This window comes from Accipiter gentilis, chromosome 2 (genome assembly GCF_929443795.1).
Source record: "Accipiter gentilis chromosome 2, bAccGen1.1, whole genome shotgun sequence".
Classification (NCBI taxonomy): domain Eukaryota; kingdom Metazoa; phylum Chordata; class Aves; order Accipitriformes; family Accipitridae; genus Astur; species Astur gentilis.
The window spans coordinates 5,200,315-5,344,493 of NC_064881.1; positions in this window are offsets into that span (position 1 = coordinate 5,200,315).

The window sequence follows — 144,179 nt, forward strand, 5'->3', positions numbered from 1 at the left end:
ACAGAATGAGGGATATCTGGCTGCAAAGAGATCCATAAACAGTAATTATCAGAGCTGGGTGGAAAAAGATAATTCCAGCTCCGGGAGGATTTCAATATTTGATGATTGCTTTCATGCCGATTTAAAATGAAAGCTCAAAATGTCAAAGTTCTGCTTAGCCAGACTCCAAGCTCAGTTTAAAATGCTGGGCAGATGCAAACTGTTCCTGAAACACCAAAAAATTCTGAAATATAAACCCTGCTGATTAATTAATCTTTCATGTGAAAGGTTTTCCCACCAGGAAGGAAAGGATTTCTGAGGCCAGGCTCTTTGAAGCCCACCCAGAGCTGGCAGCCTCGTACACACAGCTGGTGGCCAGCGGTGAAGACTCTACTCTCACAACAGTTTCTCCCGGTGAACCCCAAGCCTCCTTAAACTGGCTTGAGAATGATCCTGCCTCTGATGAAAGAAGCCTCTGTGAGCCATCACTGTTCAGAAGGAACTGTCTAGAAAATGTGTTCCTTTCCATTTAGAATCCAAAAAGGGTACAGAGAGTGCCATGTTTCATCAGCATAAATAATTAACTGCAGAAGGACATGTAATATTCATAGCTGAAAATCATTAAACAAAATAGGCTGGGAAAAAAATCTTAAACATGAAGCGATATTAATCATTTAGCCACAGATTCAGCTTAGAGCTTCTCTTTTGTTTAATTTAATTATTATTTTTTTAAATGTATTCACGGGCAGATGTTGCTCCACAAACCCACACAACTAATTCCCACATGTGAGACTGTCAGCCTGAGGTTTAGCCTCTTGCAGTATTAATTAACATCAGGAGGCATTGTTAACGATAGTGGACAAAGTGAAAATGAAGAATATTCTGCACTTGGTAAAATGGGGATGAAAATGGGTCAAAAGAACAATGCTTTTCAACAGCATCGTGTTCTCAGCTGCGTTGTATGCTCCCAGATGTTTTAGTTTATGCAAGGTGAACCCCCCGCCCTACCTAGCTTTGCTGTATCTCCAAGCGTGTATCTCAGAACAGAGGTATTTAAAGGCAAAAAGGACCCCAGAAGCTTCATGAGGATTTCCTAGCTGGTAGATAAGAAAATGCTTCCATGTAAGAGCTGAATTCATCTCGGCAAGCAGAGACATCCAGCTCTCACTGAGGAGGTGACGTCAGGGCAAACCCCTCCAGTTGGCATGTTCAGCTCGTGGCCCGGAGAATAATCACATGCAAATTAACTGTGTCGGATCTCACTGGAGGTCCCCTTGTCCTCCTGCCTTTGTGACATCCCTTCTCTCTTTCCCTCCCTTTCCCCCAGAAAACAGAGCTCAGCCTGAGACTGGACTTCCTGAGAGATGCCTACAGTTCTGACAAGTAGGGAGATAATCTGTAAAAAAAAGAGTAAAAAGTGCAAAGATGGACTGGTTGGAAAAATCTCCTCTGGCTGAGATAAGCATGTCTGAATATTTGCTCCTACGGGGCCTGTGGCCTACTATCCACCAAGAAGCTACCAGAACCTCAACTTAAAGAACAATATGTTTTTTATGGTTACCTTGGGTTTCTGGAATAAATGCAGCAATTCTTAACCATGACCCATTGTGTCTTTTGTGTTGCACTATGTTCTCGGCCAGTTCTGAAAGGCTTCATTCACACAACTAGTCCCTGTGGTGCTGAGGAGCCTCTGCAGAAGAAGACACTGTACACCTGAGTTTTGAAGAGTGACCTACTTGAGGAAGACGACATTATTCTCTTAAAATTTCATAGAGTGCTGCAGCTCCTTTAAGTACAAACATCCAGTGCTTGTGAACTGTACTTGTAGTACTGTATATACTTCACAAACTTAGGCTGGAGCCACAGACAGACCTTGGACCCTGGAGAAACCACTTCATACCACTAGAGATACACAAAAAGTGACTTAAAGCAAGTCTGCTGCAGAAGGCGATCGCTTCTCTGGGCCTTGAGTGCGGTCAAATATTTGTCAGACATGCCAAGAACTTAGGGCATCTTACAGTCCCTTGTCTTTCAGCACATGTATGCTTTGAAAAGCAGGTACGAAATCTACACAGTGAAGATTCTTCCTTCCCTCCCACTTCATGGTTATGTTTATTATTTACAGACACTTCAAAAGACTGAAGGGGACTGCATGAAAGTGAAATAGAATAAGGGCTTATGCACTTGCAGGTCATACACAGTTTTTCATGAAAGGTGCAATCATGTAGAACACCTACAGTTAGTATTTCTTCCAGCAAATCGTCTGTGACAGTGAAGTGAGGCATTTTTCTTCATTAGCTAGCTAAACGTCATGCCCTCATGTTGAATATTTTATACTTCCGTAGGGGAGTTACAGACACATATATGCTTTTCTGTCTCATCTGCAAGGTTATTCAAGCTTTAAAAATAAACAAGAAAATTTTTATTAACCTGTGGTGGTGATTTACTGTACTATGTTGGGACATCATCACTAAATTGCATGGAAAAGCATTTTTTTGTTCTGTTTTAAATGAAAAACATAACACAGTCTTAGTTACATAGAGGTCACCAGTGTCTCCATGGCAATTTTCAGATGTGTAAGCAGGTAGTCAATGAAAAATTCCAGTGAAATAATTTTGCTGTGAGTTTATAATTTTCTTTCCCTATTTAACTTTTTGTTTGTCCAGCCTACTCTGTTGGGCTGCACTCTCACCTGAGCTGCGAGGTCTCTAGGGCAGACTGCGTGTCTGTGTGCACAGTGCCTAGTGCGATGTCCACTTATCAATACCTGTAGCTCTCACTTAGAATAAATAGGTCAGCTAGCATGTTATGTGCATACCAGGATGGTGACCAGTGAAACTGCAGTGTTAGTTTACTGCTATAATACGATTTTAGGGCAATAGTCCTACTATTAAATGATATTAGATGTGAGAAAAAAATACTTTTCCTTGCTGGGAAAGAAAGGCAGCAAGGGGGGCGGGGTAGAACTCTGGATGTCCCTGTTTTGTAGACGGAACAAGTTGGCAGAAATGGATGCATCAAATTTACTTGTGCTAAAAACTGATCAATTAATCTGACATGAACTAGGGCTCTATTTCTACTATCAAGATCTGAGGGCATAATTACATGAGCCACAGCACTTGTAAGGATGTTCAACCCAGACATGAATTTATTAGAAAACAGGGCAAACACATTTGCATACTGAGTTCATATTTCTAGAGGAAGAAATCTATGCACTATGCCAAAATAAGAATTTAAATGATCTAATATGAAATTGTGAAATGTAATGAATGATTTAATAACATCATCGGCATTAGGACAGATGGCTCACCATTTTGGTGCTTCACTCTGCCTTATATAATGGGAATGGTTGAGAAATGCCACACGTCTCTATTACACAGTATCATCCTGGGTGCCAGCACAGTGTACCACTAAAGACATTCTAGTGCCAGAGCATGAAAGTTATCACTCACATTTCAACTGCAGAGAAAAGCCTTGTTGATTTATAACAACCACTGAGTGGTTTAGAACAGGACAGAAGTGATATTTGATCTTCTCTGGGAGTCATATGTTGCCCTAAAATCATATGAAGCAAAGCAGAGGTTCCTACTGAGCATTACTGCTAAAAAAATTTTCTTTCTAAGGAGTGGGAAAAGTTAACAATGAACTCTGAAGCTACTGGGTTGGACAGTAGTCTAACCCTAAAAAGTGAATAGCGTTTGGGTGCATTGCTACCTTTAGTCCAACTTAAGTTATCTTTGAAGGAAACAAGTTTTTCAAATGATGACTAGACATTTTATGAAATTCCTGAGATTTGCAATTGATAGTAATTGATGAGATGAGAACCGATGTGTATTTAAAAAGAAAAAAGCCCCCAAAACACTATGCTTAAGTCTCTGATTTGGTTAACCATGCAGTCGTACAAACCAGCCGAACCCGTGCTGTGGGGAAAAGGAGGAATGGAGGTTGGTCACAGGTGCAAAGCTATGAAGGCTGCTTGAGCCAGGACTGTCACCAAAATAAATGTTTGTTAAATTATACCCTTCAAATCTGATGGATAACAATCTAGGTAAACCTTAGGACTAATTTAAGATCAGTTATTTTGTTACAAGAAGAGTGGTAGCAAAGCTTCAGCTGCCTCAGATTGGGTACTAATTTGTCTTGGCAGTGAGTACTTGCCTTTTAGCAAATTTAAAAGTATCATTTATGGTTGGAATATGGGGAAGTCAGAAAAACTTTCCACAAAACTTGGGAGCATACAGATGACCTTCCTGTTTCAACCTGCATTGCAGATCATCTAAACAAGCAGATAATTATTCTTATTTTAATATTTTATTCAATACTGCCTCTTCTGGTTTCATTAAAACAGGGAATTATCATAAAAAGCAAGAGCACAAGGAAAAAACTCTGATTCTCCTTAAGTTCTTGACAAAACTGTCATTGATTTCAAGAGGAAAGAGATTTGATCTTTTTCTGTAGTGCTTATCTAAAACCTTGCAAGACAGACGTTTTAAAATTTTGCACTAGGACACATCTAGGACTATCAAGCCTCCTTTGAAAAAGCAATGTTTCAGCTGCTACTACTCTGAGCAAAGGCAATTACAGGTTTGCTTCTGACATCTGTGTATGTTTTAAGGCTGAACTAAAGTGGATCTTGGTTAAACACCATTTGTGGCAATAGGGTTATCTCACATGCAACAGCTATCACCTCCATTTTCATCTCCCCCTGAGAGTGTCCTCTCGGACGGCTTTCAGTAGAATGAGTTATCCTAACACCTTTCCACACAGATTGCACAATGAATCCCAGAGCAGTTAACCAGAGGGTAAATTTGCTTTCTATAAGAGTTTCCTTCTGTTGGAGAGCATGGCTGGAAAAACCTGAGACAGTGGGTCAGGAGAAGCTACTTCCACCTTGAAAGCACTGTTGCTTGGTAGGGGCTTATGACTAGTTTGACAAGGATAGATAAGACATTCAGTGTTGTACATCATTGTAGTTAGCAAGTTAACTCTTAGAAGAGGTACTTCAACGTAGTTTAAAGCCAGTATTTGACCTACCTTCAAAGGTAGTAACTGTTGTCCTTTAGCACCCAGGGCCTTTGGAAGTCAGACAACTTTTATCTTGGTGTCATGACGGTGGTGAAGTGTGTTGTCTTCACCTGACAAATGTAAAACACATTAACAGACTAGTGAAGAATTCTCCCTGAAGTCTAATGATCTGTTATTCATCACTGTTTTTCAGTGCCCCTACTGTATATTTACTGTGCTGTCATGGAAACAGCCATTCAGCCAACCAATTAAGAGCAAATTAAAGTGACGCTGTCAAGATAAGCATATGTTAGAAATTAATTTCTTACCTGTTTCACAAAAAATTCCCCAAATATTTTTAGTTCTTAAGAATCCTGTTTGCATTCATCTTTTTGGAAAAATTAAAGACAGAAGCTATTCCATAAATACACAAACCAAGAATAAGCATTGTGGAGTCTGTGCCTTCATATGACTTGCATACAATGGATCACGAGTGACTTTACAAGTGTATTTAATAGAATTACTTCATTATACTTTGCTTTGGTTGTTTTCCAGTCTTCACACAGGAGTAGTAGACTCCACCTAGTTCTGGATGCCAACATTTTTACATGGCAAAAAAGCACAGTAGTGCCATTATTGCACATTGGCACATTATGGCACATTATGCTATACTGGCTCTACGCTTTGTCCCAAATAGCCAGGAGACTTGTCAATAGCTTCTCCAAGGGTGTGTTTTCATAGCAGCATTGAAGGTGCTCTGGCCTTGTCTTCCTTCCTCTTCCCATCCCCTCTCCAGCTGCATCCCTGCTTGTTCCTTGTACTTGCATAGGTACGCATTTGATCTCCCTGTGATGTGAAGGAGCAATACCGGCTGGGTTCATTTTCTTCCTGAACCTGGTCAGATGAGCACCAGTCCCACTGCATAGCAAATGGGGACAGTATGTTACCTGGAGTGGCATCGTCAACTTAGGATGTGGCTCTACAACATAAATGCAAGGACAAGAAGGCCTCCAAGATGAAGTCTGATGCAGTTTAAGTTCTCTCAGCCATCTAACTCTTAAAAATTTTATTATTCCCTTTACTGAAAAATCGGTCTACTCCATCACCTTCAGTGGAGTTCCTTAAGAGAAGCAGTCTTCTCTGCCACATCTCCAGTGTGTCCTCTTGCCATTGAAGTATATTCTCTCCCCTGCTCACGTGGAGGCAGGCAGATATGCAGTGGTAGAGTCAAGCTGTGCAGAGTTTGCTGTCCTAGGGGACTTTCTGCTAGCACTTTGTGACCCTATTAGAGTTTCTTGTTGCTGCCTTAGCAGTGCAAAAAGCTATGCTGCACAAGGGAATCTACCCGACGGACCCTTACTAAAATGTCACTCACATGAAGACAACGCAAAAGCCATCTCCAAAGTCACTAAAGTCAATCTCTAAAACTAGACAGAAAATAAGAGGAAATCAAAGCCTGGGTGGATGAGGCTTACTGTACTATTCTTATATTCAGATGATGAAGGTGGAACAATAAATCAGTGCTAATACGTGTGAAGATCTGAAATGTGCTGCATCTTTCTCCAGTGATATATGGTCAAGAAAATGGCTGATGAAAGTAATTATTTATAGCAAGCATAAAAACAGTGCTCGTTAGAACTCAATAGCTGTCACCATCACTTTAACAAAAGCTTGTGAGAGTTATACCAATTCGATGGTGTCTTAAAGTGAGCTGAACTGTAGAGAACTGCAGTTTTGTTTCAGATATCAAGGAAGTCATCAGAGTAACAACAGTAATCAAAATGAATGAACCCTACAGAAATATAATGACTACAGAGCTGTCCACATTTTTTTCCCTCTTGCTCCGGTTGATGCCAAAGAAGACAGTACTGAATAAGAATCCACTACAACTATCAAGCATGGTACAGTCTGGTGAGAGTTTCTATTTATTCTAATTCTTTCACTCACCTGGGAATACCTAACCTTATCCAGAGAATACAGAGGCATTAAAAAATAAGATTTTTTTTAAACTATCACTTGGTTTTATGACCTGTATTTATGGATGTATTTTGGCTTTGCTTATGCTGTTGCCAAAGTTCAATGTGTAACACTCAGCCACACCAAGTTCCCTCACCCATGCAGAACAGACGACATTGGCTTAATTGTGTCTCCATACTACATGTAAATTCCTGCAGTGGCTTGTTTTCTTCTCCATCTGAATGAACAGTATTGCTGGAATATGTTTTACTTACGCCCTCTTCCAATTTCACATACACTCTTGCATTAAACTTGCCTTAACTCATCATGAATGTTTTTTCAGCAGCAGTCTAAACTAAAATATTACACTGATATAGCAGCATCACTTTACTTCAGGAACAGAATAGTGCAAATTATGATCCTGCAACAAAGTTCTCCTCTGGTCCTCTTAGGATCACTTTAGTCCTTTTGTTGTGTCCCACGATCTTCTTCAAATGACCTCCACTGATGCTCCCTGCCTTCAGAAGCTTCAGACATCTGTGTCAGTCTTTTATCAAACAACACAGATGCTGAATTTATTCCAAAAGGTAACTCAAGAAGTCTCTAGTGACTTTATATGACTTTCAAAGCACTAAACATATTAGTCTCATCTAATGTAAGACACCAGACCTACAGCTTGCCTCTGATTCAGAAGTGCTTTGCATCTCTTTGCATCTTTGAAGCCTTGAAGTAATCTAATCATATATGGATGTGTGCAAGCCTGCAGGACCCACAACAATCTTCTTAAACTTTGGCCTGGATTCTTCATAATGAATCAGCCTGTGAAGTTGTCCATTTTGTTACTTTGCAGTAACTTTTTCACTTGATTTTGTTACTTTACAGTAACTTTTCCACTTGATCTAATTTTGTTAGTACTTTTTTTCTTGGATATGAGTCAGCAACGTGCACTCACAGCCCAGAAAGCCAGCCGTAGCCTGGGCTGCATCCAGAGCAGCGTGGCCAGCGGGTCGAGGGAGGGGATTCTGCCCCTCTGCTCCGCTCTGGTGAGACCCCACCTGGAGCGCTGCCTCCAGCTCTGGGGTCCTCAGCACAGGGAAGAAAGACATGGGCCTCTCGGAGCGGGTCCAGAGGAGGGCCACAAAAACGATCAGAGGGATGGAACACCTCTCCCGTGAGGACAGGCTGAGAGAGCTGGGGTTGTTCAGCCTGGAGAGGAGAAGGCTCCGGGGAGACCTTACTGCAGCCTTCCAGTACTTGAAGGGGGCTTACAAGAAAGATGGCGACAGACTTTAGTAGGCCCTGTTGCGATAGGACAAGGGGTAATGGTTTTAACGTAAAAGAGGGTAGATTTAGACTAGATATAGGGAGGAAATTGTTTACATTGAGGGTGGTGAAACACTGGAACAGGTTGCCCAGAGAGGTGGTAGATGCCCCATCCCTGGAAACGTTCAAGGTCAGGTTGGACGGGGCTCTGAGCTACCTGATCTAGTTGAAGATGTCCCTGCTCCTTGCAGGGTGGGGTTGGACTACATGACCTTTAAAGGTCCCTTCAACCCAAACCATTCTATGATTCTATGATATGGTAAATATCCAAAGGGATAAAAATGTCACACGTTTGTATATAGTTCAAGCTGATATTCTATTTCTACTAGCAACATTATAGTATTTTTGCATTAATTGTGTCTTGAGACACTTGCAGTGATGATTAGTTATTCTTATGCTAGCTTCTTTAGCTGTGTTGTACAACATTAAGCATACATCTGTTTTTATACGGTTTATGATCACACAACCCGTTTTATCCTTATTTTTAGAAGCAGGAATTTGAACAAACCAAACATTAAAAAAAGCTAGAAGAGCTGCTTGACTGTCAGTGTTACTTGTAGGAACACTGAATTCATCAACTTATAACCATTGTTGCTATGTGGTATCAATTGTCCTTGGAATATTCCTCTCCTTTGCCTTGAATCTGGGCAGCGTGTCACCAGCTTTGAACTCCCTGCTGTCCTGGAATTTTATTTCAGAATTTATTGCAATCCTGCTCTGAGATACTGTCTTTTCTTCCTTGTTCAAATTAGACTGTAGTACACTACCTCCCGTACCGCTCCCACTGCGATTTTTATACGTGTATGTACGCCGATAGCGTTATCACTGACGAGACTGCATTCCAGCGTACACAAATCAGCACCCGCTTGGAAGATTCCGCCAGTTTATCAGACAGAAAGGTGTATGTTGCACAGCAGAACGCGGAGGATGTCAAGGGCAGACGGCGCCGTTACCGTCCCCTCGCGAGCTCCCCTGCAACGTTGCGCGTTTGCCACGGAGGGTGACCGACCCTCGAACAACCCCCTGCCCGCTGCTTGAGAGGGTGGGCGACGGCCCCGGGTCCCCTTGTGCCCTGCCAAGGGTGCCACGGCCTTGCTGCCCTGCGCTTGCCGCAGGCACCCCGGCAGCACCCACCTCACCTAGCTGCCGCCAAACGGCTTTTTGCAAAAGCAAATCCAGCGGGTTTGGTAGCATTTTTATATCAAACGCTAGGTGTCACTGGCATACTCTCCACGCAGGCTGTCGAAATCGGCTGCACGGTGCTCGCTCAGCCCGGCACCCGAGTGCAGAAGGCTCCTTCAGCGCCTGCACCTGGCTGACAGAGGCCCCGCAAATCCTGCTCGGTTCAGGTATGAAGGTGTTTGCAAAGCACCCACAGCGCGGGGTGGCTGCCTGAAACGTGTATTTGCATGGGAAGCAGCAGGAAGAAGTGTTTTCGCAAACACTATTTTCGCTGCTTTTGTGTATTCTCGCTGGTCTCGGACAAATGCGTGATTACGCGAAAAAAGTATTACTTACCCGGGGAAAAAGAATTAATTACCCAGTTATCACACCAGTAGGGAAAAGGCTAATCCACGCCATCCTGTCCTTTCTATGAAGGAGAATGGCTGTCCAGCACGGTGATCGGGTCATACCTTTTTATCTGGTTTTGCTTTGGAAGAGCCATAGAAAAGAACAACATTTTAGCTCTAGTGTAATCAAATTCAAATACTGCTGGAGGTTTAGAAAAAAAGTAAAAAAAATAAAAAAATTACCTTGATCCTTAAATAAGGTCTGAATAAATGATCTTGGTTATTTTTCTGTCCTTTGGGCACATTTTAACAAGTTCTTTGTACGAAGGTTTAAACAACACACACCTGTGTCGTGACGCAAGTTCAAATTCTGCGCAGGCTTTTTCCCTCTCTTCAGCCAGTCTGTGGCTGGTAACAGCAGCCAGGAGTCCTGGCACGGGCGAGGTAAACACAAACAGTGCCTGATGGCACACTAGAAAGTACCTTTCGGTTTTTATGATAGCCTTTGGAAAGAACTGAGGCATCAGGACCTACTGCCAGACACCGGGAAATGTGCAGGGTGAAGTGCAGGCTGGCAACGGGCAGCACAGCAGCTGTCCCTCGGTCTAAAAGTCAAGGAGAGCTGAAAGTGACCTGGCATGGATGAGAGTCTATCTAAGAACTGGCAAAAGACTTTCCCCGCCTGTTTATTTTTTTTCTTGTGACCGGGCAGTTGCAGAGTTGCTCCTGGTTTTTCAAAGTATATGAAATGGTATGCAAATGTCTGAGCTCGGAGGTCTGACCGACTGTATGTGAGTTAGGTATCATATACTGTGCTAAGGATGAACTCCTTTAGTGGCCTCAGAAAGTCTGAAAAGCGATTATAAATGCTAAGGTTAGCACTAAGGTGGTCTTTATGCCTATACAGAGCTGATCACACTTGGCTTCGATTCAAGACACGTCCCGTGTCCATCTCTGCAAGTTACATCTACTCAGACAGGAAACCGCGAGGCTCCTCTCCATCCTTACACAAGTCATCCAGTGGGGTTTCCTGATCATTCAGGATAATTTTGGGCATCCCAGGCGGGAAAGAAATAATTTTATATCTCATCTTTTAAGGCATCATCCACTCCATTATCTTAAGGAGCACATGTAGAATCTCATTAAGAATCAGCCACATTGAGCTGAATGGCAGCTATTAAAAACTCAGGAATTACTTCCTTCCAAAAATAAAAATACACCCAAGTCCCCTGTTTCCTCCATCTCCACCTCCTTCCCCACACTTCAAATGCTGACTAAGGAACTGGGTTCATACTTTGCTCTAAAGACCCACCACCTCTGGCCCCAACCTAAACACTTGTTACGCAGGTACCAGAAGTCTCTCTATGTTGCAGGCTTGGGGCTGTCAGTAAAAGCACAAAGGCAGAACCCAAGCTGTCTTATTCTGGCTAGGCATGAAATGAAAATGAGTAGAAAACAAATGATGCCATTTGAGATAAAGCCATCGAAGGGTGAAATCTGTAATAAAGCCTTTATTTCTGAACTGTTCACTCTTCCTTTATCCTTTCATTGTGGATAAAGATTCCATATAAAAAGCAGAGCTGATTTACACAAAAATCAACCAAGTAAAATTGAATATTTAAAATATATTACAAATGTATATAGTGGATTAGTATAGAATTATTTTTTTTTTTTACAAATTTAATCAATTTTATATATTTAAGAGTGTTCCATGTAGAAAGCTTTGTTTTTTTCCCCAGAACCAACCCGTCTTTATGATCAAAGGGAATACACTGATATTCAAAATTTTGCGGATCTCTTTGTTCCCCCTTCCTAATGTAGAGATTCTCACTAATGACTTTTTCAGACTGTCAAGCGCTGATATAGCTAACAAAGTCATACATTTGAAAATCTAATGCAACTTCCAAGGATGATAATGCTCATGTGTGCATGCTTCAGAAAACCATTTGTTTACTTGTCTTGAAGAGCTTATCTGGTCCTCACGGCACTGTGCCGTACACACTCAGCAACATTGATGTCCTTCTGTCTTACACAAGAAAGAGATATTAGCCTAAATTGGCGGAGAGAAAATTTCCATTAAAACCCCAATGGCAAAGAAGTTTCAAAGTGTGAATATCTTTCCTAATCCCATCTTCCCACATTGACTTAAATTTGTTTCAACAACTTTCAAATGTTCATTTTCAGTAGTAGCAAAATCGTAAGAGTACCGTTAGCATTGTACTTATATTAACTGCAGTAAGCACATATTTTTGTCCCAAATCTTTCAACTTTTAACTCTCAACTGTGCTGATTCACCAGTGGTGCATTTTGCACAAAGTTTATGTTTCATGTAGGCTTTATCTACTTACTCAGAAGCTTAACGAGACAAATTGTGAAAAACAATTAACCGTTATTTTGTTTGATATGTTTCCGCATTATCCATGAAATCCTGATTCCACTGAAATCGCTAGGAACTCTACAATTAATATCGACAAAACCAGCATTTTACCTCTCTCCCCCTGTCTCTCTGTGGGCTGAGGATGATGTTAACTTTTAAAATAAAATTCCTTAATCAGATTTTTTCATTGATTTCTTCAGGAGGGAAACCTACCCAAAATACGTGATTCAAGAAGTAACTAATCTATACACCTAACAGGTGAATAAACACTTCCTATTTTGGCATTGGACAGCTTCAACTCTGCATTTGATAGCTATACCAGTAACTCAGGATGTGCTGAGAAATCCACAGAGCAATTTGTGTTTGTGACAATCACTCGGCACCATCTCCAGAGTGCCAAAGCACTGATGGGGATGCAAGAGGTGGGGTACCACCTTCTCCTCTCAGCCACCCCAGGCCTGGTGTGTCCTGACTCCTGCAGTGCCTGCTGCTCCCCCTCACTCCAGGCTCTGTTGCTCAGAGGAAAAGAGGGTATGTATTTAACTTCCAAGCCTGCCCAGTCATTCCTTTATTCTGCATTTCTTTCTACACCTTAGGGCTATGTTGGTTCTCTGGAAGGTGTTGCAGCTTCTTTTGTCCTTCCCGTCACCTTCTGCAAAATAAATCTTTTAGCCTTCACATTTATAAACAGCTTAGCTGATTTAGCTTCTTTGCCATGCAAACTATTAGACACAGCCTTCTATTATTTCCAGTTATCAAACTGTAACACTTATTTCATACTTCCTTAGAGCCTGGATTATTAGCAGACCCATCTGTGTGGTGCTCCAGCCTGTGTGATTAGCACATCCGTCTGCTTCAAATCTGTTGATTATCTGCAGATCAAAGTCCCACTTGACTATGGCCATTAACACCTTTCAGCACAAGGATATAATTCAGAATAAGATTTTTCTTTTCTTTTTGTAATGCTAAGAATCTGTTTCAGATGACCATTTTCTCGAAAGAAGTCCAAGTGCTTAAATGCTCTTGGGAAGTGAGTAAAAAAAGGGTTGCAGCGCAACAGGATCTGGGGCACATTTCTGTGGCTGTTTATTCAAGTCTTCCAAGGAACAAAAGGGTGGGACTGGCAGCATTTCACAGTTATCTGGTATTCCAGCTCCAATATCTTGGGCACAAACAGTATTTTCTTTGTGTGAAATATCTTGTTCTCCAAACCCACCTCCCTTTTTCAGTCCCTCTCAGGACTAGGTGGTAACTGAGCTTCCCTGTTTATTAAATGTGTCAAAATGTTGCTTTTCTCATAACAGTAAAGTGTTCATGTTGGCTGTCAGCATCTACTGTTTTAGTTTGGAAATTATGTAATGCGAATGATAAAGATTTTCCTGTCCCTTCATGCTCCAGGACAGCCACAAATTAACATATGTTATGAGCAAGTTAACTATTTCATTGCTTTTTAAAGTCAGATATATTGATTGCATAGTTTTCTATTTGAATCTCCTTGGTAAAGCTCCTTTCTATTTGAAGCTCCTTGGTAAAGCAACACTAGATCACAAAAATGTTGGCTGAAGTGAATCCAAGCTCAATATGCAACACAGAGCCCTAGTAAGAAGATAAATCTTTCTGGGCCATCATCTTTTTGTTCTCACATTTCACTGAAATACGTTACCCGCTGTGAGGGGAGGAAAAGCCTCAAGGGCTCTTGGTATTTCTCAGCTGTGAATTTCCAGCTACTTGCTATATTTATGGCTACATTATCAGTCTTCATCAGGATGCAGTAAATACCTTTGTAGAGGTCAGTATCTTGGATTTAGTTCAATTGTTATTTTCAGTGGTGATAGAAACTTGACTTAAATCACTCCTGTCATGTACTTGAGACACTCAGCTTGTTCCACCGTCTCCCTCTCCCTTCTCAAACGAAGGACAGATCCCCCGCTTGGAGCCACTGAGAATAAGAAACCCTGCTTTCATGCCTTCCTGCTGGCTCTCCTTCAGACTTCTTGTTCCCCTTGCACTGGTCTGATCCTTCAGACTCCACAGATAATCCATTAATTTCTGCTTTATCATCTCCTCACAGCTTTTAGTCTCTAGGTCTGCGTTCTTACACATCCTTCATTTATTTTCACCTTGTTTTACAACTCCATCTTCTGTGTCACATGGCGAGTGCCCCTGAACCCCTTTTCTTTTTTAGCTCCTGCTTCCTTGGAATAATACAAAATGCACCTGTCTGAAAATCCATCCTCTCGCATGTGTACCTGCAGTTTTATATTCAAGCAAAACCATTATTTTTCCATGGTTCAGTCTACCTCAGGCTTCAATACTGAGTGCCTTAGCACTCAGCCATGCAAGATTTCTGTAGCATCCAGATTTTCAGATTTTGTGCTGCCTGGATTCCTGTCACTTTCTTCTGAGTGAAAACTGATGCTCCCTACAAGGACTTTTTCTCCTATCTTTCCACGCCTACGCCTTCTACCCACCTCCAAATGCTTCACTCCTGTATTTGACACAGACCTCTAATTAGCCTAATTAAATCAGATCAGTGTGTCCCCTTTATAGGCATAAATTATATATTATTAAAAAAAATGGATCGGCCTGAAATGTAACCCCCCTGGAATATTACTGCTCAGAGCAGGTGTCATTTGTAAAAATGTGCTAGCGTCTTGCCTGCCTGAGACACAAATCTTCCTCCCTCCCTCTCAAACTCTTACCTCTGCTGTTTCTTAGTCACTTGTTGTAATAGTTTCAAACTCTAACCTGAAGCCCTCATTAATCTCCACCTAGGAGAAATACATCCACAACCCTCCTTCCCTCAGAGTGCTGATTTCCCCTGCTCCTTGTCATATTTCCTCACTTTCCCTTGTTCTTGACTCATCTCTGCGATCTAGCACTTTCCCATCAGCCTCAGACAAGGTTTTGCATTACTTGCCCTAAAAAAAGCAACATTTTCGAACCGTATATCCATCCTTCTCCTCGCCATTGTCTCTGACATCTTTCTTAGAACTTCTAATCTGGTGGAGAGAGAGACATGTTGCCTTCATGTCCAAAGTCTCTCTCCTCTGGGGACCCCCTCTAGTCTTGCTGCCAGTGCTCCAGGCAAGAGTTCAGCTCTGCTGGCTCTGCTTGAACTCACAGGACACTGTCTCCTTCTCCTGTTACTTTCAGGTGGTCAGTCAGCTCTACTTACATGCGTTTAAATACTATCCCTGGCCTGCGAACGTGGAAACTGTCAAACATCTTTACCTTAGCTTTCAGCCTGCGGCCCTCTGCTTGGTGTCCTGTCCAGTGCTGTCGGAATGTCACCTTTCCTATTTGTTTTTTAGGGCTCAATAACAGACATTAGATTTATCAATCTATATCCAGTCAAGCACTTCACACTTCTATCAAACATATGAGCGTAAAAAGTTAGTGTTACTTCTCTATGCTTACCTCCTACCCTTCTCTGCCTTCTTTGAATCATGTTTCTTCTTCCTTAACCTGCAAACCCCATCCTTTTCCATTCTTCCAACCAACCCCTTTGGCTAAATAAAATCCATTCACTCCAAAGGAAGGGTGATGTCTTCCTCTTCTGCTTCTTCAATCACAGCACTCCCATTTTAAGAACTTGTTTTCACCAGTTGTGAGACAAAATGGACTACCATGTGTACCTAATGTGACCTCTGGTACATAAAAGGACCATGAAATATGCTTGTATTTCAGAGCAGATCCTTTAGAAGAAGATCCAAATTTAGTTTTTAATCTTTCTATTGTTACAGAATCCACAGGTAAACATTGGTAAATTGATTCACTGTAACTCAGAGAGTGTTTTTACTTCCAGCATTCATCCACTGGACCTTGCCGGAGAGCAAAGGGCCTTCTGTCCTCCAAGTAGAACAATTCCCACACTGGTCTTTCCTTAAAATAAATCAGCTGAGAACCGTAAACTACGAGTCATGGTTCCCAGGGCTTTAATAAACCTCAGATCCTTCTCCCATTCTTTCAAAATCCTTCTTTAATTGTGGAAACCACAACTGACCGGACACAGACAGTTTTCCAGCATAGGTTGCACAGTGTCAAATAACAAAACTTTCCCCATTCATTCTATCCATGTTGTCTGTACTGCAATTTAAGTACCAGGATCCCCAGACCTTCCAGTATTAGAAAGATAAACATGCTGAAAACCCTGTTCCTGTGGACAGAAGCAAAGAAACTTATGTTTCTGAATGGGATTTCTAATACTTATACAAATAAATTTTCCTTTGGATTGCAGAAATCCGCAAAGACCTTGACATTATTCCCTCACTTAATTTCCTTTTCACATGAATACTTTTGAAAACCTTGGTGAATGTGTTCTCACAAATCTAGGCTCCCCCTTGACCTGTGCATGATTTGTGTTCTGGCTCATGCAGAATTTCCAAGCTGTTGTCATGGAAATGGCCACAGGAACCAACGGAGGTCTCCTTTTCTGGGTGGCCTTGACAAACCAACAGGTCATCAAAACTGCTCTCCAGCCAGGCAATTACATATTTACCAGTCTCATGGGTAAAATCAAGTTTCTTGCTCAGGCATTTCGTTAGCATAGATGCTCCTATTCACATTCACAGACATCTTCAATTGTTTCCTGATAGTTCTTTCCCTTGATTTCTTTTCAGAGATTCTTACTGGAAGTAGGGAACAGATGAAAACCTGAACAATCCTGTGTCATACAGTTAACTGTTTGAAGAGAAGTTACCAAGTACAAAATCAAATGGGTAAATTTTTTCATATAGTATTTCCTAAAACTTACACCAAAATTTCCAGAGCTTTCCACATGGAAAAATATTGACAATTCAGCTCTGTCGGTTCAGAGGATTTCTTGGTGATCTCTTTTTACGCTCTTGGATACAAGAAACATAGTCCTGCCAATTAATTATTTCTATCTGCTGTTGAACCCTAGCTGTTGTTAGAATGGAAAGTATTTCCTCATATGTGACTGCATCACCTGGACGTTTCCCCAAAAGTAAAGAAATGTAATTATTTTTAGTCTTTTTTACACTCTTCAAATTTTACCAAATTCTTCTAGTAACAAGATCATGCCATTGTCACAAAGATCGTGAAGAACTGCATACAGGAATTTCTTCTTCCTCATTCGATTGCTACAATTTTGTCATTTGATTTTCCTTACCAATTTTCTATATTATCCCATTTCTTATGTGTCCATAATACTACATAAATAGAACAGAGAAATTTGACAGTGTTGTATAGTTTTATTTTCTTTTCTTCCCTCTTAAGTGGCATACTCTTCTTCCTTATTTACAGGACTGTGTTTTTTCTATAAGTGGTAGAATGTATTTGAATATTCCCAGTTAATAATCATGGTTTTTATGAACAGCTTGTGAGTTTTGATTTAACTTTCATCTTTTTTAAAGCTGAAAGTTCAAATTTGTTTATTACCAGCATAAGCTTTATTCTGTTTGCCCATAATAAATGTAAACAAGTTAGAGATCACTTTGCTCTGAAGGCACCACCAAACTTGGTCTACCTATCAATTCCTTATTATATTTCAAGATGAAGTCTAATACAGAAGTCCCCTGAGCTGGACACAGCACTTTTTGATTTAAGAAACTGTCATCTATGACATTTAAAAATTCCAAGGGCTTTTTATTATTGGCAGCATGAGACTAGCAGTACAAGACACTCAGATAGAAGTCCTCCATGATAAAACATTGGTTTTTCCACACATTATAAATAGATGTTTAAGATATCAATTACCCTGATCTCTAGAGCAATGTCTGCGGCAGACATTGTCTTGGGCTTTTTCTGTTAGGGCACTGATCCTTAAACATTCATGGGCATTTGGCTTTTATGTTGCAAAAGCTTTGAACATCATCCTCCTTCCGATCAAACTCAGGCTCTGCATAAAATACCAACGTCTCTGAATTTCCACATCTTCTACCACCCGTTCCATGGATGTTTCTGTTTCCTTGCTTCTCTTTCTTCAAAGACAGACTTTCCTGCCTTTTCACACCCTTCTCTGCCCCTTTCTCCACTTTGTGTGCACCACCCCCCAATTCATTCAAGTCCATGCCACTCACCAATAAATCCACTTCCAACATATTGGCTCCCTCATACCTTATCAGCTCTATTTTTTCTTCCTCATACACCATTTAGATGCTAGTTTTCCCACTGCTTTCCCAATCCGAATTCCTATTCTCCCCTCATCCTGCTCAGCTCCCAATTAGCGTATGAGTTACCCCTTTCTCTACCTCTTCAGCTACTTTCTCACCAATAACATTGTCCTTTTCATTTGGATCTCGGCCACCTTTGTCTTGTTACCACGTTCCCTTATTCCTCATTACTTTGCTCTTTTGCAAATCCTGTTAGAGCCAGCATCTCTCAGAAAACAAATTAAGCTAAAGCCTCTGCTCAGAAAAGGCAACTTCAGGAGGGGGTGGAAGTAGCCTAAAGATTTGTTTACCTGCAGCACAGAGCGGTTTGGAGGACTCATGATTTCTCAGAACTGGGGCTTCCTGAAGATTGGAGTTGTACCAAGTTCAACAGTTCCTCCCTCCATGCCTCAGACATCTGAGATTTGTCAGAGGAAGCGCTCTAGGCACGTTGTACTGTAAGCAAAAGGAGGAACATCATCAATTTGAGCCTTAGACCTGACTTTGTTTGACCACTCAAAATAACAAGCAATCTACATTTGGAGCACTGACAAGAGAAGAAAAAATTTGTTTCATTATTTTTTTATTTAGGAAAAAAAAAAAAAAAAAAAAAAGACTCCTTACCCTGCTTGAGGATTATTTGTGTTAATATGATTAATAATACATTTGATAAATTAAGTCCATAAATTGTTTGGTTCAAATGCAACAAATGCAAATATTTTTAATTCCAAAGTGGTTGAAAAATAATGAGCCTTTTTTCCCCCCAAACTATGAAAATTCATTTAGAACTGAATACAAAGTACAGACAGTAAATTCTGCTTTGAGACAGGAAAGAAAAATAACCAGAATCTCCTACAGAGTCCCTGATGGCTGAATGTGTGAAATTAATCACTGACAGGTGGAGAGGACAATTCTCCACGCAGTGTTGAGCTTCCTACTCTCTGAATGACAGCCAGTTAGAATAAGAGAGCCAAAGATAATAAGAGGTGCTTTGCTGCATTAACTTTCTAATCACTAACTGTGCACCTGCAGCAAAAAGAGGTTTGCCCAAAACCTGAACTGGGAGTACATCTTAAATAGGTATATATTAATCCTATACTTGCATTTCTTTTGGAAGTCTTCCAAAGTGCTGTTACCATTTGTCACAGCCCTGGTCAAACTCCTCCCTCCCCAGCAGTCACTATACTTGAATGTTTGGTGCAGACACTGAATTCACGTGGTTTTGGCTCTCCTTTACTCTGTGCAGGCTCCTTGGTCTTCAACCTCAAGCCTTATTTTGTTGGAATACCCTACTCCATGAGACCCCTCGATTCAGCTTCCCTGTGCTCAAACCTTCTACACCTCTGAGTCTTTCTGTGAATTCATTCACCATCTCTGCCAAAAATATGTCTCTATGGGGTATCCAGGGAAAGGTGAGTGTGGAAACATGACAGAGGCATCAAATGAAACAACCCCGCATCAGGTTCAGAAGAAACAAACTGAGTCAAACTATGGAACTCGTTGCCATGGTGTGGTCTGGATGCCAAACACAGCACTGCCATGCCTACCAGTAGATAAAGTCAGGAGGCAAAAACCAGTCACACAATGCTTGTTAAAACAAGCAGAAAACAGTGGCTGATGAAGCCTCTGAGTTGCAGATCACTGGAGACTGACGTAGTAAGCATGACTGTATGCTCTAAAACTTTTTCTTGGGTATCCAATATTGCCCTCTGTCAAAGCAGGATGCTGGGCTAAATTGTCTTTCATTCTGACTCAAAATAGCTGTGTACTTATGGTATAGAACAGCAGGGATTTTGCAGAGAAGTATCTAAAACATTTTTTCTGCTTCAAACAATACTGGTAAGATAAAGATCTAGAAAATGATAAATACATCTAAGCAAATTAATGTCTTTATTTCCTCACAGAAACCAAATGCCTTCTCTGTTGCAGAGAAAGTAAAAGTGTTATTTTGTCTAAGCTTTCTGCCTTTCTCTGTCTTCGCAAAATGGTAACTAATCCTTTGTATATAGCTCAGTCTTTTGCCAGAACGAAACCTCCCTCTTCAGATCCAAATCAAAGTCAGCTGAATGAAATCCTCCAGCCACTGGTCAGTTGTCTTCTAACCAACCCACACTGAAGGACACACATAAAATTAGTGGTGGCCACCCTTCTCTCTGGCAGCACTTCTGTCTGAATGGATGATCAAGAAGACTGCTTTGACATAAAGCAGACATAAAGTTAGCTGTAAGCTTAATTCTTCACACTGATACACGTGTGATTTAAAGGAATAATGTCACCTGAATAAAGGTAGATACTTGTAAGGTGAAATGTGTCAAATGCTGGATATATATTATCTGTCTTGCAGTTTAGAACAGGAAATGTAGGATAAGCATCATAAACTGCAACTACCAGGCAAAAATATTCATAAATAGCAGGTATTCTTCCAGATGGGATTTAGGTTTCTATACATGCTGTTAAACATTTGAGAAGTTTTGCGTTTCATTTTTCTTTGTCACAAATACATGTAAACATGTATATGAAAAATTATAGTATTTGAAAGTCATACAGGACACAAAGACAAATTTAAAAAGCCCTGTTCTGTAAGCATGTTTGCTTACTGAATTTCTTATCCGGATTTTAAAGTACAGCTCTATGTTCCATGTCACTCAAATGGCAGTATTTAAAATCACTGCTAACACCTTCAGAAGCTGATAAGCTTGTTTCAGTGCTGTCAGCTAAGTCCCCATACCTTTATCTGGAGTTTTCATATGCTACAAAGTTCAGTGACTGCTTACCTCATATTCACAGAAATATTTCAACATTTTCTGCAGTTCAATCAAAAAGATCTTTCAGGATCAATGTGTGTCCTGGGGCAGGATTAAGCCAGTGCTTGGTAGTGCACCGAATTAGTCCTTCTGGTAGCCTGATTGCTTTAATCTCTGTTTTTTAAAAAAAAGCTCACATCTATAAGGATGTGAATTTTTTTTTATAAATATGAACCAAATGCCAAGACTACAAGCAATTCACAACCTCTTCTCTAAAGCGTGTGGTCTCCTCTGTTGATCTCGATGGACCATTCATTCTGAGGTCCAGCTATTCCAGTTACCTCACTGCTGTTTATTTGCAAAACAGAACCAGGGTTCACTGTTTATGATACAGTGATTAAAAGAACACTTGCAATTCATTCCTGCAGCCAGTCTTACTCCTGTATGTGCTACTGTTGTCCTAGCTGTGGTGTAATTAGTTTGGCTTTCCAGTCTCTGAAGAGAGCTTGCGTGGGTGGGAACACTGCTGCCACCTGCTACTGCTGCTTCATCAGAGAGCCGTGCCTGAAAACTAATGCCTTCTAAAAACTGGAACGAACTTCTCACTTTTTCATGTGGGAGCAGAATGAAGTAGAGGTAAATCGGAACTTCCCACATTATTACAATGGCAAACCATAGCAGAAAGAAACTGGAGCAATAAGTAGGGCCAGGTCTTCAGCTGGTATAATTTTATGCTGCTTCATTTACTTTAGAAGAGTCCACTCACTTCAGCTGAGGATCCGGCCCTTGTCAGGGTCTTTAAAATTTTGAATAGTTATTTATAAATAAGTAGATTTGCTGCAAGCTCTTTTCCTTTTGATGAAGATTTTTTTTTTTTTTTTCTAGTATACATTTCAAGAATGAACAGTGGTTTAAATCCTTATTATGTATTACTTTTTCTTTGTTTGCTTGTTGGTTCATTCTGTTCAGCAACGTGTCAGTATGGCATTTTTGATGCAAGTCAGTTCCTGCCTGCACTTAGAGCTGCTGCACCTTGAGCAGGGACAAATTCTAGACTGATTAATGCTGCACACAGTCCGTGGAACATCCAATTCCTATGGACACTGACGTGATTGCAACAATAATGGGATCCGACGGGTGTCTAACTTGCCCTGAAAAGCATCATAGCCCACACTGACTGTTTTCATTGGGTAATTATTATTTTTTTATTTGGATCCAATAAAGTGCTTCTCTATATTCTGGCCTAACATTGTTAAATGTTAATGCTGCCCACAATGCTTGGTGTGCCTCCTTCCATAAACTGAACAAAGCAGCTGTGCTCTTTTGTCAGCCACAGATTTATTGGGGTATGGATCACACATATTAAACACAGTCATCAGGCCACAAAGGTTCCATCACAATCTGCCTACAAGCTAACATCATTAAGAGGCAGACTTCATATATCTTCATGACTGATACGCTGATCTTTCCCACTCCATTGACTAATGAATTGACACACACAATGTTCTTCAACATTAGTGTGCATCCCTTTGATTTACAGTGCCAAAGTAGGGGTCTGTAAGCACTCAGATGCTGATGAATTCCAGACAGCACTTGCACCTGGCTAGCCAGGATGCTTCCCTCTGAGGAGAGCAGTGCTTGCATCCCAGAACTGTACATAATAAACGTGGTGGGCCTCACTCTGTCTGCATTTTCACCTCTACAATGCCATCAGACTGCTTGCCTTCCTGAGCCAAATCCCCAGCTGCTATAAATCAGGGCACATCGATTTACAGCGGTTGTTCTCTGAGCAGTGTGTCTGAGCTTTCTGGTTTGTCTGCTTTAAAGATACGTCTGGGAGCCACCAATGTATGCTTGCTCCCAGGGTTTGTCAGTGCCAGGGAAAAGGGCTCAAGAGAAGTGGATTTCTGCCCACGATGGGTGTCAGCCCAGCCAGTCTGCAGCTACGGTGGGAAAGCGATGGGCACTGACCCAATGCTGCCCCTGTGAACAGAGGGGAGGAATGAGGTTGTGGAAAGATGGGGAGTGAAAGGAAATTTGGCCCAGGGCTATTGTCTGTTGAACTAATTGACTGGCTACAGGCTTGTGTTTTGCTAGCAGGCTTGTATTTATGTTACCCACAGCACAGACTACCAAGTTCTGACTGACATGAAATACAGACTAATTTCTACCCTTTGGAAGTTGCCATCACATAGAACAGTCATCTTCCAGTCTACTACTAAATCCATTTGATGGAACAAAAGAGCCATCCCAGGTACCATCCATTCTGTGAGCTGGGCAAGGCATGTGTCCTGGACGAAAGACTGAGCATTGGGAGTTTGTGGTGTGCTGAGGAAAAAAACAGCCAGTAAAAACATTTGCAAAGTTAAAATAGGAAATTCTTATTTTACGTAGCAAATAAATCAGAATTTTAAGAAGCCTGATAACAGATGTACCACTAAATCATCCAGGTCTTCCCACAGAGAGATATAGTCCAGCCTCTAACACAAAATTTCAATGGTGACTGAAATATATTACTCTTTGTAGATTCTTGGTTTGTTTGTTTATTGTAATTTGGAGATATCATACCAGTAAGATGTCATAGATTTACACCTGTTTAACCAGAGGATTTGTAGACACAGGCTAATTTGTTCCTGCGACTCTTGGAAAAAAAAGCATGCAAAAAATAATTAAAAAAAGACCTTACCAGGCAGTCTAACTAATGTGAGGAAAAAAAAAGAGTTTTTTGTTTTAGCTCACTTGCCAAGCCGGTCACCTCACTTAAAATCTCATAGCAGACTCGTGACGTGAAACATACCTAGTCACAGTTGCAAATAAGGGGTGGGATTTTTGTCAGTTGAAACCAGAAAGAGGTTCTCCTGGATGGAGAGAATTGTTGACATTAAGGGAAGTCAATTCCATATCCCCTTTAGGTGAACAGATCCAGAATTTCATTGAAAATACAGGAAAACAAAGCAGAAGTTCTATTAGTTTTCCATGCTCTGATTTTCTGGAGAGAATCTAGGTGGTAAATAGAAACTGGTTGTTAGTGTTTGTAGCTGACAAAAGTTGAGGCTGGAGAATGAAGAAAAAAAAATATCATATAAAGACTTTTATCACAAAGGAGATTGTTATGCTACTTGCAATCAAAATTAGATCATTTTTCAAAGCTGCTAGATATGAATGTAAGCTGCTTCTGGGCATCTTTAATTTATGTGACTGCTACTGGCAAAGCAAATAAGGTGTTCTGATACTTTTCTTAATAGCATTACTGGGATAAAATGTGTCACAGGTGACAATGTCCTATACAGCACTGCAGCACCAGCTGTATTGAGAGTAGAAAAAACCTTTCCTTTCCTTTCAATATCTAGCTCATATTGTCCCACATTGTTGATAGACCATACTTACTCGTTAAATTGAGTAATGGAAAGAAGTGTTTTAAAAATATAGGTAAATTATAAATCAGATTTCTAAAGGGTGCTGAACACATCTCTTCAGATAGTCTTCACAGAGATAACTGGGGGAGATGAGGCTGACTTGGGCTGGAGCTGAATTTCATCATGAAGAAGCAGCAGCACAGGAGCTATCTGGGAATATATTGCACTGCCTGGAATGAAGAGATGAACTGGTGGGTGTGAGGAGAAGACACAAAGACAGGTGTGAGGCACTGGGAGCAAGACATGCTTGTACACAGTGCTAGGAGGAAGATCCTCTCTATGCCTGCATCTAGGAGCGATGGGGGATCAACTTCCAGCAGAGTCTGTGGAACGCAAAAGAGCACACGTGCCAAGGCAAGCCCCATCTATCCCCACTCACTGAAGGGGATGGCTGAAAGAAAAACACCCCTTTCTTCTCCTGGCCAGCAACCGCAACAGAGTTCCTCAGAAGAAGAGGAGCAGGGGAGAGCAGACTTGCAGACCTTCACCAGCAGGACCTCATCCTTAAAGGACCAGGCCAAGTACCCCTTAAGCGGCAGGAGTCCAGATCTGTTTCCTGCACAGAGGAGGTCTGCTCAGAGAAAAGGACCAGGGAGCCTTATGGGAAATAGGTCCCTGAAGAGTGGACGAAGGGAACACAACAAGTAGATGATGTACTGAAATAAGAAGTCTTTTCATTTAAATAAGTTCTCACCAGACCTCAGTCTTTTTATCTTCTTTGTTAGTGTTCTTACTTGTCCTGTGGAAGTCTTGCTGCCTTGGCTTCCAGAAACTTTCATGTGTTCAAGATGCTGTGAAAAACTACAAGAATTTTTACTGAAAACCCCTTTGCTGGGTGTCATTAAACTATCTTGAATTTCCTGTCTCCTGATGTTCATCTTGCCTTGTCTCTATAAACCTTATACAACTCTCTTTGTACCTCCAGCAACATCAAGCATATACTGTTATTGTGACTCCTGTGATGGGCTTCTTCCTTCTCATTAGCTGCAATTTAGAGATGGGAAGAGAATAAACTGCAGGCAAAGTTTGATCTGAGATGACAAGGCTAATTTGGGGAAAAATGTCTCTCTACTTCTTCAGTTGTCGGATTTAATCTAAAGCAAGCACAGTGTGCAGATAGTAAACATAATATCCTCCTAATTATATTAAATTACCTCTCAGGAGCTGCTCTGCCCTCTTGTCAAAGGCCAGGAACTGGCTTTTAATGATGAATGTGAACCTCAGTGGGACATTCTATATCATCATTTAGTTCAGCAAATGTAGCCCAGATCAGTTGTATAGGTGTAATTAGATGCTGAAAAATAATTACCTTGGCCTTACCATTAAAAATTTCTTGCTTGTATCCCCTTGTGATCTATGAACAAATTACTTTATTAGGAAATCATTAGAGCTCAATTTGTCTCTATATACTACAGACATCAATATTCATTTCTCATAATGGAACCACACATTCTTGCCATAAATTCGTACAACTACATAGACAGATATCAATTTGGAGTCCTTACCAACCTTAACGAAAAGAAGGTCTTTACATAGTAAGATGTTTTTCCGATCCACCAGGTTCCAGCAGAAAACTGAGCAATATGGGCTTTATTGTTAGGCCATTAGCTCAGACAATCTTTGTGGGTTTATGCCCCACTGCAGAGGGAGAACTTTTTACGCGGCTGATCTCTTTGTGCTACTGCAATATCCAAGTTTGGGTTGACGGGAGCAAAATAGCTCCTCAAATAAGTTATACTATTATGAGAACACTACTACTAACAAGGACCTGAAAGCATCCCAGTCCAGCCACTGGTGCCAGCTCTCAGCCTGTGCAGGGCAGTGGGGAGGCATCCCCAGATGCCCTATGGGCAGACCCCGGCCATGGCCAACGCCTCTCAAGGGAGCTACTGGGCCTTGCTGTGCTGTGACAGTGAGCTCAGGACCCCTTGAAACTTTTACTTGGTACCTATTTCTCTGCAGATTTCACTTAGCATTGAGAAAGCAGGCTACCCTAATGTCCTTGGTGTGGGGACATAGTTTCAAGTCATATCTAGCAGTTAACTGATTTATTGACCATTAGAATTTACAGAGCAGATGTGAGGAGGAAAGGAGACCATCAGTCAGACCTTAGGTCACCTCCTGTTACAAATTACCTTCACATAGTTCAGCCTTTAGCTTTCACACAAGTGCAGGTTCTCACTGAATTCTGTCATTACAGGACTGAGGAAAATGACAAGCTCCAGCTAATTCTCTGCAGTGGCGGTTGGATAGTCACTTGTTGAAATAGGCCAATATATAGCAGCTGCCATCTCAGTACTTCTCTAAATATCACACATGCCCATACAAGTACTCCTTATACTGGGGCTTCTAAATTTCCATTTGATGCGTGCAAGCAGTCCTCCACTTTATAACATGACATTTTTTCTGGATTTGGTATGCCACAAGCATTTGAAAAAGATATAAATAAGAAGATTGTCTATATCCAACAATATGACCACAGAATTCATAATCACTTCAGAAAAAAGGCAGTAGTGGATTTTTCAAAAATATGGCTTAGAACCTGATAAAGACTGAGGACATTCTCAACTTGCTTATCTTCTGTTTCAACAGGTACATATAAGCATCTGTTCCCAGTTATAAAGTGGTCAGTCGAGAATCATGCCTGTCACATTGTCAATACTCTTGTGGTCACTGTGGCGGTATTCTCTCTGTCATGGCTCTGGTAAACAAGCTACCAGAGTCCCGACTTCTCCATTCATGACCCCTTTGAATCCCTCTGATGGTGGCCACGTAATAGGTGTCAAAGCTGACCAAGCCCCTGAGAAAATGCAGCACAAGTTGTGGCACTCAGCCGGAAGCAAATGAAATGCCAGACTCTCTGCAAAGCCCTTGGAAGTACTTTATCTATGGCACTGAAGTTGTTAAAGCAGTGAGTAGACAATAAGCATTTCAGGCCAATTCCTCACACAAAAGGAACAAAGTGCTAAAGTCATCAATATAAGTAGCATAAATCAACTGAATAGGCAGCTGGAAAATGACAGCTACCTATATTACGAGACTTAAAAAGGGAAGATAAAATATAGGTGGTTTTTTATCTTTTGGGTTTATAAGGCCGTGTTTGATGGACCATAAGGTCTTGCTAGACTTAATGGGCCAAATTCCTCCCTGGGGTAACTATTAAGTTCGATTGTCTCCCATCAGGATGGTTTGAACCAAGAGAATTATGTATGTTTGAGCAGCAGTAGTTTGAGGTGCTCCGCTTTTATGAGCTTCCATGCCTCAGATGGTACGTTAATTCCAAGGCCAGGAAGCATATATTCAAAATTGCAGAAAGCAGCAGAAAGAACAATGTAGTACAGAAACAAGCAGAGAACTGGTGCTCTCAGCCAGCACAAACTGAATGGCAATGAAAGAGCTCAATTCTTTGCTTCCTGCAAACTGCATCTTCCAATTATACTAATTCTTTTATGCTTACCTTGCCTGTCTGACAACACCCCCCAAGTCAAATCCCACCAGCATGCCCATAACAGCGCTCAGGAAGGGACTCTGCTTTGCTCAAGGAGAAGTGTCTTTAAATGTCATTCTGTCTTTCTTTAAGTTACATAGATTTCTCTTGTTTTCTGATCACCTCCAGCTCTGAGTCGTCTGACAGACTGACAGCTATTCTTGAAGCTGGCTATTACTCAACAGTTGCACTCAAGGACCCAAAATGAAAAGAAACAGGTCTCCCTTTCAACCTCAGAGAGAGTAATTTTCAAATCAAGGTACCCTAAAATCATTCCAGAGAAGGTGAGAACATTCCTATACAGTGATTTAAGCCTCTACTAACAGTAAGCTTTCTTGGACTTGGAATACAGGTTGGGAAACATTGCTCTAAAAGGTTTACTGCCTTAAATTTACTCTTTCTTTTGCTGACTCACAGCAATCAACCAAGAATACATAGCTACAAAAAAACCCCATTAAATAAAACATGCTATGTTCAAGATGACAAATAGGGAATAAGTCATTGAGATTCTTACTGCAGTCTTACTTTGTTACTGACCTTGCTGAGAGGACAGAAAGAGATTTTGATTGTGGAACAGAAGATATTGCAACTGAGGGTTAAAATACAGTGATTATGAGTTTTCTTAGGTCCACACTTCCTTTTGGTTTCGCCTGTCCATTTTACCTTTTGTGTTTCAGCTTGTGGGTCCAACTAGTTTAGCAGTCTGGTCCTAGTAGTGAGCACAAGCAGATACCAAGAGAAGGAAAAATGATTCGTATCCACATGACACCCACCATTGTACTGCTGATGGGTAACAAATCACTTTCGTTTTGAACCTGGGTCTGACAAGTGCCGTTTGTTGGCTGACAGTACAAGAGTACTGGAAAAGACAGTGAAGAATCAACACCTATCTGTCTTTTCCATGTCATCCGTGTCAGGATGCTGTGGGTGGTTTTAATCTGTTTTCCTAGGCTACTTATTCATTCTTTGTCTTTGATTATCCATTTTGAGGTACAAAACCCATTTACCTGTACTTTCATGGATCTAATGTGTTCCCAAGATCTTGCTGAGAGCCCACTGTTTTACACATAATACTGGAATGGCTCCCCACCTCCCCCAGGTGCTTTGCTCTATGTTTATCTAAACTGAATTTCAGCTCCATTTTTTTTTTGTCGTGTACATTAGTAAGTGGTACAGCTCAGTAAAACCAGATTTTAAAGTGACCCAATTTTAGGGTGAATCAGTTGATGTTGAGAATCCAACATTCACAGTATACGCATTTCAGGCTGTGATTGTGGGAGGTTACTTGGGACTAGCCTGGGCGCATGGATTGAAACGTATTTAATAGTCAACAGTGTATCTCCCAGCTTAGTTTCTCCTAAACTGCAATCTAGATTGTGCGCTCAAAGATTTTTTGACAGTGCAAAATAAAGTGCAGGAATTGAGAATCAGAAAATTTGCTTCGAAAGCACATTCCCAATAAAATGCTAATGTGGACACTCCCCCAATACCTTTTCTCCCTATTACACTGAATAACTTCTTAGCATCAGCAGACTTTATACTTCACTGCTCACTATATTTTCAATGTTATTTGTTAATACATTGAATTTGAGAATGTACTCCCAAATTCATATCAAGATAAGACATCGTTCCTCCTGCAAAGCAGACCCTTTTGATGAGTGAGTCAGCTTTATCTCCTAACCCTCTTGGAATTAAAATTGTTTGGGCCATGAGTCATATTTGAAAGTGACAGTTTCAGCTGTTAGTCTGACAACTTCACATTAACTCTCTTGGGCTAGCCTTTTTGTTCTCTCACAGCATGTCAAACCATGTCACTAATGACAAATTGTCTGAGTACCTTAAACCTTTAATAAGTACCAGCTATTTTTACATGCATCATGCACAAGATCAAGAAATAGATGTAGAAAGAGTAGATGTTTCTCACTGTCTTATTCTGGAGAGTAACCCAATCCATGGTTCTATGTAGCTGATCAGATTTGTCTAAAGCCCCTTTTATCCCTCTCATGCAGGTTGCTTTTCAGCTGGATGTGTTCTTTGCTGTGGCTTACTGTTTGGCAGAATAAACAAATGAGCCAGCACAGCAGAGATGGTGACCGGTAAAGTGGGAATGAGTGAGTAACAGCTCAGCAAGAGGAACTCAGGGCATCTTGATAAAGACATTGATAAAGAACATCTTATCCACTAATGACTTGAGTTGCACTCATGTTTGCTACCATTTCTTAAAGTGCTGATACACATTAAATATTCTGAAAATTATTGTTATGGCACACTCTCACATGCTGACCTGATCCAATCACTCGAAACATGACTTCAAGACATACCTTCTACCTTGCTTGGAAGATGATGCAGGGCTCAGTATCGGAATGTCAGAAATATTTAATGCTGGAGGTTGGAAAGGCTTTGGGAGGTCTCTAGTCCAGCCTCCTGCTCAAAGCAGTATCAGCTGTGAGATCAGACCTGGTTGCTCAGGGCTTTAGCCTAGTGGATCTTGAAAATCTCCAAAGACGGAGACTGCACAGCCTCTCTGGGCAACCTATTCTATTGCCTGACTGTGCTCATTGAGAAAAAGTTCTTCCTTAAATCAACACTCAGTCTCTCTTATTTTAATTTATACCTGTTGTCTCTCATCCTCCCATGGTGCACCACCACTCTGTTAATTTTATTACCTTCCCACAGGTATGGAGGCGACACTGCTAGGTGCCCCCAAATCCACCTTGACTCTAAGCTGAACAAGACCCGATTCCTTAGCCTCTCCTCAGAGGGCAAGTACTCCAGCCCCTGACCATCCTACTGGCTCTCCGTTGAACTTGCTTCACTTTTAACAACCTTCTTTTCATGGGAGGCCCAAACCTGGTTGCAGTGTTCCTGATACGGTCTAACCAAGCGCCAAGTAAAAATCACTCTCAGTTGTTCCTGTGCTCTACTCTGCTTTGCACAGCCCAGGGTGCTGCTAGCCTGCCTTGCTGTCAGGGCACACTGCTGGCTGCTGTTTAGCCCACTGCCCGGCAGCACCCTCCTCCAGATCCTGTTCAGCAGATCTGCTCCCCAGCTCATCAATCCCCAGCCCGTACTGTTGCAGGGGGTCAGGCTGTCCGAGGTACAGGACCTGGCATTTGTCCTTCGGGCGTTCCTTATCGGCCCGTTCCTCCAGCCTGCCTAGGTCCCCCTGAAAGGCAACTCTGCCCTCCAGCACATTGACTGCACCCCCCCAGTTTGGCGTCATCTGCAATCTTGGTGAGGGTGCCCTCCATGTTTTCCTTCAGGTCACTGATAAAGATATTGAACAGGAGAAGTCCCAGCATAGACCCTTGAGGTTCTCATAACCAGTCTGCAGGTACTGCACCAATCATGTCTGTGTACTCTAGTACTGTGTACAGTATAGCACTGTGCTCTAACAAAAAACAGAGGTTTGGGTTTTTTTTTTTCATATCCAAATAGATATATTTGTAATCATGACAGAATTTATGCAAAAAAAAAAAAAAAAAAGTTTTTGGTATCTGAATTTATGGCTGTAATAAATAAGATGCGGTGCTAGAATGATTTTTGTTTAACAGAAAAGGTCATTCAAAAATGCTATCATAAAGCTCACTCAGGAGAACACTAAATTAACAATATTTATTTGTCCTTGTGCCTTTGTATGAAGTCTTATGATGTGAAGTATTAAATGGAAAATGTGGTAAGAAGGTGATAAATATAGAAAGGCATCAACATCAGTATTAATGGAGTAGCAATAATGCAGAAAATGAAGTTATTCTTATTTCAACAAACATTTAACATTTGGGAAGGAAAAACAGGGAGAGGGAAAGAAGATGGTCATTTCAGGCTGCTGATTTTTCAGGGAACAGTAACATTGTAATTATGTATAATTTTATACAATTACTTATACATGTGCATGCACGCACATTTTTTTTTGTCATACAGAATAAAGAGACAGAGATGAACCAATCTGGAAAAGAAAACAAGTTGAAAGCTGTATGTTCAACATGGATCTTCAGACAGTCAAGAACAGTTGTTTCTTGCTGTTGGACTTTCATTTTATATTCCAGCCTTGGTCTGAGGGCAGAAAAATATAAATACTGTGTGAAAGCTTGGGATGTTCCTGAGCTCCTTTTTTTTTGATAAGCAAAAGTAGAGAAACAACAGAAATCTACAGAGATGTTACAGAAGTTCATGCTCAGTTATAAATTTAAATATAGTTTGGTGAGGTATTAAAGCATGTTTCTTATGGGCTTTGACAGGTAACCCTTGACAAATTTTGCTGCAGTATGTACCTCCCTAGTTGTCTGTGTCACCTTTCTGATGAGGTTGTCTGATGTCACCTTTCATCCCCACCTTCCAGAGGGCAGTCTGGAAGAAAAGAACTGCTGCCAACACCCCAGTTGCTCCCCAAAACACATCTTAGCCAAAATAAACAGTTAAGTAGATGGGTTTAAGCTGAAATGCCAGACTGCAAACTGGAGCAGTGAACAGCATAGTTCAAGAAGGTATTGTCTTTGGTGCCTTTGACCATCAGGTTAAGATGTTTCTGTCTGTCTGCTTTGGTCTAATGACTTATTTCTGTCTGTGCTGCTGAGCTGTGTTGTTGTAGCTGGTGCTCTAAAATGGTCCAGGTTAAAAGAAAAAGAAGATGAAAACAAAAATGAAAATGAAAATGAAAAAGAAAAAGGAAAGAGAAGAAAATGAAAAAGGACTTAACTGCCTTGCAAGATACAGCTGCTTCAAACTATATGCCAACTCTCTAGTAATTCTGATCATACACAAGATGAATAGAAGTAATGTGCACACACCAGAACATTGGCATTTACTCCTGCCATCACTGTATACAAACACCACATTTATTAAGATGCAGCTGATAAACAAGAAAATACTACATTACTGGCTACAAATACTAAGGTAGGCTGATTTGAGCTGCTGTCTTTGCATGAGAAGTCAACAGAGTTATGGGGAGAACTTTCTCATGCCATGAAGCATCTCAGAAATAAGACTCATTTTGTATCTGCATTCCAGTCCACCATTAAAGAGATGTTACAGAATTTTATTTTTGCACATGAAGCATTTCATAGAGTTTTAGCATTATTCTGTAACAGCAAAAGAGTTGTTTTAAAAGTAAAATATTGAAATCTTTTGTTCAGAAGCCATGAAAATATGACATTTTGCCTTTGCTGCAACTTACTTCTCTGTTGTGTTGTGTTGTTTGGTTTGGTTTTGTTTTGTTTTTTTCTATATACAACACTGTCAGAATTGGCCTAATTTCAAGAAATGTTTGGGTTTGATGCACAACCTTTTAAGAACTGCTCAAAGCATCTATTTCTGGAGTAGCGTTAACATACAGCCAGATGCAATCCATAGCTAGAAACTTGGAAATATATATACCGACTCAAAGTACAGGACAGGGAGTGAAGTAACTTGGGATCTCTTCTATACTTAGAATTAATGTACATCAGACTTCAGGCAGACCAAGACTGTACTCTTGACGGGTAAGTTGAAGCAAGATCTTAGACAAAACTTAGTGAAATGCTCTTTCTCAACTGCTATAATGTTAATAATACGAGTACAATGATGTACATGGTCCTGACTGTTTTTAATGCATTACAACTACCTTACATAGAAGATATGATAGGAAACTTACTCAGAATATTTCATTTCCTAAGGGTTTCAAGTGGTTTTGCAATGTTTCAGTAGCTCTTTACTGATGATGGAAATAAATCCCATTAGATGAGAATGATTAAGATTTGAGATGTGATTGCTCCTAAACAAATTATAACAGGGTTTTTTTGGCAAGGCTTCAGCTAGACCACTATATCCAGTTTGAGTACCACAGTTTGAAGGACAGACACACAGCAAAGACCGTTCATGGGAGAACAGAAGACTAATAAACATGATGTATTTGGAAAAGATTTGGGGTTGGTTAGTCTACGGAAGACAAAACAGAGGTAGAAGGGTGCATAACCAGAGAGAAAGGTAATAACTGTCCTCTGAGTCCACTGTGGGTAGGATAAGATGTAATAAGCTTAACTTGTAGCAATTTAATTGCAGTCATTTAATTGAAGAGATTTAGTTTAGGCAATACATTCTAATTAAGGAAGTAAGGATCTAAACGAATATGAAGACCAAAATAGATTGCGGGTTGCAGAATCTCTTGGAGTATCTTAAGAGCAGTACAGATAAACATCTAGTCTTTGTAATGAAGAGCTGAAGATGAAAATTTTCTGAGGTCCCTTCTGGAATATGTTCTATGGTTTTTGAGTCTGGCTACAAAATATGCTGGAGCTGAAGAGACACTGAAAAAGCAGATGAACACCCTCCACTCCACCTCCCCAGCCACCTGCAAAGTAATTCCCTCCCCAAACCTTGCTGAGTATACATACACATTTTAAAACATTGCTGTGTTGACACTCTCTTCTGTGTTTGATTTGATTTTTACAGATTGCTGTGATCAAATTCTATTAACCACAAGTGCTGAGAAAACACTTTAAAGCTGTTATGCACAAATACACCTTGAAAGTGAATAGAAAAATTCACAAGAAATGCTATTTACACTAGAATACTGAATTGTATGACAAACTCAGCCATTCAGAGAACAAAAAGCCTAGGGGGTGAGTCTGCTGCTTCTGATCACAAGGCGTAAACAAGCTTCTGGGACCAAACATGGAAGGGAACTACAATCTACACAGACTGTTTGCGCACAGAAACAAACATGGTGGATAGATCTTTAAGGGCTTAATGAATTAAATTTGTTCACTATTTTGTCTTTTGATTTGTCAGCTGTCCCTCCATGTTAGTGTTGACTTTAACTCAAAAAATTTGCTAATTAGAGAAAGGGTTTTGAGGAGGTAAACCTGACAGAGGAGAGACAGTTTTATTGCGGCTAGATAAGCGAGTCCGTGTGACGGAAGGCAATGAGGAGATCTTTCTCAAAGTCCTGACTCCAGGCAAGTCCTGGTCACCTGTAATGAAACCTGAAAGCAATGACTTGAGTTACCATGCACCGAAGGACACCCTGGGAAATGCAGCATGAAAAAATGTGGACCAGGCCGTGGTGGTGGTGATGGGGCCCGTATCTGTTAAAAACCCAAAACCTAAAAAGCACAACAAAACACCCTGCCTCCAGAAGGCAGCAATCCTGCTGTGGCTGTGGCTGCTGCCTGCAGTTTGGTGGGGTGGGTGGCTCGTCTCCCACTCTCCCCCATCTGCTCCCCCATCTGCCAGATGGCTTCTCTTTCCTGCCCTTGCCCCAGAACTGACTGACAGGCATTTGGCAACAGATATCAAAATGCAAGTGGCTGATAGAAATTCACTGCTTTGCATTTTCTCATTGCCTTTGACAACAGGGAGAGGAGAACGTGCATTTATGAGTACGCATTGTTATTTGTAGAACAGAAAGACTCTACTGGCAACTGCTACACCTCTGAGGAGGTGCTGATCACTATCCTACTTAAAAAGATTTGTAATTCCACTGCTATTCCAGAGAGCCCTTCATGAACGAGAACTAATTTGCAGTTGGGACAATGCTTGCAGATTGCTTCATATGTTGAATTTGATTTGCTTTTTACTGTACCAAGGGTTTTAGACTTAATTGCGACTTATTCGAACACGTATCGGAAAAGAATTGAGAATCAAGTTTGTAACAGGTAAACATCTGAAGGCTTGAACAGTCAATTAGGAAAGTCAGTCTATTCAGTAACCTAGAAAAATAAACAAAAAAATAGTCCAGTATGCAAAAGGCCATCATCTCCTGACCTCAGCAAAATGAATAAGCCATTTGAATGATGTCCCCTGAGGATGGGTACAAGAACTGCCCTTCTACCTCAGGTTCTTTGTTGTTTGCCATTGAAGAGAAATGTTGCCAGAACACATGTTTTCTCGGGCGCCCTTCATGCTAGAACCTGTTTGCTATGTTTCTTGGTCTCCAGCCATTGCATTTTGGAGAACATTGATCACTGCCTTTGGTGAGCAGGAGGAAGAGCACAGCTACCTGAGCCAGAGGAGGGTTCTGTAAAGTACTCGTCTGAGGATATTTCACATGCTGCTGAGCTTGTTCAAGGGGCTAGGTGGCTTTGTGAGTCCCCCCTAAGAAGCAGTAGTAGATGGGAGCAATTTTTATTTTAAGTCTCATGTGACTCATATGCTTCACTTCAAAAAAGACCCTTTCCTTTGCAAAGTATTTTGAAGTTCTCTGCTTTCAGAAATAAAATAATCACATTTTCAAAATTCTCATGGAGTGAAACGTATGTCCTAGACATTGGTCTAATGCATCTAGAATGAAGGACATGTACTTTCCTCACTCATGCAGTACCTTTTCATCTTTCTGGCCACATGCATTTGGACCAGAGATTTTCCTCGGTTTGTCTTGTCTGGTGTAGTCTGTGTTATCCTTACTATCAATAGTAACTAATGTAATTATGGTGTTAAAAGAAAGGAAAAAAAAAGGAAAAGACTTCCCAAGAAGAAACTAGGTGTTTTGAAAGGATAGTGTAACCCCCACTCCCAAAGGTGCACCTGCAGAGGGGTGTCTTGCTGATTGTTCTTAAAAACAGAATGTGTATGAGTGAGTGTGACAGAGAAAGGTAGAGGGAAATAAATACCTCCCAGTGCCCTAACTTGGGAATTTTGGTTGGCCTCCAGAGTCCTCAATGGTAATGGATCTGTCAGTCAGAGACACTTTGCATTCAGCCCACACTGCAACCTCAAAACTCTTCGAAGAGCCTTTCGCCCCTGCAAGGCTCTCAACTGATTTCCTGGTATCCGGTTGCCACGTGTGATTCTGGGCAGGACAGAAGCAGACTCTGCTTATTGGAGGGGGGCAACCCTAAGCACAGGCTGAACTTTGTGCCTTTCAGGACACAATTTTAGAGCAAGACACAATCTCCACCTTACATACCTTTACAGCACAGATTTTTATGTACACAACAGCCCCAGAGGCAGTTCAAAATCTATATGGAGACCACAGTCAGCACAATCTCTGAATTATTATTCTGCTTGTTTTGCTTATTAAGATAATACCTTAGTGACTAAACTCATTATTATACAGTGCAGGCAAAACAGCTTATGTTGTGTCAAAGCAACGAGCACTTCCCTCTATGTGAAAAGAAAATTAGTTTTGCAACACTGACCAAGACAACTGATGAATCACTTTTCTGCAACATTTGCAATTTGCAGAACCACAAGCTGGCACTGCTCCATGTAATGATCATTTGCTATACAGTATACATTAGGAAAAATATTGTAAAAGCAGTAAGTCTTCACTTTCTCCATAGGTGATGTAAAAGAGAAAAACAAATGAAGTGAATTCTTGATGGTGCTTATATCACTCATGTTTCTGCAGAATGACACTGGTGATTACTGATTTCTTCCAGTTAGCATTGCCTATAAAGACACACAACTAAGATAAGGTTCAGAACTTGTTTGAATCTTCTTCAGATAAAACAAAGCAGCGTTTCTGCTTTTAGAGTTGCCATTAAAAAATCTCCTCTGGACATGACTACTCTAGGTTTGTTTTCCTGTGCTGTTACCTGAAGTACTGATGGGTGTCATGGAGGGCATAACAAAAGCATACCACACATCATCATAACAAGCTGACACAAGATAACATTAGATGAAGGACCTTTTCAAACCTGATACCTCCCAAGACACCCACTAATAGCTGAGACAGAAGAGATTTAATCTGACGTAAAGCAATTGGACAGAAACTGGCTTGTGTGTGTGTCTGTGTGTGCATGTGCAGTGCTATGAGATGTCACAAACTTCTATTTTATAACTCAGCCATAAACATTTGCTCCAGGCAAAACACAGCACACAGTGTTCCATCTAGGGAGCAATTTTTGTTTAAACAAATTAAAAAATATCAATTTGCTCTTTTTTAAATTTATGAGTGCCAATATTTCCTGCTCCCCTCTTCTACCATCCACCCACACCTCTCTGCATGTGACTCAGTAGGGATTTGATTTATTGGAATTAATTTGGCAAATGATTAGTTCATAACACAGAGTAATGGATTTGCAATTCTTTTTGGGGAAGTGGTAGAAGTATAGTTGTTAGAACAGAGAAATACCTGATGTGAGGGCAGAGTACCTGCCTGTGACAGTACACGGTTTCCTAAGACGGTGTGATCTCCTCTTTGCTGTACAGAGAGACACAGCTTAATTAGTGCTGGGGAAATTCTCCCCTGGTCCTGGAAATGTCATGGTAGCAAATTGACCCCAACAACATGGGATTTCCAACTCCTCGCATTTACAAACTTGTCTGGATTTGCTATGCCAGCATATTTGGATTTATTCACTCCAGAGGAGCAAAATTACCTCAGGAAGCTTATATTTTCCTCCCTTTTCTTCAAACACTGGATACAAAACAAGCCGCATTCCAGCAAGAAAAGGGGGAAGCTCTGTATTCCAAAACTGGAAACAGAATGACAACAGGAGCTCACAAAACAAAGAAAAGGCAGGCTTGGAAACCCCCGGATGCTGGTCCCCTGGTTCTTGCCAGTAGCTGGGATGAGGCTGCGGCAGTAGGAAGCAGAAAGCCACCTCTGTCCTACCTAACTCCCCAGTCCTGCCTACCAAAATGGGATGCTGAGGCTTCACTGGAGCCGACAGCCCAGCTCACTAGCACTTTCCCTCCTATAAGAAGCGAGCAACACTGTTAAGGACATGCAGATGAGCAATTAGAGGCATGCTGATGAGTAATTGAGAGTTCTGATTTGCTCTGGACCAGCCTGACATGGGATAGGGTGGGAAGCCAGAAGCGAAAAGCAGTGAAATTTTCCCCCTTCAAAAGGAGCGAGAGGGGAGCGAGAGGGGAGTGAGGCTCACTGATGGCATATTCCTCTGTCCTAGAGGGGCCACTGAGGGCCATCTCCTTTTCGGTTCAGAACTCTGTGGTTCACTGAGGGATGTGGCTCCTTGCTGGGGCCTTGTATTTGTGGGACCTTCTGAATACCTCAGCATCAGTTTCCACCTTGGGAAGGATGCCGATTCATGCGGATTTCTGAACATCCATTTCTGTAAAGCTGAAATATTTGAAGCCCTTAGAATCTCAGTCACAGACACCAAAACTTTCTCCTACTTTCCTTTTATTATTTCCCCTTTTCTAGTTTAAAATATCTCCACAATGTGTAGGGTAAAACATGGTTTGTGAGTCTCAGATATTTATTAAAACCGGGGATGCTCCTCACAGAGTTTGTAAAACTCCTTTGAAAGGCATCTCTTGTTGGGTGGCAAGACCTCCTTCCTGGGAGAGGTCCTGCCTTCCTCAGCAATGAACCCAGCACAAGGAGCAACTCCTGTCTGCGTACACACCTTCCCACCCACGCCTGCCAGAGTCCGGCATGTGACAGGGGACTTTCTGTGCTCCTCTCTCCATCTTACCCTTCTCTGCCTTGCATTGTATGCGAAGGGGAGCGTGAGGACCCGCACTGCTGATGGACTTCACAGGCACAACATTTCTAAAATAAACCTTAAATTGCTGTGAAGCCTGCAAACGCTGATACAGATGATGGACAGGAAACTTCAGTGAAGTTGCCTTTGTTTATTATAGTCTTTGAATTTTTGCTGATCATAATCGGTTTCATAGTCTGACTGCAACTAGAAAGGGATTATTTCTTTTGCTCTGGAATTTAAGGATGAGCATATTTGTTCAGAGGATAGACAAGACCAAATTAGAACAAGCTACTGGGGCATAATAAATTCACAGTAATTGCAAGCTAGTGTTCCTTAATTCTTCAGACACCATCATCTGTAAATATTCTGATCCTTTCATAGTTAGCTCATTTGTGCTTTTGTCCTTATTGAATTAACTGTTGTCTTTTCTTTCATGCTGTCTCCTGAGGGAAACCTCTTTTAAATCTTTTTGGTTTAATTCCATTAATTGGCATATTGTCTGGTCTTATGTTTCCCCTCCTGGGTCTTGAACTTATGTTCCTTCAGTTCTTAAACTCCTTAGCTATATTTCTGCAGCTTTGACTGACAACTTGCTTTATCAGAGGACAAAGCATGTGCTTTCTTATCTCTTACTTCCAGGCTAATGTTTAACAATGTCGTCAGTTTATCAGTCAATTTGTTAAGCCAGGGTGAGAGTTCTCTGTTCTGAAGTAATCACAAAAATCAATAATAATCAATTCATTTATTCTAGGTTATATTAAATTACTATTAACTATAATAATTAAAAATAAATAATTTAAAGGTCCTCAAACCTTTACTGATTTATGGATAGTTCTTGCTTTTGGCCTTTGCTAGCAACATGCACGTTTTTAATCCTTTTTCAGTTACACTAATGAAGACAGCAACTAAATCATACAGCCTTTCAGTATGAAAAATCAGAGGGTGAAAGTTTTCCTTTCAGCATCATAACTTCCCCCCTTATATTAGCAGAAGAATGAGTGTACAGGAAATCTACAGCATGAAGGAGAAAAAAAAAAAAAAGTAGTTTTGCTGAAGCATTATTGCAGTAGCAAGAAAAATGGGTTGAAAAACATAGCCCTAATATTACTCCTAGTCAATACATTTTATGGTTATAATAAACTGAATTAATGATACATTGAAAACATTTTGCTATTGCTTTTTTACAGGATACACAAAACCCATGTAAAAACTTTACTGTAAGTTACTCACAGGAATTATATCAAGCTATAGTCTTGAGTATATCTTACATGCCTTCAACCAAACGAAAGAAAAGCAGGACAGAAAGACATCCAAAGCAGTGATGAAGTTAAGCAAAAGCAGAATGATCATATCATTCCCAAATGTCTCCACCTTGGGCTCCCTTGTATCAACACATCCCTGATCTTGAACAGACTATAAGGTGCAATTTTCAAAGGTAGGAAGAACTGGTTCCACAAAAACTTTCTTTAGGACCCAGGAAGATCCCAGTATGAAAACCAGCAGTGCTCTAAACATCATGGAGTCTTGCTTTGTATCTGCTCCTTGCTATAGAGCAAGACTCTGACAAATGCTTTTTTATATATATAATATGTGTGTGTGTGTGTGTGTGTGTATATATATATATAAAAAATATGTGGAGAGGCAACAGCTGCGTAAGTTCTAAAGAAGCCCAGTGAGAACTGTTCACTTCATGGCTCACAGTAATAATGACCTCTCATTTAATCAGCAAAGACCACATTCAGACCTTTCCTCAGGCAAGCTCTCGTTCAAGCCAATGCCTGAGGAAAGGATGACTGAAAATCCATGAAAACTGCTGACAGTGTAAATTACTGCTGGACAACTTCAAAGAGGATTTTGCTACTATAAGACTTCAGGGTATGGCCCATAGCTGTATGCATCCATTCAAACTTAATGAAAAAGAAATTTTATACTTCACCGTGTTTCACTTTAGAGGTGTTTCGGTGTTGGAAGTGGTGTAAGACCCACCTGCCTTAGCTTGTGCATTTGTTTGTTCACAGTGTCCAGATGGTAGCAGCTAGATTAGAAACAGCAGACATCCTGGGGAGCGTATAAGCTGCTCAGCCTTGTCAAAAGTTCTGCATTTAACTTGGATCCCATAATAATGACACAACCTAAATAAATGATCACAAGCAGTGTTGCTTAGCCTTACAAAAAGAGGAAAGAACTTTAACACGTTCTTTTCATCTGCCATTCTTCTTACCTAACCTTCTGAAAATACTGATTCATAACTGTTGTAGTTATGCCTATGGGCATATAGGATATTACCAGTATTAAATAAGGGAGTCTGCCAATCTGCAGAAATTAACCTAGTCCCTGCTTGAGAACTACTGCAAGGTGAGAGTACATATTTAACAATTTAGTTTGAAAACATGAAGGAAGGGACATCCTGGCTCATTGTGTCTGCATGTCCTTGTTATCATGGACACCATTTGCCATGAATACTTTTCATGAGCCTCATCATAAAACTTGTTCAAGTTTTTCATCTACACTACTCTCTTAGAGGGTTAGGTCTGAATTTTAGTGCTCTGCTCTTTACAAACCTTCTCATTTCCACTCTGAATACATTCCTTGTCAGTTTACTTGTGCTCATGACAACATATTAAGTTAAGCAGATCTTTTTTCACTATGTTTTAAAAGAGCTTGTCATATGGGTATTCATATATGGTGGACAGAAAGACCAGCTGAGTGAGAAACTTGAACTGAAGTTTACTGTAAGCCTTCCCATGAAACATGCACCTGCATAGCCTTCTAAGGGAGAGTTAACATTTCCTTACTGTCAAATAGGGCACCTGTGCATTTTCAGTTCTCAGCTTTCTGAGATACCCAGCTACATGAGCGCAGGTTTCAGAGAGCAGACAGTGCTGGACCCTCGCAACTGTGCCGATTTCAGTGTCTTAAGATTTGACATTTATTTTACCTAAATCTTCTGTGCTTGCTCCAGGTTTTCCCCTGCTGTGTTTTAAGTCAGCAGATCACTAGCGGAGTCGCAAGAGTTTAGTGGAGAATGGTGTGCAGGCAAACAGTGATATTCCAGAGGGAGGATTTTCAGCATGCCAAGAAAAATAGCACACAGCTTGTAACCATAGCCAAGCATAACAGTTTCACACGTCTATTGGTATAGGCAATAGACAGCTCCTGTAATAAGACTTTTCAAGATGGAGAGCCATTTCAAGACCACTCTTTCTTACACTACTGTGCCGTGCTTTTAGTATATGTCTGCTGCCAGGAAGGCTAAAGGAGATAGCGTGCGTATATAAATGCCGGTCCTGTCCCCATAAATTAAGCAGTCAGTTAAACTAATATTAGTGGCAGATTTCAGTGAACAAGAAGTCCTCATATTCAAATAATCCACTAGATTGTACCTGTTATGGATTTGACTATACCCATTTTTTTCGTCATCTCTAACACCATTGGTTTGGGAAAATATTCTGTTACTAGAGTAACCAATATGGATATAGCACCTTTGTATGGCCCAGCTGCATTCCCTAGGAACTGGAGCCTTCAGTCTGTTTGGTGCTGCCCATGAAACCAGATTCTTAAGTCAGTTAAATTACAACAAAAACAATGGTGCAATTGAGACCAGAAAGATAAAACAAGAACAGCAGGCCACAGAAAACACAGATGTCAGAAACAAGGCTGCATCTACTAAAACAGAAAAATCAAAAGCTCTACTTTCTCTGACTTATGGGAGGCTAGATCAATTGGAGAACAAAAAACCCTACACAATTCACTAATGTTTTTAAGGTGAGTAATCGTATGATCACAAGTGACCCTTTTTCAGAGCAACACCCACTCAAGCCAAAGCAACAGAGCAAATCTTAACTCATACAATTCACACAGAAGACAGAAAGCTGAGCTATACAGAGCTGTGTACCACTGCTGTTAGAAGATGCATTATTTTCAAAGAAATAGTCCAATGGATGCAGCTCTAGTTTGAACCCTAGTGGTAACAGTAGGATGGTATTTCATAACAGTGCAGCTTACTCTCCGTCCTTCACCAGGAAAGGTATATGCATACCAAGATTTCTCTTAGTGACTGTAATGGTAACCTCTTGATACTAGAGGCTTATATACCACTTTCACATCAGACCAGGGGCAAATAAATCACTTGGCATTTCAACGTGTTTCTACTTACTGGCTCAGCTTTGGTAGCACTGTAACTTTAGAGGGTCCCCGTTTTGCTATGAGATATTTAAGTTACATAAAACCTTAAAAAAAGGTATCTGTATTTTTCAGCTCTGCTATCTGAAAATAGCCAAGATCTGTTCAGACTGTTCAGAAGTCAGCCTCAGCTACTCCTGCTTTATCTGTTTATTCACATCCCTATTAGGACATCTTCAGTTTTTTCTTTCATTTTCCATTGCTCAACTTCTTTTTGCAAGTTCCATGAAGACTGAATTTGATTAAGGCAATTCACGTAATTAGCTTAGTGTATACTTATGCTTCAAACACAGGTGCCTGAAAAGTGCATGTAATAATTTTTGCAAAAAATTGATCCATTTCTTCTTATCTGAATCCTAATAATTTTAATAACATTTCAAAATTTGGAACACTAGTTCAAATTCTGGAAGTTCAGTGTTATATACAACTAACCACTAAACATGCAATGTAGCATTTTATTGGAGGGCTCCTTCAGATTCTGAAGAAAACTTTTTTGGAGGAGGAAGGAAATAGAGAAAAAGAGGAATAATGTAAACTTCAAGTTTAGAAGGCATCCTAAAACACAGTTCCCGACTTGTTAAACTTAACATCTGAAGTAGGTGACATATATTGCAATCCATATGTTCTTTCTGGAGAAGAATTATTGATGTTATTTGAGGGTACCCAAAACTTCAATCAAATGGAATGTCTTTTTCACAGTGATTATTGTTGCTACTATGGCTTTCATGCTCTTCTTTCAACAAAAGATGTTCATGAAAATTTTTAGGCTTCCCATGTGGAACAGGCACAGTATGACCAAGTAAAAAATCTGTAGTCCTTCTTGAGAAAGAGCCCCAAACTTAAAAGTCTGAATAGGCCAATACATGATAGATTATAATTGCTTTTAAGTAGAGAGTGTTATGGCCTCACATCAAGCAACAGCTAATTACTAAGGACATTAAAAGGGTGCTCTGGCACTAACGTATATTAATCACATAAAGACTAATGTACACATTCCTAGATAAAAATGATATAACGATAAATTACATTAATTCCCTTTTCATTGGCTGGTCAGTAAGTCTAGTTCTAAGAAACGCTAATATGTATTTATCTGCTGGAACATAATACTGTTTTACTATTTTGTTAGTTATTGCCCTTCCTTCATAAAGTCATCCTCATTTAAAATGCAAGACCAATCAGATAACATGCGATGTAGGTAATAAAACCGATGAATACAAATAGGGGGCTGAAATTAATCTATTTTAAAAGTGTTACATTTTCGCTGCCTGTTTTTGTCATTAATGTTAAGGCAGTAAGAAGTATTGAATGAGAATGTCATAACCTTTACCAGTGTGTAGCAAAACACCACAAAGGCAAAACTGTTCTTTGATCATCCTGTGGGGGCTGGCAGGTTCTTGATGATGATTAATAATTATGAGACATTTAGAGGTAATTTTTCAAATTCTATCTAATTTAGCATAATCTATAATACATAAGATTAAGAGCTAGTTCAGGCTGGTGCTTTCAATCGTTGTTCAAAGACAAAACTTTTAAAGAAAATACTTTAGATAAACTAGGATCAATGTCCTTTGGGTAAAATAAAGACTAATGAGTAGTTAGCAGCTTGGTGGCCACCTGTCGATTCAGGGACTACTAATCAAAGCAGGCCCAAAAGTGACTGTTGTTAGATATGAGGAGTGTACCATCAGGATGACCAGGAGCACTGGCCACCAGGAGAACGAGCCCCAGCCACAGGGTATGGATGTTCACTAGTGGCATGTCCATTTGAGGAGAGGTGGCTCAGCAGGTATGTGACCTCCTCCAAGGTGTGTTCTTAGAGCAGGACAACTAGCTCTGCTCACCCATTTTAAAAAGAGTAATGTCATGCAGTGACTCTGGGTGCAGACCACACTCCCAGTCATTCCCAACAGTGAAGTTCTCTAGCATGGTTATGGCATTTCAGTCTGCATTTTTCTGATAAGAGTCTAAGGGCTTTGAAAAGTCATGGTTTTCACAGCCCAAATTGGCAGAGACCAGCAAAACAGGACTATTATGGTCATGGTTAAGTACCCTGCCCCTAATAATGCTTAAGGGTAAGATTAGTAATGCTCAGGGAATTGAAATATGAGACCAATGCTGTAAGGTGCTGCATACCTCAGAGGTGTGGAATACTTTGCATTTCACTCAGAGCTGCTTAGCACAGGGCAGGATCAGGTCTTACCTCTTCCAAAGACCTATATTCAGGGAGAATATCCACACTATGCAACGGAGTGGACCTGTGCCTGCTGGCGAAATCTGTTCCAGAAACCAACCCAAAATAATCACATCAGCAAAGCATTAGCAGAGTAAAGCCGTTTCAAAGCCCAGGTGTGCACCCACCATGCTGTTCTGTTCTGTGCTGGGTGCTGGCACCAGCTCTTGTTGACAGTGACTTGGGAATGCTGCAGCATTTTATTAGAGGTTGTCAACATGCTTAAAGGTCCTGAAGGTATGCAAAATAAAATCCTGTGGAAAGTAAAGAGAGATTACCTCAGTCCAGAAACTAGTGAGGATGGTTACTCCCGATCTGCAATTGTTCTGCTGTGTGACAGGGCTCCATCTACTCCATCATGAAAGGATTGGAGACTTTTTTTTAATCTAGATTTGGAGCACGTGTACACAGGACAAACTGGAGAATATGTGCCTGCACTTCTCTCTTTTACAACTAAGGAATAACTGGAATAATCCCCACTGTGAAGGTAAGCAAGTTAACCTCAGTTTTAATGATCTGGGGACAGAGATCTGTGGGATGGCATGTGCTCTGAAGCAAATGCTGATTTATGTATTTCTCTTTTATCTTTCCCTCTTGCCAAGCAACTTCAAATCATATTATGTGAAAAACCCTGCGTAAATGACCCTTTTTGAACAGGGAAGGTTAATAAATATTTTTTAAGTAATGGAAGACGGTGGAAGAAACAATGAATTAAACTCTGATTTTTCAAGAAAAGCCTTAGTATGTGCATAGAAAAAGAAATTGTAACTTTCAATAGATAGGAACCTTGTCACTAAGATACCGATAAAAAGATTCCCCTATTTAATAGCTGCCATTTATAATGCAGAGAGAATTGATTTACTGGTTTAAAAGCATTCTGCCAATCTAGAAGTTCCTGTAATATCTAAATCAATGTCTTTCAAATGTCTGTGCAAGCAAAGCAAAGCCCTATCAATTGAACAACAAAACAACTTTTCATATTCATTGGTAGGAACTTGATAAATCCCACTGATGTATAAAATTAGCACCTTTGCGTGTTTCCCAGATTTTGATTTCATTTTGGACACTTGGTCATGCATTATAAGTGCTGCCTGGCTGGCTGTAACTATTTCAGTTGAGATCCATTATTTCTAGGAGAATTATTTGCCTTGTTAGGGAAATGCCAGCTATTTCCATTGCAGCATCTGCACTGCAGTTGATCTATTATTAACATTGAGCTCATTAAAAAAATGAAAGAATCTGATTTGTGTCTTTGCGGTGGGGGTTACTGAGGCTTCTGTTGAAACAAATAAGCTGGCTGTGCTGCTTCCAGTTGACACAGCTGTCAGGAAAGCGTTGGCTGTCGCTGCACCTCATAGGGATGCTCGGCTCCGAGAGCCTTGTAGCCATATGTAAACAATACCACGCCGATGACAGGTTTACAACACTGGAGACAACATGTGCAGCTGTTAGCCACTGGTTTTTATAGCGCAAAACAAATGTTTTTCAATGCGCGGGCGTTTGGCACGAAGCCTCTGCAGCAGCAGTGAGAAGGGGAGGATGGGCGGCTGATGGCAGCTTTATGCCTACTTGGCAGCGTGCTGTCCCACGCCGTGCCGAGGAAGGGGCTGATGGACACCTTTTCTTCTCCTTGCCTCCTCCTCTCCCTCTGGGTGGCTCTTCAGAAGAAGCTGGGTTCCTGTCAACTGCATAGATGTGTTTGGTGGTTTAAAATACTGAAGGATTCCCCCATGGGGAGAGAGAGAAACATCGCTCTGGGATGCTCTGGGAGCAGCTGATTTGGGCCGTGTGTCATCGAGATGTGTAACAGCCACACTTAAAGGAGGGCTTTTACAACAGGGAGCTTAAAAAGGGGTAGTAGAGTTTGGAAATTCTGACTAAAAAGTCTTGAGTGGGAGGGTACACAGAGGCCTGAAAGAGGAAGCTGAGGAGCAGTGATGTCTTAGAGTAAGTTTTAACCTGTCCCACTTCTGCGTTAACAACCCTGAGCACCGATTGCTTTCTGACCCAGCAGACAGCATGTAGTCTGCATGTGAGAACAGCTGGGAAAAATCAAAAGCAAAGGAAGTTACAAACCCCCCATAATTTTCCTGTAATAAACATCAGTGACATTCTCATAAACCACATCCCAAAACACTAACTATATTTTACAAATAATTACTGTATTGTCAAACCCTGGTGCATATATGCTCGTTATACTTTAGCCTTGGGCACCTCAACTAGCCAAGCCACGTTAAAGTACAACTTTGCCAGCAACATAAGTTTGAACGTGTTCTTCTAAACTTGTTGGCTCACATACCTTTTCGTGACAGAAAGATCCTAGCACACCCTGGTTAATATGCTGTTAAACACCTAAGTTATGGTAACCTAGCAGGAAGTGCTAGTAAAGAAAATGGCCTGGGACCTGTCCTCTAGCCTTGCAGACAGTGTCTTTGCACAGTTTGTGCTTCAATAGTTAAATCCTCTTCTACTACACCGCTTGGACCCCGTTGACATCCACTGGGATGGTCCCTGGCTCATCTCACCCTAGACCGGCATTGTCTGGGAAAGTGCTAGTTAGCATTGGGCAAAAATATGCATAAGGAGCACACGAACAAAGAGCACCAAGGGCCAGGGTTTGGGGGTATGCCCTTGTCCTGTTTAGTATACCAGTATGGATGTAGCTTTAGCACAGATGGCAGTGTTGAAACCATTTTCATTAACTCTTAATTCTATAGGACAACAGGCTGCTACAATATACTGGAATTCCCTTTTGCAAAGGGGGTAGCTGGTAGTGCAGTGAGAAAGATACAGTCCCTTGGATCTCAAGGTGCATCATTCACGAAGACTTTCATGATAAAGAGAAATGGTTGCTTGCTCACAAAATAACATAACTACAGAAAAAAAAAATATACAGGGAAGCTGTTGCATTGTTCCCACTTGCGAACATTCTTGAAATTTGAAAATTTATCACAAACCCCTGCAGAATCAACTATTTGTGAAAATATTTTTTCACTTTTTCTCAGTTAGGGTGTTGCTGTCTTTCCCATCGATTCTTTCTTTCCTTCACATTTTTAGAAAGAAGTAATATTTCTGAATGAAAGGGATCACAAATTCAATAAAATTCAGGAAATGTGTTTTCCTTAGTTGACGTTTTCAGGAATGTGCTGAATTCAGACTGATATTTTCTCTTTTATTTAAAGCATCTTCCTCTCCCAGGTAAATTCAACTTTCAGACCATGTTTTTTGCTGAACAATTTTTTGTTTATGCCTCAGAAGCAAATGAAAGCAAACTTGCAAACTTATTTAAAAGTAATTTTTATCCCTCCTGAATTATTTTAAAAAGAAGATTAAATCTCACCATGTGACTTTAAATAGTTGCAGCGCAAGAAAACGATATTCAGCAAGAAATGTTAATATAAGCAAAATAATTATGTTGTTATCTAGCTGGGGGGAAATCCTGAAGGGAATGATCTTGATTTGAGAGATAAAGATCTGTAATTGTGCTGTATTTTATACTTAGCAGCATGTCCAAATGACTGGGTAACACATTTGAGAGAATTATTCCATCATATGGCTTTTGGAAGAGCTGTTAGTTATTGCATTCTAAGACCTTCATCATCTAAGTTTAATTTTTCAAGTTGTTCATACCCTTGTCAATATTGGTATTTTTTTAGCGGGTGCTGGAAGTAATGACTTGTTATGACACATTCTACTTACATAAGCCCCTTTTTCTAACAAGGTCATAGCATAGTCGTCTATAAAAATTGCACGTTCTTGCCACAAAAGGCAGACACAGCTAGAAAGAGAATTTCAATTTCGAGTAACCATTTGTATGTGTGGTGCACAGTTCCACAAAGATCTTCCATCCTACCATAAGTGCTCTGCCTTTTAGCTCTGGTTGGCGTTTTATAGCCACCATAAACTTCATCCTCTAATAGATAAAAGCCTGCAAACACAGATGGATGATGAGATTGATGATGGTGCTCTCCCACAGCTGCCCTCTCTTCCTTCCCCAGCAAGTACTGGGAGATGACACATGTGCCCACACAGGGTATATGAGAGGTTTGCTCCTGTTTTAACTCCACCTGCTACACAGGTGGATTGTGTAGGGTATCCATGGGCAGACCTGGTGCTGCCTCTCTCACCACAGATGACAAGTTGCTACCTCTGCCTTCCAAGGCAGCGACTTATCCCGTGTCCTCTGGACCTTGACGTGGGAACATCCCCAAGGCCTGCGATGGGACTGGGCGGTAGAACAATATTCCACAGGCACTGTGCCCTTTGCTCCCACCCACCATCGACCTTGGCATGGCCATGAGCTGGTAAACACTGTGTGTACTTATAATTTTGTCTGAGGAGTTGTTCCTGGATCAGCTAATTTGGGTTAGGAGAAAACAAAGAACCAGGTTCCTTATTCTCACTCTCTAATGGCCTCTGCTGTGACAACAAGAGAGGACCTGCCAACACTTCCATTCACTCCACTACACGTAATTCCAGTGATGTCGTACCCCAAAAAGATGACCTCGTTGCTCTTAACAGCTCAGACAGTAATTGCATCTGCCATTCCAATATTTGGCTTGCAAAAATTGGGCAAAAGTTTCTATATGGAAAGTCCTTCTATTCCTTAGTGGTTGCCTGACTGCAAATCCCGTCATTTAGTTCAGGTATTATACTTAAATTCTGAAGTACTGAATATTGATTTTTTTTTCTCATTCTTTTAATAAAAAAATTTTAATAACTTGATGTTCTTGAAATATCACAGTGTCAAGCCGTCCACTGATGCAATCCATAACTGGCTTGATACCTTTCTGTGTTTGTAATGAGCAGTTGAAATTACGTATTAAAAAATGTCAATTAAATAAGAGTTAAATTGGACATAAAAAGAAATCTGGATGCTGTAGATAATATGGGGTCAGAATAATGGTAGCTGAGTGATGTAATTCTTGTAGTGTTAGTGACTGATGATCAATAGAAACAACCAAAAAAATGGCAGAGCAAAAACTTAATGCAGGAACTATCAACATTCATGTCTGTCTGAAATCAGAATTGGAAAGTCTGTGCCTAATTATATATAAATTTCTTAGATAAATTAGGTCCCTTTACTTTTCCTCTGCCCATACATTGACATTATCCATGATCTCAAGTCCTTTTTCCATGTGCCTCACGCTTGTAGATCTGTTCGCAGCAGCACTGCTTCTGTCAAATTATTTCTGAGTCACATCTTCTTAAGCCCTCAGCTGAAACTTCTGATCGTGTCTTTATCACTTCTTGACTACTATATGTGTCATTGCAACCTTCTTAGATAACCATTCCCTCCCTCAGGGAGGAAATCTGTAGCTCTTTTCAATGGGGGGGGGGGGAGGGAACCAACATTTTTTTCACTGCAATGTGAAAACTCAACTATGTCAGCAAAACTTGCCAAATAGTTTGGAAAGAAAAATGGAGCAACGCAATTAGTTAGACAGTATGTACACCCTTTTGGTGATTCACCTCTAAGTTGACAATAGCAGAAACCATCCAACAGTCACAGGGGAACACAGCACGCAGTACCTACCAGCCTGGAGCAGGCACTTTTGCAGCTATCGGTATTATTGTCTTCCTCCCAGCTGTGGTTCAGACCCCACTCCAAATGTTGGGTTGTGAAAGTTAGCATGAGCTAGAGAAACCAGCCACCCCTTGGTGCAGCAGAATCCGAAGGGGACTTCCTGACACAGAAGGAGTACTTTAAGGCAAATCGGTTTTGTTTTAGCTACCTTTCAACTAAATTGAATAGAAACCAGGTGAGATATCAGCAGGGATGGAAGGACGACAAGACACATGGCCCTAGGACTACAAGACACAACCCTAGGACAAGTTAGGTTTCCTAATCACAAGAGCAATCTCTGTGCTGTCTGTCTCCAGGATGAAGGGTTTAGATCAGGGAAATGAGCGCTGCAAGTTTAAGCACTCCAGGAAGCCAGGAGCGGAACGGCACGTGCTCTGAAGTCTCCCTTGCCAACCCTCTCACAACACCACCTCCCTCTGAGGAACGTAAGAATGAAGAATTTGCATATCTTTTCAAAGAGCAAGACAGGCTCCTGAACTTTCAGAAATCAAAGTTAGCAGGAGTTATCTATCTTGTATATAACATGAAGACGATTTTAGTGACAGGGCCAATGAACATCTAAACTACCTTCTCCACAATATACTGAAAATTTATAAAGTTTGCTGAAGTTGATCAACAGTTGAGTAAAACCCAGACCCAACTCATCAATATTCAGTAAATGCATAGTGTTATTTTTCTAGCATTTTCCCTCACTTGGCACTGGCTTGATACCAGGGAATAGAAACATTTCTGCAGTTGCAGATCACTGTTCCACCTCACCAGCAACTGGCTGCTTGTTCTACCAAACTGACAGAGGCATTTCCCCTTCCCTTGGCATGAAAGCCTATTTTTGTATGCATAAGGATATGTGAGGATATAAAGGCATGATTCTCAAGCCAGCCTATCTAACTTAGAGATATGGCCCCCATCATATGTTGTAACAGAAGCTTTTACGCAATCATAATGAGAAGCTACATATAATTAGTATTGTATTTTTATTCTTATACATCAAACTCTTTTTTTTTTCAATATTTCTCCCCCAGCAAGGAAGGTTTTGCAAATTTTTCTTGTTAACCTTATACAGAATAAATGTCATTTTGGGTCTATTAAAATCCAGAAGATTGTCTTTTCCCAGGGAAACACTGCATTGTCTATCGCGTAAGAAATGCTGTCAGTATAGTCATACTATTGCTATGTTCTTGAAATATAGAAAACTTTTTTAATAGGGAGAAGAAACAGCTTGAAATGAATAAAAACTGAAAAGTCCAAAGTATTAGCAGAGCTCTAGTAACCTGCCAGATTTCCTCGAAGAACTTTGATAGCTGAAGTAAATAAACAGTGCAGACAAGCAGCTTTTTGCCATGGCCTGGCTTGCAATTTGCACTTCTGAAAAAGCAATATTCTTTTTTCCTTTTCTTGATTCCTTTTAATCAGCATGTCTCATTCCACTTCATGGCTGGCACTTCGGCTGCAAGAATCTAAATTTTCTTTCAGATATACTAAAAGTAACACGACCTCCTAATGAACCTCTTCGCAGGCACGCACACACCACCATCACCACCCCCGCCCCCCCCCCTCCCCCCCCCCAGGAAATTTTGAATTAACTATTTTGAATTAATTTGTTCTCTGCTTGGGAAAGGCCTGATTTGCTGACCTAAACATGAGGGTACAGATAACTTCTGAATACTCACACGGTTACTTGCTAGTGTGTTGGTTAAAACAGAGAGATTTAAAAATCATCGTTTCAAATCAGCAAGCTGAAAAATGCAGTTTAAATAGCTGATTTTTATCTTGTTTTGCATAAACCTTTTTTCAAAGGAAAAGTTGATTCCTTTTGCTAGTGCACATTGTAATCTACTCACATCTGTTTAAGCAAGTTATATACGGCGGGCCTCAGACCTTCTTCTAGTGTCAGAGGAAGGCTGGCCCATTAATACGTGTCCATACTTAAAGTGCATGGGCAGTAGACGATCTCTGCAAGTTTCTTCAGTCCCTATCCTGCTACACACCTGGACGTGCACCCACCTGGTGGCAGCATCCTTAGGAAGAGAGCAGCTTGGAGGAGGCTTCTGCTGGCAGAGCATTTCACCCGCCTTGCAGGTTGCTCCTGAGAAATCACTAGGAAAGAGAGCGATGAGGAACGGGCTGTGAGCCAGGGGAGCTGTCTGGGCAGACTGCGCAAACCTTGCAGATCACGAGTTGAACCACCCTGATTCCAACAACGAAAAAATAAATAGTATTTATTCTTACTCTGTCTCAAGTATTTCTATCACATGACAAACTGTGAAACCACCTCATTGCTTATTTATCAGGTGCTAGTTCCTTTCTTACTTATGATTTGGACCAAGCTGCATATAGATAGCAACTGCAACTCAATTAGCATTCACAGAAACAAAGAAAAAACTACCTGAAATGTACTGAGAATGCTTTTAAAATGGGGGAAAATAGCTTCCCATTTAAAAGTAGCTGACTTTTTAAAGAAAGGGAACAACATCTACTAGTGAGTTGAACAGCAGTAGTTCTTTCTGGTCACAATCTCGCTAAGCTTTCAGAAGTGGTAGTAGATCTCCTCCTCTTCCCCTCCCATTTTTTTTGAGACGTCTGAGGAGGAATATCAGCTTCTCTGCTTTTTCAACTCCCAGCTGGTTTTCCAGGTTTGAATTAAATAGTCACTGAATGAAATGAAAGAAATGCAGTGAAATGAAAAAATCATTCCCTCTGTCCTGCAAGAGGCTAGTGCTGTCAAAAGCCAGTTTAGCACTTCAGCACACTCTGGTTCCATGGTCTTAGCTGTATGAGCCATGTGTATAATGTTAGGGCTGTTTTTGACAGCAAGCTGAGATTTCTGCAGGGTTTTATTTCCTGTAGATATTATCCATTGAGACATTGTCATTGCTTGCCATATTTTCACAGTTCATTGTACATAGTCTTGCTTTTAACAAACACAGACAAAGCTAAACTTTTAAAAATATGAATTTGCTTTTACATTGGTTGCTTTCTTTTCTAAATCTGCCCTTCAAACAGTTGACACTTGTTTAACAAAAAGACTAGCATCCAAACTGGAACTGCAGGGGACTGTAATGCTGAGGCACACAAACAAGCTGCAGGCACACATTTGTATCTGAAAGCAAGACTAGCTGCATCTGTGGGGTTACTCTCCCTCAGCTAATTAATGCCTTCACAAGCAGGACTAAGTAACTTGTGTGCAACTCCATGACAAAGTATCTATGCAATGCTGGACAGCTGCTAGACAATCTGTATGATCTCTTACCACATTTTGCAGATTTAGTGACTTTGGTCCCTGCTCGCTGCAGATATGCAGTAAATATGCCCTCAGTCTGCTGCCAAGCATCTGTATAGACTTAAACATCTGTAGAGCAGGAGCTTAAATGGATTGTGTAATATAATGAACAGCAGGCTTCATAATTACCTTTTATTTACTTGTAACAAATCAGTTACTGCAAAGAATTGTATTTTCTACACTGAAAAAATGCTGCATCAATTAAATTGGAAACCACTTGTATTAATTCTGTCAATGAGCAGCGTAATTTCAAAGTGGACAGGGTGAGTATAAGGACATAGAAAACGGATTATTTCTTTTGAAGAATTGGCAGTAGTACACCAAGTCTTTGCAGTAATTCCAAAGAGTTATTGGTTTTGGAGACAAAAAGAGCCATTGCATTCATCTGGCTTGACCTCTTGCACAACAGAAGGTTTTGCACAGCAAATTCTCCAATAAACCCAGCAGCTCTTTTACTTTGTTTTTAAAAGACCTTAAAAAAACCAAAACCCTGAAGTAATGAGGGAACTGCAATCTGCAAGTTAACTAACGATGCAAAACAGAAGTGAATAGAGTGAATTCAGTACTTCTGACCCAGATTTAACCGAGTCCCACATTTAGAGTCTGCCATATTTTCACACAAATTCTGACCTTTATTCTGTCAGTCAGAAAAATCCTTCCCCTTCCCAGTAGTACTAGAGTGAAGAGAAAACACCACATTTAAGACTCATCTATTCTTGGGCAGTATGTGTGAGTAGTGCCAGATGGAGTACACAGAATTTAACATCCACACCAAAGCTCTGGAGTGATAGAACTATGATACAGATTGATCCAACAATCCGTGTTTCTGTGTGAAAAGGAGAACAAAGGAGAGCTAGAAAATTGGACTAATGCACTGTAACACTGTCACTCACCTGAGTGCACAGAGAACATGAAGCAACAGCTCTAAGGAATAAAATGTCTTGCATGCAGCTCTGCTCAGCACAGCCTTGCAGAGGACTGTGGAGTGCAGTACGAGAATATTGTGGCTTTCTTGGTCCATTTACCTAGGGAGGATTCACCTAAATGAGTCACCTGATTAGGAGGGTACAAATGTTACTATGACTGTCTGGTGGGGAATACAAAATACACGACCTCTTACACGTTTCCACCTCTGTTCAGACTGGGTCTTCCCACTCCATGCCTACCCATGCCATTGAATGTAGGAAGACGAGCTGGAGATATTTTGTGCCAAGGTGTGTCTGCCTTGCTTTCATTCAGCTGGTTTTTTTTTCAAAATTGAGGAACTGTGAAGCTTTACGAAGCAAATCAAACCAATGAAGCATTATCTACAGGTTCTTTCATCCATCTGCTCAGTTCAGAAATGATCTTGTTTCTCCATGAAATCTTAAAGTTTGGAGTGACTGACCTTGGTGGGAGGGGACTATCTAATGGAGGGGGGATCCTACTGCAACCTGTCCTACCCTATGGACTCCAGGGTGGTGCTGGGAATACTACACTGCCTGGGATTTGCCTGAGCTTTCCTATTGCTGAAGAAAACCAAAAAGACCACCTGTAGTCAGAAGTGTTTCTCCTTTATTCCTTTGACATGAATCCCCAATGACGTACAAACAAACAGCTAGAAACACCAACAATAGAATAAATAATCTTACAGTGAAGCTGTGAAGGTGCTTTTAGGTCTAATACTGAAAAATGTACTTTCTTGCTCATTACAGAAAACTGTGTTATGTATATTGTAGCTATATAAAATACGTAACAGTCCAAGGACATTTAAAAATCATTAAAAGAATTATCAGAAGAAATAGATTCATATTTAAGTCCTACCTTTCAAGTAAAGTGGCTGTGTCAACCAAACTCATGTCAAGGCAAACAACTTCTTTTACAGAGTATACATGTACCTCAAGGGAGTATTTACAGCACTGGAAACTACACAATGGTTTTTCAGTACCCTGCGATGTTTGATACCTTTGATCCTTTGATCTGTTTTGTATCTACTGCAGAAGAGATGCCAAATTATTGAAAGCATGAGACCTTAGGTGCGTCTGTAAAATGAGTGTGTGCACCTGTCATACATAAAATGCATCTTTTTGGGTTCCAGTTGGCATCTGAACATGAAAAATGGGTATCTTTGCATTCTGAGCAGCTTATGAACCCAGTTGTAGTTATCAATTTTGCATTCATGAAGGCTCTTTAAGTACTAAATGAGACACGCTATTCAATAGGGATAAGCAGTAAAATATCTATACTTCTGAGCAAACCCAATAAATAATGTGTCTTGTGTTCAGAACAAGTCAGAAAAATGTTTAATTCCTGAAAGATAATTTGGTATTCAGCTACATTGTTTTTATAATAAATTGCATGTGTCTTAAAAACAATGTTACTAAATCATAATTTAATTCCTGTATTATAAGGAGGACTACTAAAGTGTCCATATGTTACCTGTCATATGCTGGATTTTTAATTCCTGTTCTTTTCTTGATCCCTAGATTATATGGCTGTTATATTCCCCAGCTCCCAAATGCAGTCCTTTTGTTCAAGCTACAGAGTCTCAATATTTTTAGGGCTGGAAATGGCTGGTTCACTTCTTCCTAGCAGTTAAGATGGTAGTTGCTACACATGCATATGTCTTAAACCAGTAAAGTGCATGGTTGTATCACTGCAACACTTACACCTCCTCAACCACTGGTCCCAGCTGTCAAAAGTACCTGTTATATTTTAAAATGTAGTCTAAAGTGAGAGGGGATGGTTGTTAATGCTACTGAACAACTACTGCATCATCCTTCTCTACTGATGAGGCAAATCTTCTGTCATTAACAATTACATTAGAAATACGTAGCTCAGTTCTTAAATTCCAACTTTCTTCCTTCTTTTGGCCTTGCCAGAAAGCAGGTACTCGATTAGAAGAACCTACTGCAATTCTTGTGATACTATGATTTTGAAAACCTTAGCAATTGAAAGCAAACAAGTAAATAGGAAAAGCCTTCTTTATATTATTTTTGGGTACCATTTTAACTAGAATATAAGCGATTTAAGTGACAATGGTTCTGTGACATCTGACACCAATCGCATGAGACATATTCTGCTGCTTTCGGCCCCCCCAAGTATAGGTTGGTTCCCTGCCAACATTTCTGTCCAGTACCAGTGGCAGCAGACTGTGGCAAAAGTCTAAAGCTTTCATTATTAAAAATCTTCTTTTAAAAAAACAAAAAGATTTTATTGTGATCAGTGGAACTTTCTGGTGTGGTGAAGTAAGAGGATAGATGAATGGACAGGATACAAATAATGTTTTCTGGTGTACATAATTTTTGGTAAGTAAGACACTCTGCCACCTAAGAGGAAGATAATTTATAGTAATCAACTCTGCAAACCTTGCTCCTGTCATTGCCGTTGCTCTGTGATAGCAGATGAAGAAACAGTAATGGCAGTAAAGATGGAGTAGTTTCAGTTTAGCAGATGTATACCTATCTTGCAGGACGGGAGCATATTGCACACTAGAAAATAGGTTACGTTTTCTTCTTCACACTTTTACTTCCCCTTTTATAAGTAACAATTTTCTTCCTCCTCAATTATACGTATATGTATACACACATAACACACACAAATAACTCTTATTTACTGTATGAAGAAGTAGTTATATGAAATGTAACATTCACAGCCATGATGTGTATCTACCTTCTTAGCCAGAGGAATGTGTTACACCAGTTCCATGCGCGCACTGGGACAAGATGAGTAGAGGTTACCAGCAGCAGAGACTTCACAGAAGTACAGAAGAGATACAGGCCAGGTAAATTTCTTACTAGTGTACTGGGACACCTTCTATGTTTAAATATAGAGCTGTATTTTATGTTTTATTGAAATGTTCCCTTTTTTTTACAGTTACTGTTTTATCACATCCTGCAGCCCCGAGAGCTCCTGATGATGTCAATGAGAGTTTTGTATAGACAGGGATTTGGGGACTTAGCTCATAATAGAAAAGATGATTGATGTGAGTATGAATACAGATGCATTGATTTGTTGATCTGTCCAAAACCAGTCTGACACAGGTCCAGTTGGCAGAGACCAACACGAGGATACAAAAATAAGGGCTTTTATCTCCTGGGACTTACAAGCCTGCCACTTGAACCAACAGACTGCATAACATCCTAATGTACTTGGCCAACACAGCAGCCAGCAAGATTACCATTCATAGACTTTGAAATGAAACACCCTTCACCCTGTTTATGCTTCATGCATGATTAAGTGCAAAGAAAGCAAGCCATATCACTATGACAATCTGTCAAGGAGAGGAACCTTTTGCACAATGATAAAACAAACATCTAAACACATCTTCAGTGTAAAACCTCTAGTGTTGTTTATAGAGTATTACATGAAAACTGTATTAAAAGTACATTAAGGCTGAAAAGTCAAGCCTCCCAAAGTCAGGTAATAATGGAATTCAGACTGCCTGTGAAATCAAAATTTTGTTCTTTTGGTAATATTATTATCCAGTAATTAGACAGCTGCATGCTGTATCTTTGCATAGGACCCAGGCCTTCCTCAGAGCAGAGCATTGATGGTGCTCAGTGAATGAGAAGCTCTTCAGTATTTTGTTTTACCCTTATTATTTAGTGAGTTTTTATTTATTTGCTTACATACTTATGTACATGCTATTCAATGCCACTTCATACTCCAGCATCCCTTATGTCATGTCATAAGATGATGGGAATAGGTTGGAAAGGACCTCAGGAGGTCTCCCATCCAACTGAAACCAGGGTCAGCTGTAAGACAAGATGTGGTTACTCACAAGCTCTCTGGGCAACCTGTTCCACTGCCTGGTTATCCTCCTTGTAAAAAAGGTTTTCCTTAAATCCAGTCTCCACCTTTCCTGATTCCACTTATCCCCATCAGCTCTCATCGTCCCATAGTGCTGTGACGAGCCTGGCAGTGGGTCTTTTGTAACCACCCCATGGTTGCTGAAGGGTTGCTGTTAGGTGCTCAAGAAGCTTCCTCTTCTCCAGGCTGAGCGAGTCCTGGTTCCTCAGCTCCTCCTCACAGGGTGAGTGCTCAAGTCCCAACTGTCCTGGTGATCCTCTGCTGAACTCCTTCCCCTTTATCAATGTCTTTCCTGTGCTGGGGGGGGGGGGGGCAGAAAAGGACACCGTACTCTAAATGTAGTGTAATGAGTGTTGGGTAGAGATGGATAATCACTTCCCTGGATCTACTGCCTATACAACCCAGGATACTTTTGGCTTGCTTTGCTGCCAGCGCACACTGCTGGCTCATGCTCAGCCTGCTGTCCCCCCGGACCCCCATGGCCTTTCCTGCAGAGGTGCTCCCCATGCCGTCGGTCCCCAGGCTATGTGGTTGCACAGGGCTCTTCCTTCACAGGTGCAGAGATTTACATTTGTCCTTGCTGCATTTCATAAGATTCCTGTCAGCCTATTTGGGTCCCTGTGGATGGCAGCTCTGCCCTCAAATGTATCAACTAGTGCCTTCCAATCTGGTGTGATCTGCAAACTTGATGAGAGCACACTCCATCATCTCCTCTAGAATATCGATAGAGATAACAGGATGGCACCGACGATAGATCCCTACAGTACTCTAATAGTTAGAGGTACACCAGTGGAGCAAATCTGTTAGAGCCTACCTTGTGTGACCCATCATCCAACCAGGTTTTTATCCTTCTAGTTGTGAACCCACCCGGACCATAATGTCCTGCAAACGCTGCCATCACCACCCGCACAGCTGTCGTGGTTTAACTCCAGCCAGCAACTAAGTACCACGCAGCCGCTCACTCACTTCCCCCATCCAGTGGGATGGGGGAGGAAATCGGGAAAAAAGGTAGAACTTCTGGGTTGAGATAAGAACGGTTTAATAGAGCAGAAAAGAAGAAACTATAATGATAATGATAACACTAATAAAATGACAACAGTAGTAATAAAAGGATTGGAATGTACAAATGATGCGCAGGGCAATAGCTCACCACCCGCCGACCGACACCCCGCCAGTCCCCGAGCAGCGATTCCCTGCCCCCCCCACTTCCCAGTTCCTAAACTAGATGGGACGTCCCATGGTATGGAATACACCGTTGGCCAGTTTGGGTCAGGTGTCTTGGTTGTGTCCTGTGCCAACTTCTTGTGCCCTGGCTGGCCATGAGAAGCTGAAAAATCCTTGACTATAGTCTAAACAATACTGAGCAACAACTGCAAACATCAGTGTGTTATCGACATTCTTCGCATGCTGAACTCAAAACATAGCACTGTACCAGCTACTAGGAAGTCAGTTAGCTCTATCCCAGCTGAAACCAGGACAACAGCAAATGGATGCTGGGCAAAGGCATTTGCCACTGCTGGAAGAGTCTCCCTCTGCTCTGCATCCCTTCTTGCAAGACTACAAGCCTAACGGAATGCCTCCTGCCTGTGGTTCACTTAGCTCATGAACGCTGGTGCTGTTGCATGCTCCTGCTGCATGGCCTCTCTCATAAAAAATAAACAATATTTCTTTTTTTATACTGTGCAGTGTGTGGTCCTATGACTCATTTACTGCATGCTATTCAGTTCTGATTAGAGATGTGGGTATTTCAGCATAGGCTTTTCTGTGGAGCTCACTTCTATCACAAGCAAGTAGCAATGCTTTAATCTCTAGCCTCCAGGAGAGGTAAGGCGGTGGATGTGGAATTGTTCTGATGTGGAATTGTCTCTGCTGATTTCAAGTTACGTTTAAAATGTGTAAGTCTGATTATTCACAGGACTTAGCTTTATGTAGCACATTATGCATTCAGACAACAACTCTCAAAATTTTTTAGTTGGGGCCAGGAATAGTCTCAGAGGCTAAATTTGTGCACCCAGGAAGTAAGAAATACATGCCGAGAATTATTCACACATTCAGGCATCTGGCTTTGGAGTTGTCAATCATCACCCCTCTCCATTAACTGCACAGAGAATTTGGGCCCTGGATTTTGGACCATTGTGGGAAGTTTGATGCGATTTGCTTCTCATCACTCCAGAGCCTCTGGTAGACCCCAGCTCTCCAAGGGCGCACTAAAAGCTACAGGAGCATGTTGTTGCAGTCCTGTCCTCCCTCAAGAGATGCCACCTTCTGCCATACATCAGCAGGTATCTTACAGGTAAGAGCTGTTTTCAGTAGGTGTTTCTGCTTAATGCCCTGAACACAGACCACCTGCTCATCGAGCAGAGCAGAGGCCTTGGATTATGCAGTTTACATATTACACATATCATCAGGCAATTGAGGACTGTGACATAACATGTATACAGAGGTGTCCTGGATTGTCATTAAGTCTGATATTTCTTTAAAATATTTGACTTTGGAAACCTCAGTAGAAATCCTTTCAATAGGTTCAAACATTTGTTTGTTTGCTTAGGTAACTATTTATGAAACATCAGTTAAACTGCTCTACATTTCTTTCTCTCTTACTCTGGAGATGGTGCGTGCATGTAGATGTAAAACCCTTTAGGCTCCTTTACTTGCTGAAGTTAAGGCCAGTTAAACACTTCTTCAGGATGGCTTTCAACATTATAGCTCATCTAAGGTGAGTCAACTAGATGACATCAAACTCAGATCTTTCTCAAAGCCTAAATTACCCAAAACCAACAAAAAGAGGTACACATCTGAGGTCAATGGGAAGGCTATCAATTCTATGGAAAGCTAAAGGAGGGAGCTGTGGGTGGGATAGAGAGACATAGGGAAACATAAATCGATCCAGAGTTTTCAGATAAAGGGGAAATGAAAAAGCAACGTAAGAGAAATTCATTATATTCTGCGAGACTGAATGGGAAACACAGGTCTCAAATAAGCCAGACTCCAGCAGGACTTCCTATATGCCTGAAGGTAGGTTCAGGATTAAGTACTTGCAATGAAAGTACCTGGACAAAAATTCAGGCAGATTCTTGTTTTACCCAAGCCACTTCCACCAGTAATAAATATCCATCTCAATAGCAGCACTGTTCTGTACTCCTTTTAGAAACATTTTCATCGGCCAGGTAACCTGTGTCCATCACTGAAGAAAAATTTACATACTTGAAGCAGCTAGGAATTTATTGAGAAAGGCAGACAAGGATAAGCATGTTAGGGCAAAATTAAATTAGGACTGTGAAAGTGTACGAGTCTTCTGGCTACAGGCTAAACAGTGTTGCAGCAAATTTTCATGCTTAAAGATTACTTTTAAGAGTGGCTTGTGATGGATCTTGTCTAAAAAAAAAAAAAAAAAAAAATCTGAGCCACTCTTCAGCTCTTTATAAGATGGCACCATGGTTAGCTTAACATATCCTCACTCTTTTCTAAAATGAGTAGCTATGAAGTTATGGGACAGAGATGAAAGTAACCCTTCTGTACTAGGCACTCCAGCTACAGTGAAACAGGAGGAAAAACAAATCACATGTTACTAACAGCAGGCTAAATTAATTGAACTCCAGTGACAAGTGGCATATAACAAAAGGTTTATGAACTGAAGACAGGCCAAAAATCCTCTACTGGTACAGATTGCTGCAGACTGGCCATGTCAGCAATGCTTACAGACAGAAATGTCAGGGGCATCAACCTGTTAGGAATACTGTATTTAGAAATGATGGAGTGTGCACCCATAATTTAGTTCTGTGCTGTGAATGCAGAACTAGAATGGATGGGGTATTTTGGGTTTTCAGTCTTACAGTATCCTCAGATCACCTCTTCCACACAAATTAGCATGTTTATCAATGGTTCCATCCTGAGCAATAGCTTTCAGAACTCATTTCACATTGCTTTTGAAAGAGCAGAAACACACCACCGGGGAATAGAACTGGCTGGGAAAACTGCGATGGCACATTTCTATCCCTGGATTTTGGCAAGATAAAAAGCGTGGTGGAAATGGTTCAATTTTGACTACGTTTGTATAGCTAAGTATTTGTGAAAGTTTGGAATAAACTGTGAGAGTTAAAACAAAGAGGTTCTTAAAATCTTGATTATTACATGAAATGCCAAATAAGAAAGAGCACGTTGGCTCCCATGGCAACTGGTGACAGCCTTTGTAAAGGAAGAGTCCCTCCTCACCCCTTCATGCTACGCAGGAGGTATCAGCTAAACAGAGTCACTACCACATTTGGTAGGTATTACCAGAAGGTTAGTTTTCCACATTTAAACTTAATTTCTCTTACTGGCCTGAATCATTCACCGAGATATACGTGAGAGCACCCTGGAGTCTTGTGAATAGGAAGAGAGAAAATTTTCCTGGAGCAGCAGAAAAATAAGGAAAATTAAATTAAGGTGTTGGGAGAAAGCAGCGAACTGCTCTATATTTCTTTCTCTCTTACTCTGAAGATGGTGCGTGTGTATTTGTATAGATGTTAGACTCTTTTACTTGCTGAAAGTAAACAAAAGCTGTCTTTTCTCTCTGGCTGACAGTACAGTGTATTATTCATTTGCACTGTATGAGTCATCGCCTGCTCTGTTAGTCAAAGAAAATTATTGTGACCAAGGGGAAAGGTGAAAAATAGTCCAAAACAGAATTATAGCCCTCCCTGTACCATATTTTGTTATCAAATTTACAAGCAGCCATGTGCCAGGACAAACAAGGAGCTGACCCCAGGACAGCAGACAACTAGAGATGGTGGTTTTGGCCCTCGGTTGCATACATACTTGTGGTCTTAATTTCTTCTCTGCAGAGTCCCAAACCTTGTACATCGAACGTTTCTAAGTACAACGCAAAAATTTTCCTTCCTAAATATGTTGTACTGCTAAAGACACAAGATTAAAAATAGTTTTGGACAAATGTACCATCCCTTTATAACATTTCATCAGTAGGACTCAAAGCATTATTAAAAAGGAAAATGCCACTGAAATCCCGGTTATTTGTAAAGATGGAAAACAGAGTCTCTGTTCAAAGTCAGTTCACAGTTAAGCTGGGAGCAGAGCCCTGATGTCCCAACGACCAGACATCCTCCCAAAGCTTACAACATCTCCATTTTATACTGATTGCTTTAGCTCTTATTGCATCAAAATGTGGATCGTTAAGATATGCAGCCAGATATAACATTTAAGGAAAAGAAAGGGCTCTGTGCTAGGGCAGCTGTGTTACAATCCTGAAAATCTGGATTTCTCCTCTAAATTTCCTGTATGGTTCTTAAGCAAACCTCTGGTTTTTTTCAGTTTATTTTATGTACAATGGGACTAAAAATAGCTTTTTAGCTCTCAGACCTTCACAGCCTGTGAAGTACTGAGATGCTTTGTGGACAAAAGCGTTGCTTAGAAACAAAAATAAAAACCAAAGGTCCCTAATTTTTCTTCCCAATGGGACTTGGATACCAAAATAGTGCCTCGAGACAGTGTTTTTCCTGAAGTGCACCAGCAAAGTTAGCTCACAGGCAGGAAATGGAGCCAGGCTGGGATGTACTGTGTTTTGGAAGCCAGGTGGCCTAGCAGCGAGCACCATGTCCCAAGCTGCTGGCTGTGATTAGCTCTGCTGCTGCCACACAGTCCAGTGCTCCAGGCCTGGCCACCGCACTCCTTCAGGTGCTTGGAGCTCTGCAGGTGTCCTCTGAACCTCCCAGACCTCCCAGGTCTTCAGCAAGCTGAGTATGAAATAGTTATTACCAGCAGCTGCTGCACTGAGTGGGACTCTGCTTTAAGTAATTCATTTTGATAACAATGTGTAGGTTAATTGATCAGTCATTAACTTTCTTGCTTCATAGTTTTTCCTAATTATCTCCATTACATAGAAGGTCCGCAAGGCATGTTCCTTGGTGAGTATGCCTACTTTTTATTGCTTTTTGCAAAAGTACAACATATGTGCAAGTTTTCAATGCCATTCCATCTCTTAGCACCCCCTTTGGTGCAGCATATTCCAGTTCTGAACTCTTCTAGACAATAGTTAACCTCTCTTCCCATGAGAAATGCTGGTCATATATGCTGCAACAGGAATTCAAGTGTTGACAGAAATTTCAAGAAACAAATACTTTTTCCAGGCCTGGCAGCTAATCCTGTGAAAATTCAGTTACAGGCTTCTGGAGACAATCAGGAGCAACCACAGATGCAAATATTCCTGTTCCTTTTTTAAGTCTAAAAACCAAAGCTAGTGAAGAAAATACTATTTTCGGCACAAATGTTTACTGCAAAACCGTGCAGTGGCAGCAGGGGTCAAATGGCACATCCAGGTGTCACTCTGCTCTGGTACTTTGCAAATGGACAAGTCTTCCTATGCCAGTGCGTATTTCTGCCCTAGATCCTGTTGTTATGGGTACGCAGTGCGAGGCGTGTCCTACCCTTTATGTATTATCTCATTCTGGTTGGCTATGAGATGCAGGAGACCATCCTAGTCTCTAGGTAATGTTAGGCTGAAGTTCAAGGAGACAGAGGAGCCGTGTGCCTGACTGAGCAGAGGTGGTACAGCTTCCAGGAAGGGAAGGCACTGGTGGGCAAGGGATGTATATGCACACCTCTGTGCAGGCACAGGGCACCGATCACAGGTTATAAGGGGAGATTTCTGATTTAACTGTTGGAACAGTTGCTTCAGCTGAACAAGATCAAGTTCCTGCAACACAAGTCTGCCAGAGGACTGAGCTAGAAGGAAGGCAAGGCATGCAGCCCCTAGGTCCATATTAATCTTTTAATAGCGAAGCTGCATCGGCAGAAGCCTGAAATCTTCCAAAGCCACACGGGCACAACTACAGCGCAGGGTGCACTCACTCCCTGTTACGTCTGTCTCATGCGATGTGCGATATGTGCTGGCCACATGCTGTCCCCATGCCAGGTGTGCACTGTTTTCCTCGCCCTGGTTTCCCTGGGGAAGAACATAGCAGCTGGGAAGAAGCTGTGGTGCACTCCCATGTCGTGCACTGCTGGGAGGCTGGGGGGTATGGGGTGAGCTGCATAAAGCACCTGCTCTGCAATCTAGATGTAGGGGCGAGTTTTTCATTTTTGATGGCAGAAAATCTATGCACACCACGCTCCCTTTTACAGCCTGGAAAATATGACCACACTGACCCTGCTGAGCTGTGTAAGATTGCTTAGCAGAGAGGAAATGGAAGGAGTTCATGACTGTTTTTAAATTTCATTGTAAGGCAGCATCACCTTGAAAAGAAATTTGTAAGACCCTAGCTACAATAATCTATGATAGATGGATTAAGACATACATGAGTTGTAAGGAGATAAATACCTCTGTACTCCTCTTGTAGCTTCCAATGGGCCGTTTAATGAGAACAGTAAGAATGAAAAAGCAAAACCTCTCTGGCCTTCTACTCAATTTTCTAATTAAATGGCAGGACAAATTTTTTTGAGTATTAGATGTGGATGCTCAACCAATCAAGAAGTATACAACAAACAAATGTATTTTCCTTTTATAGCTCTCTAAATTCTCCCCCAAATTCCAGTGCCTCACCCCTCATACTTCCATTCTAGTGACATTTGCAGCCTTCCCTCACTCTCTATTTACCACATACCACTTTTTTTTCCCTACAATGCTCACACTAACCTGCTTTTTAAACCTGTGTCCAAAAATTCTTATGAAACTACTGTGGTTACCTCCCATGAAACCTCCACCTAAGATACTCTCCTGGACCTAACAGCTGGAGAAATCAAGTCACTCCCTAAAAGACTTGGTAGGATCTGTGCGTCAAGGCCCATTGCAAAGGTCCTTCAGTGAACCCCATGTCTGCAAAGGGATGACCCAGGTAGTTCTCCAAAACAAAACCCTAGGGAAGGGCATGGTAGTGCATCATTCTGGAGAATCTAAAGGGGAAGACTGCAAAAGTTACTTGTGTATAGTTCTCTGACTTAAAAGGATGGAGAACTGATTTTCTTCCCTGGGCAGATATCGTTAGTTTTCTGCAATGCAAGTACAATAGCAAAATAGTTCTTTAAATATGCTTACATTTGGAGCAAGAAGCATGGATAAGCAATTGCACTGCAACAGCATCCCACTACCAGTTGCCTCTCTTACTGTTGTTTTAGAGTTTGTTACCAATTGTTTAATGCTGTGCTCTACTAACGTTCATCATTACCCTGTTTTTCTGTCCTTCACCTTTAATTACCCATGGTTCTTCTGAAGATGATGACAACACGGAAATATGACCATGCAGTTAGAGACACAAAGAATATTCATATTGAAAGATTTACACTGTGTGTTCAGTCTTACATATGGAGCAGCTGACATCTTTCAGAGCAGTGATCTGCTCTGAAAGGCCAGCTGCTCAGAAGCCAACATTTCCGCCAGCTGATGACCTTGCTCTTGCTTTCCCATTCTCTGTGTCATATATCCTCTCCCCATGTATTTAAATAATGTGCATTTTCAAGTCCCACTATGCATCGCCCCCTGCTATTACATAAATTCTTATGGGAAATATTTCTCCACTGGCCACTGCTGTTTTCAGGAAAGCGTCCTTCAAAGAAAATAGAGAGTAGCTATGGCGTTAGAGGGGCCAGACCTGAAGCAATGACACTGAACCCCCAGGCTTCTGGAGGAGCTCCAGGAATGAGTTTAGCCTGAGACTGGCTGCTTAAATCTCTGTATTGGAACTCTCCAAACCACAGGGATACCAAAGCTTTAGGAAAACATAGAGAATTTTTATGCATCAATTCCAGTAAAATGGTGCTTCTGTCTTAAGGGAAAACCGAATAAACTTTCAAACTTAGTTTTGAGGGATTGCTGAGAAAAGAAAATCCTGGAGTCCCACAGATATGCATGCTCAGCTACCATTTTTCTGAAACTGTGTCTGTAATACCACACTTCTATTTGATACTTTAAGGGAGTTTCTAATACTTCTTTGTTTGCGCTGTCTTTAGCAAGCCCTTTCAAACACTACATAAACTTCTGTCTCTCTATAGTCTTAAAGAATTTCAGGGTATCAGGCTGCACTACTTTTATCATAAAACATGATCTCATTCTTGCAGACAGCCTAGTTACAGAGGAGGAATGACATGTACTCTATAGCAATATGGAAATTAAGTTCTACAGGTATTGAACCTTCTTGTGCCAGTACTAGTTCCAGCCCATTTAGTCACATTTTATTTATTTATTTATTTTTTTAAGAAGCATTAAATACTTCGGTTTCAGAACTAACTTCTGATTTCCAATTAAAAGTGGCACTTGCTATCCCACAAGTCAAAATTGTGGGTCATCATTCCTCTTTAGGAAAAAAAAACTTTACAATACAGCTTCTAAAATTAGCAAAGGTAACTGGATATTAAATCGATGGTTCAGCAGATGGATAGATAAAATAAAACCAAGTTATATTCTATTAAATAGGAAAATATAAATGCTGAGACTGTAAACATGGTTAGATGCAACGTAGTTCTTCAATACCACAGGCAATTGAATGAGTCAAGGGCAGTGGTCTCCATGCAGACCTTTCCATAAGGTTCCTTAGTAAGTGTTCCTCCACTTCAGCTATCCTTTATAGGTTTGCCTGTAGTTTGTTCTTGTCTTTTCTGTTTGATTCAAAAAATCTTCTCTAGCTTTTAGTGTAGCTCTCCCACACACTGATGACCTTTTAAATAATTAAAATGCTAACAGTTCATTCAAGCTATTATGCAACTCAGTCTTCAAAGTAGCAGGCAAAGGATCAAAACTGGGAGAAAGAAGACCTGTCTGTGCTACTTGGTTTTGACTTGCTTTGTTTTCCTGACAGGCTCTGCTTGAGGAGAACTGAGAAGTGTGCTTTGTTACTGGTTCAATGCTCAGAAATTCTCAGTGTCATGTCATTATTCATGGTTTCTGTTTTGATCATTTAAGCAATCTTTTCATGTTGTTTTCCTCCTGGATATATTATCTGACATGCAACAACCAGAGTTTTCATAAAGCTCTTTGGTGCCTGTGGGTACACACGTAGCTGATGCCTGCTTAAATGGCAGTTTCACAGCCTTCGGAGGTATGCTGCAACATCCAAAAAAAACAATTGCTGCACTAGAAAGCTCAAGACACTCTTAAAATCATCTACTCAAAACAGTGACATAACTTGAGAGGAGAGTTAGAATCTAGGCAAAGTACAATGTCAAATTAAATACCCTGGACTTACTTCTGAAAACACACCATTGTTATATATCAAATCAACAGGAACTTAGAAACTGATAAATTTAAAATGAAGAAATCTTCTTAGAGAAAAAAGGTTGGTAGATTTAAAAAACAAGAGTTACAGAAACGTCTTCATCTTGGCTAAATAAATGAAAGTGAAAAGAAGGCTAAGCTAGGTTCCCACAAAAGTGAAAAATATTTGAAAAATGCTAATACAGCTGCCCTGTTACAATTAATGGGAAGTGTCAGTGCCATGATACGGCAGTTCTGGTACGGTGAGAAGTGGTATATAAGCCCTACAAATGCACAGGATTGTGCAAATAAACCAGGATTGTCTAAAGGATTATAAAAACAAAACAAAAGTGTGTGTTGGTGTGACTGGTACACCCTGCTCCCCCAGTTACTTTTATAAATTTTGATAGCTGTACATGCACTTATGCTTCTATAGAATCACACGAATCAAGACAAGGAAATTGGGATTACTTCTAGAATGAAATTCTTCTCAGAAGCAGAAATTCCTGTTGCACATCTCCAGGGTCCCAGGTAAAATTCCTAGATAATAAAACCCAGACAGAAGTTTTGCATCTTATATTTTTGATAAGTGTGTTTAAATAGTTTACTATCAATATTTCCACATTAATTTTTTGCATTTTAAATTCTACTTTCACCTTGAATCCCTCGGCTGTGAGAACGCTAAACTTTTACTATTGTGTATGCATTTATGTACATTAGCTTGCTCCGATAGAGCACTTTGCATCAGCAAAAGCAACAGACATCATTACCTGCATTTTGCAAGAGGAAAAACAAATGCAGAGCAATGAAGTTACTTAGCCAAGCGTATTCACAAAACCAGTGGCAGCATCGCAATGGAATCCAGGAGTGTTAGTTAACATTGGTCAATATAAAATTTCTATACTGAAACAGTTTTAAAGAGTTCACAGTCATAATTACATCATTATTTTAATGGTTAACGTTATAGGAAGTCAGCATGAGAATATATGCTACATACAAAGAAAACCAAATAATTTAATGACACCAATATATAAACACAGTATTTCAACATTGAAATAGTAAGAACATAAACAAACAAAAGAAACAAATGAAACTTGGACTAATGGCCATTTCCTCAATAATTTTCTTTTCTATGTAGCAAGAAATTGGAGACCAAATGAAACATAAGCATTTTGATAAACATGATGCAGGCCCCAGCAGCATTTTCTTGGGTGAGAAGACTGACTATATTCAGGGCATTTAAAGTGTAACATCAGAAGACTCATTGCATTATAGGGAAATGCTAGAAAACTAGTTAAAGAACCTCAGTGGACAATGTCACATCATTCTGTCCTGTCTCGTAACTCTCCTGCTGCCTAGAAAATTACGTGACAAAATGAAATGTGGCATCTCAGCCAAGCTTTCCTATAGGATGCGCTCCCTGAAATGGCTATAAACACCAAAACATTGGTGTAGGCTTTATTCTTTCTTTTCTTGAAGTAGTGACAAGGTTGTCATTCAAATTATCAAGGCACCTGTTTCTAGATGCCCAGCCTGCTTTCTGAAGGCCAGCATGATACTCTGGCTGTCAGCAAATTAAAAAAAATTAAAAAAAAAAAAGTGATTGCATTTGAGAGATATAATCACTTTGCGTAACATATGAACCATTGTAACTTTTAAACTGAAGGCGACAAAACAAGGATCATTTCCTTCTGGGCCAAATTCCCCCAGACTTGCTCTAACAACTCCTATTCATACTTAGCTGCAGTTTCTGGTCCTCTTGGATCTCTGGGGGACGATGTCACCTGCTTTGCTTCAGAGTTTCCAGTAGAAAAAAACCAGCCAAAATTAAGATTTATTGAACTTAAGTAAAAGGACTAATCTTTGCATTCCCTCCTGCACCACAATGCCCACTGAAAGAAGGCAATAAGCAGTATTCTCTAAGCAAAAACCCAACCAAACAAGGCCCCAAACCTTTTAATCAAATTTAGCCTCAATAGACTGGATGTATGCACCATGACTTCTGAATTTAGTCTGAGAGTTCAGTATAAAAACACTATATGAAATTCTTATATCAGAAGAAGAACTGCTCTCCCAAATTATATACCAGCGTGACTAATGACATCTTATCATAACTCTGAAATGTCAGTGATTTGGCTGCTTCTAGAATCATAATAGTGAACAAAATATAGCACTGTGTGATCCCAAGCATTTTAGTTCCAATACATAGTTTTGCCTTACATTTCTGATTTGTTTGGTGGGGTTTTTTTAGGACTTAATCATCTACATTTTCAGTTACTTGAGGCTGTTAGATTCATAAGTATTTTCACATTGTAGACCTATTTGAAATAGGTTACCATGTATCCCTGAATCTCCTCCAATACAATATTTTTTCCATGTAATTTTGTCCAGTCCAGTGCTAAGAGCACAGGTTTTCATCACTTTGCTCTCCAGAAGGAATTACATTGCCCACAGTTCTGTACTAGTTGTTCCAAGCCAGGTTACACCTGCTTGACCTTACCTGCAACTCCCTAAAAATGACTTCCTGCCTATCTTGAAGTACTCCCAGCCCTTCTCCATACTGTTTTCTCAATCCCACCCCCTCAAACACTCAATTATTCTTTAATTTAGCAACTGATTAGATCCCTAACTTTGTTTCCCACTTAATCAGGAATTTTTTAAATCTCAGAAGCCTACTTTTGGTTATTATTTCTCCATGTACCATATTCTGTCAGGCAAGGAATAAGGGTCAGGTCTCACAGAGGTCAACCTGGCCTGTGCCAGGCATCAAATACTTCATGGTTTCTTCGCTTGTGATTCTTTGAAGACCACAAAACCTAGAAATAGCCCAAAGGACACAAGTTTTGGTGAAAACAGGAAGTAATGAAACATTCTGGACAGGCTTAGTTCCTGTAACTGGTAATGGCAAGATGCCCAATAATGCCTGTGCCTGTTGTGTACATGTTGCATTGTGTGGTGGATGGGTACGGATGACAGGTTTCGGAGTGGTTTCTTTTGGTTAAGGCATATTCCTTAACATTTGCTTCAGGAAAAGTAATTTCAAGAGCAATATTTTATTAATAAGTTATTCAGAAAATAACCAGCTTTCATTTAGAAAACGAGAGTCAATAGACTGATGAGCTGATACAGTCTTTAAAACATTTAAGAGCAGACTTGAACTGAATGCATACAATAAGGGATCTGAAACCAATTTATCGAAGGTCTTAGCATGAAGATCTTTGCGCTGACTTATTTAAGTGGGCTTCCAACTTCACCCTAAAGCTCTATCAACTTTTTTTGCAATAAGTCACTGCTTTATTTCCTCCACAGAAAGGTTTTTAAAAGCCCTATATCTACTTTCTGAGTTCTTCTCCAGCAGAAAGGTTTAAATTCAGGATACAGTTTTGCATTTTGGAGGCAGCCTTCTTCTGAAGCTCTCAGCCCCGTTACTCTGACAGGCCTTATGATACAGAAAGGAACAACAATGTAATTGGTTTTGTTGGTGTCATTGCCTGACACCAGATAGAGCAGGAAAGATTGCAGAGACCAACTGATTCCTTTTAACACAGGGCTTGTTAATATTTTTTTTTATTTTTTTTTTTTTCTGAAAGAAAGGTAATTTGCACTGGTTGTGTTGTCAGTTGTCAACAGGTTGCTACAGTGTGCAGTCAAGCTTCCAAGCAGAGTTTTGTTTTGTTTTCTGTTCTTGCCTGGATTCCTCCTTTAACCTTATCAAAGCAGTTAAATTTCTTCAACCTAGCAAGCTGAGCCATGTCAGCATCTGAAGATAGTCACTGTTGACACGGCTGAGCAAAGCTGAATTGATCTTACAACCCTCAGGACATCCTGCACAGCATGCATGCTCTATACTACCACCACATGCCTGATTTAAAGTCCAGACCTTTCTAACTCATTGTTGGCAAGGTAAAATGCTTTGTACCACTAACGTTATTTAAGATCTTTCTGTTGCCACAAATGCTATCCCAGTAACCTTAGACCGTATGCTGGAGATGGAAAAGGAGGACAGTGATGGCATGCTTGTTTGCACTAAAAGCAAAAGAACAAAAAAACCTCAACCTGAAACAACATCAAAAAAACACTATTCAAGTTGAGCTGTACCTGTCTATCTGAGGAAGCAGCAATAAAACAAGATTAGTTACATTAGAGAACAAAGTGTGGCTGACAAGGCTTTCAGCTACTCTCCATGAAGAACTTGACAAGTGAATGGCTGTTTTCCAAGCTGTTAGGCACCCGAGTTATTGCACATTTGCTTGTATCCTATATGTTTTCCATTAGCAGGCACACGCTGAATCGCAAGAATCCTGTCTTTAACACTGTGAGCACAAAAAAGGCTGGATTTTGAAAAATAGGAAACTTCAGAACCAGGTCACCAAGGTCATCAAGAGAGGTCAGCCCTAGGTCAACAGACAATCTTAACTACTTGTTCTGTTTACTTCATTCCTCAACAATATTCATACATCCTAACTTTTCAGCAGAGAAACAAAAGAAAATTGTCTTAGAACGAAGAATCACTTTGTTTTCCAAAGGGTCTTTGTTTACATATTTACATGCCTACCTGCTTGTGTGCAGCCATTTAATAGCCATTTAATGGTTATTTAAAAAGTGCCTCCCAGAGAGGTGACAGACAGTTATTGGTGAGCTAATTTCAATGCAACTACTAGATCAGTGAAAAATGTATAAGCTTTTATGGTTGTGGCCTATGAAACAATGGCCATTGATAAAAGGGAAAAAAAAGTTACATTTGAAAAATAAAGGACCAAGTCTTAATCACAGTGTTTAATCTTCCTGAGGGACAATGGGCTAGCAGAAGCCTGGCACTGCCCACTGGGTGGGACTGCTCCTTGAACAAAATGGGGTAATATTATGCTTCAGCCTTAGGGTTCCTGCATTACTAATGGCACTAGTTCGGGGATGCTAAACACCTCTGGGATTAAGAGAGCAGAGTTTCCTGGGACTCTGCATGTAATGGACCATCTATGCCAGGGTGCAGAAAAAGAAGCAATGGTCACACTGCTACACAAGCAGGAAAGACTCTTCTACCACCGATCTGTATGTCCACTTTGCAGAGCCGAAGTAATCATTAAAGAAATGAAAAGCAGCAACTTTATATATATTAAAATCTTATTTGTATAACCACAGACAAAAGCCTCTCCTACAGTTGTCACTTACAAGGTCTTTGGGTTTTTTTTATGCACTTTTAAAATGGAACACTGCAGAAACAGTGCTTGTCAACTGAGATGTGTGCAATTTCCCCACACAGCGGTTAATTACCTGGAGAAATTGTCCATTAAAGTTATTAAGTTACATGGGAAATAGGTATGGGAGCCTGAATCGTGTTTTTATGCTAGAACAAAAAACTCATATGACTTGGGAAACAAAGACCTGGGAACGTGGCAAGTAAAAATCTGCCCATTCTCTGACTCAGTAGAAATAAGTGATAGGAAAGCTTAGAGAACAAACTCAAAAACGGAGTTAGCAACAGAGAAAACTTATCCTTTAACACAAACGAGAAAACAAATAATGATTAACAGAACAAGAATTAAGATAGATTTGAGAATTGCTTCTGAAACTGCAATTCTCAGCCTGTGGTGACAAGAACATTGTAATACTGAAGGACAATTGTGGGCAATAGCTACTATAGTGCCATCATCTTGTTATCAATAAAATAGGCTGGTGATACAGAGCAATTTGTTCATCTCTCAAATTATGACTTACTGGAGCATTCTGATTTCAGAACTTGATTTCAAAAGGATTTCAGACCTCATTTCCCTTAAGAGCAAGGAGGGTTTTCATTTATATATTATTTTCTTTTACCTAAAAGTCAGTGTTTAATTATCTTTCATTGTGCTTTTATTCAGAGTCAAGGAACACACTTTACCTCTTCCAGGGAGCATTCATAAAAAAGGTTCAACTGCAACTCTATTAACTTATATGGATGCAAATTATTTGGAAAGTGATTTTATTTGTATCTACATTGTGATTCATAGATTGTGATTATTCCAGAATCCGCTTACTGGAAATTTTATATTAAATAAAAAATACATTGAGATGATAAGCTGTTGTCTTGTCCCTCCCTTACTTAACCAGAGCAGGAAGCCGGTCAAAAGTGGTGATGGTTTGCAATTTTATCTCTGACTGCAAAGACAGTGATTTCCTTAGTAGTCACTTGTTGGGCATTTAGATTAGAGGCAATAATAACACATGCACTATCCCTGCTTTCTTTGTTCAGCCATAAAGCTGAGCTATAAAATACACCACAGTCTAAAATCACTGGGAATGCATTCCGTGCTGGGCTTTTCTGTGTGATGCAGAAGTGAATCAAAACAACTGGAATGCACAGAAAAAAAACAAAGAAAAAATTTCAAAGAAAAAATCACAGTCATAAAATGAAAAGTTTTCATCCATAATTCACCTAGAATTTGTAGAAAATGAATAATGTGAGAAATTTTTGCATGTGAATACCTCAGAAAACAAAAGTGCAAGTTTCTTTTAAATCCAAAATTACAGGAGCAAGCAGTTGTGTATTTTTCCCCTCAGAAAGGTAAAGGGCCCCTCTGGGTAGCTGGAATGGTGTGTAGACTTGCACAAAGGCAGCATTAACAGTCAAAGGAATCTGGGGGAGCAGCATCTCTCAGGTAGGTCTGCTCCTGGGTGTTTCCCAGGATTACAGTAAATCAACATGTTTTGGAGACAACTTCTGGAGTAAAAGGAGGAGAAGGAGTAACCAGACCAACTGATACTCCCTGGCATTTTCTCGTATTAAACCAAAAGTTTTGGTGACCCACAGAGCTGGTGTTTGCTGCCTGTAGTGGTACTTCCTACCCAGTGACTTGGGGGGCAGGAGGTGGCTGCTTGGAAAAGCTGATACTGGCACAACTGCTAACAAAACCCACATTAGTTCACATTTCCACACTGAGAATCCTGGATCAATGTTCTAACATAGTGCATGTCATCCTTCTTGTTCCCACACAGCCTCTGTAGTAGTCAGCTACTGAGAGCTTGTGCAAAGCAACACCTCAGCACTACTCCATTCATTACATAATTAATCTCTCATGGAGAAAAAAATAAATGAGTCGATGTGGTCTGAACAAAGTATGCTCTTCTACTACAGTATCAGCTCAGGTGTCTCCATATCATCTTCTCAACAAAAGTTAAATGGAAGGATTTGTAAAACACAAGCACAGTCTGTCACACATGAAGTTTTTACTGCTGTCCCACATAGGAATAATTGAAAATAAGCTTACGTATCTTGAGGGCTAGAAATAAAAAGTATGTCTGACACCTTTCTCTTTAAAGGGGTTAATAATAGGTGCTGCTTGTGGAATATTTTGGATATTTTATGTCTTACCATTTTTCTTCCTGCATGTATTTAGAAAGTTTTATTACGATATTTTCTAGTTTGCTGCAATGGGTGAAGAGATCAAAGGAGGACAGTATATGGTAGCCTTGTGTCCTGAAGTGAAATTATGATTCAGTTATTAGCTCTGCTACTCAGAAGCATACATGAACTAATGCAGCATCTATCCACTTTGCCTTATCTATTGTGACAAGCCTCCAGGGGGCTGATCCACATGAAATTCATTTCACATCTCATTCATTGAGTGCCTGGGATTTGAAATACCTTTCTGCTCTTCTAGGTTTCAATAAGCTAGACTGCACAGACTCATTGCCAACAAAAAGTAAGAAAGTAAACTTCTCCGCCTGGATGGTGCTTTCAAACTTCCTGCAGTGCCACTGGACTTGCACTGGCATTCATTTCAGGAGTTGTGCACGTGTGTACCTAGGACAAGGATGACTTAGAGAATAATCATACATTTCAAATCAATGGAAATATATTTTCTTTTAGTGCAAATAACAATGAAGCTTATGTCATATTAAGTTAGAAAAAGAGTATGTTCAATCTGAGATGTATGACAATGAAATCTGATCTTTTCCCCTTCCATCGACTAAAAATGCCCATGCTTCCCTATTAGAAAGTTGAACCATTTGGTATTTGCCAGTTTATACTTCATTTCTGTATAATTTTCACTGATGAAAGCAGTGCAAACAAGACCCACTATTTGTCCAGAACATTGCTTTTCGTATTTCTAAGCAAAAACCTGGCAGAGGAACAATATTGCTAGAAATATTAGGGATTTCCTTCAACAAGAGAAAGCATCGTCAACAAAAACAATTCCCCTCCTCTTTTCCCTCCTCCTCAAACAACTGACCAAAACTGTCACTGCTGGAACGCACAAACCAACAGCTCCAACATTCTATAGACCTAAAGGAAACAGGGAATTACTGGTGTTTCCCTATCTTTCTGAACAAATGAATATCAGAGGCCAAAGTGTGAGCTACTGTATTTTTTATGCAGTATTACTTAATCAGTGTGTCAGCTGGGACAAGACTTAGTCCTAAGGACTTCACCTACAAAAGAATACGCACCCAAAAGAAGACTGAGACGGAAGTTATTTGCCTTCACTCAAGAGGCCGACGTATTTTTCAGATTGCTTGTATGTTTTGTCCTCCACAAATTACCCTTGGGAGTGGGGACAGAGCCCAGATTACCCCATGTTGGGGCTCACATTACAAGGCTAAAGAATTAGATTTACTCTTGGCATTTCTAGCTCAAGGAATCTTTTAAAATATATTCACTTATTGGGTCCAGTTATCTCTTCAGAAACAAATACCAAAAATGCAAAAAGGATTACCGTCAGTCTGTAGCCCGCGATGCCAAGAGCACTAGCAAAGGCTCCTAGGTGTGCAGTGTTTCCAGCTGAGGGACCTGCACAAACTGGATGAGTTACATGGGATAAGAAAGTGTATTTAATAAAGCTGAATCCTGAGATTATTAAAGGATTGCAGTGACAGCCTTAAGGTATTCAGTATGAAGAAGGAAGTAAAGTTGGTTCTCTGTTACCAGGTTTTCCTTTTACATCCTCAGCCTGAGTATTTGGCCATGGGATGAGAGGAGGAGGAGGTTTCACGGTCTCACTGTATACTGGCTGCATCCCATGAGGCAGGAGCCACAAAAGCAGAAATGCGTGCTGCCAACCCCTGACCTGCCAATACTTCACATACAAATTCTTCTGAGCCTGTTAAAGCAGAGAAGCAATATCACCCCACTGCCTGCTGCCCAAACTTCTGTCCACGTGTTCATGATCCCAGTCATACAGTCCACCTTCTTCTCTTGTATGTGCTTGGCGATGCTCTCCACTGTGTTCAAAAGCTGAAGTCTGCAGTGCAGCTCATGAAGCCAGCGGGTCTCTGACTTCATGTCCTACGTCTTTTATCCCCGCACACGTCTCCCCTTTCTTCTGCTCCCAATTTTGTCCCATACACTGCCATACCCACAGCACTCCCCAAGCACTGTCCCCCACATAGCACCTCAGATCCTTACAGAGTCCCTGGCTGCCTTCTACATCTCCCCTGCCGCGGGGTGACGCTCTCCTTCTCCCCTCGTCTGCTGAGCAAGGAAAAGCCCTTGCAGAAGCCAGGCTGCAAATACACGGGCAGCAACGGGAAGAGGCAGCTTCTCAATGGGTGCTGAGTCTCCTCTGGTGCCTGCTCAGCCTGGACCCTCACTTGGGTCTGTCCCCTTGTCCCCTGAAATTATCCTGGGTGCTCAACAGCTACCGACAGAAAGCAAGAGCAGAGCCCTCCTTCCTTTAGGAAACCAGGCCAAAAATAGTCCTTAAGGCACCATACAGTATAATAAGCAAAATCATTATCAGTGAAGTAATTTCGTTCAGCTGGATAATCAGTGCTCAGACTAAACCTGAAGATAACAGTACCACAGCTGGAGAAATGGGATTTTTCACATGAGGTATTCCAGAATCCTAAAATTAAAACATACTCTGAATATTTTTTTACGTTCTTACAAAACAAAATTTAGATGGTTGTGAACTGAATTTTTCCTTAATTTCAATATTGATAAGTATTTAATTAATTCCTCCTAGGCAACTTTTTTATACACGGTATGCTGAAATATAAGTAATTTTAATATTCACATTATCATCTCTAATAATGTGTTCTAGTTTTTAAATAAGAGTTATCAAAATAATCTTACCAAAATGAAACAAAAAAATACCAGTTTACATCTTCGGTCTAAATCAACATGCACTCACAAGTTCTTGACAGATTTTGCTCATTTGGTCATGTGCAATTTTTTCAATACTTCCTAAATTACAAAACACGTAAAACTGGGGAATCTACAAATAAACAAAGGAACTCAACAAAACCATGGGACTCTCTTCTAGACAGTGGCCTCCCCACAAGTATAATTTTCTGCTTAAAGCAGCTTTATGTTTCTCAGTCTCTAATGTTTGTTCACCCACACACATTCTGTTTTCTAGTGTTGGTTTTGTAAATCAGTGGCAGGTCTTGAAAACACTCCCTTTATTTTAAACACTTGTACCAAGAGATTATACCCTATATCCCTATACCTTGCAGTTACTTTTTTTGAAGTGTTCTTCCAGTTGCTAGCATGCATACACAGGATAATGTGCAACTCATTATATGCACATTTTTTCTTTGATGCTGAGCTTATGAACTAATTTAAATACTGGTTTCCCTTATAATAAAACACAAGCTTTGCTCCCAGTGCAGTCACATTTTCTTCATGAAATGGCATTGAATCAGCAAGAGAGTATATTGTAATCTTTCAAAAACCTACAGTCAGTGAATATAACTTGCTTTTAAGACGTTTCCTGACATAATATGCAACATCTAAGCAGTTAATAGCAACGAAATTAACAGTTAAGCAAATTATTATTGTCAAAGGTTATCTATTGTTATTGAATTGTTTGATGCATGTACAACATAGATGTGATTCTTAAAACATTATACTGAAACACTGTGACAGTTCCTTCAGTGTGGGACACAACATATTAGTCCCTCAGAATGCATTTTGAATTGGGGAATATCTGGTAACTGGTTCTTCAAGTGACAGTACAAATCATATAAAAATATATGCAAATATTACTTTAAGCACCTCACTAAGAAGGTGTGCTCTATCAGTTTACAATAAATTTAGATCCTACACAGATTTTTGTGCAAGGCGGATAAGCACAGTCATTTCTCTATACACTGTATATTTACCTTCTGAGACTGTACTCTGGCCCAAATTAGCAGGGTCATGCTGTGACAAAGACATGCAGTATTAGAGAGCACTGTTTATTATGTCGGCAGGTATAATTTGTACTATCCTGAACTTTTCAGTCCCATGCCTTTGTGCTTTTGTGCTTCTTTTATGACAAACACATCAGATAAATCATATCAGTTCTTAGGCTTATTTTCATATGATGTTTTTGCATTTTAGCATTTTTGGGTTTTTTTCATACTTTAAATTGTACATTTTTGAGGAAATATAATGAAGTTAAAATATGTGGTATGTTAAATACAACTAACAATGTAATATGTGGAAATAGACTGCATGGGAAAAAAAATTTGTCACACGTCTGCAAGTTCAATATCCCACCCATTATACAACCCTCTGATTTACAATTTCTTAAAGGCATGAGCTTTTCCCTCATATGGAGTCCTTTCCTCCATCTTGTTCATGGTATGTTGCCTGCCAATATAGGAAATTATGTTTATCCCTATTTTTCAGCTAGGGTAAGCTGTTTTGTTTAAGCACTGCATAAAAAGAGTGCCGTTTAAGAAAGGATGCAATCCACCTTCTAAATCAGCTGTTGCATCTGTATCCACAGACATAAAGCTGTGGACACACCGGGTGCACTAAGGCAAGTTAAAAGGCAGTTAACCTTACCAAAAAAGGTCTGTGATAGAAATAATAAATTGTGACATTTGTTGCTTCAAGGAAACTTGGGCACTATTTTTTTTGTGCCTCTAATACAGTTAAATTCTTTGGTATGCTGTATTCTGGATCACGTCAGCCCAAATGGTCAGAAGTCTGTTTCTAGTTCTGCCACAGCTTCTCCATAACCTATGCTTTTAGTCATTAACATTGAAAATCAGGGAAGTATTTTGGGGAACCCCAGGGAGTGGCATCACCTATGCCAGTAGTTCCCTTCCCTTTGTCAAGCACCCCTGACCTAACGGCCAGCATCTAGGGGTTTCTTCCTCCTTAACTGTATAACTGGCAGATGATGTATTTCAGAGATTGACAGTTACTTGATCATTTCCACCTCTGAAATTGCTCCTTGTACAGGGTGGATTCAGGCTGGTATTGTGTTTTGGTGTTCAGTTTGTTGGACAAGGCATACAAGGGAATAAAAATATTTCTGAAAAAGGGACCACCCTAACAGAAGCAAGATTATATTTGAAACCCTGCTTTTGAAACCCTGCATTCAAAGACCCGGATTTCCTAGAGCTGTGGATAGTTCAGATGAGTCTAAGACACAAAAGTCCAAGTGCAGCAACTGAGTATTAGGTGCCTGACCCACGTGTGGGCCTGAAAATAGAGCTCTGACACCAGAACTGTAAAGCTGTACCACCCACCAACAGGTAGCACATGCACAAGGCAGGAACTGGGAAGTTAGCCTGGGAAGACTGAAAAGACAGCTGCCTGGTTTTTCTTATGGAAACAAAGGATCCTATAAAGCAGAACTTTCCTTTTGTACTTCAATGTTTTACACAGGAAATTAAAATCAAGCAAGAACAATCAGCAAAACTTCAAGTGCTCATCTCTTTATTTGCTGCCATCTTTCCTGACTAACCTAGTGGCCTTCCATGATGGAGCAACTACATCAGTGGATAAGGAAAGAGCTACAGATGTCATCTATCTGGACTTCTGTAAGGCCTTTGGCATGGTCGTCCCCCCCCAACATCCTTCCCTCTAAATTGGAGACGTATGGATTTGATGGATAGACTGTTCGGTGGATGAGGAATTGGTTGGATGGTGGCATCCAGAGGGTAGTGGTCAACAGCTTAGTGTCCAAATGGAGGTCAGTGACAAGTGGTGTCCCTCAGGGGTCCGTACTGGGACAAGTACTATTTAGTATCTTCATCAGTGACATAGACAGTGGCATCAAGTGCACCCTCAGCAAGTTTGCAGATGACACCAAGCTGAGTGGTGCAGTTGACACACCTGAGGGATGGGATACCATCCAGAGGGAACTGAACAAGCTTGAGAAGTGTGTCCCTGTGAACCTCATAAGGTTCAACAAGGCCAGCTGCAAGGTCCTGCACTGGGCAACCCCCGGTATCAATACAGGCTGGGGGATGAAGGGATTGAAAGCAGCCCTGCAGAGAAGGACTTGAGGATACTGGTGGATGAAAAACTGGACGTAAGTCGGCAATGTGCTCTCACAGCCCAGAAAGCCAGCCGTAGCCTGGGCTGCATCCAGAGCAGCGTGGCCAGCGGGTCGAGGGAGGGGATTCTGCCCCTCTGCTCCGCTCTGGTGAGACCCCACCTGGAGCGCTGCCTCCAGCTCTGGGGTCCTCAGCACAGGGAAGACATGGGCCTCTCCGAGCGGGTCCAGAGGAGGGCCACAAAAACGATCAGAGGGATGGAACACCTCTCCCGTGAGGACAGGCTGAGAGAGCTGGGGTTGTTCAGCCTGGAGGAGTGAAGGCTCCGGGGAGACCTTACTGCAGCCTTCCAGTACCTAATGGGTAATGGTTTTAAACTAAAAAAAGGATAGATTTAGACTAGATACAAAGAAGAAATTTTCTGTGTTGAGGGTGGTGAAACACTGGAACGGGTTGCCCAGAGAGGTGGTAGATATCCCATCCTTAGAAACATTCAAGGTCAGGTTGGACGGGCCTCTAAGCAACCTGATCTAGTTGGACTACATGACTTTTAAAGGTCTCTTCCAACCCAAATGATTCTATGATTCTATGATTTTGTCCCCCATTATCGAGTCTAGGATAAGGGATTTTCTGATGCACTCAGGAGTTCGAAATGCTGTGGCCGGCAGAAGAGAAACCCACACCACCAACATGAGGTGGTGAAACAGCACCTGCCTGACTCCCAGGAGCACATCTTTTCTCCTCCTCTCAGCTACAGTTCAGAAAAGAGTCTGCAAAGAAGGCTTTTTAGCAACATCATGACTTCGAAATGTGATGGTTTTGATATTAGGATGTGATGCTTTGGACTTTTTATTTACTGCCTAACTCAGCTCCTGGCCTGACAGTTCTCTGTGCTACAGTGCAACCAGGCAGAACCCAAACTGGTAACAGGGAGCTGGCTTGCAGTCTAAGACAGCGTGGGGCTTTGCATGAGGCTTTGCTGACATTTGTTAGACATTCTCCTGCAGCCGGACTTCTCCTCATGCCATGCCTGCAGTGCAGACATATAAGTCTGTGGATTTGACCAGAATATACACTTGAGAAGGAAACTCTCGACTGGGGAACATGTTCAGAATCGGCACCAGAAACATCTCAATCTCTTGTAAAAACCTTGTTAGGGGACTAAAAGGACTGTTAGAGTTAGGGACCACCTTTTGTAGTGGAGTGCCACAAACAGTGACCAGGCTGTCATTCCCAGGAGCTTACTTTGTACTGCATTAGCCACCGCGTTAAAGACACAGCTGTAGCTGCCATCAACCGATGATGCTGAATGTTGTGGTTCTCCTCCCTTATTGGTGGCACACCATTCTCAGCATGGGCTGTGTGAACTGACCCGATTCTTACATGGAGACTTAAAAGCAGGTAAAACAAGACCTAAGACTTTTATTAGCAGAAGGAGACAGCGTGATCCAAATTATTTTTATACTTTAACACAAGCTGTCATCGCTAGTCTAAACAGCAAACACAAAAAGGCAGACGATCCTGAACCAAAATGTGTGCTCCCTGCTGTATGAGAGCTGTAGCAGAGATGTGGATGTGTTTGTCTCCAACCTAACAATACCCCAGAGGACGGTTTTGTATTCAACACTAAGAAATATCAGCATAAGAGATGCTTTTCCCCTTTAGCATTACAGGGTTCCTTCAAAGTCCGCTCTGGCCCTGATTTTCCAGTGTGGTCAGCTGCTCTGAGTCAGTGTCTTGAAAAACCAAATCCCAAAACTATTGTTAATCTGTCCTGTTATTCTTTTTTTGCAGATTTGAATATATTCAAGGCATAGTTTGGCCAGGAAAGTTTAATTAGCTAAGCCTACAAATTAATCGTTCAGATTAAATTGCTTGTATCTATCTAGCACTGTGATATTTGTTTATAGCGTAATTATTATTGAATGTCTGAGATAAAAGCCTTTAGACTAAAAGCACTGTTATCATTCAAATGCATATTTATATATTTCAAACCCCAAACCCCAAACCTCCAACTATGCTGAGAAAACGTTTAAAGTCACAGTAAGACTCAAAACAAAGAAAATAAATAAAACATTAAGGTTGAATATGCAGTCATGAGCTTGTGAACTCCTTGGAGCAAAGGCTTTCCTCCTTATGAAGTATCTAGTGAAGTGTCTAGCACACAGTGGGTATTACTCAATGTAATTATTATCCTCTTAATGTAAAACCTTCACATCACATTTTCTGTGGTTTTTTTCTTTTTTTTTCTTAGAGAATCACACTTTTTGAAAGATCTCTGTAGGTCCTGAGGGCTGTAAGGGAGCCTAGGAGCAATTCTGAGGCTCATGTTTTTAAACATTTGGGGAGGTCTTGGTGCAAAGCCACTGGAATATATGGATGGAAAACGCTAAACAAGTTTTTATTTTGGTCTGTATAAGTTATAGAGCAGACATCACTGGCCTTTACTCATATAATAATACTTTTTGGAATTTTCTTATTGCGCTTCACATTTTCTGAACTTCTGCCCAATATTCCTCAAGGATTCCCCATATTTTTTTCGTGACTCCTACAAAAATATGAAACGTTTTCATCTGCATGGAGTAGTCCTCTACAGGACTTCTCTAGCCTTCTCAAAAATGTGTGTAAGGACTAGGTTCTCAAAGGTATTTGGGAATCTATCTCCCAAAGAATTAAGGACAAATTAAGCATTTGCTGTTTTGAGACTCTTGGCCCAAATCATGGTGCTTTCAGAAGTGTTGCTGCATGCTGGCTTCCAGTGAAGGCTAAGGAGAAACATATTTCAGCTTGAGGGGAAATTCTCAAAGGCAAAACACAACTCAGAAAATTCCCAAGAGGCTGTAGACTATGGGAATTTCTGGAGGGATGTTTTTGCCTTGGTGTATAACTCTCCACATTCATAGTTTCAGAACCTTGTGTGTTAAGATGGCCTTGAGCTTCAGCGGCCGTCACTGGCTTTTTGATATTTCTTGATCGCCTCTCATTTAATGTAATCTTTTCTCTGTGCTCAGAACTCCAACTGAGATACACAAACCCCTGTATTCAAACAGTTACATTTTTCAATACACCTAAACGAAGTCACTGATGTTAGATTAGACAGAAGCAATTCGCTTAATAAGCAACACAGGCAGTCAAGACTGTAGTCTTTGCATTAGGTTTCACCCGGTGTCTCAGGCTCCTCCGTGGAAATGGCTGGAGGCCATTCTCCATCCTCTGAACATTTGACTCAAATTTCATCCAATCAGCACAAGAGTGAGCCTTACAACGGCTGGAAACCAACTGGCTGTGAATCACATTGCCTATAAAAAGAAATGAAGATCTCATTCAATGCTTTCACAGTAAGGGCCAGGAAGAAAACCAAACGAAAACAATGTAAAAATTTGGTCATAGTTACACAGGTTTTAAAAACCACCAGTGGCTATGCATTCTTCGTGAACCATTCTAAGTTTTCAGACTGAGGACATTTGCAGTCACAGTGTTGACACCCTGTCCTAGGAACCTTTAAGGGCCATAGAAAAAGAAGAAGCCGGGTTGTAGATAAACCTGAACAGTCATTCATACCGTTAGCCTTTTTTGTTAACAGAAGGAAAGACAACTGCAAACAATATTGTGATCCGTGCAAACCCAACAGCACCTTGATATCAAATGTTTTGTCTTAAAAGCAGCAGCGTCAGGTAAAGGTATGTAAGAGGCAACTGTAAAAAACTTAGCAAGACTCAGTTTTGCATAGACCATGGTTAAATTTTAGACTTCTGGAAACATGAATTTTGATGAAACATCTTGGCCACGACAGTTAGAATTACAGTTTAAATTTTATGAAATTAATATTTACTGGTAAACACATTGAGAAGATGTAAGAGTGCACTGAAGCAGTACTCCCAAAGCATTCACCAAAGTTATTTCCAACCATTATGAAAATTAGGTCAGTGAACATCAGTTTGCCCTGCACAATAATCCTGACCAGAACAATAACAAGGACAATACAGGGAAGATGCCTGTTCCAGTGCCCAGTTGATGGAGAGGATTGAGAGCAAAAGGAGCAACAAGAAGACGTTGTCCAACCCCACCACATAGTACTGTACACGACAGGGCTCACTGCGGTAGTTTCTCAACTTAGGTTGTAGTAGCCATGACTATAGCACATGACCTTTCAGGCTCTACGGAAAAAATCAGGGGACAGATTATACCACCAAACAAGAAATCCTGCTGAAAAACCAAACCAGAAAAAACTAAACACCTTTCTTCCTGAGCTTGCACTCACACTCTCTTAAAGAATTTAGCTTTTCTTTTGAAAATGGGGATCCTGCAGAGAAAACTCTATGCCATATGCAAATGTACCACTGTGACTAAAGTATCAGTGACTTTACAAGAGTGCAGAAAGGTGGGATATGCTGCATTATTTGCTCAAACGCTTTCTAGAACAACCAAGCATTATGCATGATTTGTGGGGCAAGCATGCAAATTGCCAAAAGATGATGCCAGTTTGACCCCCAGTCACTTGTACACGTTGGAAAAGCTTAGCATGAAGATAAACACTCCAACCGAGAAGCTGCACACAGTGCCTGCTTTAATCTGTTGATAATCTTGGATTACTTTTCAGATCTTCCCTGGTTTAGCAGCTTCTGTCAAGCTGTAAATAAAGGAGATCATGTGGAGGTTTCTTCTACCAGTCATGGAGATGTCACTTTTTCACTGACTAGTTGTCAGGTTTTCATGGCAAGTCTGCTCATTCATTGGAAACTGTGCCTGTTGCCTAAGTGACCTGTAATCCACTTGAAGAATGAAAAAGAAGTTACTGAGGTGCCAGGGGAGTCTGTCTAGAAATGAGAAATATTTGACAGTGGAAAAATATGTGTTTGTAGTGTTGTTTGGTTCATTTTTCCAGGGAGAGCTGAAATCACAGAAGGCAGACAGAGATCACTAGAACTCTTTTGCACATAGATTAACTTGTAATTCACTTACTCATGCATGTGGGAATACAGCTTCTCAGACCAACTTCCTTCAGCAATAATGCGGTTTATGCTTCTGCTCTTGTGTTTTAATAGAAGTCATGAGATTAAAAATCCTCCCTAGTGACTACTATCCCAGAACTGAAATGTAAGAAAATGGATCACACTACCTAGAAACCACAGTGACTGCATTTTTAGAAAAAAATATGAGATCAGTTGTAATGTGACATGGATTCTCATGGGATATACTAATCCTGCTCAGAAGAATTAGCTTACTTGACTCAATTGCTCCTTCGGGACTTACAAATAATGCACATTTAAGTGATACATATTTGCATGGTATCAAGAACAGTGTCATTTATGCTTTGAGGTGTTCCATAATGTAAACTCTAATTATGGAGAAAATTCTAATCACATTAACATAGCATTATACTAAAGCAGCAACTGTTTTACAGGAGAAGCAGTCAACTTAATTTTGTTTGGTGTTTATGCACACTCTGGTCCTGGACCGTAAGAGTAAGTCCTGGGCATTGCAGTTAGATAAACAAATCATGAGATTTGGAGGTTACAGCAAATCCCTGCTCATCAGGGGACTTACTTAAATTTTTATTCTCTCTGCCTTGACTAACCAAGTCAGTCGTGTAAATTATGCAGGACTCTGTTCTCTCACTTTTATAGTGGCAGCAATATTTTACCCTTGTCTCAGTGCCTCTGCTGCTCTTACTCCTTTGAGTAGTGCCTGGCAGGTGAGCAGTCCCGCAATTTCCAATAACAAGAGAAACTACTCTGTGAGCAAGAGTGGCAGAGTGGGCCCTGAGAAGTGGGAGAATATCATTACCTCTTATTGGCTTGTTGCTGCTCTGACAGCTACAGATCTGAGCATCACTATGGGAGGCCACGTCAAAAACAGACTGAGGGACACACACAAGTGTATTTCATGAGAGACTGGGAAGAACAAGACAGAGGAGATAATCTCATTCTTTAAGCAAGATAAGACAGGCTGTTTAAAACAATGTAACATTATCTGCTTTAAGTAACAAGTAGTAACACCCAATTTAACAAGCATTGCTTACACTAGGAAGCTTAATTACTCTTCAGAATACATTCAATACAAAATTTCTCAAGCTGATTGCTTCAGCTGAATGTCAACGTATTATGTCCTAGTCACTTCAGTAGAAACTGCTATGTAGCAGCCAAATTTTCTTCTGCTCCGTAAGTGACGTGATGAAAAATTATTTAATGAGCTGCTCCATTTTGCATCTGTGTAAATAACTTTCATGTAAACATGCATTACAGATGATCAATGTGGCTTCCCCACTGCTGAAAACAGTCAGCAGTTTTGACTGCATGAGGTGCTTGAGGGTGTTGTGAGAAGATGGAGATTTAGAGTGGATTCTGCAGCAGTTTATATTGATTTAAGCTTGGCTTGCTACAGACCCGCTCGCCCCATCCCTCCAGCCGTCCTTTCGCTCGTCCTCCTCCCTTCGGCTGCCAGCGAGGCTCTGACCCCTCTCCTACCTCTCACAGCAGCAGTGACCCTGGCACCAGCGGTGCATAGACCTGCGGCCGCAGAGTAACTCGCACCACAGAAGAGGGACAGGCAGGGAAGCACAGTAGGGGCAAGGTAGGGTAGGGCAAAACCCAAGTAAGGAAATCCAGAGAAATCTTCATAAGAAAGAAGATTCTGGGAGAGGTGGCTGGGGCTGGTGGTACTGCCAGCAAAATGGGTCAGGTACCAATCTGGAGCACTGGAGGATGCTTCTGGGGACCTCCTGGGGGACTCAAAAGGGAGGATCTGTGTGGTACTTGAAGCAGGCAGCATGGTCATGGGGTGGAGGCGGCACAGAAGAACAATGTGCACCTGCTACTAAGGGTGGCAAACGGGGCAGAAAGCACAGTGGAAAAGAGAAGACATTTCAAAGCCCCTTCTGCCCTGTTTTAGCACAGACCAACATATGTTATGCAAGGTTTGCAATTGTTTCTAGGGATAAGTCTTGCCTCTCATTTCTTGGCAGCTATGTGAGATATATATCTCTCTCATATATCCTATCATATTATACATTTTATATATATATATATATTCCTATTTTTTTAGGAAGGGAAATCCATCCTCAAATCTTGTTTTGGTGTGAAATGCAGGGTTGGTTTTCCTATGCGGGGCTGCATCCAGCTTTCACAGTACATGTACTTGTGGTGTAGTTGATGGTAAAACATAAGTAAATTCAATTTATTCATGTCCAGTTTGGTATTCTGAACACACTTACTTCTCACTACTTGTCAAAACCAAACAACAGAGTTCATCTTCATTTTCATTCATTAAGACCCAACAGATGACACAGAAAATTAGGTGTTTGTACTTCTGACCACTGGTCCTGTATGAGTAGCCAAATCACTAAGTTTATTGATGGTATCCCTATGCACGTTGCACCTAATTATGTGTAGCTTCAAGGCATTTAGGATTTAGGATTATCAGCCCTGTCATGAATGGAGCTGCCCCAGATTTTGTTTCAATGACTTTTGGGAGAAAAGAAAAGAGGAAAGAATTTTTGGAAGTCAGTGGATGACTTTCAAGACCCTAACTGTTGAACAAATGGGTTTTCACTGCAGACAGACACAATACCAACCTTTGTGAAAAAGCCTTAAGTGGGTTTTGAACTGTATTGGATTTGCTTGGCAAGGTTTTGGTAGCAGGGGGGCTATGAGGGTGGCTTCTGTGAGAAGATGCCAGAAGCTTCCCCTATATCCAATAGAGCCAATGCCAGCTGGCTCCAAGTCAGTACCGCCACTGCCCAAGGCCGAGTCTTGGACCCATGGAGAGAGGAGCCCAGGCTGGAGCGGGTTTTCTGGCAGGACTTGTGACCCCACGGGGGACCCACGCTGGAGCAGTCTGTGGCTGAAGGAGTGCAGCCACACTGGAGTAGTTTGTGAAGAACTGCAGCCTGTAGGAAGGACCCACATTGGAGAAGTTCGTGGAGAACTGCCTTCCATGGGAGGGAGACCATGCTGGAGCAGAGGAAGAGTGGGAGGAGTCCTGCCCCTGAGGAGGAAGGAGCGGCAGAGACAAAGCGTGATAAACTGACTGCAACCCCCATTCCCCATCACCCTGCGCCAATGGAGGGGAGGAGGTAGAGAGAACCGGGCATGGAGTTGAGCCCAGGAAGAAGGGAGGGGTGAGGAGGAAAGTGTTTAAAGATTTGATTTTATTTCTCATTAGCTCACTCTGATTTGGTTAGTAATAAATTAAATTAATTTTCCCAAGTTGAGTCTGTTTTGTCCGTGATGGTAATTGCTGAGTGATCTCTCCCTATCCTTATCTCGGCCCACAGGCTTTTCATTGCATTTTCTCTTCCCTGTCCAGCTGAGGATGGGAATGATAGAGCGGCTTTGGTGGGCACCTGGCCTCCAGCCATGGTCAACCCACCACAGAACTATGCTCTGACCACATTAAAAGCCCTGAACTTAAAAGGAATTTACAGCATGAACAATGAAAATATTTTGGTTTTGCAGAGGTCTTTCTGTAACTGCTTTCAGCTGGGACGGGTGGTTTTGGGGCATTAATCAGCAGTGAAAGCAAACAAAACATAACGTGCTACTCCTTTGAGCCAGCTCAGCTAAATCACTGAAACAGAGAAGTCTGAGCAACAAAAGGTGTGTGAGACACTTGGAAAACCTTTTTCTAGTTCTGGGGAGAAAAAAAAAAAAAAAACCAAAATAGTATCTTGACACATGCCACTGCACCACTGAGGTTAGGAAACAAAGTTAGTCCTGTTTGTGCCTCAGGTTTGTGGTGAGGGCATCTCATTAATGGCTAAGGCCAATGGCAAGATGTATTCTGAGGTGTGGGCTCTCAAAACTCTACATCCCCGACTTGACTCTCTACAAGAAGTATATTTCAGTCTCTATATTGCTAAAAAGCAACTGCATCTGGGAATTATCAGAGTAACAGGTAACACATATGTCAGACAAAGTAAAAGGATGTTGGCTTTGGAGCCCAACCTCACCCTTATCTCCCCCAGAGGGAAGACAACAGCTCAATAAATTATCTTTGCCCAGGGCTCTGCTCCCAGATACTAGGTGATGCCCACTCAGATGGGACCTGTCAAGTGAAGAAATCCCCCCGTCAGAAGACAACAGTTAGCAGGCATCTTGCTCCCCAGGTCTGTCATCCACCCAGCAAAGTCTGCAGTAATTGCAAAATATGTTTCTGAAAGGGTTTCTTCTATTACGCTTGTCACAACTTTGACATGTTAGGACGGGACAAAGAGCAGGACAAACATGACGTATACCCTAAAGTCAAATTGCTGTCCAATTTTCCTCCAGCTACAAAGCACTGGCAACAATCCCAAATTCTCAGCAGATGATACATACGCGACATGTCCTCCTGTATCCTAAACCTCGACGAGTCTGTCACTCTTACAGCAATTACAATGTTAAGTTAAAAGAAGGAATCTAGGACTGTGAGGCATGAACAAATGACAAACTGAAGAAATTTGGAGTTGGATAACAAGCCAAGCACTCTACTCGGAAATCAAAACAAAATTAATTTCTATGTCTTCATTACCTTTGACAACAGCCTCACTACGGCTCAACTTGCTGGCTGAAAACCCACTGCTGCCACCCGGTGTTACTATGCCAGCATTGGCCTGCATTTACCGGGAGCGAGCACTGGACTTTGCACGCAATACTAGCTGTTTCAAGAATGGTGTTTATGGCTTTTAGCAGGAGAGAATAGAGGAAAAGGCAATGTATGTACATATTTAGTGCTAGTGTGTGTGATTCCGGCTATCTAAGGCATCGTGTTGGGATGGTCTTAAAAAAATTGCAGGTAACAACAGGAAATAACTGTGGTTGTTCAGTTGTTGCCAATAAGAAGACATGTGTAGAAAGACTATTTTATTTAATTGGGAATCACATACAAGTATATTACATCCCCATAAAACGAATGAGGAGCAAGTGACAAACAATAGCATACCTTTTTTCATTTAGGTAATCCACTTTCTTCCAAGTTTCATTTCATGAATTTTCTTCAGATCAGTAATATTCAGAAGCCTAACTTGCCTTGCACTCCAAATTGATTGTTTTACCCCAGATAATTAAAACCTACATTCTCTGAGTGCAGCAGCTGCTTGTGAATGTCAATGTTTTGGCCAGAAGCCTTTTCTCAAGACAATTCACAATGTAGTATCCGTTAATATGCTGTCCTGTGGGGAGCATGTTGTGATTGAGAGACTTCTGCTCATCGGACCATCCTCATTATTACCAGTTTTGCACTGAGTTATTCTTCTGTGACAGGTTTGGTTTCATTTCGTTCAGAGGAAATTGAGCTAAACATTGTTTTCTATCACATCCTCTTGAGGAGGAGTAATGTAGGAATGCAAAAATAGGGAGGAGAAATTCAGCTCTATAGGGCTTACCAGGCTTTTCTTGCATGAAATAATACAGCTGGCTGGTTGCTAGAACGTAGGGCAGGTTGCAACACAAACCTCCATCATCCTTAGAAATGGCACAGGCTGTAGATTGCAAAAGAAATGATTAAAGAACAAGTAGCAAAATCATTTAGACTGCATAAGACACCCCCAGTTCCTGGAGACTCCCAGGTCTGCCATCAAATTTGACAGAACTACAGCCAAAACAGGAGACACAGCTCGGGTGGGATCTCCGCAGCTGGCTAAACCAAACTGCTGCCTTCCAGCTCTTCCACCAGAGTCGGTGAGACTGCTTCCCTTGCACTCACTCCAGTGACTGGTCCCATCCTCTGGTGAGTCAGTTCCGTTCACTAGGATGGCACAAAGCCACTGCCACCGTGTTACCTTTAGCAAGATGCACTAGCCCACAGAAGGGCTAGATGAGCCTTGCAGCTGGCAGAAAGCAAGCAAGGGGAGTGGGAATATTGAAGGCAAGGTGCAAGTATCCCTGCTGCAGTGCTCCAGTCATGCAACTCGTCACTATCAGTGCTTTGGCTACCTATTAATTGTTAGCTAGAATTTTTGAGACTGCCCAGAGATGTCTGTATTAAACATCAACAAGTCTTTCCTTCTGGGAAGAAAGTTACAGTAGAGTATGCTGTCAATATAAACGTACATTTGGCTCTGGAGTCTGAGCAGAGATTGACAGCCACAACAAAGAAATGAAAAAATCTTCACTGATGTTAGCGTGATTGGAGGTGATTATCAGCTCTCACAGTGGGGAGTGTGTTTAATTTTTCAGGAGTTGTTTTGACCTTGCCAGCCACAAAATTACTCAAAGAAGATACCTACTTATGAAAGCTTACACAAGCGCACCTCCCCTTACAGCTCCTGTATCACACCAAGGCATTTCCAACTGCACATCGTTCTCCTCTCCTGTCAAGAGAGGAGAAGGATAACCTGCCCTGATGGGAGTCCTCTTGCTGGTATCATGATTTTGCAGAGAGGACAGTGATATGAGAACACAAAACACAAGCCGCCTGGAAGAGCTGAGCAAGGAACTGACAACATGGTAGCTTATGAAATGGCTGCAGATTACAATAAATGAATTTGATCTTGTTTAAGCTGTTGACTAGTGATTCAAATCATCACCTCTTTGAGACACAGAATCATAGAATGGCTCATGTTGGACAGACATCTGGACTCATTTGTTCCAACTCCCTTCTCACAGCAGGGCTAATATGAAGCCTGATTTCCTAGGGCAGTGTTATGTATGAAGGAGCAAAATAAGGGAGAAGCCCTAGGAAAAGGAAAGGTCACAGATACTTTGTAAAGCTACTATCCAGGTCACGGGAGTGCTGTCTAGTTAGCATCTGGACATGGATGCCAAAGAGGGCCCCAGGTTACACAAGATCTCCCCTATGTGTCCTATTAGCTTGATAGAAGGGAGAATTTCAATACTGATTGAGAAGGAGGGTGACCTTTCTCCCTTCATGTCATATGGTAGCCGACCCTGACACCAGACCCACTGATGCAAATAATTGGAATTCAAACAATGGCCTGTAACTGGTTAATCAGAGCTTCCATATACCCACACAGCTCCTATGAAGAAGTGGCTGAGGCTCAACATTCCTGTTAAGGTTTCAGTGAAAAGCAAGTCAAGTCTTCCTTTATGCTCTCCCTTCCTCCCACAACTCTGAAAAGTTAACGTTTGAGTTGAGGCTCTAGTACTTCCATAGAGAAGGGAGCTTCAAAACAACATGAATACAGCATGCAGGCAAGTGAATAAACATACACGTGATAGAAAGTGAGAGCACCGAGAACACAGATACAGGTTTATATGCAAAGAATGATAACAAAAGACATTTTAAAGTGTAAATGTAGATGGTAGAATATGGCTCAATTTTCCTGTAAGAATAAACTGTTATGTTGGAATACTGTTTCATAAATATCAAACTGTTTTACAAACAAGTATTTATTATCAGTTCCACCTTTTGTTTTGCACAGGAGGAAAGTGACACCCAGACCGCTATGTCTTTTCTGAGGCCGCAGTGACTAGTGCTAACAGAGTGTGAATTCTGAAATCTGAGCACTTGAAAGACTGAAGGAAATCTCTTAGAAAACTCCCTTACTTCAACCTGTTCTGCAAGGGTAGATCCTAGAGTTAACAAGCTCCAGTTCTGTTTCACTGTCTCATGTCCCAGCCTTCATTCATTTTGCGCGCCCTTTAGTTACACTGTTTCCATAGAAGCCTTTGCTCTTCTAAAATAAAATGAAAAGCTATTACTCCATGGCAAGTTAGCCTCATCAGAGAAGGAAAAATCAACAGCTTATTTAAGCTCCCATTATTTAATTCAAATGTTATGGCTGAACTTCTATTTCATTACGGTAGATCTCTGTGAAGATATAGCAAATTAATTAGCAATGAAGGAGCAAATAAATTGTTAGCAGAGTTTTAGCACAAGCAGTAACCTCCTCTTAAATACCCATTAACTATTGCCTCATTGATAATAAATTACAATAGACTATGTAAGAACTACCTGAATATCAAATGATCTTATGAGGGATGCACAGGTAAGAAGTACAAAATGAACTCACACTAGCAAGACACAAAGCCTTTGCAATAAAAGAATGATTCAGGAAACAATCTGAAATCAGTTTTTACTGCATTATCTTCATGACCCATCAAAAGCCAGAAAAATGCAACAGGACAAAGTGTGGCATTCTATGCTAAGCGTGGGCATGTCAGATGTGATCAGCAATAAATCAAGGCTCCTTCTGTGTACCGCCCAAAAAGAGAATCTATATATTTGGACAGACACATGCAAACCCCATAACAATTTGAGGAAAGAAAACCCCTTGGACTAAAAGACATAACCTAATAGACCACCACATTTGCATTACAGAGAAATAACAACCATGCTAGGACCACAGACTGGCTGGTCTGCTAATATTAAACATCTCTAAGCTTTACCTTGTGAATATCCGGAGTTTTTAAGAATTCTAAGGCGGCACAGATGTCCATGTAACATTTCGATTTACCAGTAGAGGCCACCACACGCTTCATAAAACTGTCAGACCAGCCTGGTCAATCAGTTCGCTCATCCCGAAGTCAGGTGAGAGCTCCGGGCTGGGTCCCACCAGGGCCAGGCTGCTGCTCTGATACTCCAGCAGAAGTGTGTGGTTCTTCAGAGGCTAATTTTTTCTTAGGTATTTTTTCCCTTACTTTATCTCCTTTCTCCTGCAACACAGAATTCAAGCCCATACCAGGTCACATTCATTCCTAAGGTCCCATCTTTGCTACCCGTTCCCTTGCATTTGGTAAACAGTTCCTTGAGTCTTTTCTGTAGTTTTCCTCAGCTTACAGAACCACTGTGGGTGCAATATGGCAAGGCTTGTCTACATGGCGTATCGGTGTTCAGTGAGACAGATGACAGTGCTTTGTCTTCAGACGGTGGTGTACAACAAAAACCCAATGTCAAAACTATGGCTCACTCATCCTAGATGCAAGCTGGGGGTTTTAAGGCCCAGTGTTAGAAAACTCAGTTTTCCATTTACGTTCATCACACAGCTTCTTAAGAGATACTCACAGTGTTTCTTGATACCTACGTAAAACAATTTTCCAAATGTACACACAGGCTGAAAGTCATATTTGCACTATGTTCATCCATACATACCAAAGATTATTTCCACACTTATTTCCATTCCAGAGATATGTTTGCACCTGTAGAAAGACTCTTGTTTCAAGGTTTACATGGTACTAAATAAAGAAGCATTAAAGGAAAGGAAATGGCATTTTCAGGACAAACGTAAGCAATATATTTTAAATTTTCACTCCAGTTGAAATCCATGCATTGAACTGCAGTCATGCAGCCAGCTAACAAGCACATGACAAAGAAGGATTTATTCTGCTGTCTCTTAAATCCATTCTTACTGGGCTATTGTCTAAATCCAGGGCATATTTGGGATTTCTTACTGACAAATACTGCACTGCTAACACACTCAGCTGTCCCTGCTGAGTGTGAAATGTAAAAACGCAGATGTGTCCAAAAGTCCAGCAGACAGTGAGACAGGGCTCTTGATTCATTAAAAGATGCTGTCAGGACTCAGGTAGTATTAAGAGACTTTCTGTAATCTATTAAAATGCTCTTTCAGGAGGATGTATCCTGTTATTTGAAGCACACAATATATACATAAAGGTATGCAGGCAGTATTATAAAGAACAAAGAATGTCTATGATACTGAAATGCCAGACAGGTCGAGGACTGAGTGGGAATAAGATTAATGAGTGATAAAGATGGTAGAGAGTTCATTAATGCTGTTTCTGAATAGCATTATTCTGAAGATGAAGCTAAAACCATTTTATAATGTATAGCCCCGTAGTGAAATGAGAAAAATGCATCAGGTATTAGACTTTCTCAGCCAATGTACAAAACATGAGGAATGTCTTTTCAATAGGCAAAGAGTAGCATTATGTAGTCTCGGTCAGAATGTCATTTCAGTTATGCTTTGAGAAAAATACAAAACAGGAAGAATAAATAAGAATTTTAAAAGCTTATTTTGATTTCACTTTAACTTTCATAACTCACTTGGTTTCCACGTAGAATGAATCACACATAACTACAGTAAAAGTCTGAATGAGCCTGATGTCTAAAAGCAAATATAGAGTGTGTGTACACATGTATGTGGGTTTTTTTCACCTGCTCTGTTCAGTGAATAGTATCTGCTCTCAGAAAAGAGAAAGGACTGGGAGACTTCTGCTTCTGGAAACAAACCTTTAAACAATCTGCAACAATACCTGAGGGTTAGTGCTGCAAAATAGTAATTGCTGTGCTTAAAACATCTGTACCTTAATTTCAAGTTCAATTACACTTCATTCTTAGTGTGAATGCAGATGTAAAGGGCTACAAATGATGGTATTCAAGAACCAAAAAAACGTATCTAAGTGTAAGGAAGTTCTATGAACACAGAAAATGGGATTGACCAGATCTAGTTTGTTAGGCCCAATACTCTGCTGTCACAGAAAATATCATCATATGCTTTTCTAAAAGCTAGGAAAAAACTATTTTCAGAACAGTTCTGCTTTTTTTTCTTTTCTTTTTTTTTTTTTTTTAATCCTTATTCTTGACGGAAGATGATACCAGGCTTCATGTCTCTTACCAGAAGCCAGTTGATTCTAATTTCTGGTCTGAATTCTACCTTTGGGAAACTGTGCCAAAATTCTTTGCTAGTTTAAATAACTTTTCTTTCTTCTCAGAGTTTACTTGTGTGGTGCATGAATCATGATACCCTTTCTCAGCCTTGTCTGTAGCTGATGCGGTCCTCTCGCAAAACAGGGTCTTGCAAAATACAATCTAGACCTTAGATCTTTCTGGCAACTCTTCTCTGACTGTGTTCCAGTTTTCACACTTCATGTAGGAAATCACTACAGCGTACAACTTTTCAGATTAACTGTGCCAGTGTCTTGCACAACAGCATCATGTATTGTATTCTCTCTGCCAGAAATAATGTGCCCAATACATATACCTTACCCATGTTTTCTTCACAGCCATATCTCCTTATCTCCTGATTTGCCATCTCTAACTGATAAGACTTTTAGCTTAGATGTTGTTGCAACAATTAGTGGTGCATTCCTTACTGTTATCTACGATTTCATTTATCTTACTTCAGTTCTCAAGGTCTTTTGCTTCTGTAGAACTCTCTTTTTTATAGGTCTTTTGCATATGATTCTGGTCCCCCCACCCAGGGCTGCTTATGCCTGCGCCTCCCTGCATTGTGTCATCCACACAGGTACTTATTACCAGTACATTTACCTTTTCCTGCTTTGAGCTACTAAAATCTAGCTTTGAGGTAGACCACAAATAACTCCTCTGTGATAATTTCCCTTTCAGAGCGTCTACCAGTGTAACTGCAGAAGTTAAAAAGCTATCACACATTTAGTTACCATGATGGCTCTTTACAGACAGTGTGTCACCACATCAATATCAGGATGAACAGATTTGGATAACTACTTAAATTAAAAAAAAATGAGCGACTTCTAAATTGCTGGCAATGACATCAGTTGAAAAGAATATGTATTCACCTGAACCCTTTGTCCTTCTCAACACCTCATTTAGCCTTAAACTTTCATTGAGCTTGACAAAAATCTGAGACAAAACAAGGTATTTGATACTTTATACCTATAATAAAACAATATAGCAGAAAAACCCCTGCACTCTTCTAAAATCAAATTCTAGCAAATGAGGTGCAGAAGTTCAGAGGATTTCAGAAGGAGAGAAACACAAATAAACACACTGTGTATCTCAGCAAAGCCAGCTGTACACATTTATAAGGTCTACAACACCCCAGGTCCCCTATGACTTGAGTTTAAAGGCCATTTTAATTCAGCTCCATAAAACCTAGGGAGATAAGAGATTATGAAAGAGGTAAAAATACAGTACTAAAAATGTTCATACATGTCGCTTAACTGTAAAAAATGCATCTAATATAAGCACTACTGCTGATCTGTCCTGCTGTTGGATCCAACTATGACTGGTGCCTATGAAAACACAGGAGCATAGAGGGAGGCCAGGGAGGTCCAGCAAGCCAGCTGCAATGCCAAATGGTTTTATGTCCTGCCTGCTGGAGTCCTCTATCTCTTCATTCTAAGAAACTCAGTTGATAGATACCTGGGTATCAGGGGAATGCCTGGGTTACTCAGGCACAAGTAAACTGTCCCTGTCACAGTCTTGTGCCCCAGGGACTACAGGGAAGACCTCTGATAGCCACCAAGAGTGGAAAGAGAGTTCTACATTGCACCTCTCCCTGTCTTGAGGCTGGTACCATTTTCATATCCACGAGGTGTGAAATGGAAAATTTTTGCAAATAGAAATTAGGAACAATTCTGGAAATATTAATATGCTACTGTGATATACGTTATATAAATAGTCCCAGGGACAGAATTCAAGAATGCACAGAGAATAGCTAGCCACTGCTGGATAGCAGACATAAAAACGGTCCCTCATAACAGCTTGGGATTGATCTGGGCTCGTACGTCAAAGGGCAAATAGAATGGAAGTAGCAATTTCATTACTGCGTCTGTCAAAAGAATGTATTAATTGATCCAAATTCTTTACTGTCTTTAATGGATTGAGCTGCCAGAGAGAATTAATGCCTCACAAATTTAGGTGAATTATAGGTTAGGATGTTCACAAGCTTGTCAGAAGAAAAATGGTCTCTTTACACTGAAACTGATGGCTAAGGTTAGCTCCTCCAAGTGCTAAAAAGAAATCATGCTAAATGAACATCTTTAAAATATGCATTTAAAACAAAACAAAAGGAACAAAACAAAGAAGTTTCTCTCCTATCAAATCTTACGTTAAATACTGTGGTTTCAAATTCAGTATTTCCTTGCATAAAGAACTGAAGGACAACAACACTGCAGAATGATATTTAAAGAAAAAGGTGCCTTCTGGATGGACTAGAAGAGTGCACAACAGAATATACTGTTACTCACATGTGGCAAATTCCTGCTATTTTTTTCTAAAATAAGAAAATTCTGTGCATAGAAATGTATCCCTCTATGGAATAATCAGGTAGAATCTGAAAATATTCATGTTCATAGTGAAAAACAGCACTGACGGATCCTGCATATGGACATAGGACTTGCTTTCTATTTGGGGTTTAAGGTCTGAGCTTTTGACAACTTTACAACACTCATTAATGCTCGAGGACAGGCAGGGACCGTGGCTGATACAGTGAGGAGTGCTTGGTTGCAATGACTGAATCTTTCATAAGGAATGGTATTTTCTATACCACTGCTATAGCCCACCTCTGCAGCTGTCTCCCTATAAAGGTTTTGTTTGATAGCCTTTTTCCTCTGCTGTCTCGTGTTTGGGGCAGTGCTTTTTGGTTTTTTGTATTTTGGACAGAGAGAGAGAAAAAAAGCCAGAAAGAGTGGGAACTGAAATTAAAATACTCTTTTGATGTGTAGTGTTATTTGTCACTCTTCACCCAAAGCAGCAGAGGTCTGGAAAACGTTAACTGTCTGGAAAATGTTTTCCCACCTCTTAACAAAAAGTGCTTATGATGCATGATCTGCCAGCAAGTCAGACTTTGGTGTAAAAAAGGTCATACAGAATTCAAACATTTTTATTTAGAAGTCTTTCAATGAAGCTTCATAGCTACAGTCAGCTATGCTCACCTTTACACAACCAACTTCTTATTGGAACTACACCAATGATCATATGCCATATTTTCCTTTGTGAAAGCCCTGCCCCTGGGGAGTTGTGACAGAGGATATTCAGTCAGGATTTCTGAACCACAGAGGAAAATGCAAGCACACTACAATGAAAAAAGAAAAAGATATCTAAATCCAAGTATTTAGATTTGGCCAAAAGCAAACATTTCAGCAAATTAATTACAAACTTTGCAGACTGCAGTCAGTATTTGCACACATTCATTTCAATTAGTTGTTATTGCCACTACTGGAAATGTTTTTAAAGGTGATGTTGAAGGAAAGCATCTGTTGATGTCTCAGGGTTCTCCTGACAGTGGACTCTGGCTTTATAAACATGCAGCGGGATGATAGGGTTCTTGTCATCTCCCTGCAGCATCTCTTAAGGCACAAGGACTTGCAGACCAGTAGAGTGGGGAAGAACCAGCAGTGATTTCCAGGCAAGAAAATCATGCTGGTTGCCTGCAGTCCTGCAGTGCCCTTCCAGGATGGGGAGGGCTGGGATGATGCAGATGACCTGGTACTCGCTAGTGGCTTGCTTCCTTCATAAGCTGAGGTCTGGATTTTCCAGCAGCTCCTGGACAAAAACAGCTTGTTACTTGCCACAGGATTCAGCATTCAAGCTGTTCAAGCACTATGCTTAACCCAAAAACTGTCCACCCTTGCCCTAAACTTACAAGCTCATTGAATTCCTCTTGTTGTATCATACTACCTTACATAGTGCTAAATAGGTGGGGATTTTAATTTAAAGCCACTGGCATACATGTTGGCAATCTGTTAGAGAGGCTGACATAAAGAGATGAATGATACATCTTGCCCATAGTGTTCACAGGGTCATCCTTAGTCTTTAAAGAAACACTCAGTTTTGTTCACAGAGGTTGAAAATCAGTGAATCCAGTCTGGTAGCTGGTCACTGACACCACAATCCACAGGCAAACAGGTAGACACTGACATAACCAAAACGTGTTCTGTTCAAGGATTTAAAACTGAAGAAAACCACTTTCAGTCCAAGCAGGAACTGCATATAGGTGCCAAAAAAAGCAGAGAACTGATAGCTCTCTTAGCCGTCTGGTTTGGAAGATGTGCAGCTGCATCATAGACCAGCTAAGCTTTCACAGAGGTTATTTTGGTATATCCAAGGAGAAAGGATTGCAATAATCCATATCACCGAAAACCAAAACTTGGATTACAGAGACTTGGTTCCCCTCCAAGCTAGGTTTCTATGCTATCCACAGGCATTCCTTTCAGTGACTATAAAAAGCACTCAAGTGCAAAGGAAAACCTGAGACTGGATCCAATGCTATAACCTAAACAAGGGATGACAGCAGTCCGCCTATGAGGCTACGCATGCAGCCTTTTCCTCTCATCAAAGTGGTGTCCCCTTTTTAAGAACTTACTGTTCTCATTTCTTCACCTTGAACCAGGTCCTTTTCATCTCAAATCCCGTTTTTCACTGAATTAGAGAATCATTCATGTTTGATATTTAAGACACTGTAAACAGACGCTGTCTTCTGTGACACAGCATTACATATACGTTCAGCGAAATGTGAAGAAAAGTGGCATTTAACAGTTTTCCAGGTGAGAGCTGTTGGGAGAGGAGGTAGAGGAAGTTCCTAATAAACAGCCTCAGACTCGTCAGAGAGAAATGGAAGAAGGCATTTTGAAAGGGACGAGATCTCCCCACTCTCCCAAATCTCTCAGGCAAGTCAGCTGCATCAAATGCCACGTGAGCTAAAACAGTAATGGCACCAAGGGCTCACCTGCTGGTAGCCATAAGCAGATCATCTATCAGTGGCAAAGGACTCTCTCTCTCTATGCCTAAACCAGCATGAAACTTCTCCAGCACCCAGCGAAGCCTAACACTGCAAAACCCGGCCTGCCACCAGCTCCTCTGTGCTGATGTGAAACAAGACACAGCTGGGGCTGTGGAGGGCACTGGTGTCAAAGTGATGGCTTCTCAGTCAGAAGTGGGGGCTACTGGTTAAGAACTGGGCAAATCAACAAGGAAAAAAAGAAAACAAGAAAACTCACAGATGGTTTCAAGGCTCCTGCCTGATCTGCAGTAGTCTAGCTGCTGTTTTAACATCATTTTTCTGGGAAGCTGAGAAGGCCTGAGGCTAATTTCAAAAGCAGAAAATCCTAATAGGGTAGCTAAAAGAAATGTGCCAGTGAAGCAAGGTCTTGAAGGAGTAGTAGATGTCCAAGTTTTCAAAGTGACAGTGAGAGTTCACGAGCCCAACAAGAGAATGCATTTCCTGGCCACCTAATTACAGTATCTTTATTCGACAGCATTTCTAATTATCATTTCTGCCCGGAGGTTGCAACTAAACTGCAAAGCTTAGAGCAGTGACTACATCTCAGTACATATCAGCCTCTGTTTATTAAAAATCCTTCAAGAATTATGTCTGCAAGCACGAGAATTTTTATTGAAAGCCAAAGCCTAGATATCTTACCAATGACTTTGTAGATTTGACTCCTGGAGAAGCGGTGGGCCCAGTAATTTTCAACTTTTGTCCTTCGAAAAGTGCTAAAAACAAATTAGCACTAATGCTTTCCCAAGTTTTGTTAACCTTGCTTGCTCAACAGCTGTTCTCTGTTCATTTTAAGGCTGAAAAGGAGCTGTAATGGCCTTGGCATTGCCAGAATTTGGGGAGTGGTGCTCTAAAAGCTTCAGACCAATTTTCCTCTCTGTGAAGGATGATTGGCAAATGTCGGCACTCTGAGGACATTTACAACATGCGATGATGAATGCCACAGACGTACAGTAAATAGGGCTGCTGCGAAATTTAATGGCTGCTTTAGATGCCTCATTTCTTATTAGAAAAGGTCACTCATTGTCCTAGCTCACATGATTAATGCGAGCTCCTGTATCTTTATGGGATATTTCTACAATATGTGCTTTGCAAGTGACTGTTTGTTCGTCATTTCAGACTATACCAAGGTTTATTATTCAATGTGAATTTAGATTTGTTGTTGAATACAAGCATTTTTCCAGCAGGCTTGTGTAAGCTGTCCTACTGGGAAGAGGCTTATGTCTGGGGCCTAAACAACACCTGAAGCCCACTTTAGTACAATTTACTCCAGCAGGATGGCTGAAATTCATGCTTGCAGTGCTGTTTTAAATAAACAAATTACTAAAACCATGCAGCACTCTTCTACCCGCATTCTGTGAATTTGAAACAGTATTTATTATTTTTTTAATCATTATTTCCTGAGGTCTGCGCAGCTTAATGCCGTCCATACAGACAGGAAACATTAACAAGTTCTAGTTTCCTCATTCCAAAGTTTTTCATCTTATACCTGTGAGCTCAGCTCTTTACCATAAATCTCACTGCTGGGATATTGAGCAATGAAAGACAGCCCTTTCTTCTAAGAGGAAGGGACAAGTGCCTTTGAATAAGACCTGGGACAGACTGGTAGGTAAGGTCACATTTTATATAGGAACCCGAATTTGATTTAGAAACCCTCAGTCAGCTACTATACAAGTACAGTTCATACTGAATCTTAAATACTTAGGCTCAATGTCCTTTACTCAGAAGTCCATCTCTGGACAATCAAATGGAGCTGTATATCAACAGCAAATGGTAGAGAATAATGAAATTAAAACCCATGAGATCTTTAAACTGACTACCTTTCCCAAACAAACCATATTCCTTAAATTATTCCACAGTCATTTTACATTTCGGATAAGACCTATCCTACCCACAGTCTGTAGTTAGTATTTTCTTATTTGCTTCACAGGCTTTTACAGAAGGAAGGCGCTAAACAAAGAAGCCTAAACACCTGAGCTAAATATCTACCACAAAAGTTATACTGTGTATATGAGGTATATGCAATACAGCCATATCCATAAGATAAAATGTACCAGTTTTATGACAAGCTAATGTCACTAACAGGCTATCCTTTCAAACTCCTGAATTATTAATAGGTATGCCAAACCCATGAGGACTTCTAAAAGGTAGGCATTTATACAACAATTTTCAGATTATTAGGAAATAAAAATAGAAATAGGGATGAGACATGTTTCATATATATTAAGTTTGAGTCTCAAGCTAAGAATCTGCAGCTTGATTTTGCTTCTGAGTTTTGAGCCCCAAGCTTTGTTTAGCCTCCATTTATTGCTGTAGCTGCCCATACACCCAGTCCAGCATAAGCATTAAAGCAAAAGAAAAGACTGCCGGCAACTGAAGGCTTTTACCCAATATTCTACCCAATATTTTACAACTATGTCTTCCATTAAAATAAGATCAGCTTATGTTGGTATACTAAACTGCTGAATATGGATAGCAATTATTTACCACAATTTAAAGACATTAAGAACTTGTCAGAATCAAATCAATTCTTGGTTAAGTAAGGTACATTAATAATTGCCAGTTGATGAAACTAATATGGATTTTATTTTAAACTGAGAGAGAAAGAAAATATTCATCATCTTTGCCTGTTTTTATGGAGTTATTCAGAGAATTAATTATTGATTATAGGCACAGGACAAGTGAATAGACTGTAGATGTTTAGGTACTTGTCAAATTAAGAAGTATGATTACAATAAAATGCAGAATTGTGAGAAAAATGGGTGCAGTGGCTGACAATTCATTGTCATGAGGAACAGGTACAAATGGTTTCAAGTCATTGTGCGGAATTAGGCAAAATGAGAAAGAATTTGGTTCAGGGTCCTGCATGATTCAAGAACAAAAGAGTCTTAAAGGCTAATGTCAAAACATTATCAAAAAGATACCTGCCCCCACCCCCCCACCTCATCTTCCGTATTTCTGGGAGAAAGGCCCCATTCACAACTGGTCCCCAAGGTGGCAGGTCCTGTGCCAACACAGAGCTTCTCGTGTTCACACAGCAAGTCGGCAAGGGATGGGAGGAGAAGGCAGAGCTTGGGGTGGCCATTTGCTCCAAAGCTTTGTTTTGGCACTGCAGTGCTCTGATGCATAGATCAGATGCAATCGCATAGCTGTAGGCCAGTGTACACTGATTAGGGATCAATCATTCATTTTTGTGGAAGTGCTTTTCTTATATTTTTTTTTAGTATTAGAAATAATTTGCCTTCAAATGTTTCCTTTCTATCAAAGGCCATGTTCTCTGTATTTTGGGCTATATGATGTTTCTTTGTGAGATAACGTCTCCAGCTAGTTTTATTTTTCGACCGTCTTATTAATAGTCACACAATGGTGTGATTTAGGCAGTAGAATAACCATAAAGTTAATTGTTACTTTTGTTTACTGTTATAATTTGTTGGTGCAGCTATGCTTGTGTGGCTTAGGTCACCATATTCACAGCACTGTGTAGCAAGCACAACTTTTGATTAGCAGATACACAAAAAAAGATCCCACTGTTGACATTTTATCTGGAACGTTTTCATGGGGCTACTGAATGACATACAAACTGCTCTTTGAAAGGTCATACATATGTGTGTATTGATTTAATAGTTAGAGATGCTTTCAGCAATCAAGAGGTACAGGATTCTGCAAGCATCTTTTAAAAGCTCCACATGGGTTTCTTTTAGAACTGCAAGTACAGTGTTCACAAAGCTAAACTAAAATTGCAATTTAATTCTAGTTATGTATTTGGCCTTTAAAGAAATATTGAGCATTGGGAAGAAATGCAAGCTCATTTTTGTTTGGAAAAATGAATCTCAGTAGTTAGACTACAATTATACTTACACTTTCGGTCACTGACCCCCTGATAGAGTTAAGTGAGTAATATTTTACTGTAAAGCATTTACACCACAAACAACGTGTAATATTCCAATGTATTTCAGACCACTGAACTGAGATTTTTTAAAGCCGACTATACAGATATACAGCTGCATTTATTTGAAAATTTAAGAAGATGTTTTCATAGGAGTTTACGATATAATGGGGAAGACTTTAAATTTTCATTTGCACAAATATCATCAAAATGAGATAGTAGATGCTTGTCAGTTACAAGTAAATAAATCCTAATCCTTGAGGAGAAAATGGGTATTGGATTATCCAGTGCAATAGCTCACTTGTCAGCCCTTTGGATAAACTGATGATTAAGGAAAAGCATTTTGTAATGCGTGATTTAACCCTGCTGATTTCATTATAATGATCTGAATGAGACACGTATGATCAAGTGACTTAAGACCCATGAATCTCTGTACTGTAAAAGGAGAAAGCAATCTGTAAAAGAAGCCTGGTGAGACACACCCCCCCCTCAACTTGAGACCCTGCTGATCCCTCATAGGTTTGTTATGGAGGAAAATGCTCAAGGTCTGGAGTCTAAAGAGGACTTCATTGCCACAGTGGTCATGTATGTTATGTTATTTAACTTCTGGTACTTGGTCCTCCGAGCCTGGTCTGCAGCCCTGGCTCGAGTGACAATATAACATGTAGGTAAACCAGGTGCCTAAGAACGAGATTCACAAAAACGGTCCCACTTAGCTCAAACTCCCCGCACAAAATCCTCTCCCTAAAAATCCAGAAAAAAACCATGCTATTTCTCTCTTGTATGTTAAAGTTGATCAGGTAGCTAGCTGTTGGAAGAGTGCACGAGGCTCAGTCCAAACCTCTCGGAGGAGGAAGAAAACATAGATCCTAATCAAGTTTGGGTATGAACTGGGCTCTGGACTGCTTAACCACATCTCCTGTGTGTTCTGGTCATGCTCAAAAGCAGATACTTATGTGCAGGGAGCCTGAAGCAGCCCAGGTACAGAGGAGCTGGGTGGCAGCTTAACTGCAGTCCTGAGGATTGCAATTTTTCATAGAAAACTGTAAACTATATTTTGGTCGATTTTGGGATATGTGCCTAAGTTTCTTCCTGGCATTTTGTCTCCAGCTTCCACAACACTGAAGGGCATTTACAGGCCCTATAAAAGTGCCACTGTGGGGGGTGGAAATCAGAGGCTGCCCAGGGGCTGGGCAACATGGATGAAGGCAGAGGAGTAGCTGGTGGGGATTGGGCTGGAATGCACCTTGAGGCTGTAGTGGCATCATTTCCAGGTGGCTGTGTTCCCACACAGATTGCGCAGCTGGCACCGTCTTTTTCTTTGTAAGCTCCACAGGGACAAACATATAGAAGGGTGTGAAAGTAGACATCCTTCCTGCATCCGACCCACTCACTGATCCCCCAGCCGACTCCTATCTCTACATCCATGGGTGCAAACTATCATCTGTCACAGGGCGTGCATCTTCCTGGGACAGATTTTTCAAGGCTGGAGAAAAGAATCTGCACGTGGGATATGTCTTTTCAGGGTAGGGTAAAAGACCCTTTTCAGGGTCTTTTGTAGGGTAAAATCCAGGCCAAAACCATACCTTATGCCCTTTAAGTAATTTCAAAATCTGTCCACCTTCCCTACTTTTTATGGCTGGTTTTCATACAACTTTTAATTAACAATAACTTTTCACATTAAAATTTAATTAATCCCCCCCCCCCCCCTAGTGAATCATTGGTCAACAATTCACAGCAAGTCTTATTAAAATCCCTTGTAATTACTCTCTACATGTCCTGAGAACATTACAAACACTTGGTTCTTATGGTCACAATGATTAAAGGATTGAATTTGCTGAATATTATTGTTAGAGCTTACACATCCACCAAATCAAATGTATCGGTCCTTTGTGCTAGACTTGTAAAAACTACACTTCACCCAGCCAAGCTACTCAGCTAAATCCTTTCTATCAGATTGGAATTGGAAAGGACTGTGGAGTTTGTCGGAAAATTTGTAAGTGCCATTCTTCTTTTTGTTCTTATTGCTTGGATTGCTGATTGCATTCTCCCCTGTCTGCCTCACTGGATTTTCCACCAGGGGTTTACGGCAGCTCACGGTATAAAGAAGGAAATAACAAAATAATTAATGACCCATTGACGCCTGCCAATTCTGAAGAGGTTATTTACCTGGGGCTTTCAAGTATTTCATAATTATTTGACGCTACTGACTGCTTTTGCCAAGTCCACATATTTCCGTACGCCTGCTGCAGACTGCACAAATACATTCCAGGGTTCCAATTATGCACCAGCTCAGCCCAACACGTAGCCCTTCCACTCAATTTACGATGCTCACAGGCGTTCCTTAGAATTCAGCGTGCACCGCACCGCTCATCACATACCTGCCATGGCTTCTTAAGTGTCAAAGACTCATTTTGCCTTCTTTGTCCCTCCTCACTCTCTATACTCACACATAAAACACTCCTATGCTAGCAGTGCACAAACAAACTGCAAGATTCTTACTGTAATGCTTCACTGAGGCCACCCTGCAATGAGTTTAGAAAATGAACAGGTAGAAAATTAATTATTTAAAATGCAGAAGACCTCTGGTCTATGTTTCTAAGAGCTGGCCTACATTTACAAAGCAAAAGCCCTGTTTAGCAGACCTGGATTAAATGCATAAGAGATCTCCTTGGCATTTAGTTTCTTGATAGCTTTTCAGAGAGACGACACAGACACCAAGCAAGGATGAGTGCCTTCCCAGGTCTGAAGGCAGATTGCTTTTCTCTTGCTTTCCTTATAAATCACAGGTGTTGCAGACCCTTCACATCCACCCACCACCCTGCAGGTATTAACATTAAACTGCTCTCCATTCCAGATGGGCTTGATTTTGATTGACTGTGACCTCCTCCGTACCAGCAAAGGTGCCCCTTTGGGTGTCAGTGCAGGTGATCAGGACAGCTGAAACCTGGTTCTACAGAAACGAGGATATACAATCTGTCTCCTTTCTCAAGCTAGTAGCAAATCTCAGATCTATTCACAGTCTCTCTATACTGACAACAACAACATATCATATTTCAAAAAGTAATCTGACAGGGAAAAAGCAAACACATCAAGACTATCATAACTAAAAGAAAAAGGGAATTAAAAGACGTTTCCCTTGCAGGACTAGTCACCAGTTTCAAAATCAACTTCAAGGATTTAGGTGCAAGGATCTACTTGTTTGTTCAAATGATTCAGAGAACTGGCCAACAAAAACAGGAGCCTTGGAATTTATAGCCCTTTAATGGAGAAATTGCCCTAGAATGACTGACAAGTCCTTGTATATGCACAGCTCCCCATGAGCTAGGTGTTTCTTTTAAGAAGAAGGAAGATAATTTTCCAGTTTTTGCCTAGCTGCCATTATCAACAAGCAGGTTTCCTGGGACAAAATTATAGTGCAGGTATGAATAGATGACTAAGAGATGAGGTGGGAAAAAAACAAAACCCAAAAAGGAACTAAGTCACATTGCTATGAAGCTTTCTTCCAGTCAACATCTCACAGAGGAAAAAGTACAAAACCAGCTACCGGGGAAACCATTACAGCAGGGTTGTGTGCTTTTTGCTGTTGTTGTTTTCCTTCCCACCAGTGACTTGGCTACCACTTATTAGACCATTCCTGACATAGCAACATAACCAGGAGATGTATTTGGACAGAGCACAAAGAGGTAGAAATGCAACAGGGGAGGACAAGAACAGTTCATGACACCAGGACAATTTTGCACATTGATCCTCTTCAGATCAAGGAAGCAAAGCCTGTGGGGAGGACAAGGGGTTGAAAAGGGGATTACAGTAAGTAACACATGAAAAATCAGTTGCTACCAGAGCTTTAAACTAACTCATTTGTCCCCCTTTTTTTTTATTACCTTCCTGTATTGCTTGTTTCCTCTGAATCTAAAAATTGGCTGACGTGTTGGCAGGAATGCAAAAGGAAGAACAAGACCTTTTCTAAATCACAGCTAAATCACATTTGCTGTTAAACAGAAGCAAAACTTGCACTTCCTTTGAGGACAGACAGAAAAGTGAAATGACAAAAGCCGTGTGAAACTTGATAATAACAAACCCAACAGTCCGCGTGGCTGAGGCAAGAGTTTTAAACTGCTTTGCTGTCTGTGTGAGCTCACAGCAGTGTTCACTTTTAGTTTTGAAAGTTGCAAAGCAAAAACTACATCCTTTGGCTGAGAATGAAAATGCACAAAGGCACTGTGAACCCACAACAAACTTTCTGATGCAGAAAGCCTACTCTTCCAAACCTGCAACGCTAGGTGAGACTCGCACACCGTAAGCAAAGCACATTCCAGCTGATTAGGTCCTACATCCTGTGCTTTTTAGCACATGTATTCTTGCTTCCTTAAAAATACTTCCATAGTTAATTTTAATGCCTATCACATAAACTGTTAATAACAGGACTCCAAAATGGTGCCAGCACAGCCAGTTGTAAGCCATGCTATTTTATTGCTAACTACTAAGCGTAAGTATGAAAATGGGATTGGAACAGTCCTGGCTCAGCGTTGTTTAATATTGAGTGTAGACTCTCTCCTTCAGAGCACATGTAACTGGTTTCTCTTGCCATGTTACTCTTCCTTTACGTGTCTTTGACAGGTGTGTAAACGCACCCCTTAGCCCTGATGAAACAGTTGCTCGTATAATATCCTCAGAAGGGCCACTTTTCAGAGAGAAATAAATGACAGCAGTGGCAACTGCAGAGCAACTGTAAGCTGGCTACTGCAGTACTGTCACAGCAAGGATTAGTCCTTATGAAAACTCTACTACAGTTTGTCGTGTTTGTGGCTAGGCAGCTGCGGAAACATATAAGAAGCCTACACAGATTTTCCATTTCCTGCCAGCTCACAAAAACAAAGCAGCATGGCTCAGAGAAGGGGGCTGCAACATAAAAGACGTGGTAAAGCTTAGCAAGCCTGTTCAACTTTATGGCAGGCTGCATGAGGGAGAAGCTCCAGAGGTTTGTAGTTATCTGGTTCTCCAAGGCAGCTAGGTTGAACGTCACTCACTGCTCCACTGAGGGAGTTCTTGTTTTAGCATTTGCAAGCTGGAGAGCTGGAGTGATTTCAGCACACAAGCTCCCAGAGCATGCCCTTCTCCATCTAGAAGCTCGGCAGCAGCCATTGCTCATTCCAGATTCACAACACGGCCCAGACCCACCTCTCGCCTCTTGCTTCATGGGCTGGAAATGCTGGTTGTGTGCAGCTGGTCAGAGAGTGCCTCGAGCACCTGGTTATTCTCATTTCCCTTCTGCACCTTCCCCACTACTCTCACTGCTGCTCTGATTGCCTAGCATGGCTGCGGAAGAAGATTAGCAAATAGAGACAAACTAAATGAGTCTTCTTTAAGGCAGATATGAGAATTTCACTGCAGTGTCATCATCCCTGCTTTCAGCCCTGAGGTAGCAGCAACCCAAGAAGAAAAGCACAAGGAGAATCAGGAGCGAGGGAAAAAGTGGTCATTGCTGGGCTACAAACTCCCTTAACACCCTAATCTCCCACAAAGCTCTGCAATTCTTTCCCTCTACTCCCAGGTAATGTATATACAGATACCCACCTACCCACAGAAGCATAACCCTTTTACTATTGCAGCTTGATAAAATACCCAATGGTAATTCTTTGTGTTTGGTTGTTGTATTTTTTCCTCAATGGACAGAACTTTCTCAGGAGCTTATCCGAATAGGTTTTCCAAGGAACTACAGACAATCATGAATCCTAGCACCTCCATTCTCCCCTAAGTGTATAGTAGCTTGTATGTAAAAGATAAAAGAAAAATCCCTTAGTAACCAAACAAAAAGAAGAGACACCACTGTCCATGCTTCTCTGCAGAACAAAACAAATAGATGACAGATGGCAGACACATCGCTTAGGCAATATGGGAAATTGCTCAGAGGCCATAGTTGTAAATGAAATATAAGACTCTGTGGAACAGAAAATAGAATTAGCGGTTGATGATTGTTATGGGGTGGGTTTGTTGGGTTGGTTTTTTCTTCAGGAAATTGGAATCATGCTCCCAGTATTGAATGCATTAAGTGTCTTCATTTTTCACTCCACTTGTGTTGACTGTGCACCTGAAACTCTATTGGTATGGCATTATTTTGAATTTCCTGATTTGAGGACTTTCCTGATCTCAGGACAGGTGCAAGAAAATCTAAACAAAATAGCCTGAGGTGATTCTAAGACGTCCTGAAGTACCACCAGGCTACTGCGCATTTGCCACTTTCTCTTAATGAAGTCACCGCAACATGATGTTCAGCCTCCAGAGCAGCAAAAGCCTCATTACATGCCGTAACAATTTAAGCTCAGCTATTTATTTTTAGATTTAATATATTTCCTCATTTTTTGTGGCTCTGCTTCTTCTCTTTGGTCATGGTGAGTGTCTACATTAGTAATTTAGTTCAGCTGTTTCACTCCACAGATCTGTTCCTACTGGGCTGCATTCTCTGATCTATCAGCAGTACCCAATACAAACTGTTAGATTTGTCCCAGCTGTTTTATTGAGCTTACCCTGGTACTCTGTGGCAAATTATTATTCTACAATGCACTGCCTATTTATTTTTCAAATGTATCATAGACTTTGCCCACCTTGCTTTTGTAGGAGACTCTATTATTATTGGTATTGCTTTACATATTATTCCCACATATGTTACAGACTATAAAGTAGTCACAACAAATATGCCAGTTAAAGCTGTTCTCTGATCAGCCTTTCTTTTTCTACTAAAGAATTTTCTTTTCTGGACAAGAAAAAGTCATTAAGGATGTTTTTACTCAAGCAAGAAAACAAGTGAGCAAAAGGTAGGATCAGAAAAAATAAACAGCAGGTAAAGTGAGGCAGAGGACTCCAGATAAATTGCAGAATAATTACTGTCAATAACCTGTTATTCATTTTATTGTCACCAATCTAGTGGGTTTTCATTGTGTAATATTGAGATAAGAGCTTACGGCTGGGAATTACAAGAAGGAAGACAGGAAGGATAACATCCAGCTAGCCAGGCTGTAAATAATCTCAAAGTCAGGCTGCATTTGCAAAATCCTGACAGTGGAACCGCATTAGATTATACTAAGATTGTGAGAGCAGCATAAAAATGCTCTGAATCAATCCTATGTACCTGTGTACCCAACTGGGGGGGCTAAGCAGTGACAGATGTAGAGCAAGGACACACCAGTCTCCCTCAGCACTTCCCAAGCTGCAAGCAGCCCTACCCCAACCACAGAGAACAAATAAAATATCTGCAGGCTGGAAAGCTGTTAGGAGAAGCGCTGCATCCCAATCCTCCGTGAGCATGTTGTAGAACTGTGGGGTACTCAGGGCAGAAGAAAGAGAGTAAGGTAGTTCTGTGTGAGCTCCCTGTTAGCAAAGGGAGGAGTGGATTTCGGAAGGGTCCGTCTGACAGACAGCAATCGCTACTGACTGACAGGCCAGCAGATTTGTAGTTTTTGCTCCGTCTGTGACCCTTTGTGTTACGTTAAGCCTAATCACATGGCATGTGCATGCAAGACAAGACCCGGAGCACTCTGGATTCAAGCAAGTCTTTCTGACCTTCAGGGAGCACATGAACTTTAATACAGCTCTGCCATGAAAAAATAAACAGAACCACTCTACTATCTCTTTTTTAAACAAGCAAGGAAGCAAACAAACCTCCGTGTCCTTCAAATCTGTGAGGCTGTGGTGAAGCGATTCTGTGTATCTAGAAGGTTGAGAGCACACTTTCCACCTGTAAGAAGGTAGATATCCCAGCAGTGTCTCTCCCTGCACAGACCCTCGGGCTTTTATGGCAGCTGAAGCCCTTGGCCAGCCATGCCCGCCTCCCCAGAAATGGTCACAAACTACCCCATGCAGGGGAGGGAGGTTTCACATCACCTTCATGCAAAGATGCAGATACACGCATGGAAAATTGTAACTGCAGTATCTTGGGATAGCAACACAGAGTAGATTAAAACTCCTCGATTAAACCTCAGAATTCCATGGAAGCTACTAGCGTTCGACATCTTCTTGTTATGAATCTGTAAGTATTAATTCAGAACGGGTAGCTGGTGAGGGGTACCTGACTCCTCCGGTCCCTTTCTGCAGCAATTCGTACAGCCACAGTAGCAGTAATGTTAGTCTGCATATGGGAATTTCCAATCCCTACTCCAGATTGGGGTCCATGTTGTGCACCCACAGAAGACAACCAGCAGGGTGAGATGTAGGCTCACAAATATTAAGCACTTTGCATAACATGCAGATAAGGCTGTCAGTAAGATTGTGAGTACAAAACTAGCTAGAAAAAATATATTCAGGGGAATTACTAATGGCGTCAGTACAGTGCTCTGTAGGAATCTGTCTTGTGTCCACCAGCTTTCTGATACTGTTGTTAATGAGCTGGATGATGGAAAAGATAATGTTTCCTAAATCTACAGGTTACATGAACATGGAAAGAGAGAAAGGGAAGAAAGAATTAAAATTCTGACAAATTGGAAACACAAACTGAAAAAAATGAGATCCACTTTATTAAGGACAAGCAGAAGTTTCTAAACTAGGCAGAAACAATCACCTGCATGAACACAGCTGGTGAACATCTGGACAGGTAGTTCTGCAGAAAAGAACTTGGGTTATGTGTCACATGAGTAAATAATATCAGACTGTTGTCAAAAAAAAAAAAACCCAAACAAACCCAAAGGTAAGCAACCTATTGCACTGTATAAACAGGAGAAAAATGCCCTTTTTTTCCCTTTCATTTGTAAAGATTCAGGTGAAATACTATGTACATTTTTAGGTCCTATGTTAGAAAGGGGGGGGGGGGGGAGGGGGGGACACGGGGACAACAACACTAAGAGTGAGTACTAATAGACCCAACTTGCAACATAAGAGATTTGGCATAGACACCAGCAAAAAACTTAGTAGTAAGTATAGCAAGACACAGGAATAGATTGCCTGGGAAGCCTCCCAAAATAGGTTGGCATCTGTCAGCTAATGATGTAAGCATAGTTGATCCTGCTGTGGGTAAAAGGATGGATGGGATGATCTCTTGATTCTCTAATTTTTAACAAAACACAGTATTAAATATACATTTCAGCAGAAGTAAAAAATGCTACTGGCTTCTAATGATCATGTTACATTTTGTAGCTTAAGCTCAAGTTAAAAAGAAAAAAGGAAGAGTTTTACATGTTTAGCCTCCTACAACTTTTTTGTTAATTATTATTATTTAAAGGGGAAAAAAAAGCCTCATGCATAATGAGATGATAGGATTTAAATTACTCCAGCTGGTATTAAAGCTCCTACCTTCCAGGAAATAAGCAATGTCCCCTCTTTGACGGCTAATGTATGCAAGGAGACAAATTATCTGTGCACATGGCCATAGCCTCACAATGAAAGAAAGTCAATGTCAAATGAAGAATAATGGAGGACAAAGTGCTGAAGGAACTTAAATCATGACTTCCTTTACTTTTTTTTCAGATAGAGAAGGGTTGTGTTTGTGTTTGTGTGTGTGTGTGTGCATGCCCACATGCGTAAATACATGTATTGTTTCTATGTATATACCCATTCATGGCTACATTCACATTGTATCAAAGTTTTATTTTATTTTGTTGTGTTGTTTTTTGTTTTTTTTTTTTTCTTTTAAATGATTTTAAAGGACTCTGGCTTCATAGTGGTTTTAAGTAGCTAATGCCAGTTTGAGCGCGGTGATCTCAGTACCAGCCTCTCTTCCATACAGGCAGAGGAAATTTTTATAGAGGCGACTGCAAATGGTTCTTTGCACTGAATTACAATCTAAGCAAAACACTCACTGAGCACACACAGAGGTGGTCTTATTTTAAACCTTCTTCCTTCATCTCCAGCCAAAGAAATTCTTAGCAATTGCTATATCCAGGCCAAGCTTTCATCCTCAGCTTGTTGTGCAATATTATTGTACTAGAAAAACACAGGGAGAGTATTTGGATAATGGATTATACTTTTCAACCTGAGGTAATTCAAAAGGTTGAAGGGATTTTGCTCAGTGTTACATCCAGTAAACAGAGTATCACCTTTCAGCACAGCCAAGGATGGAAATGTTCAGCTGAAAATGTAAACATGTTAGTAAGTTATGAATGTGAAGAAAGGAAATGATATTGTTTTGCTATAAAGGTTCAAAATAACCACTGAAATGGCTGTAAGCAAACCTCAAATCTTCCAGTCACATGCAATTCTCAACACTTCTTCTTTACCTTGCTATTAGGACTAAAAAAAGGAAACAGATTTTTATATTAAACAGCTTTTCTCTTTTAGAGAGATTCCAAAATGCTTTAAGGGCTCATATACAGCAATCAAATACAGCTATGGAGCGAAGCCACCGTTTCAGAAGTGCACAAACTCCATGTGCCAATTTTTCTAAATGCTTAAATAAAACCTGAAGTTATAAACCCAGTAATGGCACGGGTTATCACAGGGGTGCCTGGAAGAGCATTCGGTTACTGTGACATGGAGCTATGGGCTCCAGGGCTATGGTAGGTCATGTTCTCAACTCGTGCCAAGGATCCCTTGCTTAAGGAAAGAGTCCAGCTAAAAGATCATTTAAATTTCCTCCAGCACTTCTGGTGTCTACAATTTCACACAAAGCAAACCTGAGCTATGGCGTAGGTCTTGCAAACCATGTTACTGAAACTCTACAGCCACTAACTGATAAAGTCTTTAAAAATGGTGACCTTCTAGTGCTCGCTTGGTGGAAGTTTACTTTGCAGTAAGCTGACAGTCATCGCCTGCACCTACCCTGCTTACTGCCACATCTGCTCAAGTGGGTTCCTCCCATATGCTTGTACAGAGCCAGGGATGTGCTGCATGGAATGGACTCCTGGAGGTCATCTAATGCTACGGCCCGCTCAAAGCAGGGCCCTTGTCCAACCCGAGGTCAAGGTCAGCTGTAGGTGATAATGCAAAGTTTTTATACACCTGCCACAATTTTCCTTTCTTCATCTCTCTCCCTTTTTGACTCAGCTGGGCTTCTTAAGGTTGTTGGGAACTTCATGAACGCTCAGACCCACAAAAACACATGCATAGTCTTCTGTACCACACACTGAGGTCTGCATACAGATTTGTCACAGAGCCGTCTGCGTTAATAGCCAAAATAGTGAGAATATACCTCGTTATTTGGTATGTATGAGTGGCTGCTCACGTAGGTAGGAAAGAGTGGAAACTCTCACATTTGGACCTACAGGGCTGTCAAAGTGACCTCTTAATAGACTGGCAGGGTCTGTAAATATCATTCATTCATTTTATCAGCTTATTTGTTAGAGCTTGAATCTCTTTCTCATGTTTGCCTACTCCCAATTTTCAAAGGTCAGTTTGGCTAGTATGAATCATATTCATGATTCACAGAATTACACTCCCCTGTAAAGCTGCCAAGAAAACAAACTGAAACACAGTATAACAGCCCTAGGACTAACATTCACTCTTTACCAGTTATTCTGGGGGTTATCTGTAATGCTGCAAGAAGAAACCACTTCCATTGCTAACACGAGTAGCAAGGAGATTCAAATTCTGGTGAGCAAGCTCTCTTCAAGCTTGAGCGGCTGTCGTTGTTCATCCATTAACTGTAGGTCTTGCTCATACTGTCCCTTCATGCTTACTGAGTTTTGATTGCTTTGGCTGGGTGTAACAGAGAGATTGTGGCTGTTATCAGCAAACACTGTCGATCAGCTTATTTGTTGACTTCGATGCAGAAACTCACTTGCTTGGCTTTGTACTCTGTACATAGCCCTGGTAGTGCATTGCTCTGTAAAACAAATGTGTTCCTCCATATACTTCCTTTTTGTTGCCAAATCTCATCGATACTGAAACCGTGTCCTGGTATATGGTGATAGAAAGCAGCACGCAGGCAACACATTTAACCCACAGTATTTTGTTTCTTCATTTTCAGTTTACAGCTAGCTGTTTCCAAGTGATGGATCTATCTGTGTTTACCTTGAAATTAAAAGATATAACTGCCTGGAATTTCACCACCACTAGATATGAAAGCCCCGTAGCAAATATACTGCCTTGGGATATGAAGTTTAATAAGCTTAGTGCAATTGCTCTGTACCATTAGGGATTAACTTGAATACCCCCATATTTCTAGATACAGAAACATTTGTCTATTAATTGCCTGTTTAACATTATGTATTAAAGACGTTTACTGCAGCCCGGTTTTAAGGTAAGTAAATACTATTTTCCTCTCCTCAACGCAGTTACCAAAGAGCACGTTGTTTCACTAGGCTATTGCAGACAGCCTGCCTGCACCCCACAGCCACCTGCCTGCACCCCACAGCCACCTGCCTGCCCGCTGGGCATCCTGCAGCCCTGTGCAAGTGATAAGTGCCAAAGAGGTGGGGGGGTCTGACGTCGAGTCTCTTCCCTTTGCTGTGAAACTTAGCTCTCGTCTTGATCAAGCGGTTCCTGCTTAGGATTACTTACCGTGTATAAACATTTCCATTTTTCCTTGCAATGTTGCACGGAATGCCGCACGATTTCAGTTTCCTGAGTGTCTCCCACTTTTCCAGGCATGCTGCATGCCTGGCTGCCTGCAGGTATCTTCCTCAGGAGCGTGAAGTGCCAGCAAGATGTTCCTTGGAGAGGTTTTTTGTTCCTAATGGCCTTCTCAGTCAGGCCACAGTTGAATTAGGAATCATTGTGGTGAATTATTGGACAGCTTGCTTTATTTTCTACACACTAGAGATTTTCCCTCCATCTGCTTTCATGGGAATCAAAACTGCAGTCCTTAAACAGAAGATTTGGACTGATACTGGTATATTTTACTAGCTATGAGGGCTGAGGAGAAATGAAAAAGCCAAATTCTGAAGGAACATTATTTCTAGATGATTCTCAACGAGTCAAAGCTGAATGCTGTGAACCGTCATTTTTTCTCATTCTTACCTTGGTACAGGCCAGGAATGCCTCTTCTTCAGCCCAGCTGCACGTGGTGACATCTAAACCTGGGCATGAAATACCCTCGTCTGACTTTGAAGAAGCTCCTGAACTTTCTGCAGTGTTTACTTGTATATCAGTGTTACTCCCTCAAGCTCCCTTTCCACATTTGCAGTGTCCCGATGCCTCGTGGTTTGCTGGCAAATTACATCATCACTAATATTTAGAAGTTACTTCAGCAATAAGAAAGTATAGAGTTATGTCAGATCTCTTCCTGGCTATGTTTAATGACAGGTAAGCCCATGTTTCAATACTTAAAGTGCACTGTAACAGCAAAACATGTCGGGACTAAGGGCAGAAATTTGTTTAATCACGTGGAACGCTTTATATGAAGAAAAGGTCTAATGCTACTTTGACTAAGTTAAGATAGCATTAAATCAGAGATGCTATCTTCATGGAGAGCTAATAATCAGATCTATTAAAATCCTGCTTTATATAAATTAACTTTTTCTGTAGTAAAATATCTGCTCTTAGACTAGTTCCATTATATTCTTCAGACAGGAAAAAAAAAATTACTCCGGGACTGACTGAGAACATTTCCAGTTTGAACCACATTACTTAGCAGACATTGATTTTATTAGTCACATGGTGTTGTTCCTATTACCCAGCTGAGTGCATATTCAAGCTCCTTGAGCAACAGTGCTTGCCTGGGCAAAATATAATATTTGGTTTCCAAGGACACTTTTAAATAAATTGCTAAAATTGCTTTTCTACAAATGTGGAGGACAAAATCCTTTTCACTTGAATGTTCACAGGAAGAGAAAACAAAAAGAGTAGAGGCAAACATTGTTGCTTTCAACCCAGCTCTACGTTATAGCAAGTGAACAGAAAATGCTTTTACTGTCTCCAATCCAAGATTTCAAATAGCTCCGCTTTCTGCATTAGGAGGGAAAGAAGACATTTCAAACTAGGATGAAAAAGAGGCCTCAATACGTGGCGGTGAGGGTCTCCGGTTATGGGGGATCAGACTGAGTCTCAGTCACCAGTTTGTCAGCTTTACAGAACAGAACGACTACAGGAAGAGCTGATTCAATCCTGTCACAGCACAGTTGGTGGCAGAGGTTTATGTTACTGATTTGAACTAGTGAGTCAAATCCTGGAAGTTTAAGCCCCTGGCCCTTGTTCTAGCACTGGGTTATTGCTTATCCTGAGACACACGCCTTGTTCTTTCCAGAAACTCCTTCTTAATCTCTTGAAAACTTTTGGTCTAGGAGAATCAAAAATTCCCAGCAAAAGACAGTTTTGTCAGATAGGTGCTATTTTAAAGGGAGAAGATGGTGAGTTATGTGCAGATCATCTCCTTATACCCAAACTCAAGTTTACCAGTGGATTTTGCCACCCAATTCTGAATGAATGTAAGCGTGGCAGGGAAAGCTCCCTCTCAGAGGGGGATGAACAACATTGTTGAATTGCATTGCATACAGATGGCTCACTATATCAGGATGGCTCTTCACCCTAGAGACTACATAAACTCAGCCTGTCTGAGACTCAAACTTCCCATTCATCCAAAGGCAAAAGATCACTACTGGTATGCATTAGGAGTGAAGTCCTCAACACAGCAACCACACTACAAATGCATTTTCTCATTTACCTCTGAGTATCTCTAAGCCTTACTAATTAATAGAAGAAACCTCTTCAGATGCAAAGCTTTATACACAAAACAGGCACCATTAATAAAATGTTGTTCTCGTCATTTGGCAAATCAGGAAACTTCTGGCCACATTAATCAATGAGGAGCAATCACTTCAAAAAGTCCGTGTTTCTGACTAAATCCATGCATGTTGAAATTAACGTAAATGCATAATAAAAAAATATTTTCACACTTTACTGACAAGTAATGGTAGAAATCATTATCCTAATGGCTTATGAACTTTTTATGTTAGAGAGTGATGTACAGTGGAAATATTATGATCAGCAGCAGACTTTCTATTCTGCACTTGACATAATAAATTAGCGGAAATTATTAATGCACAGCATTTCATTTCTCTGTAAATTTTATGTTAACTACAGAGAAAATACAAGTGATATTCTGTCCCTCATCAAGTCTTAACCTCAAGTCTTTGTCTACACTAGTATAACAGTCTCTCTAGCTACACTGGACTAAAACCAGCACAGCTTCTGTAATGTGGATGCAGTTAAATCTTTCATACTAATAGAGCTGTTCCCACAGGAGGAAGAGAGTAAATTCATTTTATATCTTATCCATGTCCGCACCTGTGCCATCAACAACAGAGACCTCTTTCATTTATTTATAATTGTAATGTGATTGGTATTTCAGCATATATGAATAGCTTCTGTGTTTGGATCAGACTTCATTTATAAATTGACATCAGTATTTCTCCACCACCAACTCCACATGCACTTATTAACTTGATGCTGTGTCTAACACTATCACTCATAGCTAAAGTAAGCATTGCTGCGCTGTTGGGAGCAACCAATGGCGTCCACATGGACAGATGCTGCATCTCAGCAGAATCACAGCAGCATATCAAAGCCCTGTTACTCAGCTACGCTTGCAGTTGCAATAGCCTTGAGTTACATATTTTGCTGGAATTACTTGAGGTGAGGGATCCTGTACCACCATAACTTTCACACACTCTACTTGAGGTGGTGCTGCTAGTAAAACCCTAACACAGACAGTTATGACCTTGATATCCTTGCCACTGTCACTTAGGCTGTTCTGCTATACCACCATGAACTACTTCCCTATTATACAGGATTCAGCTATAGTTAGAGATGCATGCTATAGATATATTCACAAATTAAGTTGTGTAGGACCTTTATGTTTATATATCTGTGTCCACATTTTTGGAAAATGGAGCCCTTCCACCAGCAAGGTTAAAGCAGAGTAAAGGAATACAGCTTTACAGTCTGTAAAACAAAAGATTCAGGCCCAACTGCCTTAAGTAAGAAAGAGGAGGGGGTTGAATTTTCCACCACTCTCCTAATGCATTTTTGACCTGGTGAGTGAGAAGAACTCAGCCAGATATCCCTTAAAGAGAAAAAAAAAAAAAAAAGAAAAAAAAAAAGAAAAAAAAAAGCAACTTGCCACATTTTCACAAAAACACAGTGATGTTTCTGAAATATAGAATAATTACAGTACTTCAGTTAGATTGAGCCATTACCAAAAAGAAAAAAGTTTGACATTCAGAATCTCTCTTCCAAACAGCTTCCTCATCAGTGTGTCCTTCCAGCCAGGTAACCTGTGTGACAGGTCAAGGAAGCTTTTGCGCTCCTCGTGATGGCTCGCTCCTAGCTGTCAGTGCATCCAGAGCCAGGAGGGGACAGAGGGGTCATCGCCTCTAGGGATGCTGACAGAAATAGACATTTGTGCGTAACGTTTTGTTCTTATCGGCAGGAAAACGCCTTTGAGGAATAAAGCCTAGATTACACAAAAGCATAAAAGCAGAACTCCTTTTTTTTGTCTGCAGGTACTTCCATTTAAAAAAGTTGGGGCTTGCTGCTCACAGAGGCCTCCGTGTAAATGACGGTCTGCCCTCTCACAACTGCGGCAGAAGAAAGGAGTCTCAAAGCAGAAGTTGCACATGCCGGTTTTAAAGCTCCTTGCAAAGGCCATACAGATAGGAAAAACGGTGTGCAAGGCATTTGTTCCTCTTGTGCATGTCCACACATACACAGGGCATGCAGCCTGCTGAGCCCGTGCTTTGCCCTGGGCGGCCATGACTGCCTTCCCATTCAAAAGCCATGCAGTAGCAGCATTTGCGTGACACCACAGTCAGACTAACAAAAATGCAATAAATTACGTGGCTTTCATGTAAGAGTTGACTCACACCCAGCTTACTCACAGCACAGTATGCTTGCCGCGCTTAGCTTTGTAACCGTACCCTCAGAGACACTGTAGACTACTATTATAAACAAGTAAATACAGACAAGTAACTTTCCTTTGTAAGCTTCTCTCTCTTCCCTCATTTCAGAGCTTTCTTCCCCATCAAGCCCTGATGTCTTGCTGTCTATTCCTCAAAAGCCAGGAGAGAGTAAATTTAGATTCTCTCAGGGATAGACTTAGAATGAGAACATGCACAGTACTTCAGAGACAAGAAGAAAAAAAGCTTTTCCAGCTCACTTAAGATCAGACTTTTTAGTTAAATACAAATTCTCTGCAATTATTATTGTCTAGTATTTCAGCTGACTCAGCTATTCCCTATAAACACAACTGTTACCAAAGGATGTTCAGTCTTCAGAATAGTCAATTTAACAAAAAGCTGGAGTCTTGCAAAAGCAGGATCAGAAATGTAGCAGCTTTAAACAGAAGCTAAAAGAGGAAATAAAGCAGTGACGTAGGGCTGAAAGACTTCACAGATAGAGAGTAAGCTACCAAGCACCGCTCCATTCACTGAAAGAATGAAATCTAATGTATATTACACAATTTGAAGAACAGGACAATAGGCAAGAGTTCCTCAGCTAACACTGAGCAAGCTCCAAGGTGTCTCTTCATGGTACAACCCAAGAGGTAAAGGGCATCAATCTACATATATTAGAGACACAAAGGACAGGAACCTCCTCTGCTCTTGCTAAGGCTTCTGCTTGTGTCATTGCTGTTTGATGGCTGTAACACAGGGTTAGAACAAGCAGGAGGGAACTAACAAATCCATCCACATTCACTGAAGATGAGCTCAGGAGTCTTTCAGTGAAGGGATACTGTTTGGTTCACACCAAAGGATGAGGTGCACCTGCAAGGAAAAATTAACTGTTCCTCTACCACTGCATGTCACCAGGATCTTTTTCAAGGTCATTTGAGATATGAATCTGGCTTCTCAGCTGCAATTTTTTTTCCTCTTCTTTAGCTGTGTAACAATATTGGACAGCTCAGTGAAGTGACCAATATATTTCAGATGTTCCCTGAACTGGTTTCTTGCCAGTGAAGTTGAATCACCTGACTTATATAGGAGGGCAGTATATAATGATGCTGTTTTGCTTTACAGCTAGAGCAGACAGGCAAGGATGATACAATGCCTTCAGGAATCTTGACATGATTGATATGTGCCCATAGTCCCAAGTGTAATAGTACAAAATAAAACTACAAGGAAGTAAACTCTGATCGGGGTGTACCATAAGCACAGTATTAGAGATGGTTGCATCCCTGCTTTGTGAAGGCAGGAAAGATTGGCTAATACACTAGTGGGCACACTGCTACCTTGCTAGCACAAACAAACCCTGCAAATCCTGCCATTAAATAAAAGAAAAAACACAACTAAACAGTCTGTCAAAGTACTATCAAGAGAAGAGAAATATCGAGGCAATGTCAGTCTGGTTGCCACCAGGCATGGCTTGATGTTTGTGGAGAGTGACATTGTGAAATGCTCCTGAGAAATCTCCCTTTGGCATGGGGGAAGAGTTTTCACATTTACCCTAGAACCACTTACTGAGCTATTTGCACTCACTGCCACAAGAGTTTCTGTCAAGAGGACAGCTGGGAGGTCTGGCAGGAAAATGTTTCTTAGGGTGCCATTCACTAAGAAATACATGATACAAGCAATCCAACTTTTCCGGGTTGTTTCAACCATAATGCAAACACTGCCTAGCTTGAAAACACAGAGATGCTCTGGATGGAAAACAGAATTTTGATGAGACAAAAGGGGAGCCAAAACCTGTGAATGGCAGGAGAAACATGTACTTCTTTTGTCCTGCATGGCAAGGATGAATTACTGCTTCAAGAAGCTTTCTCCATTCTGCAGTTCCAAATTGCAGCAAAAAGGGAAATAGAAATATTATGGTGAGGGTGAGGAGGAAAGAAGACCCTTGGTTCCTCGTTTTCTGTTTTAAAAAAAATAAAATAGCTTTTCAGATAAAAATCTTGGAAACAAGATGAAAGGCACATTTCTAGAAACATCAGCTTTTTAGAGACAAATAGTCTACTGCTTGTTTGCATAGATCTTAATACCCGGTCATTTTTCACTAATGTTCATAATCTGGAACAACATTATTAATAATAAGTAGTCAAGGTAACTACTGGGTGGTGCTTGACAAGACGAACTGATCAACCCTATCACACTGTTGAAAAGTTATCTGTGCCTTAATGTCCTAGACTTTTAGGTAGCTCTTCTTTCAGAAATATACGCTTCTAAGTATCATATGTTTAAAGCATTGTAGCCCAGCTGATGTGCTTAGATGTTAAACACCTTCTTAAACGTTTCTGCTCCACTAGGTCATGCTGGATCATTACCTGACTGCACAAAGTTTCATTCTCCAAGTGGCAAAACTTCCCCTGCCTTTGGATGCAGAGTCAGGCTTTCAGATCAAATTGCCTGTCTTCTGCAAAATTATTCTGCAGAAGTGGGAGGAGCGTGGCTGGGCATGTTAGACAAAGCCTTGCATTTTAATGCTCTCTCTCCTTCACAGTTCTTTTTCTTTACACAACAAAATCATCTACAAAACATGTTTTCTATTCATTAAGACAATGATTTTGGCCCTGCTGCCCTCCCTGCTTCATTTACATGATCTATTGAAAGTCGTTTTGCTAATGCTAATCACATACCGCCCTGTTGACAATCCAGCTAATCTGATTTCTGCTCAAGTAATGCACTTGGACTGTAAAACCCCTGGATTTCAGGTGTCTAGCACAAAATTCAGCCCTATCTGCAAGTTGTTCACTAACCAGAGAGCTTCAATGACGCAAGGTATTAGTTAACTTATTACTTATTGTCCTAGCACAAGAGCATCAGGTGATTGCCCTTTTGAGGCTCTCATCCCACATCCCGGCTGCACAATTCGCATGCCCACTGCACGCGCAGTCTGGATTTTAAAAGGTAAAAGCAATAGGGTGTATTTGCAGCTCTATAACAGTGGGAATTAAGAGCATAAATCCTATCACCATGTACAAGAGCTGTGTAACTTACTCCCTGTTAAACGCGTGGAAAATTTGAACTAATCAGGCCATCACCAAGAGGTACAATTTGCAGGGGGGCCACTCAGTATAAAACTGAGTGTTAGGACTTCTCAGGTTCATTCTCTCTTCTATGCATTTTAGACTTTTTGCCTTACTTTGACCCTATCCAGCTATTTAAAGGTTGTTAAGTGCTTTGTTCATTGCAATTCACAGTCCATAGCTCCTATCCTTTCTTTCATCTCTAAAGAGAAAGACAAGAAAAAAGAAAAAAGGGGGGGAAAAAAGCCTCTACTGTCCTTTGTACGGTCATGTGGCCGATGTTAACGCTTTTTACAGAAGTGTCTCACCTGGGATGTTTTACTTGTTCCCCTTCGACTGATGTTATTAAAGGTCTTTGGAGATACTTTTGTTTCATCCTTCTGTTCTAGTTTAGCAAGGGTGATGACATACCAACTGAAATGTCTGGAGGCTTGTTAGCAAAAACCCTGTCACTGGGAGGGATCAAAGTGTTTTTGTGCTGAGTCCCTAGGGCACTGATCCTGGCAATACAGCTGGACTCAGATGCAGTCTCCACATGGTCTAACATGACAAGCAGCTGGATCCTCAAGCCAACAGACAGCGAGTTGTTTTCTCAGGATGAGCAGTGTTTCCCAAAACCAAGGGGTGAAATGAGCACCATTGCCAGAAAACCTTGCCTAATTTATTTCTGGATATAAAGGAAAAAAATACTACATCCTTCATCTTACTGAGAAGAAACTGGTTCTTTTCTCAGCAAAAAAAAATCCAGAACAAGGACCGGAGCAAACTCATCACTACACATCAAATTTTTGAACAACAGGGGAGTTGGGCACAATTCGTTTCAATGAAGCCAGCCCTCTGTGTTGATAAGTAACGGGTCTAAGGTGAAAATAAACCTGAGACTGTCAAATGCATATGTAATCATTGCAGTCTAGCTGGAGGACGATCCACAAATGCAAGCTGGCTGTACATCAGTAATCAAATAATTGACTGGCTGTCAACTGAGACCAGTATTTGGCTTGATGTCCCTGACTAGACAGGAAATGGCATTTCCTGCATCTTGATAAAGCAGAAGTCACTTGGTCCCTCCGGCAAAATACATGGCACCAGGGGCATCTTTAGTAAAGGTTCCTTCCCACACGTGTAATACTGGTCAGTTAAAAAATAGCCCCCTCCTCCTGTGGTTTTATTAGGCAGTAGCTTTTAACAGGATAAACGTTTAGGGGAAAAAATTACACAACAGATACATTTTCATAGCTGACTAAATCTGTTGCAGCGCTGCTTTCCTTAGCTGGTGTTCCTACTGTCTCTTAAGTTGTGCCCTTCCCTGAGGGAACACTCCCTCCTGCACAGAAATGCAGCACTTCCTCAAGAAAGCAGGCATATGGCAGGGGCTCACGGATTCAGAGTGACTTGCGAGTTAACATCTTGGGCACTCGATAGTCCTGAGCAAGTTGGTTTGCTGTCTGTCTTGGTTTCCATTAATTTAACCTACAAGGTTTCATATTTTTTTTTGTGGTTTGCAGGTACAGAAATATTAACTGTTACTGCAGTTAGTAAATAGCATGCGATTGACATTTTCCTGTTTGACCCTGTATTTGTGAATAATACGTGCCTTTCTCTGGCAGTTAACTTAAACCCCTAAGCTGTCTTGCATGCTGTTTACTTCGTTGCCCAGCACGTCAGAAAGTTGTGTGGAAGGTGGAGTCAGCTTCTCTGGGGGTAGCCAGAAACGTGGAGGAAGCAACGTGCAATATGTGCAACCACCAGACTCTTCTGTTCCTGCGATTACTTTTCAGTGGGTTTAATTCCCTGGACCAGCTCGCCTCACAATTACACAAACACCAGCAAGGAAGAAAGAACAACGATGAAGAAGGGATAGGGGGTCAACTGCAATCCCAGCCGGCAGCCGCCTCTGCAAACATGAGATCGAGCTTCCAGTAGACCTCTGTTTATAGCCTTTCCCAGAGGGAAGGGAAGGTAGTTTAGTTCTGGCCCTCTGGGAGAAATAACAGTACGGCTATCTTGCCAGACCTCAGCGCTGCCAGTCTGTTTTGCCAAGAAGCATTTGGGACCGCAGAGTAGATGCTCCCTTGATTAAATATGAAGAATTTGCATTACCAGATTACTCCACTAATCCATCCGGCTCCACGTCCTGTCCCTGACAGCAGCCAACGCAGGTTCTTCAGAGACTGGAGTGAAGTCCTCATTATAGACAATTTTACAGCTAATAAAATTCTAAAAGCCTGTATGCAGACAAAGCCCTGCAGTTTTCATGTTAGGTGTTTGCACAAGTTAAAGCTGAGAGCTGACCATAGGATTTGGCCTAGCAGAAAATGTCAAGCCCCCGTTTGCCTCAGAGCTTATGCTACTAATAAACAATGAAAACACAGAAGCATAACTAGAGTTATCTGCACAGTAACGAAGGGCTGTCCTTAAAGAACATAGCCTTTAGAATTACATTTAGAGAGAAGGGTACATCCTCCTGTGGCTGCCTTTTCCTTCCTGCCCCGAGTGCAGATGTCTGAAAGCATCTCTCCAGGCCAAGTGCTGCTTGCAGGATTCCAGATGCAAGACATAACCCCTGTGTAATCCGTCAGGCTGGTTACGGTGCTTGGTATGCTGCAAGGATAGCCAAGCTGAACTTAAGGAGGCAAAAATCGATTCATAAACAACGTTTAGATTTGATAACTGTCCAAATGTTTACCGCTTGGGTGAAGATAATTGTACTTGCATGCATTTCTGAAATCTATGGCCAGGGTGAAAATAGGTATCATTCAATAACTCATCTCTCAACAGTAGCAGTAAATATACTGGCTGATCTATAAAGATGGCTTGGATTATTTTTTTATATTGCTTCCTCCACTAGTTCTTCATTGCCTCCTTTTTCTGTTACTCTCCCCACCTCCCTGGAATTAGTTTTAATTTGCACAATCCCTGTAGTACAAGCATGTCATACATTTATACCACAGCCTGTTACCACCCCACATGATGAATACAAAAGGCTCAAAGTTGTTGTAAGCATTAACGCATGCAAGCAACAACAAACACTGAAAAGGACTGCTTTGGAAGGTGGAGGCAAGGTCTAAGGGGCTTTTAATCCTGGATCAATGGGAGTGATAGAAATTTCTAGGCATGTCTTTGGGCTAGACAATTGTTCAGGCATAGTCTGTAATCAAGGGCTGTATATAGCTTACTTCTGCAGGGCCAGTGCAGATGAAGCACTCAGAATATTTAATGAAGCCGTGATTCCTTAATAGGTGAGGTTGACCCAAGTCAGCTGTGCCCCAGCTCTGCATTGCATCCAGTGGCTCTGCCCCCAGCTGTGCTTTTGCCCTCTCCCTTGCACCAGAATTGATACCCACACAGCTCACGAAGAGCTTGTGTGGGGAGCTGAAACTAACTGTATAAAATTAAAAAAAAAAATCTTCAGGAGCATTCAGTTGGTTCAGATCTCATGCCATGACCTTAAAAGCAGCAGCAAAAAAAGGAAGGGTGGGAACATAAAATTGGGCTCAGAAGGGATAGAGGAGTCAGAGCAGCTCCATAGCTTATGCTGCATAGCATTACATTCTCACTCACTTCAGGGCCTTCACTTACACTGCTTTTGGGGGCAAAGAGTCTTCAGCATATACCAGAGTCCCCACACCTCAGCACATTAGGGTCCCTCATGCCTCCAGATGTAAACAAATGTTCACCCTTGAGGGAAGGGTCTGACTCAGACTTTAGAACCAGGCTTCTGGTAACACTGAGAAGAGTGAAAGGTCTTGCAGTGGCTGCTGCCCCCAGTCCTGGAGGAGAGGTATAGTGGGGGATACAGAAAGGCATCTGCACTGTTTTTGCCTGTGCACCCCTAGTCCTGCAGTTCTCCTTACTTGCATATACCTACCACCCTGGAGATACTTAATTACTGTATAAATATATTTATAAATTCTCTCCATTACATTTACTGATCCATCCATTAGAGCTATTTGCATCCCATGGTCTACAGAAACCTGGTGGTCTATATCACTTAATGATAGTCCACAAGGAGATTGTGGCTCTAGGGCTTAAGTCAGCATAAACTTGTCCTGCCATCAAGTAATTACTAGGGTGGCAGATCTGCCCACTTGGGCTTCTCCTTCCAATCTCCATGTCATTTCTTCTTTTGCATGGGGCGTAAGAAAGGAGGTGATGCATGGGCAGGACCGAGTGGCTGAGCGTGGCACAGCTTCATCTGGTTGTGGTACTGATCTTACACTGTCTGAAAGCAAATGTGAAACAATAGCCTAAGAAACTGGGCATATTGCTGTAGGTTTAAATTTGCTGTCTGAGGATCTCCTGCTCCTCTGAAAACATTGTCTAAGGGTTCACAGAATAGAAGAGGCTGTAACACCATGGCATTACACTATCCTGTGTGTATCAGAGCTGCTTCAAAGAGGAGGAGAACAACTGCCATCTGACACAATGCAATCAGACCTCTGGCTTTTCCTCCATGCCTTTGGGATTTAAGGTCTTTTTCTTTTTTTTAACCTTCAGTACTCCTGCAAACCTAATCTATCTCTTATCCTACACAAGCATGTAAAGCTTAAGCCTGAGTGACACAAAGTTCATAGAGAGGCAAGCATCTATTATTACTTCTAAGCACCAAAAGTCAACTTGCTTCTCTACTATCCTTGTGTTAACATTTCACCTTTGTTTAACACAAAGGAGTTCTGCAAGGCAGCACAAAACACATGGTGGGAGCAAGGGGTATATGCTGAAGCAGGTGTATTCGCTGCTTGCCTCTTGGACAGTTGTTTGAGGTACAAGCAAAATGTTGCACCTTTTCATGCATTAACCTGATTTGCAGTGGCACAAGTGACTGTGGGAAACAAAATAATTAGGGGGGGAATACAGAGACGTGGCCCTTACCTGCTACTCTCTAACCTGCAGGTTGATGAACAGTGATTGCAGTGTTGTATTACTGCCTGGAGACTGCCTAAATCCTGGATTAAACAATCATGGACTGGACTGCTGACTCCACTACATTCCTGTGCAGCCTGGTGCCACAGATATCCATCCTGTTGTCACTTCTGTTTAATAATAAAAGCCCTTTCTGCTTTGTATTGTGCTACATGCAAAAAAATCCCAACAGTAAAAGAACACTGTGGGTGCAAAGTCAACTGTTCAAAGGTTAGGAAATGGCAGGTTTAAGATTTTCTGCCCCCCTTCCACTTACAATACAGCCTTTAATTATAAGGCCACATGCTATTTTTTCTGATGAAACCCTGTGCCTCACTCAGTGCAATAGATGGTGCCAATGCACAGCTGTGCAATATATTGTTTCATTCCCTTCACCTACCATCTAGTTCCAGGCTCTGCTTAACTGTACACTAACCAAATCCCTTCCCTCTGTATAAAATAATTTATCTCTTCATGGACTCTCATGTGGTGCTCCTCAATATACCACTTGAATGCTTCAGAAGCAGAAGTTAATTTATCTTTAAATTAGAGAGGAGTTTATATTCCCTCCATTTTCAAGATGGGAAGCTGATGAAGTGAGGCTGCACTTACAAAGCACAGCAACCCACCAAAATGTGCCCTCGCACCCCATTTCCTCCAGCCGTCCACCCAGGCACCCACGCTGGAGCACACGCCTGTCTCAAGGTCTGCACGCAGGGGTGGGTGTCTACCCCCAGAAACGGGGCTGTGAGAAGGGAGGCAGGCACCCCCACTGCATCTCCGATGTGGGGCCACAACACAGCACAGGCAGCCACCACTGCCTGGCTTACGCAGTAACCAGTGAGATGAAATTAAAAAAACAGCAGATATTTCTCAAGTCACACAAATAGGTCCCATATTTTTAGAGGACTTTTACTTCAATGCTATCAAATTTGGCCACCCTTGATCTAATGTACAACCATAACTGCTCTCCGTTTTGGCGTGGGGTTGTAAAATCTCCAAGATCTCCAGTCGGGGAACTAAGGAGCACAGTCAAAACATGTGCTGCTAGATTTTGTCTGCTGCTATATTTAGTCCAGCATTTTTCCAAATGGAGGGGTATCCACACATAAAAGACAGGATCTCTAGAGTGGGCCAGACACTTTTAAGTGAATTACAGCACAGCCAGTAAGAGTAATAGGTCCGTCATTCCCCTGAAGGTGAGGGTTTGCATGCTTGCGCAGAAGGACCCTGCAGCCATGCCACATCAAGAAATAAATCCCCACAAGCAGCTCCGTGGCCGTAGTGGCACAGGTTATTGGTGCTCTGGAGTCCGGACAACCACCAACAGCACCTCAGTTCATAGCAAACAGCTCTCAGCAATTACATGCTAACAGCTCTCAGTAATTTACATGCTAGCCATTCGGTAACTAGATCAGAAGCAGAAAACACCCACCTCCTCTGGAGGAGAACTCGTAGATGTTTGCTGGTGTCTGAGGCATGGCAAGGCTAGAAATGCGGATCCCCTGCCAAGCAAGGATCCCCTTCCCATGTGTCCTGACAGCCACGAGTGCTCCTCTTTGCCCTCCCAGGGCTCACCCCTTTCGAGGTTATTCCCCTCCAATGCAGCCTGACTCTAGCTCTTCCCCATGCCGTCTCTTTTTTCTAGCCATAGCAGAAATAAAAAGCATCTGTGTAGTTGCTCAGGGTGGAACTTCTTTAAACATTTCCCAGGCCTTTCATTAGTACGCCTGTCTCATAATGTTTATTTTGATCACCCAAGGACTTGGAAGAGCCTTTTCCCCTTTCAGATCTTTGAATATCCTTTATTCATTTTTTTTTGTTTTGTCTGCCTGCATTTCCTCCCTGAAAGTGCTGACCAGTTACTTTGCAACATTAGTTTTCCTGGGCCCAGTGTTCTTCCAGTGCTGGCCTTTTTTATTTTACCCTCAGATGTCAGAGCAGTCTCTCATAGCCTCACTGACTCCTGTGCATCATCCAAATTTTTCATTTACGGTGAACTTGTCTTCAATGATACTGTAATTATTGTTGCATTTATAATCTAACCTGCTTTCGCCTTCTGAGGTAGCAGCCCGAGCACTGTATTTTCTGCCCACAGGGATTCACTCCCCGGGTGGCTGTGTTTATTGGAACATCTTGCTTCAGCCATCATATCGCTTCTTTGCCACAGCCAGAGAGAGACTTTAGGGAGGACTCCTTGCACTGAATGACAGCCACCTTTTGTTTTCAAGTCTGTCAGATTTCAGGGAGTCCTTTACAGCCAGGAGGTATTGCTGGACTTAAAGTGATCACCTCTTAAACAGCAGCAAATTAAAAGAGCTTGGTCTTGTTATACCCATAGTTCTCTCCACTCTCCATCAAAAAGCAAAAGGTACTTTTTTAAGATCTGCTCCTTTTCCTGAGAGCCTGTCAGGTGGTGTTTATGCTGGAGTGAGGACTCACTGTAATAATCTTTCTTTGGCAGCATTTAACGCACAACTCCACTGGTTTCTACCCCAACTATGTGTGTGATCTGACAGCTCCTTCTTTTCTGTAATTCCTACCCCAACTCTAACAAATTTTGTCCTTTCAGTCACTGCGAACTAATCTCTCAAGCTTTCCGCCCGTTTCCACTGCCCTGTTCCCAGGTCTCATTGCCTGTTTTTTGAGCAGTGGAGGGGCTGCTGCCCACTCCCTCTCCACAGGGGTGCTCCCCAGGTCGTTCTGTCCAGCATGTAGTGAATTTGCCATTTAGTGTTGCTTTCTCCCTGTACCTTTTAAACTCCCATACTCCTAACACGAATGTTTGGGCACATTTTCATATTTCTCAATTTTGTTTTCTTTCTCAAATGAAAAAAAAAAAAAATATACTTACCATACCTCTAAAGTGATCCACACACACCCCCGCCCCGCCCTGCACTGCATCACTCAAAACCAAAACATGCAGCTATCGAGCTTCCCAGAATAAGCCTGAATGCCCAGTGAGGGAGTTCATTTCCCTTTGCTCAGAGATTCTTTTCAACCCGTGAACCAGCCCGTTCCCTCTCAGTCCCCAGCTGCTCCCAAGCCAGCTGCACCGGCGGCGTGGCAGGACCCACGGCCCGGTTCTGGGCATGTGGTTTGCCCTGCGGCCAGCAGCTGGGCATGCAGCCCCACGCAGGTGGGACAACAGGGCTCTGCTTGCTTGTGGGCAAAGGGAGAGGAGGACTACATTTTGCTGATAAGGCATAAGGAGAGAGGAGAAGAGAGAGGGGAGGCAACCTCTGCAGGGAGGCAGAGAGAGGAAGGATTTAAGGGCGAGAGGCAGGTTTGGAAGGAAATAAAAACTAAAGCTCACTCCTAATTTCAAGACAGTGGCATTCCCATCCTCCTGCACTTATCAGCTATGACAGCAGTTAGTAATTTCATCAGATCACTCAGAAGGATGGAAAGCTAGAAAAGCGACAGCTTGAATCCTGAGAAAAAGTCTCTGCTTATAACCTGGCTCTTCTCTCACATAGCTGCTGCCTGCCACTAGTGCTTTAAGATAGTAATAACCTTCCCCACATCTGTTTATGTGGAAACTGTCTAATCCAGTCACTTCATCACCAGGAACAGGCTGTGGCACCCCCACCTGCTCCAGCATGAACCTTTTGCCTTCCTCCTTCATGTGGCAGCAGCAGGATCTCAAAGTATTCACTTAGTCCTCAATTCTCTACCCAGGTCTCAAAAGTCATATTTCACTGTATCAAATACTAAACATGGGATGGCATTTAATTTTCAGCACCAGGTATATACCATTCCAGAGCAGCAATCTATAGATCTAACACTCTGATATGTGCTATATACCCGTTCAGCATGTAACCATGCATTTAGAGAAATACCATTGACTTGCCATCCAGCTATTTAAAATGAACTAAAAGCAGCCTCAATTTTCACGTCTGCTCCCAAATCTCCTTGCAAATTTGCAACCTCAGTTTTCTTTAGACACTTCCCCCCCCACCACCCCCGCCGCCTCCTCACACATATCACCTTTCTTGGAATACAAAAGATGCAAGAAAACAAATTAAAACTGACTATTCAGGGAGAAGCTGTGTAAGTGATCATTCTCACACATACCTGACACTGACTGGCCTCCCTTTTGATGGGACACGGCCCCCCCAGTATTGTTTGGGGCTCACCTCACTGCGTCTGGTACATTTTAAGCCTTCAGAGTCCAAACAGAAACCAAACCTCAACTTAGCTTAAAAAATGTAAGCCCGCTCCAGGGGTGCAGTCCATCTGTAGCTTCAAGTCTCTTAGTGCATATTGACCTCCCCTCCTCTCCCAAAGACTAATTCTAATTTTTCTGGCCTCAGACTCCCAAGCTCTGTTGATTTACATAGAGGTATCTAAGAGACTTGTGACGGTCAGCTCTTGCATGTTTTTTTCTGCTCCTGAGTGGCCGCACTAATGGTTTGAGCCCTTACAAAGAGCACTAGAGCAGCTGTACTTGGGTCACATCAAAGGTCCAGCAAGTCCAGTACTTCATCTTTAACAGGAGGTAATAGCAGATGCTCATTATAAGCTGCTATCAGTTTACATTAATATGCCAGGCTGCACAAATCACAGCTGAAGCCTCTGACTCATCATCTATCTCAGAGTTAGCTGCCCTTGTTACAACCCTCATTCCTGCTTTTGGGAGTAGACGTGGTGGGGAGAAGGTAATCGGTTTAGCTGCAGCTATAGATAAGGAAAAGTGAACCAGAGCCTATAGACTCTTCCACATGTTTTAAGTGTGACCTCTTTCTTTTCAGTCAGAAATTGAGCCAAGCCTCAAATTGCTACAGCTATCTGCCTAGCCTCATTCTCCTACCCCTGACCCCCAAAATGAAAGTATTTCTTCTAAAGCTTTTATGTATTGTAGATTCACCTGGAAAAAAGAAAATGTGTCAGAATGTGTAAAATAAACAGTAGAATTAAAAAACAGGTTTATTTTACCTTTGTCAGCCTGAGCATGTAGGTACTACTTGCAGTAATAAAAGCTGGAAAATTCTTAGATCAAGGTGATACTTCAACTGGAAGGCGTCCCTTAAAGTTATCCCCTTTCAAATACAGTTTTATGCATTTGAAGGACTATTAAATCCCATAGAAATCCTCACTGATTGTCGCCAGTGGGAAAGGCTGTGGATGTACAGCTTCTTGTAGCAATGAGCATTTTTCGTTTGGAAATGCAGCTGGACAGATAAAGTTTGGATCAGTGTTGCCTTCTATTAGATCACCTGGTAAATTTGCTTTGTTTAATGGGCCTGTATGTGTTTAAATAATTTACAAGCTACACTGTTGCCTGATGAAGCATTGGGAAATATGCAGGCAGATAACAAGAGTTACTTCTTTCAGAAGGAAGGATATGTAGGAAGAGACAATGGACAAAATCTGACCTTTGTAATATTGGTATGATGTAAGAATAGCTTGGTTACTAGCAGATGGCAGGACAGGTTAATATTTTGACTTTAAACTCAAGACCTGTATGGGCAAGTAGTGTATCTTTAGCACTGGGCCTGAAATCATCACTGCTATACTCTTAATTAGTTTGGACTTTGGAAGAGTATTGGGAAACAACACTAGCCAAAATTTGAATGCAATATTAGATAGAAAATGATGTTTCAGTTAAAATGATACTTTCACAGAAAGTACCCAGCCTCTTGCAATATTTTTTTTTCATTCTCTAAATACTGAATGCTTAGACAGCACCAAACTCTCTCAATTTATCTCTGAAAACTATTCCTTCCCCTTCCCTCCTCTCCTAGACAGAAAGGCCCCATATCTTTCCTTCCACGGAACCTAGTTTCCTAGCCAAGCCCACTAGTAAAACAAAAATTTTAATAGTTTTGCCTGTGTGTAAATAACCGTGCAAAGTAAGGAAGATAGGAGCTGTGGGACTTCTGTGTACTCTTGTTTTTTTCAAACCCATTGTCCTCCAGGGTTACAGAATTTTTCTCCTCTATACTCCTTACGCCTTCTTTTTGCTACACTGTAAACTCTAAACCAAAAATACTTGGAGGTAAAATTCATAACAACAACGGGTTGGAACTACTGCCAGCTTTTAAAAACCATTGTTTAATTGAAAAGTTATAAAGTAAAAGCAAGTACATGAATTGTTGAAATTGTCTGCATGAAACATTTATAGTGGAAAACTCCGTTCCATAAAGATAGATGGAAGGACATCTTTTATGCAAAAATAAAACAATTTATTTGCCTGCAAAGCTGACATCTTGTAAGCGTGCCTCTGGAGAACAAACTCGAGCACAGAGCTGCAGAAAAATGCAAACACGACTTGCCAAAGCATTCCTGCATCCACATGAGTGAGCTAAGGGAGGGGACGAGGAGCCAAAGGTGGCACTGAGATGTAATGAATTAACCTGCCTCCTCCCATATGAAGAAGTGTAAATAAAAATCAAAGGGATCTTTATCCCACTGACAATATGGTATGCAAGGTCACATGGCCTAATATTTTAAGAGGATTAGAGCTAAATCTCTGCAAACTTTGAAATGGCCCAACCAAGCCTGTGAGCTTTTCAGTTTAAATGGGTGCACAGCATGACTTCTGTGATCAGCTGGAATTTGGCAGGATGAGATGTAGTGAAGTGGACTCTGAAACAATTCAGTCCTGCAGTGATTGGTTTTACAGGGTATCCGTTAATTTGGAGCTGTGCAGGAGGTGGAAACAAAGTGGATCACCAAAAGAGCTCGACACTTAATTATGAACAATGTTTGTGTGAAAAGGAAAAAATCCTTGATATATATTATTCATCAAATTAGGAACACCATTTCTGTAGTTTGCTTCATTTCTAGGAGAACTGCAAACACCAGGGTCTAATTGGAGCATCACAAACCACCTAAATAGCACTTCCATCACTCTCAAAAGTCATAGTTCTTTGAAAACATGCAAAGCATACAGGAGAAAGCCCTGCTCTGGACAGGGAAGAACAGCCTTTTACCAAAACATCTCTATTTGAACCTCAGATGTTATCACATGCAAGATGCATGCAGAGTAAATCTATTCACCAGATGGGTAAAATTGCTAATTGTCCAGCAGAATCTAGCCACCAGCTGGCAGGCGACTGCCATCATGCGAACAAGAAGTAATCCCAATAACCACACATATAAATAGCATAACAACATGCATTTGACCTGAACCATCAATTGTCGTTAGGGGTACAGATGACAAAAAAAAAAAAAAAAAAAAAAAAAGAAAATGCATCTGCTCCGAAAGCAAAGTGTGTGAATTCATGTGCTTATGTTTTATGAGTATTGTAAAATGTTTCTACTATAAAAGCAGTGGTAGTAAAGCAGCTGGAGATATACATTCCCTCTAATGCTGATGGCTGCCCTTTGGAGCTCAGACTTGATCCTCCACATATGTAGAGATGTGAACATTTGCTTTCCAGAGTAGTGTCCCAGACAAGTACTTTTCAAATATTTGTGCCAACACGGTACCTGCAATTACCTAGGAATTGAAACTGCTGCTGATCTGCCAGAAAGTTTGAAAAGACTCAACAATTTTGGCATGACTGCAGAAGCCTTCTAGATGTTAAGAAAATTTTTATTTTCTGAAAAAATGAGAACAACCTAAATTATTTATGGAAAAGAAGCAGCTGATGAATTCTGGTTAGCTCTGTACCTTTTATCCCTTCACGTGGAAGTGCTGATGTGGAGACGCATTTCCTTTCCTTTGCCACAGTGAATGCTTTTTCTACAGTTCTGTCATGTCCACTTTCTTCCAGCCTTCCTGTTGCTTCTACTAAATGAATTCATGAGTTAGCCAAGAGACCCTTGGGTGAAACAGAAAACTGCAGGAAAGGCAGTGAATTTTTCAGGAGAAAATGTAAGGAGTTTTTAACCAACCACGAGACCCACTCAGAAGGCAATGTTCAGCATGTGTGGACTGAGGCTCTCTCAGTAACCCTTAAGACAACAAAAAAAAGTGCTGCTTCAAAAGTTTGGGGTTTTTTCTTTTCAATGTTATTCAGTGCCAGCGTGTTCCCAGAGGCTTCCCCGGCAAAACACGTTGGAGGCAGCAGGACCAAGAAACTGCAGGGTGGGCTCAGCTTTCTCCAGCTGCAGTTCATTAGATGAGACTCTCCCCTGTACACCTGTGTGTCCCTGAGAAGTCAAAGCAGAAGTATTAGGGGGGAGTCAAGTTAAAAAAAAAAACAAACAAGAAACCACTCAAGAAATAGCATTTTTAGAAGGCATATTCAAGTAAGCAACATTGTACATAATAACCCAGTTTTAAGCACCTATCTGAAGATCTTAATTAGCCCATTCTGCTGTTAATTTCACATATCCCCTCTTTGCCTTCATTATCTTTATAGAACAATTTGCAGGCAACTGCATCTATGTTTAAACCCGTATCTATCTAGGCAGGATACGATTATGATTATTTATGATTAGTTCTCCAAGCATTCCCACTTTATCAGCATAAGAACCCTGAGAAATTAACCCCCTGCACCCCACTAAAATAATAAATGTTTTTCCCCAGCAACACTTTCAGGGGTTATTTTTTCTTCTCTGATATACTCTTGTTAGTTTTGCAGAACATTCTCATCTATGTTTTTTACTTGAAAGTTGAGTATCTTTTTATTCTTAAATATTCTTGGGCCAAAATACCAGTCTGCAATTCGGGGCCAGCGGTTTTATTTGTTCCTGTCCCAGGTAAGGTGCCCCAGGACCATTCCTGTCAGTGTTAGAAGCGGTGGCATCTGCCAGTGCCCTTGAGACTGGAATGGGTACAGACACAGTGACACTGGGATGCCCCATCAGTTCACCTGGGCATTCCTTTGTGGGCCGAGGAGAGCACCCGGTCACGCACCCTGGACCTCCTGGCCACAGCTTGGACCCCTGTGGTACGTTCAGAAGAACAGATTTGGTCTATTCGAGCAGGGCTGACCATCAGGTACCCCCCAGCCAGCACTGCTTACAGGATTTGTGCACCCTATTATCCCCTGTCCAATTTTTGATCCTCCCTTCTGCCACCCTCATACGTCCCTTTGCCTACCGCATTGTTTTCCCAAATAAACAGCGTCCCTTTTTTTCCCATGGGTGCCAGTTTTGCTACATCTCTACCCAAATAAAGTATTACTGTTACGGTTACCTAGGCACTGGTGGCCTAGCAGGACTATGGACAGGAAGGTCCCCAACACTCCCTAGCTCAGTTATCTGTGAAGCCTGGCCATTTCTCACGTAACTCACTCTTAGCCACCCGTGAAATCCAGCCATCCCTCATGGTGCTAGCTCTAAATTCTGTCAGCTCCTTACGCAGTTATCTGTCTCATCCAGCAATTTCTCATGTCAAGTCCCATCCTTCTCTGCTGAACATCCCACTTCGTTGGCTTAATGGCAGGGCAGGACCCAGCCAGAGGTGCAGACATTTGCCTGCAGCCCTAAAAATCAGGTGAGGAGACCTGGCATCTGAGTCGCTTCTCTCTTCCAAAGTGAAATGTCCTTTCGTGCACAAAAGATACTATAAATTCGTGTCCAGCTTTTCCTGACCAAGCCTTCCCCAAAGGCCACTCTGAAGGCACGCTGCAGTACATTTGGCAGTCTATTTTCAAGCCTAACTGTTTTCCTATACCTAGTAGTTGAGATTTTTTCCTGTCTTCTGATTCATTGCTCTTTTTTCTGGTCCATAACTGAGGTGATACAGTGCACTCTTTAAGAGTTACTTTCTGCCAACAAGCACAACAGCAATGCGCTTGTGTGTAATGGGACACGTGAAAATAGGAGGCCCTTCACATCTTGAACATAACATACCTATGGAGCAGTCTGGCTGAAGTGTAGCTGCTCAGTGAGATGGATATAAAATGAAGTTTTGTGTTGCAGGTAAACTGATCGAACGGATACTGAAAATGCAATATCTGGTTTTCCCTACCTTCTTGTAATCTCTCCCCCTTACATCAGTTCTGGTTGTTCATCTGACCCCACAGCAGGCTGTCACAAGAGGGAAAATGTGGCAGGAGGCTTTTCAACTGCATAAACATCAACTTACTAATGCAAGCTTAGTTTAGGCTGCAGGCTCAATTCATTTTTTACTTGAATCATAGTCAGAGACGCCTCTTCAAAGTAAATGCAATCTGGAAGACTCAGACTTCTGCACCCATGCTAATAGGTGTGCGAAGCCAGTGGAGAAGCCAATTGTCCTGGACGTGGAAGACCTCTTTCACCAAGCAGGACACTGGGGTGGGACTTCCATAAATTACAGTTTTTCATGCATGGCCACTGCTGCAGGTTACTTCTTTTTGTGGAAAGCAGATGTGACATTATGATTCCCAGGTTATTTTTGCTTTTCCATAGCAAGGACAAAAGTTCCACCTTTCTAAAATAACTGGTTTTCTTTCATTCCAAATTTCTCTGGATAGTTACTTGAAAAATGAAAGCACTGGGGGGGAGGTGGCGGGGGGGGGGGGGGGTAGACATTTTTGAAAGGTCCTGAGATATGTATTTAGAACTATAAATATCTTTGTTGGACAACACAACAAAATAGCATCTGAAAGAAGCCAATATATTTTCAACACTGAAGAGGTAGACTACTTTATACTAAAATTACAGTATATTGACTTTGCTACCATTATGTCCTTTCAATCATAAGCATTTGAAGCCCTTGCTTCTGCTGTAGATATCCAGACAGTACCTTTACAGAGCAGAAAAGATTTTCTTTTGTAAATTTATATGATATCAACATAATCCCACCTAACAAATTGCAAGGGGAGGAAAATAAAGGCTGTGAAATTAGCTTCTCTGGGGTTAGAAGTGCATTATGGGTAGCAATTAGAAAATGCCAGCACTAACCATCAACCAAGTGAGCAGATTTAGCACATCACAGAAATTAATGAGTCTGCATGTAAAGGATGATAGCAATTCTTTCCTCAAAACTACCTCCTTGCTTGCAGCACAGCAAATGCAATTTAACTTCTTGAGGCAACGGAGATGGTTCTCACTGAAATGTAGAGAGGTGAATGCAGATACTATAGTCCCTAATGCAAGGAAAGTAATAGGACCCTCTGCCGTAAGTTGTTCTGCCTCCCTTCAGTTTGACCTCCCTGGCCAAAGGGCTCCTAGCTGCACTCCTGCATGTTTTATATGTTATGTTTTTAGCAAGATATCTATTTGCTGAAGCACCTGATTCTTTCGTACTGTGGTTCTCCCTCCCCATTCTCCTAGTGGCATTTCTAGGTAAGGTCATTCTTTACTTAAAAAAGAAAAAAAAGGGGGGGGGGGGGGGGCAAAAAAAAAAAAAAAAAAAGGAAGTTGGGGGAGAACTAGCAAAGGGAATGAAAACAAAGAGGTAAAAAATAAGACAAAGCACAGCCTGGCCTTGTGTCATCAAGATTCCCATGCTGGTTTATTTCCAGCCAATATCAAAGTTCCCCAGGCCACATTCACATGTGTCCTAGTTTTGGATAGGATAAAGTTCATTTTCTTCCTAGTAGCTGGTATAGTGTTATGCTTTGGATTCAGCAGGAAAAGAATGTTGATAACGCACTGATGTTTTCAGTTGTGGCTAAGTAGTGTTTAGACTAAGTAAGTCAAGGATTTTTCAGCTTCTCATGCCCAGCCAGCAAGAAGGCTGGAGGGGCACAAGAGGCTGGGAGGGGACACAGCCAGGGCAGCTGACCCAAACTGGCCAAAGGGTTATTCCATACCATGTGATGTCATGCCCAGTATATAAACTGGGGGGAGTTGGCTGGGGGGATCACTGCTCAGGAACTAACTGGGCGTCAGTTGGCAAGTGGTGAGAACTGCATTGTGCATCACTTGTTTTGTATATTCCAATTCTTTTATTATTATTATTATTGTCATTTTATTATTGTTATTATTTTAATTATTATTTTACTTCTTTCTGTCCTATTAGACTGTTCTTATCTCAATGCACAAGGTTGGGGGTTTTTTCCTGATTCTCTTCCTCATCCCACTGGATGGTGGGGAAGTGAGCGAGCAGCAGTGTGATGCTTAGTTGTTGGCTGGGGTTAAACTATGACAACACGCTAGAGATGGTCCACCTGAAATAAACAGCCTATCTCCTCACTGAGAAGCTGCCACAGGCCTAGAAAGCAGTCAACCACAATGGAGTGAAATAAAATGATGAGAAGAGGGTAAGGATCATAACACTAACAGAAATACTGAACCAAGACAAAGCACAGAAGTCTGGAGCATCATCACCTCTTTGAAAGGAACCTGAAGGGAGAGGGCTAGCAACTTCCAAAGGAGCAACTTCCATTTGGATGCTCAGCACAGGCTGGGACTTGAAGTAAGTCCCTGACACAAAGCAACTGCGTTTCAAGCTGCTTTCCTCCTGATCAGGCAGTTGGCTATCTTTCTTGGTAGAAAGAAGCTGAGGAGTGGCAAAAAGGACTAAAACAGAGAAAATGAAGACAGAAATGAAACACCTGTAAGACTGTGATTTGCTGTACTGCAAAAAGCTCACACTCTTGTTTCTTACCTCCCATGAAAGAGACAA